Source organism: Hemiscyllium ocellatum, chromosome 46 (genome assembly GCF_020745735.1).
Source record: "Hemiscyllium ocellatum isolate sHemOce1 chromosome 46, sHemOce1.pat.X.cur, whole genome shotgun sequence".
NCBI lineage: Eukaryota > Metazoa > Chordata > Chondrichthyes > Orectolobiformes > Hemiscylliidae > Hemiscyllium > Hemiscyllium ocellatum.
In genome coordinates, this window is record NC_083446.1 from 5,665,302 (window position 1) to 5,783,295 (window position 117,994).

The 117,994-nt window shown below is 48.6% G+C and overlaps 6 protein-coding genes across 7 annotated transcripts; 1 reads left to right on the plus strand and 5 right to left on the minus strand.

The window, feature by feature from the left end:
• Positions 1 to 7,823: 7,823 nt before the first annotated feature.
• Positions 7,824 to 13,391, minus strand: LOC132836337 (avidin-like). Its single transcript, XM_060855781.1, has 4 exons — positions 13,292 to 13,391; positions 12,099 to 12,294; positions 9,707 to 9,830; positions 7,824 to 8,010 (listed from the first exon to the last, which is right to left on the minus strand). Exons 1-4 carry the CDS (start codon positions 13,361 to 13,363, stop codon positions 7,857 to 7,859), a joined length of 546 nt encoding a protein of 181 aa, XP_060711764.1. The 5' UTR covers positions 13,364 to 13,391; the 3' UTR covers positions 7,824 to 7,856.
• A 2,481-nt stretch (positions 13,392 to 15,872) lies between these two features.
• On the minus strand, positions 15,873 to 47,740 carry LOC132836093 (copper chaperone for superoxide dismutase-like). The gene is made up of 8 exons (XM_060855352.1): positions 47,455 to 47,740; positions 45,146 to 45,218; positions 40,508 to 40,645; positions 39,523 to 39,700; positions 29,054 to 29,114; positions 27,793 to 27,870; positions 17,593 to 17,696; positions 15,873 to 16,620 (listed from the first exon to the last, which is right to left on the minus strand). The coding sequence occupies exons 1-8, from the start codon at positions 47,473 to 47,475 to the stop codon at positions 16,467 to 16,469; spliced, it is 807 nt and encodes a 268-aa protein (XP_060711335.1). The 5' UTR covers positions 47,476 to 47,740; the 3' UTR covers positions 15,873 to 16,466.
• Positions 47,741 to 60,819: 13,079 nt separating this feature from the next.
• Positions 60,820 to 71,780, minus strand: LOC132836109 (RNA-binding protein 4B-like). Of its 2 annotated transcripts, none has more exons than XM_060855382.1 (3): positions 71,219 to 71,779; positions 67,602 to 68,091; positions 60,820 to 62,763 (listed from the first exon to the last, which is right to left on the minus strand). In XM_060855382.1, the coding sequence occupies exons 1-3, from the start codon at positions 71,547 to 71,549 to the stop codon at positions 62,712 to 62,714; spliced, it is 873 nt and encodes a 290-aa protein (XP_060711365.1). In that variant the 5' UTR covers positions 71,550 to 71,779; the 3' UTR covers positions 60,820 to 62,711. The 2 variants fall into 2 exon arrangements, with proteins under 2 accessions (XP_060711365.1, XP_060711366.1); XM_060855383.1 differs by lacking the exon at positions 60,820 to 62,763 and adding an exon at positions 66,743 to 67,457 and having other exon boundaries at positions 71,219 to 71,780.
• Positions 71,781 to 72,609: 829 nt separating this feature from the next.
• On the plus strand, positions 72,610 to 78,571 carry LOC132836336 (uncharacterized). The gene is made up of 2 exons (XM_060855779.1): positions 72,610 to 72,806; positions 75,099 to 78,571. The coding sequence occupies exon 2, from the start codon at positions 75,128 to 75,130 to the stop codon at positions 76,316 to 76,318; it is 1,191 nt and encodes a 396-aa protein (XP_060711762.1). The 5' UTR covers positions 72,610 to 72,806; positions 75,099 to 75,127; the 3' UTR covers positions 76,319 to 78,571.
• Positions 78,572 to 90,380: 11,809 nt separating this feature from the next.
• Positions 90,381 to 99,916, minus strand: fam89b (family with sequence similarity 89 member B). Its single transcript, XM_060855704.1, has 2 exons — positions 99,540 to 99,916; positions 90,381 to 91,892 (listed from the first exon to the last, which is right to left on the minus strand). The coding sequence occupies exons 1-2, from the start codon at positions 99,786 to 99,788 to the stop codon at positions 91,617 to 91,619; spliced, it is 525 nt and encodes a 174-aa protein (XP_060711687.1). The 5' UTR covers positions 99,789 to 99,916; the 3' UTR covers positions 90,381 to 91,616.
• An 8,993-nt stretch (positions 99,917 to 108,909) lies between these two features.
• On the minus strand, positions 108,910 to 115,656 carry znrd2 (zinc ribbon domain containing 2). Its single transcript, XM_060855672.1, has 4 exons — positions 115,581 to 115,656; positions 114,667 to 114,818; positions 112,872 to 112,956; positions 108,910 to 110,804 (listed from the first exon to the last, which is right to left on the minus strand). The coding sequence occupies exons 1-4, from the start codon at positions 115,594 to 115,596 to the stop codon at positions 110,437 to 110,439; spliced, it is 621 nt and encodes a 206-aa protein (XP_060711655.1). The 5' UTR covers positions 115,597 to 115,656; the 3' UTR covers positions 108,910 to 110,436.
• Between the last annotated feature and the right edge of the window lie 2,338 nt (positions 115,657 to 117,994).

Genomic DNA, 117,994 nt, shown 5'->3' on the forward strand with positions numbered 1-117,994 from the left:
TGCACAGGGTCCTACAATACCAAAGCGGTCAAATCAAAACACACACAAGTCAGTACCAATGTGAAACAATCCCAACTTTATTAGGAGTTGAAAACGTGTTGCTGGAAAAGCGCAGCAGGTTAGGCAGCATCCAAGGAGCAGGAGATTTGACGTTTCGGACATAAGCCCTTCTTCAGGATTATGCCCGAAACGTCGAATCTCCTGTTCCTTGGATGCTGCCTGACCTGCTGCGCTTTTCCAGCAACACATTTTCAGCTCTGATCTCCAGCATCTGCAGACCTCACTTTCTCCTCAACTTTATTAGGAACAAAGTTACAGTAATCTTTAATACTAAACAATACTATCCCCAACTTCATTCGGCCCCTTAAGGCTACAATACTGCCTGAGTAAATTTACACAGTCTCTCTCTCTCTCTCTTTCTGCAAAGCTGCTTTCTTCTCTCTCTCTGTCTGTCTATCTGTGGCTCTGCAAAGCTGCCTTCTTTCCCCTCCCTCTCTCTCTCTGGATAGTCAGCTGGTCCATGCCTCTTGCCAAGGTAGCCTCCTCAGAGGGTCTCAGATGATTCCAAGAGAGGGAGGTCTGCAGCTGAACTCTGTTTCTGGACTTTTTAGATGTTTTTGTTCGGAATTTTCTGTCGTTCTGGTCAAACAGGGAGATATCCTTAACAGTTTGAAGTTACAAAAATCACACAACACCAGGTTATAGTCCGACAGGTTTAATTGGAAGCACTAGCTTTCGGAGCGATGCTCCTTCATCAGGTAGTTTGAATCAGTGTCAGTGATTTGGATGACTTGCTACCATCTCTTTCTTTGTGTAGCAGGACCCAGCGCCTTTCGTCTGGCCTCTCCTTTGTTTCGTGGTTAAGTGTTTGGGGGGTATGCCTGTGCTGAATAACTGTTGCATTTCCATTATGCTAATATTATTAGCCTCTGCCTGCTGTGTTTGCTCTGGTTGTATGGGTTTTGGGATTTCGGTTTTACTTGGCCAATGTACCCAGCATTCCTTGCTGTTTGGCAAGTTAGCAACCTATCTGTGTTTCAGCAGGTAGGAGGCTGCTACAGTTGGTCAGTATTCAGATGAGGCTGCCAATGATCTTTCACGCAAGAACACAAGTTTATTACACAGAAGAACTTTTTTTTTACAAAGCTATGTATGAACGTTTAGAAAGATCTCAATATAAATAATTAAACAAAGTTGTGTGTTTTTCCCACCAATGTAACTTTACAGATAATGCCAGAAAAATATTACTCCTGTCTCAATTCTAATTTCTTACTTGTCTGATTAGTTCCTGTTTCGTTCTTGACCTGGTGAAAGAGTTTAATGACTTCAGTTCTGGCAATTTGAAAATTCCTACACAGATCTGACAAATTAAAACTCTTCAGCCAAGATGGGAACTGTTCTTTTGAAATTAAACATGATTCTTTTGCTGTTCTGACCTGAACTCCCAACTGTAGAGTCATACAGTACAGAAGCAGACCCTTCGGCCTAACCTGTCGATGACGACCATAATCCCAAACTAATCCAGTCCCACCTGTCTGCTCCTGGCCCCTATCCCTCCAACCCCTTTCCTATTCATGTCCTTATCCAAACATCTTTTAAACATTGTGACTGTACCCACAATCCACCACTTCCTCAGGAAGTTGATTCTCTCTGTGTCAAAAATGTTGCCCCTCACGTCCTTTTTAAATCTTTCGCCTCTCTCCTTAAAAATTATGCCCCCTTGTTTTGAAATCTCCCACTTTGGGGGAAAAGACCCCTGCAATTCACCTTATCCATGCCCCTCATGAGTTTTTAAACGTCTATAAGGCCACCCTTCAACCTCCTACAAAAAAAAGTCCCAGCCTATCCAATCTATTTTCACATCTCAAGCCCTCCATTCCTGGCAACATCCCAGTAAATCTCTCCTGACCCCCCTCTCCAGTTTAATAATATCCTTCCTGTAACAGGGTGACCAGAACTGGACACAGTGATCCAGACGAGACCTCACCAATGTCCTGTACAACCCCAACATGACGTCCCGACTCCTACACTCAAAGGACTGAGGGCGGCACAGTGGCACAGTGGTTAGCACTGCTGCCTCACAGCGCCTGAGACCCGGGTTCAATTCCCGACTCAGGCGACAGACTGTGTGGAGTTTCCCCGTGTCTGCGTGGGTTTCCTCTGGGTGCTCCGGTTTCCTCCCACAGTCCAAAGATGTGCGGGTCAGGTGAATTGGCCATGCTAAATTGCCTGTAGTGTTAGGTAAGGGGTAAATGTAGGGGTATGGGTGGGTTGCGCTTCAGCGGGTCGGTGTGGACTTGTTGGGCCGAAGGGTCTGTTTCCACACTGTAAGTAATCTAATCAATGAAGGCAATTTTGCTAAACGCCTTCTTAACCTCCCTGTGATGCAAACTTTAAAGAATGATGTACTTGAACCCAATTCTTCTGAACTGAAGTCAAATCTAAGGAGCCCTCGGCCTAGTTTGTCATAAACATTTAGATCAGAGTGGTGCTGGAAAAGCACAGCAGTTCAGGCAGCCTCTGAGGAGAAGGAAAATCAACGTTTCGGGCAAAAGCCCTTCATCACTTTTGCCAAGTATAAACATTTAATCAATTATCCCGCCAGACCCTTAAAATAAAGTGAAGACGGTATTGGAAATTATGTGTTTGGCTCACTGATCCAAATGAGTTTTTGACCACATTAAAAAAAACGTAATCTTCACAGAACTGAAACCAAAGTCCTCTAAAGTATAAATCCAAATTTCCGAATGGTCATAAAATGTGTGTTGCACATCTTTGTAACCACATTTCTAGAGTGTGACTGTTTCTTGTCAATTATCAACTCAAGTCAGTAGGGGGGTCCAGACCTCGCTGCATGTGGATCTGAGCTGCTTCAGTGACTGAGAAGTTTAAATGATGCTGAACATTATGCAACGATCAATCCCTTACATCTGACCTTACGATGGAGGGGAGGCCATTGATGAAGTAGCTGCTGAAGGTGGTTATTCATGACCCCCCCCCAATTACACATTAACAGCACAGAGGTGGAACGAGTGGAGAGTGTCAAGCTCCTGGGAGTGGTCATCCACAACAAGCATTCTTGGACTCTTCATGTGGATGCACTGGTTACAAAGGCCCAACAACGTCTCTCCTTCCTCAGGGAGCTGAGGAAATTTGGCATGATGGCGAATACCCTTGCCAACCTTTATAGGTGCCCCATTGAGAACATTCTGTCTGGGTGTATCACTACCAGGTATGGCAACTGTACCATTCAAGATCGGAGACGGTTACAGAGAGTGGGGAACTCTCCCCGGACAATGACAAGGGTCAACGTCCTCTCTATAGAATCCATCTACCAGGGTCAAGGAAAGGGAGCCAGCATTCTCAAAGACCCATCCCACCCTGGGAATGTTTTTCCACAACCCCTACCATCGGGGAGAGGGTACAGAAGCCTGAACACACACACCAAAGTCGGTTTTGAAACAGTTTCTACTGATTGCTGTTAGAATACTAAATGGACTCACAAACATTTACCTGTACCTTTGTTTTTGCTGCTGTTTACCTATAATTTACTATCGATGTTACTTAACTCTGTGATCTGCCTGTATTGCTCACAAGACAAAGCTTTTCACTGTGCCTCGGTACACGTGACAATCAATTCATTCATTCATTCAAGCTGTTCATTCCCTGAGGTGTCCTGGGAAGGACTTGAGCATTGTTCTAAGCATTGTTCTTCCTAACCAGCGGAGACCTTCCCTCCTGACGCCCACTCTCTCATTCTGCTCGGTCTCCTTGTTCCCACATGGGAAAGAAGAGCTGGAGTTCCTTCAGGTCTGTTCCGCTGTTCCACATGACCATGGATCACCAACTCAGTTCTCCATTCACATTCTGTCCCCCCCACCCCCTACCATTTGAATCCCTTTAGCCCTCAGAACTACGTCAAACTCCAGCTCATAAACATTCAGTGTTTTGACCTCAACAGTTTTCTGTGGAAGAGAATTCCACTCTCCGGGTGAAGACATTTCTCCACATCTCAGTCCCAAATGGCCGACAGTGTACCCTTAAAGTGTAACCCTCTGTTCTAGACTCCACAGTCATTGAGAAAATCCTCCCTACCTTGACTCTGTCAAGTTCAGTTCGAATTTTCTAGGTTTCTATGAGTTATATGGTTATAGCGATATACAGCACGGAAACAGACCCTTCGGTCCAACCCGTCCATGCCGACCAGATATCCTAATCCAATCTAGTCCCACCTGCCAGCACCCGGCCCATATCCCTCCAAACCCTTCCTATTCATATACCCATCCAAATGCCTCTTAAATGTTGCAATTGTACCAGCCTCCACCACTTCCTCTGGCAGCTCATTCCATACACGTACCACCCTTTGCATATAAAAGTTGCCCCTTAGATCTCTTTTATATCTTTCTCCTCTCACCCTAAACCTATGCCCTCTAGTTCTGGACTCCCCCCACCCCAGGGAAAAGATTTTGCCTCTTTATACTATCCATGCCCCCTCATAATTTTGTAAACTCTATAAGGTCACCCCTCAGCCACTGACGCTCCAGGGAAAACAGCCCCAGCCTGTTCAGCCTCTCCCTGTAACTTAAATCCTCCAACCCTGGCAACGTGCTTGTAAATCTTTTCTGAACTCTTTCAAGTTTCACAATCTTTCCTGTAGCAGGGAGACCAGAATTGAATGCAGGATTCTAAAAGTGACCTAACCAATGTCCTGTACAGCTGCAACATGACCTCCCAACCCCTATACTCAATGCACTGACCAATAAAGGAAAGCATACCAAATGCCTTCTTCACTATCCTACCCACCTGCAACTCCACTTTCAAGGAGCTATGAGCCTGCACTCCAAGGTCTCTTTGTTCCCCAGGACCTTACCATTAAGTGTATAAGTCCTGCCCTGATTTGGCCTTCCAAATGTATCTAGATTAAATTCCATCTTCCACATTTCGGCCCATCTGATCAAGATTTCGGAGTATTCTGAGGTCACCTTTGTCGCTGTCCACTACACCTCCAATTTTGCTGTTAAAATTGCCAACGCCTCCCCCCACCCCTCCCGCAAATAAATCCTTCTAAACTCCAGTGAAGAAAGTGCTAACTGATTGAGAGTCTCTCTTCAGTCAGTCAGTCTTACCATCCTGGGAATCAGACTGGGAAACCTTCCCTGAACTCCCTCCATTGCCAGAACATATTTCCTCAGATTCGGAGATAAAAACCGCACACAGTACTCCAGGAGTGGTCTCACAAAGGCCAGCAAACAATTACAGGAAGGCACAATTGCTCTTGTACTCAAACCCTCTCCCGATGAAGGCTAAATACTGTGCTCGGTCAAATACTGCTTTAATCACTCCCACTTCCCTCATTCGGTTCGATTCCTTTGTCCGGGCCTTGAAATTTCCGGAAATTAGCTCAAAAATGCGAAATATTAATTTAATCTCTTGGATAGTTAATGCCTATTCGTGACCAGTCTCTAAAGCAAAAACAAAAGCCCGCACTGGATTTATTCAGCGAGCCAGGAAAAAGCTGATTTCATATGACAGGAGTCGGAATGGGTTTGGAGGGATGTAGGCAAAGAGCAGGCAGGTGACACTAGTTTAGTTAGGGATTATTGTTTAGTTTGGCATGGACTGGTTGGGCCGAATGGTCTGCTCGATGACTCGGTGAATAGGGAGAGTTTAGAGGGACATGGGCCAAATCCTGGGAATTGGCACTAGATTGATTTAGGATATCTGGACAGCACGGATGAGTTGGACTGAAAGGTCACTTTGTGCTGTGTGGCTCTATGACTCCAAGTGGCAAACAAACGATTAACGATCAGTGAACAAATTAAACGGTACATCCTTTAATTCTAAACATTCGCTATTAATCAGGAGTAAATGAGTGAAGCCTTTCTCTTCCCCGAAATGTGTGGTTCGAAAAATATTGGAGTCCAGAAAATTAAGGATGGAAAATGAGGAAATGGAGGGTGAATTGAACCAGTGTGTTGCATTGGTATCCTGTGTTAAGGGGTCAGTTACTAGACAGCTGCTCTAAAGTGCAGAGGGATGCCAACAGACCAGGTTCAATTCCAATTTGAAATGAAACCTGGAACTATAGTCTAAAATGTGGAAACAATGTGGAGAACAAGTCTGTCGTTGATCATTGGGATTCTCATCCCAAACATAGGTGGAAAGCAATAGCCAGGAATGCACCGAAGGCAGAGGGAGATATCTTGGTAATTGACAGAGCAGGATGGAAGAGGAGGCAGGAATGAGAGGAATCAGACCAGCCGTGATCTTACACACTGGGGGGGGAGCAGGCCAGAGCAAACAAGTGCCCATTGCCAGATGCTCATTCATACCTTCATGTGTTTATAACAGAGAATCAAATCCATATCTCTGCAAACACCTGCAACCCCTACACCGCCTCCCTATCTCTGCAACACCCACCACCCCCTCCCTATCTCTGTCACCTCCTCCAGTCCCTACACCCCCTCCCTATCTCTGTCACCTCCTCCAGCCCATACACCCCTCCCTATCTCTGTCACCCCCTCCAGTCCCTACAAGCCCTCCCTTTTTCTGTCACACCCTCCAACCCCTACACCCCTTCCCTATCTCTGTAACCCCTCCAGCCCCAACACCCCCTCCCAATCTCTGTGACACCCTACACCCCCTCCCTATCTCTGTCACTCCTTCCAGCCCATACACTCCCTCCCTATCTTGGTAACCCCATCCACCCCCCACACCCCCTCCCTATCTCTGTCACCCCATCCAGCCCCCACACCCCCTCCCTATCTCTGTAACCCCCTCCAACCCCTACACCCCCTCCCTATCTCTGTCACTCCTTCCAGCCCATACACTCCCTCCCTATCTCGGTAACCCCTCCAGCCCCTACACCCCCTCCCTATATCTCTGTAACCCCCTCCAGCCCCCACACCCCCTCCCTATCTCTGTCACCCCCTCCAGCTCTGACACCTCCTCCCTATCTCTTTAACCTCCTCCAGCCCCTACACCCCCCTCCCTATCCTGTAACCCCCTCCAGCCCCCACACCCCCTCCCTATCTCTGTCACCCCATCCAGCCCCCACACCACCTCCCTATCTCTGTCACCCCATCCAGCCCCCACACCCCCTCCCTATCTCTGTAACCCCCTCCAGCCCTTACACCCCCCTCCCTATCTCTGTCACCCCCTTCAGCCCCTACACCCCCTCCCTATCTCTGTAACCCCCTCCAGCCCCTACACCCCCTCCCTATCTCTGTCAACCCCTCCAGCCCTTACACCCCCTCCCTATCTCTGTAACCTCCTCCAGCCCCTACACCTCCTCCCTATCTCTGTCACCCCCTCCAGCCCCCCCCCCCCAATCTCTGTAACCCTCTCCAGCCCCTATACCCCCTGTGGCCCCTACAGCCCTTCCCTATCTCTGTCACTCCCTCCAGCCCATACACCCCCTCCCCATCTCTGTAACCCCCCCTCCCATCTTCCCGCTCCCCCTTGTGGGAGAAGTGCCCTGGAAACCTACCCCTGTGGACCTGAGCTTTGCACCTGTCTGTTTGGTTTCTTGTTTTCTAACCATCTCGTGATGGTGGCGGTGGTGCAGGAACGGTGCCAAACAAATGCAGGTGGTGGTTGTTGTTGTTGTGCCTGTCTTTTGTTCCTGTGCCCGGTTTGGGATTGTCTGTGGCGTTCGGTGTAAAGACCAACCTTATTTCTCTCTCACTGTGTATTGAAGTAATCCATCCACCTCATCTCTCCTATTCCTATTGTACTCTCCTGTTCCCAGGGGGCCCTGTTACCATGTAGGTTTTCATGTCAATGAAATACTGGAGATAAGGCAGGAACACGCAGCCCACAAGTATTTAACCACTCGGTTCTTTAATGAACTTCTGTTATGGGGGATGAGAGACCTTCCCGGGTTCAGGGAATCCACAGAAAGATTTGAATTCATTGGAGCCTGTGCCAGATCCAGCGTCCGGAGATACAGTCCCACCGTCGTCATGTTTACAAGCCTTGTTGTTACGATGGAACACATCCATCCCAGTCCTGGAACAACCAGAGAGAGACTGTTCCCATCAAACACTCCCCGGCACAGGGTGAGATACAGAATAAAGCCCCTTCAACACTGTCCCCCATCAAACACTCCCCAGGACAGGGACAGCACGGGGTTAGATACAGAGTAAAGCTCCCTCTACGCTGTCCCCCCATCAAACACTCCCCAGGACAGGGACAGCACGGGGTTAGATACAGAGTAAAGCTCCCTCTACACTGTTCCCCATCAAACATTCCCCAGGACAGGGACAGCACGGGGTTAGATACAGAGTAAAGCTCCCTCTACGCTGTCCCCCCATCAAACACTCCCCAGGACAAGGACAGCACGGGGTTAGATACAGAGTAAAGCTCCCTCTACACTGTTCCCCATCAAACGCTCCCCAGGACAGGGACAGCACGGGGTTAGATACAGAGTAAAGCTCCCTCTACACTGTCCCCATCAAACACTCCCCAGGACAGGAGCAGCATGGGGTTAGAAAAAGAGTAAAGCTCCCTCTACACTGTACCCCATCAAACATTCCCCAGGAGAGGGACAGCACGGGGTTAGATACAGAGTAAAGCTCCCTCTACACTGACCCCCAATCAAACATTCCCAGGACAGGGACAGCACGGGGTTAGATACAGAGTAAAGCTCTCTGTACACTGGCCCCCAATCAAACACTCCCCAGGGACAGGGACAGCATGGGGTTAGACAGCTGACTAATGCCTGCATAAGGAAAGCTAAGTAGTGAACTACATTGCCTTAAAATGAAAAGTTTGTGTTAATCCCAGAGCAGAGGTGTTTGGATCAAACCCTGAAGTGATCGCTCAAGGCTGAGTATGTGTAAATGTGATCACGTCTTCCTGTAGCTATCTGCATTTCCAGCCCAAACCTTGATATCACAAGAGCTTTATACCAACGAGCTGTTAGATACAGGCACTCTGGCATGAGTGCTGTGGGAGTGCTGGTTTGGGGACGATATAGATTTTTTTGCTAGCTTGAAAATGATTGTGCTTCTTTTTGATGAAAGAGGGTGGGGAGGAGTTGGGATGTCTAGAAATGCAATACTGTACCAGACTTTAGGCTTTTGTGATCTCTCCCACTATCTGCAGGCCCCTAGGCTACAGGTTAGATTATCTACAGTGTGGAAACAGGCCCTTCGGCCCTCCAAAGAGGAACTGATTTCCCTCTGGCTAATGCAATTTAGCACGGCCAATCCACCCTAACCTGCACATCCCTGGGCACTATGGGACAATTTAGCACGGCCAATCCACCCTAACCTGCACATCCCTGGGCACTATGGGACAATTTAGCACGGCCAATCCGCCCTAACCTGCACATCCCTGGGCACTATGGGACAATTTAGCACGGCCAATCCACCCCGACCTGCACATCCTTGGGCACCATGGGACAATTTAGCACGGCCAATCCATCCTAACCTGCACATCCCTGGGCACTATGGGACAATTTAGCACAGCCAGTCCTGTGGGAGGAAACCAGAGCACCCAGAGGAAACCCACGCAGACACGGGGAGAATACAGTCGCCCGAGGCTGGAATCAAACCTGGGACCCTGGTGCTGTGAGGCAGCAGTGCTAACCACTGAGCCACCGTGCCACCCTGAAGACAGGGTAACCAGCCTGAATGGGACTCGGTCAGATTCTGACAGGACCTGGGCCTGAGAGAGACAGTTTATTCGTAAAAATCATTACCAGGTTGCGTCCCAGTTGTCTTTTGAAGTCGAAACACTTCGCCTGAGTAACCACATGGTCATCAAAGTCTCCTTTTCGTTAATGATGAAGTACTGTCCAGTCCAGACGCTGATACTGCCTGGGACTGTGAGTGACAAGAGATCAAAACAGAAATACAAATGTCAAGAGCACGGCTTCTGATGATCTCGACCAAGCCCTGGGGTTTAATCCGACAGCGACAGAATTAAAAAACAGTAACAGACACATAACCTTAGCTTGGCTGGACAGCATTTTGAGGTAAAAACAATGACTGCAGATGCTGGAAACCAGAGTCTGGTTTAGAGTGGTGCTGGAAAAGCACAGCAGGTCAGGCAGCATCCGAGGAGCAGGGAAATCAACGTTTCGGGCAAAAGCCCTTCATCAGGAATAAAGGCAGAGAGCCTGAAGGGTGGAGAGATAAGTGAGAGGAGGGTGGGGGTGGGGAGAAAGTAGCATAGAGTACAATACATGAGTGGGGGAGGGGATGAAGGTGATAGGTCAGGGAGGAGGGTGGAGTGGATCGGTGGAAAAGGAGCTAGGCAGGTAGGACAAGGCATGGGGACAGTGCTGAGCTGGAAGTTTGGAACTAGGGTGAGATGAGGGAAGGGGAAATGAGGAAACTGTTGAAGTCCACATTGATGCCCTGGGGTTGAAGTGTTCCAAGGCAGAAGACGAGGCGTTCTTCCTCCAGGCGTCTGGTGGTGAGGGAGCGGCGGTGAAGGAGGCCCAGGACCTCCATGTCCTCAGCAGAGTGGGAGGGGGAGTTGAAATGGGCCACAGGGCGGTGGGGTTGATTGGTGCGGGTGTCCCGGAGATGTTCCCTAAAGCGCTCTGCTAGGAGGCGTCCAGTCTCCCCAATGCATCGGGAGCTATGGAGGGTAAAACTTTGCTGGATGTGGAAGGCTCCTTTAGGGCCTTGGATGGAGGTGAGGGAGGAGGGGTGGGCACAGGTTTTGCAATTTCTGCGGTGGCAGGGGAAGGTGCCAGGACAGAAGGGTGCGTTGGAGGGGGGCATGGACCTGACCAGGTAGTCATGGAGGTGGGGAAGGGAAATGTATCCCTGGTTCCGTTTGGAAGTGGCGGAAATGTTGGCGGATGATTTAGTTTATGCGAAGGTTGGTAGGGTGGAAGGTGAGCAATGGGTGGGGGTTCTGTCCTTGTTATGGTTGGAGGGGTGGGGTCTGAGGGTGGAGGTACGGGATGTGGACGAGATGCATTGGAGGGCTTCTTTAACCATGTCGGAAGGGACATTGTGGTGTCTAAAGAAGGAGGCCATCTGGTATGTTCTGTAGTGGAACTGGTCCTCCTGGGAGCAGATACGGCGGAGGCAGAGGAATTGGGAATACGGGATGGCATTTTTGCAAGAGGTAGGGTGGGAAGAGGTGTAATCCAGGTAGCTGTGGGAGTCGGTCGTCATTAATGGAGATGGAGAGGTCCAGGAAGGAGAGGGAGGTGTCAGAGATGGTCCAGGTAAATTTAAGGTCAGGGTGGAATGTGTTGGTGAAGTTGATGAATTGCTCAACCTCCTCGCGGGAGCACGAGGTGGCGCCAATGCAGTCATCAATGTAGCGGAGGAAGAGGTGGGGAGTGGTGCCGGTGTAATTACGGAAGATCAACTGTTCTACGTAGCCAACAAAGAGACAGGCATAGCTGGGGCCCATACGTGTGCCCATGGCTACCCCTTTGGTCTGGAGGAAGTGGGAGGATTTGATGGAGAAATTGTTAAGGGTGAGGACCAGTTCGGCCAAACGAATGAGAGTGTCGGTGGACGTCGGGAGAGGAAGAAACGGAGGGCTTGGAGGCCCTAGTCATGGCGGATGGAGGTGTAGAGGGACTGGATATCCATGGTGAAGATGAGGCGTTGGGGGCTGGGGAAACGGAAGTCTTGGAGGAGGTGGAGGGCCTGGGTGGTGTCTCGAACGTATGTGGGGAGTTCCTGGACTAGGGGGGGATAGTCACTTGCTGGGTCACTGTCGACGGATTATGAGGTGGGGGCCATTTCAGACTGAGATGGGGAGAAATGTCTTCCCCCAGGGAATGGGGTGGGGGGTGAGGGGGGGAGCCTGTGGGATTCTCTGCCACAGAAAGGGGTTGGGGCTGAAACAGTGAATGTTCTCATCAAGGGAGTTCGATCGAGTTCTTGGGGCTAAACAGATCAAAAGGTACGAAGGGAGAAAGCAGGAACAGGAGACTGAGTGAGGAATGATCAGCCTATTGAATGGGATAGTAGGACTGAACGGCTAAGGGGTCTGTTCCTGTTTACTCACTCCCGCGCCTTTGGACCTGTCGAGAGGTGAAGAGTAAAATTTGGATAAACGAAAGACCGACTGTTGCCTGAGGAGAATTGATTGGTTAAATAAATATCCAGGGTTACCTGTGATCCATTTCACTACAAACCCAAAGGTGGGATTGCCGAGATCTTGCTGATACCCAGTGACAGTCCCTTTTGCAGGCTGTGCCGATGCTGACACTTTGGAGAAGTACAAACCAGTTATTAACCCGGAGTCGGACACCTTGATCTGCATTGTAGAATTGAGTTCGTTCGCCCAGCAGCCAGACAGGGCAGTTATCTGATAGGAAAGTGAGAGATTTAAACATCATCGAGAGATTTCCACTGGGCAGTGATCAGGAGCAGGGACCCTGTCTGATTCCCCCTCTCTCTCTAACCCTGGGGATCACTGGGCAGTGATCAGGAGCAGGGACCCTGTCTGATTCCCCCTCTCTCTCTAACCCTGGGGATCACTGGGCAGTGATCAGGAGCAGGGACCCTGTCTGATTCCCCCTCTCTCTCTAACCCTATGGATCACTGGGCAGTGATCAGGAGCAGGGACCCTGTCTGATTCCCCCTCTCTCTCCCTAACCCTTGGGATCACTGGACAGCGATCAGGAGCAGGGACCCTGTCTGATTCCCCCTCTCTCTCTCTAACCCTGGGGATTACTGGACAGGGAGCAGAGACCCTGTCTGATTCCCCCTTTCTCTCTAACCCTGGGGATTACTGGACAGGGAGCAGGGACCCTGTCTGATTCCCCCTCTCTCTCTCTAACCCTGGGGATCACTGGGCAGGGAGCAGAGACCCTGTCTGATTCCCCCCTCTCTAACCCTGGGGATCACTGGGCAGTGATCAGGAGCAGAGACCCTGTCTGATTCCCCCTCTCTCTCTCTAACCCTGGGGATCACTGGGCAGTGATCAGGAGCAGAGACCCTGTCTGATTCCCCCTCTCTCTCTCTAACCCTGGGGATCACTGGACAGCGATCAGGAGCAGGGACCCTGTCTGATTCCCCCTCTCTCTCTAACCCTGGGGATCACTGGACAGCGATCAGGAGCAGAGACCCTGTCTGATTCCCCCTCTCTCTCTCTAACCCTGGGGATCACTGGGCAGTGATCAGGAGCAGGGACATGATCTGACATCTCTCCTCTCCCTACACCTTGCCTGACCACCCTGTTTGAAAGCCAGGGGTCGAAATCTAAGCGACATACACCAGCCTGACCACCACAAAAGCCCCCTGGCCCACCCTGGTCCGTGTCTCCTGCAGGAACCCTTGCGGCCCAAATCCTATTGATTTACCAATTCCACACAGGAAGAGCTGGAGACAGACAAGGAGATGGCGAGAGCCACTTGGAGCAGTTTAATGTCCATGGTGCTGCCTGAGACACTCACTCAGACCCGGAACTGCAGCCCATTCTGCATTTATAGCGTTCCCTTCCCTCCGGCCCGAGGTCAGGTTGTGTAACGATTGAGAAAGTCGAGGAGAAGGGGAGGGGTTAAATCTGCGCTTGAGGAGAGATGGAGGAACTGGCAAACACCAGCCTACTGTTGACAGGGGTTAACATCAGCGCAGAGTCAATTCACAAACTGAGCTGGGATTGATGGGGAGCGGGCTGACATATCATTACGGAGAAGTGGGAATGCTTGGTGCCAATTATTCCGAAGGTTCTATTAAGCTTAACCCTTGCAACTCAAGCCTGGCATCTGCTGGCTCAGGCAATCCCTGATATGGGTGGGGGGGGGCACGAATTTAGGCTATGAGAGAAAATGACCGCAGTGTTATCCATCAACATCTCTCCCAGAGGATTGTCACTTGCATTGACCTGGCACCATGGGCAATGACACATCGCCAACGATGTTTGGACTCGGGTCATGTTTCTGAATGCAGGGAGTGTGATGCCACAAACAGTAACAGGATTTACTCAGGAGGTGGACTCAGGTAATCACTTCCTGGGAGGATTCCTCAACCATGAGCAACGAGACTTCCAGCAGGAGCTGACGGAGCTTCCAGCCACAGGCTACAAAGCAGACGGAGTGTTGGTTGGATGTCACATCCTGAAAGATAGCACTTTGGACAGTGCCCGCTCCCTCAGCACTGACCCTCCGACAGTGCCCACTCCCTCGGCACTGACCCTCCGACAGTGCGGCACTCCCTTAGCACTGACCTTCTGACAGTGCCCGCTCCCTCAGCACTGACCCTCCGACAGTTCAGCGCTCCCTCAGCACTGACCCTCCGTCAGTGCCCACTCCTTCAGCACTGACCCTCCGACAGTGCCCACTCCTTCAGCACTGACCCTCCGACAGTGCGGCACTCCCTCAGCACTGACCCTCTGACAGTTCAGCGCTCCCTCAGCACTGACCCTCCGTCAGTGCCCACTCCTTCAGCACTGACCCTCCGACAGTGCGGCACTCCCTCAGCACTGACCCTCCGACAGTTCAGCGCTCCCTCAGCACTGACCCTCCGTCAGTGCCCACTCCTTCAGCACTGACCCTCCGACAGTGCCCACTCCCTCAGCACTGACCCTCTGACAGTGCGACACTCCCTCAGCACTGACCCTCCGACAGTGCCCGCTCCCTCAGCACTGACCCTCCGACAGTGCGGCACTCCCTCAGCACTGACCCTCCGACAGTGCGGCACTCCCTCAGCACTGACCCTCCGACAGTTCAGCGCTCCCTCAGCACTGACCCTCCGTCAGTGCCCACTCCTTCAGCACTGACCCTCCGACAGTGCCCACTCCCTCAGCACTGACCCTCTGACAGTGCGACACTCCCTCAGCACTGACCCTCCGACAGTTCAGCGCTCCCTCAGCACTGACCCTCCGTCAGTGCCCACTCCTTCAGCACTGACCCTCCGACAGTGCCCACTCCTTCAGCACTGACCCTCCGACAGTGCGGCACTCCCTCAGCACTGACCCTCCGACAGTTCAGCGCTCCCTCAGCACTGACCCTCCGTCAGTGCCCACTCCTTCAGCACAGACCCTCCGTCAGTGCCCACTCCTTCAGCACTGACCCTCCGACAGTGCGGCACTCCCTCAGCACTGACCCTCCGACAGTTCAGCGCTCCCTCAGCACTGGCCCTCCGTCAGTGCCCACTCCTTCAGCACTGACCCTCCGACAGTTCAGCGCTCCCTCAGCACTGACCCTCCGTCAGTGCCCACTCCTTCAGCACTGACCCTCCGACAGTGCCCACTCCCTCAGCACTGACCCTCTGACAGTGCGACACTCCCTCAGCACTGACCCTCCGACAGTGCCCGCTCCCTCAGCACTGACCCTCCGACAGTGCCCGCTCCCTCAGCACTGACTCCCCGACAGTGCCCACTCCCTCAGCACTGACCCTCCGACAGTGCCCGCTCCCTCAGCACTGACCCTCTGACAGTGCAGCACTCCCTCAGCACTGACTCCCCGACAGTGTGGCACTCCCTCAGCACTGACCCTCCGACAGTGTGGCACTCCCTCAGCACTGACCCTCCAACAGTGCGGCGCTCCTTCAGCACTGACCCTCCGACAGTGCGGCACTCCCTCAGCACTGACCATCTGACATTGCCCGCTCCCTCAGCACTGACCCTCTGACAGTACGGCACTCCCTCAGCACTGACCCTCTGACATTGCCCGCTCCCTCAGCACTGACCCTCCGACAGTGCGGCGCTCCCTCAGCACTGACTCCCCGACAGTGTGGCACTCCCTCAGCACTGACCCTCCGACAGTGCCCGCTCCCTCAGCACTGACCCTCCGACAGTGCCCACTCCCTCAGCACTGACCCTCAGACAGTGCCCACTTCCTCATCACTGACCCTCCGACAGCGCAGCACTCCCTCAGCATTGACCCAGGGCCCCAGTAAATCCAGTCAGAGTGAAGGAGAGGCAGATTTAATTTCAAATCACTGCTGAACTTTATTGTACTGTGACTGTTGAGAGTCACTCTAAGACAGGAAGCATCAGCTCGATTCCAAATTTAATCACTTCAAACAGCACCGAAGATTAATTATTAAATCTGACCCCCCCTTGAAACAGTGGGGCTGGAATGGTTAGTCGGAAATCAAAATCTCGCAACAAAGCCTGGCACTCTCAACCTCGTTGGCCATTTCAAATTTTAAAGTGAGAATTACATTTCTATAGCGCCTAGCGACTTTGCACCCATGACGAGTGCCCGCAGCCAATGGCGGGCTTTCTCAGGCGCAGTTGCCACGGTTGCATTTGAGTAACCACGGCCACCGCCTCCTGCGAGGTGTGCCATTGACCCCGCATGGAGGTCACATCCAGGCTGGGGGTCAGGGGTTGGTAGGGTCTGAGAGCTACAATTCGCCTCAGAACCCTTCCCCCTCCCTCCCCCCAAGAGGAGGACAACACATTTTCTAGAAGATTCCGGCATGCCATCTGATTGGAAGCTGGTCACCATGTTTTTTTTGGGGTGGGGTGTGTGGTGGGTGTGAGGGAGGGAGGCGTGGGGGTTTGTTGGGACCAGGGTGGACTCTGGTTCAGAGGTTTGCCGTGGGCGGATCCTGGGACTTGCGACCCGTCCCTGCGATTGGCCGATCCCGCTCCTCCCAGAGGGTCACTCCGTCGCACGAGCAGATCCTTTTGGGATTCTGGAACAGTCCGGCCGATCGAGCAATAATTCCACAGGCCAAACTAAAATGGGAGAATAATCAGTGAGGAACAGGAAAAAAACAGGGCATGGGCAGCACGACGTCCTCACACGCACAGTAAAGCCTACTTTACTCTTTTAAACTGAAAGTAACACTCCCTCTACACATTCCCCATCAAACACTCCCCAGGACAGGGACAGCACGGGGTTAGATACAGAGTAAAGCTTCCTCTACACTGTTCCCCATCAAACACTCCCCAGGACAGGGACAGCACGGGGTTAGATACAGAGTAAAGCTCCCTTTACACATTCCCCATCAAACACTCCCCAGGACAGGGACAGCACGGGGTTAGATACAGAGTAAAGCTCCCTCTACACTGTCCCCCATCAAACACTCCCAGGACAGGGACAGCACGGGGTTAGATACAGAGTACAGCTCCCTCTACACTGTCCCCCTTCAAACACTCCCAGGACAGGGACAGCACGGGGTTAGATACAGAGTACAGCTCCCTCTACACTGTCCCCCATCAAACACTGCCAGTTCAGGGACAACACAGGGTTAGATACAGAGTAACGCTCCCTCTACACTGTCCCCCATCAAACACTGCCAGTTCAGGGACAACACACGGTTAGATACAGAGTAAAGCTCCCTCTACACTGTCCCCCATTAAACACTCCCCAGGACAGGGACAGCACGGGGTTAGATACAGAGTAAAGCTCCCTCTACACTGTCCCCCATTAAACACTCCCCAGGACAGGGACAACACAGGGTTAGGTACAGAGTAAAGCTCCCTCTACACTGTCCCCCCATCAAACACTGCCAGGACAGGGACAGCACAGGGTTAGATACAGAGTAAAGCTCCCTCTTCCCTTTTAATCTGACACCAGATTATGAGTAAAGCTCTCTCTGCACCCCCTGAACCCCTCGAGTGTCAGTTTAACATTGGGCCCTCCCCAATGCCAGGTACCGCGGGCAGAGAGAAGAGGAGTTGCCCTTCCAGACGCTGCCCACCTACCGTTCTCCAGAGTTGCCTGTGACCTTGGACAGAGGGTGGGAACCTCTGCCCAAGTCATCCTCACCGCTGTCGATCACCAGGGACCGGCCGATGATGTTGGAGACCTGGGGGGAGGGAACACAGTCAGTGGCAGACGGTGGGGTAAAGTTCTCCCGCCCTTCCTTACCTGCCCCCACATCAACGCCCCCTCCCATACCCCTGGGCCCAGTCATCAAGCTGCCCTTTTCCAAATCCCTCACGCAGTCTGAATCACTCAAACTCCGTTGAAAAGGAATGAAAGATCATTCCTTAGAAAGAAAACCATACAGAGGCATACAGCAAGGAAACAGACCAATCAGCGCACCCAAACTAATCTAGTCCTATCTGCTCACTTATGGCCCATATCCCTCCAAATGATTCCGATTCACGTACCTATCCAAATGTCCTTTCAGTGCTGGAATTGTATCCGCATCCTCAGGAAGTTCACAGCACGTCCCTCCGTGTTAGAAAAAAAATACCCTCACGCCGTTTTCAAATCTCTCCCCTTAAAAATATTTTCCTGATTGCAGACTGAAACATGGTTGAGAAACCACGGCTTGTGTGGAAAGGAGCGCTGCCATTTTATAAAAGGCGCAAGCAATCCAAGACTCTTTGTCGGCGGCGGTTACACAGCTGCCTGTTCGAGCAGTGGGGTGAGGTTCAGTCACAGATGAGATGGAGTCACAGAGCGGTGTGTGATCCGCAGATTAGCTGGCAGCTGATTGGTCTTGGGGAATAGTGCCCAGCTGGGTGATTGGCTCCTTGCGAGCCAAGGAGCTTGTGGGGGTGGACATTAGGATCAGAAGCCATCGCACCTCCAGAGCTGCTCTTCTCTCTGGGAAACCTGAGACCTTAAGAAAGCCAGTTTCTTACTGTTGTAAGCTGTAGCCCTTACCCAATAGGTCAGAGACTTCATAGGTTGCGAACCAGTCACCCTGTGCCTCGTACAAGCAAATGAAGCATGGAGCAGTAGGTCATCTCAGTGAACCGTTCAGACAGGAACTACCTTAGCAGCGTTTCCCTTATCCATTACACCTTTGTGTCTGTCAGTGGAGAGGCAGTTTTACTTGCTGATATGTTGATGGTTCATAATGGTCTGTAGCTTGAATATTTATGTGTACTCCATAATATTCACTGGACAGTACAGGATCCTGGTCTGCACTCCCTGTAGGCCTGAAACTAATCAGGGACATTGGGGGATTTTGATAACTTTTTCTACAAGCCTCCATTTTTGTCACAATGTCAGGAATGGCAGGGCTTGGGTTGCAGTGAGACTGACCACTGGGGGCTTTGACAACGTAAACCTCAGAATGTTAATAACTTCACGGATCGAAAGAACCAGCAACGGCTCTTTCCGAAATAAAACGGTTCCCCGGAGGAAAGGGGCAAGGAGAGCGACGGAATTCAAAGCAACAGGCTAATTAGCCGTCTTCGAGAAGAAGGAATCAAAGCCCATTGGCATTCAGTGGTGCTCCCAGCAGTGAACCCCACCCCCTCCCTCCCCACCCCCACACCCATCAACATCCTGGGGCATCCCATTGACCAGAAACTCAACTGGACTCACTACACAAATGTAGCAGCTAGGAATCCCGCAGCAAGTAACTCATCTCCTGACTCCCCACCCCCCGAAGCCTGTCCACCACCTACCAGGTGAGGGAATATTCCCCACTTGTCCCTGGCAGCTCCAACAACTCTCAACATCCAGGGACAAAGCACCCCCCCGAACGATTGGCACCACATCCATAAGCATCCACACACCCTCCACCACCGACGCTCAATAGCAGCAGTGTACATCATCTACAAAATTCCCTGCAGAAATTCAAAGATCCTCAGATAGCATCTTCCAAACACATGACCACTTCCATCTAGAAGGACAAGGGATGGCAGGTACATCGGAACCCTACCATCTTCCGACTTCCCCTCCAAGCCACTCACCATCCTGACTTGGAAAGATCTTCCCGGTCCTTCACTGTCGGGTCAAAATCCTGGAATTCCCTCCATAAGGGTATTGTGGGTCAACCCACAGCAAGTGGACCGCAGCGGTTCAAGAAGGCGGCTCACCTCCTCCCCCACCTTCTCAAGGGGGCAACTAGGGACGGGCAATAAATACTGGGTCCAGCCATAATGCCCACATCCCACAAATGAATAAATGACAAAAAAGTAAAACAAGATGTTTTATGGGAGAGAGGCAACCTGAGACCTTGTAACCAACGAGGAATTAGGATTGCCTGCAGAAGGCACATCCTGAAGTAAAGGGGTTAAATGCAGAACAGGCTATGTTTCAAACACAGACAGTTAGCATTGAATGTGGCAAGGTACAGGGGAGCTGCTTCTGATAAGGTGGCAAGCTACAGACTCGAGTTCGCAGGTACACTGCTGCTATTGAGCGTCAGTGGTGGAGGGAGCGTGGATGCTTATGGATGCGGTGCCAATCAATGTCGAGGATGAAATAATTAGATTAGATTAGATTACTTACAGTGTGGAAACAGGCCCTTCGGCCCAACAAGTCCACACTGACCCGCCCATACCCATTCCCTACATTTACCCTTTCACCTACCACTACAGGCAATTTAGACCAATTCACCTGACCTGCACATTTTTGGACTGTAGGAGGAAACCGGAGCACCCGGAGGAAACCCACGCAGACACGGGGAGAATGTGTAAACCCCACACAGGCGCCTGAGTCGGGAATTGAACCCGGGTCTCTGGCGCTGTGAGGCAGCAGTGCTAACTACAGTGCCACCGTGCCGCCCACAATCATCGATTAGATCACACCGCAGACATGAGAGAGAGAGAAATCGTGTGGGGGAGTGCAGAACTAGAGGGCATAGGGTTAGGGTGAGAGAGGAAAGATCTAGTTGGGACCTGAGGGGCAGTTTTTTTTCTCACAGAAAGTGGTGCATGTGTGAAATGAGCTGCCAGAGGAAGTGGTGGAGGCTGGTACAATTGCAACACTTAAAAGGATCTGGATGGGGATATAAATAGGAAGGGTTGAGAGGGATACGGGCCAAGTGCTGGCAGGTGGGACTAGATTGGGTTGGGATATCTGGTCAGTATGGACGCATTGTTTCCGTACTGTACATCTCTATGACTCTATAATTCAACTCCAGGATGTTCCCTGAGCAGAACTTCGAAGAGGAACGTTGGGTACTTAGTTGGAGTCGTAGCTAAATTGCACCATTAATTGGGTAATAGCCAGTGGAGTTGGGAAACTTAACGTGTTTACTGGGTGCAAGGAAAAATCCAATTAATGCCTGCAGCCTCTGACTGGAAACTGGGAAAACATTCAAGGATATGGGACAGGTGCAGAAAATTGGGATTAGTTCACTTTTAGTGGTACAAAGAACAAAGAAAATTACAGCACAGGAACAGGCCCTTCGGCCCTCCAAACCTACACCAATCCAGATCCTCCATCTAAACCTGTCACCTATTTTCTAAGGGTCTGTATCCCTCTGCACCCTGCCTGTTCATGTATCTGCCTAGATCTATCTGAAATGACGCTATTGTGCCCACCTCTGCTGGCAACATGTTCCACGCACCCCCCCCACTCACTGTGTAAATAACTTTCTACACATATCTCCCCTAAACCTTTCCTCGCTCACTTTGAACTTGTGAGCCCTAGTAATCGAGTCCCCCCGCTCTGGGGAAAGAGCGTCTTGCTATCCACTCTGTCTCTACTTCTCGTGATTTTGTAGACGTCGATCAGGTCCCCCCCCCCCAACCTCCATCTTTCTAATGAAAATAATCCTAATTTACTCAACCTCTCCTCACAGGTAGCTCCCTCCATACCAGGCAACATCCCAGTGAACCACCTCTGCAAAGCATCCACATCCTTTTGGTAATGTGGCGACCAGAACCGTACACAGTATTCCAAATGGGATAAACCTTCAGGGAACAATGGACCTGAACAGCCAGATCTCTCTGTACATCGTTTTCCCAGGGCTTTTCCATTTACTGTATAGTTAATGTCTGCAGCCTCTCAGTGGAACTGGGAAACGTCACAGTTGAGTTAATTGTTGGTGTAGACTTGATGGGCCGAAGGGCCTCTTTCTGCACTGTATGAATCTATAAAATCTAATCCACATTACCTTCTACCGCTACCTTTTGTATCCTCTTACTAAGCCAGTTTCTGATACATCTCACCAAGTTTCCCTCAATTCCACGTGCCTTAACCTTCTCAGTCTCCCACATGGGACAATGTCAAGAGCTTTGCTAAAGTCCATATTTACTACATGAACTAGAGTCATCGAGATGTACAGCATGGAAACAGACCCTTCGGTCCAACCCGTCCATGCCGACCAGATATCCCAACCCAATCCAGTCCCACCTGCCAGCACCCGGCCCATATCCCTCCAAACCCTTCCTATTCGTATACCCATCCAAATGCCTCTTAAATGTTGCAATTGTACCAGCCTCCACCACTTCCTCTGGCAGCTCATTCCATACACGTACCACCCTCTGGGTGAAAAGGTTGCCCCTTAGGTCACTTTTATATCTTTCCCCTCTCACTCTAAACTCTAGTTCTTGACTCCCCCACCCCAGGGAAAAGACTTTGCCTATTTATCCTATCCACGCCCCTCATAATTTTATAAACCTCTATAAGGTCACCCCTCAGCCTCCGACGCTCCAGGGAAAACAGCCCCAGCCTGTTCAGCCTCTCCCTATAGCTCAAACCCTCCAATCCTGGCAACATCTAGAGGAAGCAGTGGGTGAGACAGGAACAACAGGAGGGTGTGGACGTTGGGGAGGGGGAATGGGGGTGAGTGGGGATTGAATGACTCCTCCGGGGGTTAGAGAGGATGGGCTGAGCTAAGGGGCAAAATGCCCTGGGCTGAACCGAAAGAAACACAGCACAGCCTATGGGTGTGAGAGGTCGCTGAGTCTGATGCCAGGGACTGGAAGGTTTGTAAAGTGCCCAAGTGAAGGGCCAGGGGCTGTCTGCTGTGAGCAACGCCACAAACCAAGGCCAGACAGCGATCGGTGCGAGGGCCGAAGCACCGATATAAAAACCACACATGCCCGGCGTCAGGCCTGGACAGCAACAGGAGGCTTCCCACAAACTAGCCAAACATCCTGCAATTTAACTGCCTTCCCTCTGTGGGTGTCTGTGTCTGTCTGTGTGTCGGCGTGTGTGTGCACGTGTATCTGCGTGTATGGGCAAGTGTGTGCACGTGTGTCAGTGTGCACGGGCAAGTGTGTGCGCGTGTGTCAGTGTTTATGGGCAAGTGTGTGCGCGTGCATCTGTGCGCACGGGCCAGTGTGTGTGCGCGTGTGTCTGTGCGCACGGGCCAGTGTGTGTGCACGTGTGTCTGTGCGCACGGGCCAGTGTGTGTGAGTGTGCATCTGTGCGCACGGGCTAGTGTGTGCGCGTGTGTCTGTGTGTGTGTGCACGGGCTATAGTGTGTGCACGTATTTCTGTGTGCACGGGCTAGTGTGTGTGTGTGCACGTGTGTCTGTGTGCACGGGCTAGTGTGTGTGTGTGTGTGTGCGTGTGTCTGTGTGCACGGACTAGTGTGAGTGCGTGTGTTTCTGTGTGCACGGGCTAGTGTGTGTGCGTGTGTTTCTGTGTGCACGGGCTAGTGTGTGTGCGTGTGTTTCTGTGTGCATGGGCTAGTGTGTGTGCATGGGCTATAGTGTGTGCGCGTGTTTCTGTGTGCACGGGCTAGTGTGTGTGCATGGGCTATAGTGTGTGCGCGTGTGTCTGTGTGCACGGGCTAGTGTGTGTGCACATGTGTCTGTGTGCACGGGCTAGTGTGTGTGCGCGTGTGTCTGTGTGCACGGGCTAGTGTGTGTGTGCGTGTGTCTGTGTGCACGGGCTAGTGTGTGTGTGCGTGTGTGTCTGTGTGCACGGGCTAGTGTGTGTGCGCGCGTGTGTCTGTGTGCATGGGCTAGTGTGTGCACGTGTGGCTGTGTGCGTGTCAGTGTACACGAGCTAGTGTGTGCACATGTGTACGGGCTAGTGTGCACCTGTGTCAGTGTGCATGGTCAAGTGTGTGCACGTGTGTCTGTGTTCACAGGCTCGTGTGTGTGCGCGTGTGTCTGTGTGCATGGGCTAGTGTCAGCGCGCGTGTTTCTGTGTGCACAGGCCAGTGTGTGCGCGCGTGTTTCTGTGTGCACGGGCTAGTGTGTGCACGGGCTAGTGTGTGTGCGCGTGTGTCTGTGTGCATGGGCTAGTGTGTGTGCGTGTGTTTCTGTGTGCACGGGCTAGTGTGTGTGCGTGTGTTTCTGTGTGCACGGGCTAGTGTGTGTGCATGGGCTATAGTGTGTGCGCGTGTTTCTGTGTGCACGGGCTAGTGTGCGCGCATGGGCTATAGTGTGTGCGCGTATTTCTGTGTGCACGGGCTAGTGTGTGTGCGCGTGTGTCTGTGTGCACGGGCTAGTGTGTGTGCGCGTGTGTCTGTGTGCACGGGCTAGTGTGTGTGTGCGTGTGTGTCTGTGTGCACGGGCTAGTGTGTGTGTGCGTGTGTGTCTGTGTGCACGGGCTAGTGTGTGTGCGCGTGTGTCTGTGTGCATGGGCTAGTGTGTGCACGTGTGGCTGTGTGCGTGTCAGTGTACACGAGCTAGTGTGTGCACATGTGTACGGGCTAGTGTGCACCTGTGTCAGTGTGCATGGTCAAGTGTGTGCACGTGTGTCTGTGTTCACAGGCTCGTGTGTGTGCGCGTGTGTCTGTGTGCATGGGCTAGTGTCAGCGCGCGTGTTTCTGTGTGCACAGGCCAGTGTGTGCACGCGTGTTTCTGTGTGCACGAGCTAGTGTGTGCACGGGCTAGTGTGTGTGCGCGTGTGTCTGTGTGCATGGGCTAGTGTGTGTGCACGTGTGTGTGTGCGCGCACGGGCTATAGTGTGTGCACGTATTTCTGTGTGCACGGGCTAGTGTGTGCGCGCGTGTTTCTGTGTGCACGGGCTAGTGTGTGCGCGTGTGTTTGTGTGTGCACGGGCTAGTGTGTGTGCGTGTGTTTATGTGTGCACGGGCTAGTGTGTGTGCACGTGCTATAGTGTGTGCGTGTATTTCTGTGTGCACGGGCTAGTGTGTGCACGTGTGTCTGTGTGCATGGGCTAGTGTGTGCACGTGTGGCTGTGTGCGTGTGTCAGTGTGCACGAGCTAGTGTGTGCACGTGTGGCTGTGTGCGTGTGTCAGTGTGCATGAGCTCGTGTGTGCACATGTGTACGGGCTAGTGTGTGCGTGTGTCTGTGTGCATAGGCAAGTGTGAGCGCATGTGTCTGTGTGCATGGTCAAGTGTGTGCGTGCATGGGCTAGTGTGTGCGTGTGTGTGTCTGTGCGCATGGGCAAGTCTGTGTGCGCGTGCCTGTGTGCATAGGCAAGTGTATTCGCGCATGTCTGTGTGCGTGGGCGGGTGTGTATGCATGTGCAGACGTGTACCTGTGTGCGTGGGTGAGTGTGTGCACGCGTGCATGCATGCGTTTGTGCCTGTCCGTGTGCGTCCCTGCCTGTGCGCCTGTCCCTGCCTGCCTGTGCGCCTGTCCGTCTGTGCGCCTGTCCCTCTCTGTCCGTGCCTGTCCCTGCCTGTCTGTGCGCCTGTCCCTGTCTGTCTGTGCCTGTCCATGTCCGTCTGTGCCTGTCCCTGCCTGTGCGCCTGTCCCTCTCTGTCCGTGCCTGTCCCTGCCTGTCTGTGCCTGTCCATGTCCGTCTGTGCCTGTCCATGTCCGTCTGTGCCTGTCCCTGCCTGTGCGCCTGTCCCTGTCTGTCTGTGCGCCTGTCCCTGTCTGTCTTTTCTTTCGGCCCCATTTTGCATAAACCTCGTCTTGCGACTCAAGCGGCCAAGAGAACCTCTCAATTCAAAAAAGGGTACTTGGAGATGGGTGGGAAAAGCTGGTGAAGGAATTTGGCTGAGGTGATGGGTGGGTTGGTGAGAAAGGATCATTTCCAATCTCGCCGCCTGTTTAAGTGGGGTTCCGCTCACACTATGTTTCAGCCCCCCATCCCCCAGTCTATTCCATACCGGAACCATCTGCCGCTAACCGTCCATTAACTGTCACTAACGGTCCCCAGCAAAAACTGTTACCTCTTGCAACAGCTCGCCCATGGCGCAACCTTTGTCACCCATCCTCCTTGGGTTTGTGTTAAGGGACAGGTTCCCCCTCCCTCCAGGCCCCTGGTGATTTGCACTGTCTTGCTGGCTGCCCGCTTGGGGGTCGGAGGTGAGTTCAGAGGGCAGCGGAGGACAGGGAAAGGGCAAACAGTCTTCCGGGAAGGGCCTGAGCTAGGCTCGCAAGGAGAGTGGACAGGTGTTTGCAAACAAAGGTAACAGGAGGCTGGGGGAGCACTTGATGCCTGATGTAAAGCGACCACCGAGAGTGGATCGTTTTACAAAATCTTGGAAACAAGCCATTTGGCCCGTCCTCCCAGTTCTGGCCCTGTGCAGCAGGGTCTGACTGACTAACCTTTTCCATCTGTCCTACCCTGACAGCCATGTTCCCTCAGACCATGCATCCTTTTGAGTTCCGCAGCTTTGACTACAGCCTGCACCAACAGAGGGCTCAAACGCTGTGGACGGATCAAAGCAGGGTAGGTAGGACAAACACTACCGCTGCAGTGGGAGTAGGGGGAAAGAGTTGTGCACACTCTCAAAATTTGACATAAGCCATTCAGGTATAAACCCACGATGCACCCTGTAGGACAGTGATGATATGCAAGGATACAGGCGAAAAGGCTTGCTACTGGGCCGACACAATGGAGCTGGAGTAGCTAACACAGCCAGTACAGTTACGATGGGCTGATTGGCCTTCTTCCACACCATCACAGTTCTGATTGTTTCTTTCTCCCCCCTCTCCCATTGGAAACACGCAGCCTACGTGGTTGGAAGAAGAGATGACAACGGATAAAAGGAATTTGGACCTACACTCGAGGGAAGTACACCAGCTTGGCCACAGGCAGACGGTGGGGTGGAATGGGACTGCCTAGATAGTGCTAGCATGAAACCGACGGGCCGAACACGCAGAGCCAAAGTGAGTTTGGGAGCAAGCAAATCTCGGTTTTGTGTAGGGGTTGAAGGGGAGGATTGTCTGACAGGTTTCTGGTAAAGCACCATTCCCGCCAGCAACTGATCTGTGACCAAGTTGCTTGGGAGGTAACAATTTTATTTTAAGAATTAATGATTGGGCGAGTGTCCGGGTGTGTTGCAAGCATGTTCTGTTCTTGAGTTGCGAACATCGTGATCCAGCAGCACTCAAGTGAATTGACGGATCCGGGCTGATAAAGTTTAAACTTCACTTCAACTGAACAATTCCAACAAAGTGAGTTGAACCTCTAATATAGTCAGGCGGGTGGATTCGGGAGCGGTTTGTCGGGCAATAATCCCACTCGGCCATCACATTCCCGAAACACAAAAACTCGCTTTCCTCTCTCCTCAGGCCGTCTTCTGCTTTTCTATCAGAATGTCAGCCCCCGCAGATCTTGGCTTTAGAGTCAGGGCTGATGAGAGAGGGGTTACAAAGCTGCTGAGAGAGTGGGCCCTCACGCGCAGCCAAGTGTTAATGATCAATGGCGTAAGACAGCGACACCTCTGTTTAATGCTTCACCAGACAGTGTCCACTCCCTCGGTGCTGACCCACCAATAGTGCCCGCTGCCCCTTCAACAGTGCCGCGCTCCCTCAGCACTGACCCTCCGACAGTGCGGCGTTCCCTCAGCACTGACCCTCTGACAGTGCCCACTCCCTCAGCACTGACCCTCCGACAGTGCCCATTCCCTCAGCACTGATCCTCCGACAGTGCGGCTCTCCCTCAGCACGGACCCTCCGACAGTACGGCGCTCCCTCAGCACTGACCCTCCGACAGTGCGGCACTCCCTCAGCACTGACCCTAGATAGTGCAGTACTCCCTCAGCACTGACCCACCAACAGTGTGGCACTCCCTCAGCACTGACCCTATGATAGTGCACTACTCCCTCAGCACTGACCCTCCGACAGTGCGGCACTCCCTCAGCACTGACCCTCTGACAGTGCCCACTCCCTCAGCACTGACCCTCTGACAGTGCCCATTCCCTCAGCACTGACCCTCCGACAGTGCGGCACTCCCTCAGCACGGACCCTCCGACAGTGCGGCACTCCCTCAGCACTGACAGTGGCAAGCTGCTCTGGGTTATTTGCCACATGTCCGTCACGGGAGGGTGGTACCACATTGCCAGCCCCTCCCTTCACCGTGCTGACCCACGGCTCCGCCTCACCTTGATGCGGTCATCCTCCATTCGGAACGTAGCCCTCCCATCCTCGCTAGCTCGGATGTTTCCCAGGTCACCAACATGCTGGGAGAGAGAGGGAGAGAGAGAGAGACAGAGAGACCAATCAGGAATCCCAAAAGGTCAGCAACCCACAAAGCCTCAGGATGGTGGAGGGAGAACTTCAAACACTCCCAGCACAGGGATAGATACAGAGTAAAACTCCCTCCACACCCTCTCCATCAAACACTCCCCAGGACATGGACATCACAGGGTTAGATACAGAGTAAAGCTCCCTCTACACTGTCCCCCATCAAACACTCCCCAGGACAGGGACAGCACAGGGTTAGATACAGAGTAAAGCTCCCTCTACACTGTCCCCCATCAAACACTCCCCAGGACAGGGACAGCACAGGGTTAGATACAGAGTAAAGCTCCCTCTACACTGTCCCCCCCATCAAACTCTCCCAGGACAGAGGCAGCACGGGGTTAGATACAGAGTAAAGCTCCCTCTACACTGTCCCCCCATCAAACTCTCCCAGGACAGAGGCAGCACGGGGTTAGATACAGAGTAAAGCTCCCTCTACACTGTCCCCCCATCAAACACTCCCCAGGACAGGGACAGCACAGGGTTAGATACAGAGTAAAGCTCCCTCTACACTGTCCCCCATCAAACACTCCCCAGGACAGGGACAGCACAGGGTTAGATACAGAGTAAAGCTCCCTCTACAGTGTCCCCCCATCAAACACTCCCCAGGACAGAGGCAGCACGGGGTTAGATACAGAGTAAAGCTCCCTCTACACTGTCCCCCCATCAAACACTCCCCAGGACAGGGGCAGCACGGGGTGAGACACAGGGTAAAGCTCCCTCTACACTGTCCCCCATCAAACACTCCCCAGGACACAGGCAGCATGGGGTGAGATACAGAGTAAAGCTCTCTGTACTTTTTAAAATTGAAAGTAAAGTGTCCTCAATACCGTCCCCATTAAACACTCCCAGGACAGGAATACCTCAGGGTTCAATACACTCACAAAATATGTGCTGAACTGGAGAGTATGAGACTCTCATATCAGCCCCCTAGATACCCTTTCACCTCTATCAGCAAAGTGTTTGGGTCATTTGTAGTGTACGGGCTCAGGGGGAACACTGTCCGGCTTGCTGGAGCTCCAGGTGGAAGGATGTGTCTGAGACAGCACTGGGATGCCCTGCGCGAGTCTCCCTTGCTACCCTACCCCCTGAGGGGGCACAAGGCAGCCCAGCCTCACTTACCCGGTCTACATCCTGCGGCCCTCCATGCCTGTTCTCTCCTGGGTTGTAATGATCACCACAGCTGTGGACGAATCACATTCCAGCTTTAATCACTGCCCCTCAGCGAAATCCTCTCACATCCCAGTCGGAGGGTTCCTTCCGGGAACGCCTAGTCCGTTCCTGGGCCATCGACACCGCCCACCCACCACGACACCTCCCCATGTAACTGCACCACCGATGCCTTCCCCTCCTCCTTGCCCACCATCCAGGGGCCTAGACAGTCTGTCCAGGTGAAGCAGCCCTGCACCTGGACCTCCTCCAACTGTATTCGCTGCACCCACCGCGGCCTCCTCTACACTTTGGAGAAACCAAAACGCGGAGTGGGTGCCCGCTTTGCCGGACCCCTCTGGTCCGTGAACCGACGTGACCCTGACCTTCCCGTCGCCGGTCAGTTGAACCCAGCGTCCTGCTCACGTGCCCGCGCATCTGTCCTGGGCAAGGCTCCAGCGAGCTGGAGGGACAACGTACCACCTTCACACGGGGCACTTCACCACCTTCTGGGCTCAACACATTTCAGATTGTGAGCCCATTCCTTTCCTTTCTTTGTGTTCTGCCCGTTCCATTCGGAGCCGTCCTCCCTCTCCTCCCCAGTGGGACTGTCTGTTGTTTCCGATCTGGCAGTTAGACACACCGAGGTTCTACCACTCTCGCATTCCCATCAACCAATCTGAACTAGCAGCATCCTTTCTCGCCCAGCACTCCAACACCCCACCCCCTCAAACTACAGCGCAAATACTGCTGCCTCCACACTTCACACCAACTCAGAGGAAGAGTTTTCTGGACTCGAAATGTTAGCTTGCTCTCTCTCCAGCATCTTTTTTTGTTTTCAGTCAGACAGACATGGGGAGGGTCCAAGGTCTTGCTCAGAGACTGAAGCTCCAATCGTTCCCACAATGTTAGACATGATTTCGGTCTTAAACAAGATGTTCCATTGGCATTGCCCTCTCCTGCTGAAGAATTGGACACAATGGAAGCTGTACAAATTCTACTGAAGACTATCCACCAGACGTCACCTCACCAATCTCCGGATAACAGTGCATCATCCTCCGCCAGCTACAGTCAGACCCTAATCCCAGAGATATATTTCCCTCCCCGCCCCTATCAGCGGTCCAGAGAGAACATTCCCTCTGCGACTCCCTCGTTAGGCCCACAAACTCATCCTTCACTCCCAGCACCTTCCCTAGCCACCGCAAGAGGTGTAAAACCTGCGCCCACACCTTCCCCCCGCCCTCCCTCACCTCCATCCAATACCCCAAAGAATGCTTCCACATCCAGCAGAGATTTTCCTGCACATCCAAGCACCTCATCTACTGTGTCTGTCGCTCTCGATGTGGTCTCTTCTACATTGGGGAGACTGGATGCCAACTCGGGGAACATTTCAGAGAACACCTCCAGGACACACATGCACCAACTAAGCCCACCACCCCGTGGCTGAACACTTCAACTCCCCCTCCCACTCTGCCAAGGGCATGCAAGTCCTGGGCCTCCTCCATCCCCAAATCCTAGCCACCCGACGCCTGGAGGAAAAACGCCCCATCTTCCATCTTGGGACCCTCCAACCACGCGGGATCAATGGGGATTTCACCAGTTTCCTCATCTCTCCTTACCCCCCTCCCCCACCTTATCTCAGATCCAACCCTCCAACTCAGGACCGCCTTCGTGAATTGTCCTACCTGTCCAACTCCCTTCCCATTTATCTGCTCCATCCTCCCCTCCAACCACTCACCTGCGTCAACCTATCGCCTTCCAAGCTACCTTCCCCTCCTCCCACCCCAACCCTCTTATTTATCTCTCAGCCCCCTTGGCACCACCCCAACTACCCCCCCCCACCCCCCTACATTCCTGATGAAGGGCTTGTGTCCATAACGTCAACTCTCCTGCTCCTCGGATACTGCCTGACTGGCTGTGCTTTTCCAGCACTCTTTGACACTGCTTACGAAGCAAGGCCGGACTTTGACTAATGCAGAACTAGGATGGCTGCTCTGCAGAAGGACAAAGACTGGAATAAGTCCATAAGGGATTGGAGCAGAAATCAGGCCATTCAGCCCATTGAGTGTGCTCTGCCCTTCAATCATGGCTGATACGTTTCTCAATCCCATTCTCCCTGTAACCATTGATACTGAAGAACCCATCTCAGTCTTAAATATACTGAATCGAACCAACTGTAAGCACAATTGTAAAATAACTCTGCAAAGAGATTCCTAATTAAGTGCTCGCCTGTCAGACAGTGCTACGTTTTTGAAAAGGACATGCTCCTTCTTTAACTGGCTTTCAGAATTTCAGAAATAATTTGGCTTTTTGAAACTGGAATAAAGGAAGGCCCGGATACAATGGGGTCACATTCATTCCCACTGGGCCACGGAACATGATCAAGCAACTGGTTTTGGGACAACGCAGATTTCAATTAAAATATTAAATAAGTGACATCCCTTGCCTTCATTGCTCAGAATCACAGAGTTGGGATGTTTTAAATTATGAGGGGCATGGATAGGATAAATAGACAAAGTCTTTATCCTGGGGTGGGGGAGTCCAGATCTAGAGGGCATAGGTTTAGGGTGCTTCCTCTAGATGTTGCCAGGGATGGAGGGTTTGAGCTATAGGGAGAGGCTGAACAGGCTGGGGCTATTTTCCCTGGAGCGTCGGAGGCTGAGGGGTGACTTTATAGAGGTTTATAAAATCATGAGGGGCATGGATAGGATAAATAGACAAAGTCTTTACCCTGGGGTCGGGGAGTCCAGATCTAGAGGGCATAGGTTTAGGGCGAGAGGGGAAAGATATAAAAGAGACCTAAGGGGCAACTTTTTCACAGAGGGTGGTGCGTGTATGGAATGAGCTGCCAGAGGATGTGGTGGAGGCTGGTACAACATTTAAGAAGCATTTGGATGGGTATATGAATAGGAAGGCCTTGGAGGGATATGGGCCGGGTGCTGGCAGGTGGGACTAGATTGGGTTGGGATATCTGGTCGGCATGGACGGGTTGGACCGAAGGGTCTGTTTCTGTGCGGTACATCTCTAGAACTCTATGACATTGGTGTAATGTGCCCAGTTCCAGAGGGGTGGTTTTTGGAGTGGAGCCTGTGACCAGCGGTGTTCCACAGGGACCTTTCTATAAATGATTTACATGAGAACATAGAAGGCATGGTTGGTACCTTTGTGGGTGACGCCAAGGTTGGTGGTATAGTAGAGAGTGAAGAAGGTTAACCTGAGATTACAAAGAGATCTTGATCGATTGGTTCAATGGGCTGAGGGGTGGCAGAGAGAATTTCGTTTGGATAAATGTAAGATATTGCATTTTGGAGAACAAGGGCAGGACTTATACAACTAAAAGTAGGGCCTTGGGTAGTGTCATAGAACAGAGAGATCTCGGGGTCCATGTGCATAATTCTGTGACGTTTGCACTATGTATAGACAGAGTGTTTAAGGCATGGTGAATTAGGTTCAGGTAGTACAGGATGTTGGTGAAACATCTTCTGGAATACTGCTGTGTCCAATTCTGGTTGCCCCTGTTCTAGGAAGGATATTATGAAGCTGGAGAGGGATCAGAAAAGGTTTATCAGGATGTTGCCGGGAATGGAGGGTTTGAGTAACAAAAATTGGGTTGGGATATGTTTCAGGCCTAAGTGGGGTACCGTAGATGCTGGAGGTCAGAGTCAAGATCAGCGTGGTGCTGGAAAAGCACAGCAGGTCAGGCAGCATCCGAGGAGCAGGAAAATCGACGTTTCCGGCAAAAGCCCTTTGTCAGGAATTCCTTTTTCCAGAACCACTCTAATCTCGACTGGGATTTGTTTTGCTGAAGCGTAGGAAGGTGACCTTATGGAGGTTTATAAAATCACGAAGGGGCATGGAGAGGGTGAAAGGCAAGGGTCTTTGCCCTAGGGTGGGCGAGTTCAAAACTAGGGGGCCATACTTTTAGGTGGAGAGAGGAGAAAAATTTAAAAAGAACATGAGGGACAACATTTCAGCACGGAGTGGTTTGTGTGTGAAATGAGCTTCCAGAGAAAGGGACAGATACAACGTTTAAAAGACATTTGGATGAGTACATGAATAGGAAAGGTTTGGAGGGGTATGGGACAAACACAGGCAAGTGGGACTAGTTTACTTTGGGAACATGGTCAGCATAGACTAGTTGGACCGAAGGGTTTATTTTTGTGCTGGACGACTATATCAGGAGGCAGAGGTTCAAGGGAAAACAGGAAAACAACTTCAAACTAAATTGGCATTTTGCCTATCCATCATCTGACAGGTTAACAATCTTCCTAAATAAAGCAGTGTATGGAACGATGATTAATCTAATCTTATGAAGAGAGTCAATAGCAATCATGACATGTGTAAAATATACAGGAGGAGACCAGGACACCCAAAACAAGTGTCTGATTAACAAGTTGTTGCAGCAATGGAATATGAAAGATGGGGAGTGAAGGACAAAAGCAAAAGGCATTTTTAAATCTTCCACGTCATAGGCGTAGGAATTAAATTTCATACGTCTCCAGTGATCTAGAGTGAAGAGAAATTAGTAACAGTGGACAAGATAATAGAGAAACAGACTAGGACATGTTGTTTAATTTTAAATTCAACAATTGCTTGCACATCTTCAAACCGGTTATTTAGAACCAGAGAATTGTACAGCACAGAAGCAGACCCTTTGGTTCATCTCATTCACGCTGACCAAATATTCTAAATTAATCTAATCCCATTTGCCAGTATTTGGCCCATATCCCTCTAAACCCTTCCTATTCATCTACCCATCCAGATGCCTGGTAAATGTTGTAATTTTCCCAGTCTCCACCGCTTCCTCTGGCAGCTCATTCCATACACACACCACCCTCTGCGTGAAAAAGGTTGCCCTGTTAGGTCCCTTTTAAATCTTTCCCCTCTCACCTTCAACCTATGCCCTCTAGTTTTGGACTCCCCCACCTTGGGGAAAAGATTTTGACTATTCACCCTATCCACACCCCTCACAATTTTATAAACCTCTATAAGGTCACCCCTCAGCCTCCGACGCTCCAGGGAAAACAGCCCCAGCCTATTTAGCCTCTCCCTGTAGCTCAGATCCTCCAATCCCAGCAACATCCTTGTAAGTCTTTTCTGAACCCTTTCAAGTTTCACAACACCCTTCCGATAGGAGGGAGGCCAGAATTGAACGCAGTGTTTCAAAAGTGGCCTAACCAATTTCTTGTAGAGCTGCAACAGGACCTTCCAATTCCTATACTCAATGCACTGATCAATAAAAGAAAGTGTACCAAACGCCTTTTTCCCCTTCCCTGTCTACCTACAACTCCACTTTCTAGGAATTTAAAGAGGAGAGGGAATTCTGTTAATATTGCAAGTAGATGTTCAAAGTTTGTGAGAAGATTTGTAGCTCGGGTGCTCGTCGTGGTTCTGTTCGCTGAGCTGGGAATTTGTGTTTTAGACGTTTCATCCTCCGTCTAGGTGACACCCTCAGTGCTTGGGAGCCTCCTGTGAAGCGTTTCTGTGATCTTTCCTCCGGCATTTATAGTGGTTTGTCTCTGCCGCTTCCGGTTGTCAGTTCCAGCTGTCCGCTGCAGTGGGTCCAGGTCGATGTGTTTGTTGATTGAATCTGTGGATGAGTGCCATGCCTCTAGGAATTCCCTGGCTGTTCTCTGTTTGGCTTGTCCTATAATAGTGGTGTTGTCCCAGTCGAACTCATGTTGCTTGTCATCTGCGTGTGTGGCTACTAAGGATAGCTGGTCGTGTCGTTTCGTGGCTAGTTGGTGTTCATGGATGCAGATCGTTAGCTGTCTTTCAGTTTGTCCTACAGACAGATAACCAGGTTTGACCTACAGAGAATGAAACCTGAAAGCAACACCACACCTAGATTCTATGGACTACCTAATGTGCACAAACGAGACATCCCACTCAGACCCATAGTATCACAACCAGGGACACCATCACACAAACTGGCTAAAGAACTACAGCAGAAACTGAAACACCTGATCAGCGGATTCAGACACTCTATACAATCAACACAGGAATTCTTGGACATCATCAGAAATATACACATAGACAAGGAAGAAACCATGGTCTCATTCGATGTAACGGCACTGTTCACCTCTATTGACAAAACCCTAGCCAGAGAAACCTGCTGGACGTACATAACAGACAACAGGACGGGGAACCTATCAACAAAGACTGCATACTCAAAATTACTGGACCTGTGCCTCACAACACACCACATTCAACAACCAAATAGATGAACAAATCAACGGCACACTCATGGGCTCACCCATAAGACCATAAGAAATAGGAGTGGAAGTAAGGCCATTTGGCCCATCGAGTCCACTCCACCATTCAATCATGGCTGATGGGTACCCATCTCTGGACTCATAGCAGAAGCAGTAATGCAAAGATTAGAACAAACAGTCTTACCGCAAATTCAACCCAAACTCTGGGTCAGATATGTGGATGACACCTTTATAATCATTAAAAACACAGAAATAGAGAACACACACCGGATCATCAACGCCACACTCACAGGAATCCGATTCACGAGAGAGGAAGAAAAGGACAACCAGCTCCCATTCCTGGACGTGATGGTACAGAGAACACCGAACGGAGAATTCACCACAAAGGTATACAGGAAAGCCACACACACAGACCAAGTCCTGAACTATGAAAGCAACCACCCCAACACACACAAAAGAAGTTGCATCAAGACACTATTCAAAAGGCCCACAACACACTGCAGTACACCAGAACTGCAAAAAGAGGAAGAAGAGCACCTATACAATGTATTCGCCAAAAACGGATACCCCCGCAATTTCATCAACAGATGCCTAAGGGAAAGACAACGGAACGAGGACATGCCACAACCCAAAGGACTAGCCACACTACCATACATCAGGAGCGTTTCTGAACTGACAGCCAGACTGCTGCGACCACTAGGACTCATAACAGCACACAACCCAACAGCCACTCTCAGACAACAACTCACCAGGACAAAGGACCCGATACCCAGCGTGAGCAAAACCAACGTAGTGTACAAAATCCCATGCAAGGCTGCACAAAACACTACATAGGACAAACAGGAAGACAGCTAACGGTCCGCATCCATGAACACCAACTAGCCACGAAACGACACGACCAGCTATCCTTAGTAGCCACACACGCAGATGACAAGCAACATGAGTTCGACTGGGACAACATTACTATTATAGGTCAAGCCAAACAGAGAACAGCTAGGGAATTCCTAGAGGCATGGCACTCATCCACAGATTCAATCAATAAGCACATCGACCTGGACCCTACATACCGGCCACTGCAGCGGACAGCTGGAACTGACAACCGGAAGCGGCAAGGACAGACCACTATAATACCGGAGGAAACATCACAGAAGCGCTTCACAGGAGGCTCCCAAGCACCGAGGATGTCACCTAGACAGGGGACGAAACGTCTGCAACACAAATTCCCAGCTCGGCGAACAGAATCACAACAACTGCAAGTAGATCATTAAATGATTGAGGTCAATTGATTAATGAATTGATTGGGTAGAGCCTGGAGTGGGGGCTGTGTGCATTATATCCCCCACAAACTCCCTTTTAATTTGATCGCTTCCCCCCTCCCCTTACAGTTCCCCTATTTTTGTTAGTGCTGCACTGCCCCTAGAAGGCAGCACTTGCAAGATGTCCTTTTATCGAGTGACATGAACAATTCGATGTTGTGTTTACAATTTGATGACACAGATCTCCCTCGAGGGGAGGCGATGTCCTTGGTATTATCACTAGGCAATGCTCTGGGGACCTGGGTTTGAATCCTGCCACGGCAGAAATTGAATTCAATACATTTAAAAAGATTACTGGAATTAAGGGGCGGCACGGTGGCTCAGTGGTTAGCACTGCTGCCTCACAGCACCAGGGACCCGGGTTCGATTCCCGACTGGGGCAGTGTGGAATTTGCACATTCTCCCCGTGTCTGCATGGGTGTGCTCCGGTTTCCTCCCACAGTCCAAACATGTGCAGGTTAAGTGAATTGGCCATGCTAAATTGTCCATAGTGTTAGGTGCATTAGTCAGGGGTGAATGTAGGGGAGTGGGTTACTCTTCGGAGGGTCGGTGTGGACTTGTTGGGCTGAAGGGCCTATTTCCACACTGTAGCGAATCTAATCTAAAACCATCATCAATTGTGAAAAATCCATCTGGTTCAGTCATATCATTTACCTGACCTGGCCTAAGCATGACTCCAGACCCATAGAAACTTGGGTGACTCTTCATTATTAAGGGTGGCCGATAAATGCTGGCCTAGCCAGTATTGCCAACGCATTGAGAATTAATTTAAAAATAAAATTGATGCAGAGTCATAGTCATGTGGAACAGCATGGAAACAGACCCTTTGGTCCAACCCGTCCATGCCGACGAGATATCCCAACCCCATCTAGTCCCGTTTCCCAGCACTTGGCCTATATCCCCCCAAACCCTTCCTCTTTATATACCCATCCAGATGCCTTTTAAATGTTGTCATTGGACCAGCCTCCACCACTTCCTCTGGCAGCTCATTCCACACACACACACACCACCCTCTGTGTGAAAAAGTTGCCCCTTAAGTCTCTTTTATATCTTTCCCCTCTCACTTGAAACCTATGCCCCTCTAGTTCTGGACTCCCCCACCCCAGGGAAAAGACTTTGTCTAGTTATCCTCCCCATGCCCCTCATGAATCTATAAACCTCTATAAGGTCACCCCTTGGTCTCTGTCATGTGACTGTGAATGGCTAAAATATCTTTCACAGGATATTTAAAGAAAATATACAGACCTGTATGGTGGGGTCCCTCACAACCACACCCAAACGTTTGTTAGCGATATGAAGTATTGCCTGTTGTACTATTTTCGGGAGAACAAGGGGGACTTGCGTGTACGCTTGCTTTTATTGCTCAGTCCTTTGAGTATAGGAGTTGGGACGACATGTTGAGGTTGTGCAGGATGCTGGGGGGGCCTGTTCTGGCGTACTGTGTCCCCAGTTCTGGTCTCCCGGTAATGGGCAGGATAGTATTAAGCTGGAGAGGGTTCAGAAGAGATTGACAAGATGGTGCCCGAATTGGAAGGCCTGCTTTCTAAAGAAAGGCACGATAGGCTGGCACCCTTTTCACTGGCGTGTACAAGTTCATAAAATCATGAGGCGTATAGGTTAGATCCCCTACAGTGTGAAAACAGGCCGCCTCAGCCCAACAAGTCCACACCGACCTTCCATAGAGTAGCCCATTCCCCTACCCTAGATTTACCCCCTGACTAATGCACCTAACACTATGGGCAATTCAGCACGGCCAATCCACCCTAACCTGCTGGTCTTCGGACTGTGGGGGTAAACCAGAGCACCCGGAGGAAACCCAAGCAGACACGGGGAGAATGTGCAAACTCCACATGGACAGTCGCCCGAGGCTGGAATCGAACCTGGTCCCTGGCACTGTGAGGCAGCAGTGCTAACCACTGAGCCTCTGTGCCACCCTGTATGGATAGGGTAGTTGTCTTTTTCCTAGGATGGGGGAGTTTCAAGACTATAAGGCATACATTTAAGATTAGATTACTTACAGTGTGGAAACAGGCCCTTCGGCCCAACAAGTCCACACCGACCCACCGAAGCGCAACCCAGCCAGACCCATTCCCCTACATTTACCCCTTCACGTAACACTACGGGCAATTTAGCCTGGCCAATTCACCTGACCCGCACATCTTTGGACTGTGGGAAGAAACTGGAGCACCCGGAGGAAACCCACGCAGACACGGGAAGAATGTGCAAACTCCACTCAGAGAGTCGCCTGAGGTGGGAATTGAACCCAGGACTCTGGCGCTGTGAGGCAGCAGTGCTAACCACTGTGCCACCGTGCCAACCATCCGAGAGGAGAAAGATTTCAAAAAGACCTGATGGGTAAATGCTTTACACTGAGAGTGGTTCACGTGTGGAATGAACTTGCAGAGGAAGTGGTGGATGTGGGGACAGTTACAAGATTTCAAAGATATTTGGATAAGGACATGAGTAGGAAAGGGTTTGGAGGGATATGGGCCCAGAGCAGGCAGGTGGGACTGGTGTAGTTTGTGGTGATAGACTGGTTGGACCAAAGGGTCTGTTTCCATGCTGGATGACTCTAGGACTATGTAAGACTGAATAATTAATAAACTCTAACCATCACAAAACCTCTTTTGGTTTCAGCCTCTCCAACAGGCTTAGAGCCAGAGTGATGTAGCATCACCCCCCAAGGGGCTGTTAGGGAATGGAGAAGGAAAATGTTAGGCCTTGTCCACCAACACCCACAATGAAAGGGGTGTGGTCGGGGTTCACACCAAGGGTCAAGTAGGCTGGCAGTGCCAAGGCTCAGGGTGCTAAAGGTCATGACTGTCAACCCAGGAAGGAAAAAGGGATGGCAGGGGAACTACACCCCAATGTCTCCCTGACACACGCACACGCTCCCCGGGAAACAGTGTACCTGAGGCAGGAGTTGGTCAGGTCTCCGAACTCGTGCACGTGCAGCCCATGTTGGCCAGGTTTCAGACCATCGACTGTTCCCTCGATGAGGCACAGCTTCTCCGACAGCTGTAGGAATCGCACTGCGCCCTTGATGTTGCCCTCTGGGCCCAGCATGGCCACAGCAGCACCCAGGTCCTCTGCAGGGAAACACCACAGTGCGCAGGTTAGACCTCCCTCTGCTCCTTTAGACTGAAGGCAAGGTGCCCTCTACACTGTCCCCCATCAAACACTCCTAGGCAGGGACAGCACGGGGTCAGATACAGCGTAAAGCTCCCTATACACTGTCCCCCATCAAACTCTCCCAGCACAGGGACAGCACTGGGTCAGATACAGAGTACAGCTCCCTCGACACTACCCCCCATCAAACACTCCCAGCACAGGGACAGCACGGGGTTAGATACAGAGTAAAGCTCCCTCTATACTGTCCTGCCATCAAACATTCCTTGCACAGAGTAAAGCTCCCTCAACACCATCCCTTCAAGTACTCCCAGGACAGGGACAGCACAGGATTAGATACAGAGTATAACTCCCTCAACACTATCCCATCAAATACTCCCAGGAGAGGGACAGCATGGAGTTAGATACAGAGTAAAGCTCCCTCTACATTGTGGCGAAAGTAAGGACTGCAGGTGCTGGCAATTAGAGTCAAGAGTGTGTTGCTGGAAAAGCACAGCAGGTCAGGCAGCATCCGAGGAGCAGGAAAATCGATGTTTCGGATAAAACGTCCTGATGAAGAGCTTTTGCCTGAAACGTCAATTTTCCTGCTCCTTGGATGCTGTCTGACCTGCTGTGCTTGTCCAGCACCACACTCTTCCCTCTCCACTCTCTCCATTAAACACTCCCTGAACAGCACGGGGTTAGATGCAGAGTAAAGCTCCCTCAATAATTCCTCTTTAACCACTCGCCTGGGTCTCGCAGTGAGAGATCTTGGCTGTTGTACTCACTGAGAGTGGATGGGCCCATGCCTTTTAACACGGCTCGTCTGCCCGTGCTCTCTATCAGCTCCTGCACCTCCTTGGATGTCAGTGTTGTGTCGATTAGTACCTGCTCTGTGTTGACATCAATATCCACCGACTGGATTCCTGCAAGAAATCAGAGGCAGCTCATTATGAGAACAGTTTTTGCACCAATGACATGCTGTGTACCAGCTGTCCTGAACCCGGGGGGGGGGGGGGTGGTGAAATGGGCTTGTAGCAGCCACTGATATGCCCCCTCTCCCACTGACCTTTGAACTCTGAGCCCCTCTCCCCCTGTTCATCCAGTAACAATTATATGGTGACGTGTGTGTACACACACACACACACACACACACACGTACAAACGCACGAAAACGCACTCTCACACTCACGCGCACGCACACACACGCTCACACTCTCACACATGCGCACACGCGTGCACACACTTGCACCCACGTGCACACACACAAGCCCATTTTCACACTGTCACACACATCTTAAATGTCACATACACACCCAATTCACAATGACGAACACAATCTCATTTCTTCCCTCACATGCATACAGTCAGTGACCCATTACAAGACATCGCATACTTTGCCAATGGTATGCAAACACTGAAATATTCCCACACCCACATGTACATATACAATGTTAAACTTATACACATAAATGGTACATGGATACATACACATTCTCTCTCATGTAGAGATTAATGTACACGATCAAACACACAATGAGTTACACCTTCACAGTGACACACACACTCACAAAGCCACATCTGCTCACACACAATGCCACACAGTGAACATACCAATATAAACTCATGGCTGATCTGATACTCTATATTGCCACCTATCTCTGATAAATTTTCACCTCCTCACTCAACATGAACCTACCGAGCTCTGCCTTAAAATATTCAAAGTTTCTGTATTCACTATCTTTCATGGAGCAGCATTCCAAGCACAGTTAAAACACACGGATTAAAACAAAATCTTCTTCTCTCCATCTTAAATAGGTGACTGCACATTCTGTAAGACAAACCCCACTTTCTAAGTTCTCCAACAAGAGGAGACATCCTTTTCTCCTGTGCACAGCAGGAAGGCGGTAATGCTACTGGGTCAGTAATCCAGAGGCCCAGCCTAATGTTCTGGGGATAAGGGTTCAAATCCCACCATGGCAAAGGCTGACATCTGAATTTGATTAAAAACCTGATATAAAATGCCAGCCCAAAGGTGACCTCCCATCAAAGGCCCTCTTGGAGAGGGCAATCTGCCATCCTTACCTGGTCTGTCCTCTATGTGACGCCCAGGGCAAGGTAACTGACTCTTAACTGCTCTCTGTAATGGACAGGCCAACAGCTCAGTTCAAGGGGCAACTAGGAATAGGCATTAAATGCTGATGCAATGCCCACAGCCAATGAACAAACCTTTAAATGGTCCCCTCTGGTAGCTGTGTGTTTCATTCAAGCCATCTCTTAACCTTCCAAATGCAAACATCAAACACAGAGAGGCAAGTTGCAGGAGTGGACCATCTGAGGTGTCAGATTAGCTTTGCCATTCAATATAACCATAGCTGATTCAAACACCACACTCCCAGCTACCCCTGGTAACCTTGGACCCCCTGCTCTTTGATTTTCTTCTTCTTAGATTTAAGAATCTCCCGCTTCCACCTTGAAAACGTTCAGTGAGTTGGCACAGTGGCTCAGTGGTTAGCATTGCTCCCTCACAGCACGAGGGGCCTGGGTTTGATTCTACCCTCGGGCTACTGACTGTATGGAGTTTGCACGTTTTTTCCTGGGTTTCCTCCCACGTCCAAAGATGTGCAGGTTAGGGTAGATTGGCCGTGCTAAATTGTCCCATAGTGCCCAGGGATGTGTAGGTTAGAGTGGGTTGGTCGTGCTAAATTGCCCCATCGTGCCCAGGGATGTGCAGGTTAGGGTGGATTGGTCGTGCTAAATTGCCCCATAGTGTCCAGGGATGTAGTAGGTTAGGGTGGATTGGCCGTGCTAAATTGTCCCATCGTGCCTAGGGATGTGCAGGTTAGGGTGGATTGGCTGTGTTAAATTGTCCCATAGTGTCCAGGGATGTGCAGGTTAGGGTGGATTGGCCGTGCTAAATTGTCCCATAGTGTCCAGGGATGTGCAGGTTAGGGTGGATTGGCCGTGCTAAATTGTCCCATAGTGCCCAGGGATGTGCAGGTTAGGGTGGATTGGCCGTGTTAAATTGTCCCATAGTGTCCAGGGATGTGCAGGTTAGGTGAGTTAGCCGTGGAGAACGTGGGATTGCGGGTCTTAGTTAAACACGAGCTCCCATTTGACAACACCACATGGACCCTTCCTGATTAAGGATCAGTGCTAACACTTTCCCTACCAGACAGGAAAGAGGTTGGAAGAACACGGCAAGCCAGGCAGCATCAGGAGGTGAAAAAGTGGGTGTTTCGGGTGTAACCCTTCTTCAGGACTGGGGTGGGTGTGGGGGGAGCTGCAGATAAAGGGGATGGTGGGGGCAGGGTGGTGAGATGGGGATAGTTGAAGACAGGTAGAGGGTATGACCTGGTTGGTCAATGGGAGGAATGAATCTGGTTGGTGGCAGGGAGCAGCGGAAGGGGTGGGGAGAGCCTGGGAAGGGAGTCGGGGGATAGAAAGAGAGGGTATTTGAAATTGGACATTGAGTCCTCCGGGCTGTAGGCTGCCCATGAGGAAGGCAAGGTGATGTTCCTCCAATTTATGGTACGGTTCATTGTGGCAATGGAGGAGGCCAAGGATGGTCATTGGGAAGGGGAGCGATAACTGGTCGGCCCCTGTGGGCCTGGCTGAGATGCTCAGTGAAACGTTCCCTAAGTTTACGTTCGGTCTCCCCGATGTAGAGGAGACCACATTGGGAGCACCTGATGCAGGAAATGAGGTTGGAAGAGAGGCAGGTGAACCTCTGTCTCACCTGAAAGGACTGTGGATCAAGCTTTCTGTGTCACTTCTTGAACTTCACAATGTCACACTGACACACACAGATGCTCACACAATTACAGATAAGGGCACACAGTTTCCCGGAAGAACCACACACACATCTGAAGATGATAGCATAAAACGATGAAGAGGTGTTGATAGCCTCGATGAATGCCCACCTCCCCCTCACTGTGACAGATCTGGGCACTTTCGGAAGGACACATTGGCCTGGGAGGCAATACAGCATAGGTTTACAAAAATGATACCTGGCCTTCAGGGATTGAGTCATGATAACGGATTATACTTTTCGGCCTCTTTTCTCTGGAATCAAGGGTTGACCGGATTGAAATCTTCATTCTCTTCACAGGAAAAGACAGGGGAGATAAACTATTTCCACTGATTGGGGATGAGGGGACACAGTTTGAGGACCGGGACCAGACCAATCAGAAGACATGTCAGGGAGCACTTACACATCATTAAATCATAGAATTCCTCATGTGGAAGCAGGTCATTTGTCCCATCAAGTCCACATGGACCCCCTGAAGAGCATCCCACCCATAACCCTACCCTATCCCTGTAACCCTGCATTGCTCATGGCTAACCCACCCAGCCAGCACATCCCTCGACACTATGGGTAATTCAGCACAGCCGATCCACCCTAACCTGCACACCCCTGGGTAATTCGCCAAGATCAATCCACCCTGACCTGCACACCCCTGGGTAATTCAGCACAGCCAATCCACCCTAACCTGCACACCCCTGGGTAATTTGCCAAGATCAATCCACCCTGACCTGCACACCCTGGGTTATTCAGCACAGCCAATCCACCCTAACCTGCACACCCCTGGGTAATTCGCCAAGATCAATCCACCCTGACCTGAACACCCCTGGGTAATTCAGCACGGCCAATCCCCCCTGACCTGCACACCCCTGGGTAACTCAGCACGGCCAATCCCCCCTGACCTGCACACCCCTGGGTAACTCAGCACGGCCAATCCCCCCTAACCTGCACACCCCTGGGTAACTCAGCACGGCCAATCCCCCCTAACCTGCACACCCCTGGGTAATTCAGCACGGCCAATCCCCCCTGACCTGCACACCCCTGGGTAACTCAGCACGGCCAATCCCCCCTGACCTGCACACCCCTGGGTAATTCAGCACGGCCAATCCCCCCTAACCTGCACACCCCTGGGTAACTCAGCACGACCAATCCCCCCTAACCTGCACATCTTTGAACTGTGGGAGAAAACCCATGCAGACACAGGGAAAATACGCAAACTCCACACTGACAGTAGCCCATGGTCCATGGCACCGTGAAGCAGCAGTGCTAACCACTGAGATGCCATGCCGCCCGAAAGGGTGGTAGAAGTTTGGAACTCTCTTTCACAAGCGGCAGATCCGTGGTTAGTTTTAATTCGGAGATAGATACGGTATTGTTCAGCAAAGGGATATGCAGTTAGGCCACAGATCTGCGATGCTCTCAGTGAATGGTGGAATGGGCTTGAGGGGCTGAATGGCCTACTCCTTATGTTCACTGATGCGCACAGATATGCAAACACTTGAGGGTTCGCCTCAGTGAGGGGGTCAGAGAGCAGTCAGTCTCCTGAATCACAGCGGAGGGAGAACAGGGTGCTTTACATCATGAACGAATTGGAACCACGCAGTCTCAGGAAGAAACTTACCATTAACTCCAGTCAAGGCACTCCTGACAGCATTGGCACAGCTCTCACAGCTCATCTGCACCGCAAACTCCAACTAAATACGGTTAAAACAAATCAAAACAGGTTAGTCTGGATTGGCCGTGCTAAATTATCCGTAGTGTCCAGGGATATGCTGGCTAGGTGGGTTAGCCCTGGGAAATACAGGGTAACTGGGATGGGCAGGGGAGTGGGAATCTCTTTGGAGGGTCAGTGTGGACTTGTTGGGCCAAATGGCCTGCTTTCACACTGTGGGGATTCTGTGATTCTATTTGAAGGGGGCGGCACAGTGGCTAGCACTGCTGCCTCACAGCACCAGGGTCCCAGTTCAATTCCAGCCTCGGGCGACTGTCTGTGTGGAGTTTGCACATTCTCCCCGTGTCTGCGTGGGTTTCCTCCTGGTGCTCTGGTTTCCTCCCACAGTCCAACGATGTGCGGGTCAAGTGAATTGGCCATGCTAAATTGCCCATAGCATTAGGTGCATTAGTCAGAGGGAAATGGTTCTGGGTGGGTTACTCTTCAGAGGGTCGGTGTGGACTAGTTGGCCTGAGGGCGCCTGTTTCCACACTGTAGGGAATCTAATCTAAAAAAAACGTGCATTGGTGTAGCGCCTGTAACAACACTAGACTCTTCACAGACACGCAAAAACCAGGCCCCGAACGCAGAACTAAATACAAGGGGCAACACATCAAAAACTTGGTCAAGAAAAAAATGGTTTCAGGGCGTCTTAAAGGAAGGGACGAGAGGCTGAGGGAGGGAAATCCAGAACGCAGGATCCTCCAATCACCAAATGATCCAGCCACCGCCAATGATGGGGTGATGGGAACCGGGGGGGTTGCTCAAGGGGTTGGAAGACAGATCTCAGAGGGTTGCAGGGGATGGGGAAGGCCAGTGAGGGATTTCAAAATGAGGATGAGGTCTTTTAAGTTCAAAAGGCACAAGTCAGGAGCATGATGGAATACTCCCCACTTGCCCCTGAATGGGGGCACCTCCAACAACACTCGAGAAGCTCGGCACCATCCAGGTCAAAGCAACTCCAGCTAAAGTTACCGCCTCACTCCATTCACTTTGGGTCGATTTGCAACACAACCTGTTTTAGTCTGCTCTCCCTGCCTTGACACATGGGGTTGGAATATTTATCCACACACATCCTCTCCCTCCACCACTGGCGCTCAGTAGCAGCAGTGTGTACCATCTACAAGATGCACTGCGGAAATTTACCAAAGATCCTCAGGCTGCACCTTGCAAACCCACTCTTCTATTTGGAAGGACAAGGGGCAGCAGATACATAGGAACGCCACCACCTTCAAGTTCCCCTCCAAGTTACTCACTGTCCTGACTTGGAAATATAATCGGCCGTTCCTTCACTGTCACTGGGTCAAAATCCTGGGATTCCCCTCTAAGGATATTGTGGGTCAGCAGGTGGACTGCAGCAGTTCAAGAAGGCAGCTCACCCCCACCTGCTGACCCAGGGAACTAAATACACTCCAGTCAGTCTCTATCACAACCGGATGGTGGATCAAATGGTCACTTGTACAAAATAACACTTAATTGCTTTTTGACCATTTCCCCGCCTTACAAGATGATTAACTCTGAGACAATGCTGGGAAAAGTTGCAAGGAAGTTGGTGGCAGAAATAGAGCTACTCTTCCCCCTCCCCCCCAAAAAAGCCAGGTACATTTATATAGCACCTCTCCCCATCCCCGGGGGACGTCCTAAAAATGCCTTCCAGTCAAAGGAAGGCAAAAGGGGAGAAGCGGTAGCTACACTGTACACAGCAAGTTGTCCCAAGGAAAATCCTTTGCACTCCCACCCCAGCCTCGATAACTCACTTGCACAATAATCTGATGAAGGGGCAGCGCTTAGAAAGCTAGTGCTTCCGTTGGACTATAACCTGGTGTTGTGTGAGTTTTCACTTGCAAAAGTAAACAATGACTCTGCATCAATTTGTCAGAAAGTTTCTCCCAATATGAAGAAACAGAACTATCCTTGCTTATTTCCCTCTCCCCTACAAAACAGTCCCCTTCCTTCCTGCCTCTCCCTTCCCCCAAAACACCGCAATTATAAAATGAAATAACAGGCTTGAAATATTCCAACCCCCTGCGTCAAAGGCAGGGTGAGAGGGCTGGAATAAGCTGCGTTGCAAATCGATCCAAAGTGAATGGAGTGAGGCAGCAACTTTAGTCATAACAGGCACCATGCAATGCAACAGAGCATTCAGCTTCACAAAACAAAATGGGCCAGGGGTAAACATTTTCACGCTCAGACATTGCTTATCACGCACAACCCACTACCTTGCTGCTAGTGGCTGCCATATTCGACTCCCTTCTCTGACCCAGTCATAAATCCCTTCCGCCTTCTGAAATCCCTCTCGGCGTTAAAGAGGGCACGCGTTTCATGTGAGTCTCTGTTGACTGCACTGCACTCTGCTGAACACAAGCATGTACCGCTTCGAAATGTCAACCTGTCAATATTGAACAAAACAAAATGCCAAATTTTAGGGATTTCCTTTTTTTTCCCCCCCTAACCGGCCCTGCTCAGAGGCGTCATGAGCTTTTCCAGCAATTTTCTGTTTCCCATGAGTACAGCAGTTCTTTCGGTTTCGTTTTTATTTAGTCTGAACAGAAGCTCTGTGGAATGAGCTGCCAGAGGAAGTGGTGGAGGCTGGTTCAATGTGTTGCTGGTTAAAGCACAGCAGGTTAGGCAGCATCCAAGGAATAGGATGCTGCCTAACCTGCTGTGCTTTAACCAGCAACACATTTTCAACTGTGATCTCCAGCATCTGCAGACCTCACTTTTTACCAGAGGCTGGTTCAATGACAACACTTAAAAAGGCATCTGGCTGGGTGTATGAATAGGAAGGGTTTAGAGAGATATGGGCCAGGTGCTGGCAAGTGTTGGAGGCTGAGGGGTGACCTTATAGAGGTTTATAAAAACTCGAGGGCATAGATAGGATAAATAGACAAGGTCTTTTCCCTGGGGTGGGGGAGTCCAGAACTAGAGGGCATAGGTTTAGTGTGAGAGGGGAAGGATATAAAAGAGACCTAAGGGGCAACTTTTTCACGCAGAGGGTGGTACGTGTGTGGAATGAGCTGCCAGAGGAAGTGGTGGAGGCTGGTACAATTGCAACATTTAAAAGGCATTTGGATGGGTATATGAATAGGAAGGGTTTGGAGGGATATGGGATTGGGTTGGGATATCTGGTCGGCATGGACGGGTTGGACCGAAGGGTCTTTTCCGTGCTGTACATCTATGACTGTGAAAGGCTATACTTGTTCCCGTGAACTGGATTATACTCTTCCCCTTTAATACTCCACACCCCCGATCTTTCACATCCTGTAATAATTTCACCCTCATCCTCCACATCTTTTAAAGTTTCACCCAGTCTAATCCCAGCTTCCCCTGCATTCTTGAATCCCCCACCCATCTAAACCCACATTACCTGTCACTCCCCACACCCTCTCAGATCCCCCCCCCGTGTAATCACGTTCAGACCCTGACATTTTTTAATACCCAACACCATCCAATTCTACTCTCCATCCCACTTCCCCCATATCCTTTAATGTCTCATCCCACTCTCCTCCTCACTGCCACCCTCTTTTCTCGTGATTGTTACCATGTCACCCAGGTAGACTTCATAGAATCTGAGTTCCCTGAGTGGGGCTGTTAACCTGGCCCAAATCAGGGAGTCCTGGCTGACAGATAGAAACTGGAGTGTCACAGTGGGCCCTATGTAGACTGCTTCTGCACACCATCTACCTCTTCTTTCTCGTCCACCACTCAGACACACCTTGACGTGCCCATTTACCACCAGGCAGTGGGGATCCCCAGTGGAGGGCTCTCTATGTGGGAATCGTCCCCCTTTCTCTCGGGGATCTGGGGTGGAGGGTGCTGCACACAGCGGTCCCCTGTAACCGCAGATTGCAGTGGTTCACGGACTCCCATGTATTTATTGGGTGTGGGTGTTTGCACCCCCTTTTTGATTTTCTGAAAAACCTCCTCCTCTGCTTTTGGTTGCACTTCAGTCCCACGCTCCACATCTTCGGGCACCCAGTATGGCGGAGGGAGGGTAGGTCTGAAGACTCCTTCGTGGGTCTGCTCCCGGGCCTGGCCAAACTGGCCATAAACAGGTCCAGGCAGCGGGCCGTGGAGGGGGTCATTAGGGCCGACTGCCTGCCCCTCTTCCGCGGTTACGTTAGAGCCCAGGAGTCTCTGGAAAAGGAGCACGCGGTGTCCACCAACACCCTGGAGTTGTTCAGGGAGAGGTGGGCGCCGCAGGGAGTGGAGTGCATTATTTCTCCCTCCAACTCTATTTTGATTTAGTCCCTGCCCTCCCCTTCAGTGTTTGATCACACAGCGTTGCCCTTTGATGTGAAGGGCACTGCTTGTCACTGGCCACTTGGGTGTTTCCTTTCTTCCTGGTGGTGGAAACTGAGTAAAGATTTGTGCACCTTGTGTCTTTCTCTCAAAAAAGAAAGAAGAGAGAAAATAAAATAAACAGGAGTGTCAGACATCCTGTTCGCTCTGAGAGTTGGCTCTAAGGGAGCTGGATCAGTGTCTAGGTAATGGGATGTCGGTCTCTATGGAATGATTTCACCTTTAATATCTCAGTGTAACCCTATTCACCCATTGACCCTTTAATATTCGCCTAGTCCAATGGTACTGAGATGCTGCTGTGCTTTTTTCTGGTGCCACACTTTATCGACTCTGATTTCTCCAGCATCTGCAGTCCTCACTATCTCCTAGTTTCTGTAAACCATACTGCCCACCTTGAAGAAGTTTTCCTTCCTCCTCTGCAAAGATCTCAGCGAGTCACTTTCCAACTGCAACCCACTGATCATCCTGTGCTTTCCATAGTGCCACACTCTATTGGCAATGCCATTCTCCTCCTCACATTCCAAATCTTCTCATATCATTCCTCATCTGTTTGTGATATAATAACTTGGATGAACATGTAAATGGGTGGATTAGTAAATTTTCAGATGATACAAAGACTAATAGAGTTGTGGATAATGTAGAGGTTGTCAAAGGATGCAGTGGGATATAGGTAAGCTGCCGATATGGGTGGAGAAATGGCAGATGGAAATTAATCCGGGTAAGTGTGAGATGCTGCGTTGAGTCATAGAGATGTACAGCACGGAAACAGACCCTTCGGTCCAACCCTGTTCATGCCGACCAGGGATCCCAACCCAATCTAGTCCCACCTGCCAGCACCCGGCCCATATCCCCCTAAACCCTTCCTATTCATATACCCATCCAAATGCCTCTTAAATGTTGTAATTGTATCAGCCTCCACCACTTCCTCTGGCAGCTCATTCCATACACGTACCACCCTCTGTATGAAAAAGTTGCCCCTTAGGTTTCTTTTATATCTTTCCCCTCTCACCCTAAACCTATGCCCTCTAGTTCTGGACTCCCCCACCCCAGGAAAAGACTATGCCTATTTACCCTATCCATGCCCCTCATAATTTTGTAAACCTCCGTAAGGTCACCCCTCAACCTCCGACGCTCCAGGGGAAACAGCCCCAGCCTGTTCAGCCTCTTCCTATAGCTCAAACCCTCCAACCCTGGCAACATCTTTGTAAATCCTTTCTAAATCCTTTTAAGTTTCACAATACCTTTCTGATAGGAAGGAGACCAGAATTGCATGCAATATTCCAACAGTGGCCTGTACAGCCACAACATGACCTCCCAGCTCCTGTACTCAATACTCTGACCAATAAAAGAAAGCATACCAAACACCTTCTTCACTATCCTATCTACCTGCGACTCCACTTTCAAGGAGCTATGAACCTGCACTACAAGGTCTCTTTGTTCAGCAACTCTCCCTAGGACCTCACTATTAAGTATATAAGTCCTGCAGCATCTTACATTTATCTGAATTAAGTGTTAAGGAAAAATATACAGTTAATCCCTACAGTGTGGAAACAGGCTATTTTGGCCAAACAAGTCCACACCATCCCTCTGAAGAGAAACCCATCCAGACCCATTCCCCAACCCTATTACTCTGCATTTATCCCTGACTAATGCACCTCACCTCCGTCCCTGAATACCATGAGCAATTTAGCATGGCCAATTCACCCAACTTGCACACAGACACAGGGAGAATGTGCTAACTCCACACAGACGCCCATCCGAGGCTGGAATCGAACCTGGAACCCTGGCGCTGTGAGGCAGCAGTGCTAACCACTGAGCCACCACGTTACCTCAGGCAGGACTTGAAACAGCATTAATAGACAGAGGGATCTTGGGGTTCAATTCCATAGCTCTCTGAAAGTGGCCATGCAAGTGGATAGGATGGTAAAGAAGGCGTTTGGCATGCTTGCCTTTATTGGTCAGGGAATTGAGTACAAAATTCAGGATGTCATGTTATATAACTTTGGCTAGGCCATACTGAAAGTATTGTGTTCGATTCTGGTCGCCACACTAAAGGAAGGATGTGGAGGTTTTGGAGTGGGTCAAAAGAGATTTACTAGGATGCTGCCTTGATTAGAGGATATGAGGTGTAAGAGAGGCTGGAAAAACTCAGGTTGTCTTCTCTGGAGGCTGAGGGGAGACTTGATAGAAGTCTATCAAATTATGAGATGCACAGATACAGGGTTGATGGTCAGAATCGTTTTCCCAGAGTTGAAATGTCTAATACTGGGGAGCATGCACTTAAGGTGAGAGGGGGAAAGGTTCAAAGGAGATGTGAGGGGCAAGTTGTTTTTACACAGAGGGTGGAACGCACTGCCTGGGATGGTGGTGAAGACAGATGCAATAGGGGTGTTTAGGGGACTTTAGATAAGCACATGAATAAGAAAGACATGGATGGGTATGGACCAAGGGCAGGCCGAAAGGATTAGTTTAATTTGCCATCATGTTGGGCACAACATCATTCGCCAAAGGGCCCGCTCCTGTGCTGTACTGTTACATGTTCTCACCTACTATCCCCTTCACTGCCTGCATCCTTTATTATCCCACCTGAACTCAACCCATTCTCCGAGTAAAAAGTGAGGTCTGCAGATGCTGGAGATCAGAGCTGAAAATGTGTTGCTGGTTAAAGTGCAGCAGGTCAGGCAGCATCCAAGGAACAGGAAATTCGACGTTTCGGGCATAAGCTCTTCATCAGGAAGGGCTGATTCATTCCTGATGAAGGGCTTATGCCCGAAACGTCAAATTTCCTTGGATGCTGCCTGACTTGCTGCGCTTTAACCAGCAACACATTTTCAGCTCAACCCATTCTCCCCCTTACACTCCACCCTCTTTATACCTCACTCAATCTAATCACATTCCCCCCATCATTCTGCAAACCTTTATATAATCGACTGTCTAATTCCATTCTGCTCCTTAGTAATTGTACTCTTTAATATTCGACTCAGTTTATCCCACTCTGCACCCCATCTCCTTTAACATCCCACACAATCTATTCCCACTGTCCCATCACCCGTTAATATTCCCAATTATTCTTACCTCTCTTTTCTCTTTAATGCCCCACCTTGTTGAATTCTACTTTTCCTGTAAAATGCACTTACTGTACTCCCCGTGGCTTTTGTGAGTACAGGAGGAATGGTTAGTAAGTTTGCAGATGACACCGAAATTGGTGGTGTAGTGGATAGTGAAGAAGGTTATCTCAGAGGACCATCATCAGATGGAGGAGTGGCAGATTAAGTTTAATTTATATAAATGTGAGATGTTACATTTTGGTCAGGTAAATCAGGGCAGGAACTATACACTTAACGGTAGGGTCCTAGGAAGTGTTGCTGAGCAAAGAGACCTTGGAGTGCAGGTTCATAATTCCTTGCAGGTGGGGTCACAGGCAGACAGGGTACACTTGTCTTTATTGACCAGAGCATTGAGTATAGGAGTTGGGAGGTCATGTTGTGGCTGTACAGGATATTGATTAAGCCACTTTTGGAATACCACATTCATATCTGGTCTCCTTGCTATAAAAAAGATGTTGTGAAACTTGAAAGAGTGCAGCAAAGATTTACAAGGATGTTGCCAGGGTTAGAGGGTTTGAGCTATACAGAGAGGCTGAATAGGCTGGGGCGTCGGAGGCTGGGGGGGTTTATAAAAGCGCAAAGGGCATTGACAGGGTGAATAGTCAAGTCCAAAACTAGAGGGCATAGGTTTAAAGTGAGAGGGGAAAGATTTAATAAGGATCTAAGGAGCATCTTGTTCATGCAGAGGGTGGTGTATGTACGGAATGAACTGCCAGAGGAAGTGGTGGAGGCTGGTATAATTACAACATGTCAAAGGCACCTGGATTGCGTATATGAATAGGAAGGGTTTAGAGGGATATGGACCAAATGCTGGCAAATGAGACTTGATTAAATTAGGATATCTGGTCGGCATGGATGATTGGACTGTACAATCTGTTTCTGAGCTGTACGACTCTATGACAGAATTGCTATTGGAAACGGAGAATAGATTCTCCATGCACATCCCTTGACAGACCGTTCATGTACAAAATCACTGTTTGCTCTTCTGTGGTTAGACATGAGGATTGAAGATGATAATAAAATGCAATTCCCTATCATTTTAACAGGTTCCCATTTTAACAATGGAGGTTCCTCCCCACTCCTGTGCATGCTGGTGCAGGCTCTGTCACCACTGGCACTGTCAACTGGCATCAACCATTTCACATCTTAAATAAACATGTCTGAACCACCAGACCCTGCTGACTCTGCAACACTGAGGGAAGTGTCAGCCTTCATTTTCATCTCAGGTCCCTGGAGCAGGGTTTAAACCTGCAACTTCCTTACTCAGAGAGAGTAAAGGCAGTCATGACCAACACCAAGTTCAGATCTTTGGGATGGGGACAATTCCAACAGATAAGATCAGTGTGTTAAAAAGGCAGTAGAAGACAAAGGTGGTTTGAGTTTGAGAGTCACAGAATTCTTACAGAGCAGGAGGAAGCCATTTGGACTATTGTGACTGAGCCAGCTCCTTCAAAGAGCAATTCTTCTGGTGCCATTTTCATGAGTTCTCCCCATAAACCTGGCCATTGATCCTTTGCGAATAACCATCTAATTCCCTTTTGAATCCCTCAATTGAATCTACTTCAATCACACTGTCAGACAGCACATTCCAGATCCAACCACTCAGTTTGGTGAGGGTTTTCCTCACCCTGCTTTTGCTGATGTACTCAAAATCTATGCCGTTTCATCTACCATCCTGTCAGGGGTGTTCATTGTCTACGTTTTTATTCTGACAAGACAGGTCCTGATCCGATCCAATCGCCTCTCAGCTTTCTCTTTGCCAATGAGAATGCTCTCAGATTTGTCAACCAATCTTCATTATTATGATTCCTCACCTCGGAATTATTCTCATAAATCACTGTGCACTCTCTCCAATATCTTCATATCTTTCTTAAGAAGCAACACCCAGAACTACATGCAATACTCCTTACACAAGTTCATCATAACCTTCTTCCTCATATTCTTATGCCCTACAATGAAATCTGTGATACAAATTAAATTACAAAGCAAGTGGTAAGTGTGGATGCAATTACAAGATTTAAAAATCAGCTGGATGTGTACGCGAATAGGAAAGGTGAGAGATATGGGCCAGGAACATGCAAATGGGACTGGTTTAGTTTGGGATTATGGTTGGCATGGACCAGTTGTGTTTTCAAGCTGTATAACTCTATAACTTTTGCACACATACAAACTACACTAAATATATACTTTGCACCTGCTTTTACCAAAGAGGAAGATGTTACCCACGGCAAATTCAAGAGACAAGTTTAAAACTGCTAAGGAAAATATATTGGATAGATTGTCCCTAATTGTCGAAAAAGCATCAGGACCAGAGGGGATGCAATCAAGGTTAGAAAAGGAAGTGACAATGGAAATTGCATAGGTGCTGGCAATATTTTTTTCAGACTTCCTTAGACCCTGGGATAGCATTAGAGAAATGGAGAATTACAAAGATTCAAAAAAGCATGCTAGGTTAGCCCAAGCCATTACAGACTAGTCAGTTTAACATTGTTAGTTGGGAAACCTCTAATAGTGAAAGCTCAAAACAAAATTGTCAGTTGTGTGGATGAACATGGGTTAATTAAGGAGCACCAGCATGGAATCATTTGAGCATTGCTTTGTTAAAGCTTTTTGCCTTGCCCCTCAGGCCAACTTTAAATAATATCTGCTTAGAGATCCAAAGGTGTGCAGACGAGTGGATTAGCCATGGGAAATGCAACGTTATAGGTTGGGGGGGGGGGCGGTTTGGGTGGGAAGTTCTTTGGAGGGGTAGTGTGGATTCAAAAGGGTCTGTTTTCAGACCGTAGAGATTCTATGAGGGCAAATAACATTTAAACTGTAATAGGAAGGTGCTGATTAGTTGGAAAGTGGACTCTGGTAGAGTCTCTCTGTTCCTAATTTCTCTTTCATTATACCCTATGTTATAAGCTGTCCCCATGTTCTTCCTTGTAAAATGCATCACCTCACACTTCACTGCATTGAGCATCTGCCATTCTTCACCTCCACCATCTTACCTGTCTATATTACCCTCCTCAGTTTACAATGCTTCTCAGTTTCATACCATCCACAAATTTCGAAATTATTCCCTATTCTCCTAGGTCTGATGCAGATCACTATATCAAGGGTCCAAACACTGATCCTCCAAACCTAACCCCATTCCAAACAAAAATCCATAACATGTTATCCTTTCCTGTTCCTCAGCCAATGTGTATCCACGTTGCTACTATCTTTTTATTGCATGATCTCAAGCCTTCCTCTCAAGTCTGCTTATGTCACTGTATTAACTGCCTCTGGACATCCAAATATCCAGATCAACGGCACTGTCCTAACCAAATCTGTTACCTGTGAGAAAAAGTTCTAGTTAATCAGTTAAAGATGATTCTACCTGAAGAAATCCACACTGATAGTCATTTAGTAGTACAGTGCTAGTATTCTTTTAAAAAAAAGACATATTCCGTTTTCTCTTGCACTTATCAGGATTATCAGTAAGTCTCAGTGTGTGGTGCTTTTGCATGTCCTGGAAGCCAGCTGTGTTAATGCCTTAGGCTCTGCTTTTTGTAGACAGAAAGAACACACTGCACCTATTTCAACTCCAAACAAAATATGTGACAGGATTTCTCTGGGGATACCTTGACCAGTCAACTGCCTGGTTCAATCTTAAGCAAAGCTTGGCAGTTAACTATCAATCATCGTGAAACTCCTGCATTCTTCATGGTAAAAACTCTACCAGAGTCCACTTTCCAATAATCAGCCCCTTCCTTTTACAGTTTAAATGTTATTTGCCCTCATAGAATCTCTATGGTCTGAAAACAGACTCTTGAATCCACACTCCCCCTCCAAAGAACTTCCCACCCAAACCCCGCCCCCCCCAACCTATAACGTTGCATTTCCCATGGCTAATCCTCCTAGTCTGCACATCTTTCAGTCTCTGAATAGATATTATTTCAAATTGCCCTGAGGGGCAAGACAAAAAACTTTAACAAAGCAATGCTCAAATGATTCCATTTGAGCTCCTCAATTAACCCACGTTCAACCACATAACTGACAATTTTGTTTTGAGCTTTCACTATTAGAGGTTTCCCCAACTAACAATGTTAAACTGACTAGTCTGTAATGGTTTGGGCTAATCTAGCATGCTTTTTTGAACCTTTGTAATTCTCCATTTATCTAATACTGTCCCAGGGTCTAAGGAAGACTGAAAAGAAATATTGCCAGCACCTATGCAATTTCCATTGTCACTTGCCTTTCTAACCTTGGATGCATCTCCTGTGGTCCTGGTGCTTTTTCAACTGTTAAGGACAATCTATCCAATTTATTTTCCTTCGCAGTTTTAAACCTGCCTACTGAATTTTCCCCTGGGAAGCGTCTTCCTCTTTGGTAAAAGCAGGCGCAAAGTCACTTCAACCACATCCTTGATATCCTCTCCCTAATCAGCTCCACTCTTTCACCACCCTTTCAGATATGTCCATAGAATGTTTTGAAATTCCATCAGTCTTATATTGTTACAACACGGGGTAAACCCCCTCTTGTTAATTTTAAACCAGCAACACAGAAAAGATTTATCCCGTGCAGTAATCTGTTAAAATTCAAGAGGCCAAGAACTATTTGAAGTAAAAACTAAAATTTATTTTTACTTAAAAGCCTAACAGAGAATAATTAGAACATTGAACATTACAGCACAGTACAGGTCTTTTGGCCCTCGATGCTGCGCCAACCTGTGAAATTAACCTGATGCCCATCTAACCTACATAGTTCCATTACTATCCATACGTATGTCCAATGCCCATTTAAATGCCCTTAATGTGGGCAAGTCTACAACTATTGCAGGCAGCCATCCCATGGCCCTACTACTCTCTGAGTAAATAAACTACCTGTGATATCTGTCCTAAATCTATCACCCCTCAATTTAAAGCTATGTCCCCTTGTGGTAGCCTTCACCATCCCTATTTAACCCTCTGATTATCTTATATGTATCGGTTAAGTCACCTCCCAACCTTCTTTACTCCAACGAAATCAGCCCTCAGTTGCCTCAGCCTTTCCTCGTAAGACCTTCCTTCCATACCAGGCAACATCCTAGTAAATCTCCAATAAACCCTTTCCAAAGCTTCCACATCTTTCTTATAATGCAGTGACCAGAACTGTATGCAATACTCCAGGTGCTGCCATACCAGTGTCTTGTACAGCTGAAACAGGACCTCGTGGCTCCGAAATTCAATCACCCTACCAATAAACGCCAACACACCCTATGCCTTCTTAAGAACCCTATCAACCTAGGTGGAAACTTTCAAGGATTTATGTACCTGGACACCAAGTTCTCTCTGTTCATCTGCACTGCCAAGAATTTTACCATTAGCCCAGTACTCTGCATTGCTGTTATTTCTTCTGAAGTGAACTACCTCACACTTCTCCACATTAAACTCCATTTGTCACTTCTCCATCCAGCTCTGCATCTTATGCATGTCCCTCTGTAACCCACAACATCCTTCAGCACCATCTACAACTTGCCTCCCTTAGTGTCATCCGCAAATTTACCAACCCACCCTTCTACGCCCACATCCAGATCATTTATAAAAATGACAAACAGCAGTGGCCCCAAAACAGATTCTTGCGGCATACCACTGGTAACTGAGCTCCAGGATAAACATTTCCCATCAACCACCCCGTCTTCTTTCAGTAGCCGATTTCTGTTCCAATTCGCTAAATTACTTTCAATGCCAAAACTTCATATTTTGTGTGATAGTCTACTGTGTGAAACCTTATTAAATGCCTTATTGAAGTCCATATACACTACATCAACTGCTTTACCTTTAACCACCTGTTTTGTCACCTTCTCAAAGAACTCAATAAGATTAGTTAGGCATGCCCTACCCTTCACAAAACCATGTTGACTATCTCTAAGCAAATTATTCCTTTCCAGATGATTATAAATCCTATCTCTTATAACCATTTCCAACACCTTACCTTCCAACCAAAGTAAGGCTCACTGGCCTATAATTACCAGGGTTGTCTCGACTCCCCTTCTTAAACAAGGGAACATTTGCTATCCTCCAGTCTTTTGGTACGGTCCTGTTGACAATGATGACATAAAAATCAAGGCCAAAGGCTCTGCAATATCCTCCCTGGCTTCCCAGAGAATCCAAGGATAAATCCTATCCGGCCCAGGGGTTTTATCTATTTTCAGATCTCCCAAAACCTCCTCATTGTCAACCGCAATCCCACCTAAACTAGTAGCCTATATCTCTGTATTCTCACTAATATTGCCCTTTTCCAATGTGAATACTGATGAAAAGTATTCTTTAAGCACTTGCTCTAGGTCCTCAGATTCACACACAACTTTCCACTGCTATCTTTGATTGGCCCTAATCCTACACTTGTCATTCTTTTATTCCTGATATACCTATAAAAGGCCTTAGGGTTTCCCTTGATTATATCCGCCAACAACTTCTCATGTCCACTCCTAGCTCATCTTAGCCCTCTCTGTATAGCTTTTCTGGCTAACTTAAAACTCGGCTCAGTTCATTCCCCAGTACCAAATCCAATACGACATCACCCTTGTCTACATACTGTGTTAGAAAACCCTCCTGCAAACGTTGAACAAAAACTTATCCATCTAAACTACTTGAACTATAGTATTCCCAGTCGATGTTGGGGAGATAACAACTGTTTGTTCTAGCTCTAAGATTCCACCCTAGCTCCCTGAATTTCTGCCTTAGATCTCCACTTTTCTTCCTAGCTATGTTATTGGTGCCTATATGGACTATGACTTGATAGTCAGGACTTGCTCCCCCACCCCCTCAAGGATACCAAAAACATGATCAGAGACATCATGAACCTTGGCACGTCAGAGGCAACACACCAATTGTGAGTTTCTCGTTTAACTACCAACTATTTACAACTCCTCCCTCTAACCTATCTTTTACTTTCTCTTCTGTAATAGTAGTCCCACGAACTCCCAATTAAGATCTACCAAAAATTCAAATTTCAAAACCAGGCAGCAATCGAATCTTCTCTCTATCTTCCTCTAGAGATTTTCTTCTTCTTAGGGATTTCTCTTTCACAAGTCGTTGGTAGATAAATGTACCTTTAAGAGACGCGTGTTTTGGGCAGTCTGTATACGCTGGTGGCTTGACAGTTCTCCTCTCAACTGTTCAATTTCCCCCCGGTCTTATATCCCCAAAGCATCGGATTGTCACTGGCTTTTAATAATGTCAATATACTACATTCAAACTCGATTTGAATTTGGATTATTTTGGAATATAATTTAAATTGATTGGCTTAATTCAAATTTGTTTTTGTCTCCAGGCAACCAGCTACTCTCGCCGCTGGACCAAAAGGTTACACTGTATCTTGATCAGAACACTTGGTGCTGTTAGGTAGTTCTGCTCGCTTTTAAAACTTTCTTAAAGGTACAGTGCACTTCTACACCTTCCTAACAATATACTCTCGTTTTCTCATTTCTCCTGAATCTCCTATCTTCAGCTTGGCTCTCAACTGTACTTCTCAAATTCGACATATCATAAACACATTTTTTCTTTCTTTATAATTTCTACCTCTTATCACCCATGGGTTTATTTGCTCCGATTTTCCCTTTCAAGGAAACGTCTCTTGATTGAGAACAAATCGCTTTTAAGGTAGCCCACTTTTTAAGCTACCATCTTTGCTGTCCATCCTCAACTCCAATCATCCTCGTGAAGTTTGCTTTCTTTCAACTGATCATTCTTACCTGGCTTATTCATGATCCTTTTTCCATTGTCCTTAAATCTTGCAATAGTGACCACCCCACCCCCCCCAAATGTTCCCTCACTAAAAATCAGTTTGGCTCAGGTCATTCCCAGGAACCAAATCTAACTGTGCCACCTCTAGCTAAAGACTTAATGTCGGGTGGTCTCTTGAATGTACTGCAGGAACTATGCATCTGTCCCCAACACAACAATCACCCATATTTGAAGTACCTTCATTATAACTTTTAGACCTAATGGACTTGTAGAATTGTTCCTCTGACAAAGTTGGTGGCTTATAGATTACACTAAGCAATGTAAATGCTTTGACTTAACGCTTGTTCTTAACCCTTCTGGGATGTACTCTTTTCTAGAACTGCAATGCACTCTTAATTGATACTATGTCTTCTGAGGATGGAGGTGGATGATAGCACTGCTTGAAGAGTGAAAAAATCAAGTCAAGACAGACACGTGAAAAGATATTTCAGACTAATTTTATTTAATTTTCACTACATGTTACGATACAAACAGCCCTCCCCATCCCTGTCCAACTCTAATTTCAGACACTGGTTCTCTAGTGTAGGCAATTATGACAAACTAAATCATTATCATAGTGTAAGAAAATTAAACAAGCCTTATTTTAAATTGTGTAACATCAGATATGTAAACTCACCCCCCCACCCCCCCCATTCTTCTACTCTTCCACTCTCTCCTCCCACTCAACAGCCCACAGAAAACCCTAGTTTGCTGTTTCTCTTTCACCATTCACCCTCAGCCAAGACACCAGATCACTCTGGGTCTGTTCTTTGAGGTGGCAGTTCCCCATTGTCATTATCCAGAAGGTCATTTGTAACACCTCAGGTAAATTTAAGGTTCAGCTATAGGTGACATTGTGACTGAACCATATCCTCAATGCCAAAATAAAAGCACCCATTTCAAGAAATCTTCAGCTAGCCATCAGACATTAAGTCCACAGGACCATGACACTGCCCAAGAGGAAATTCAGTCAATTGTCACCCATGTTGGCAGTGTTGCCATGGCAATCATAAGAAACACACATTCCCCAGTATACACACATACATACACACACACTCACTCTGCCTGGAAACATACATTCTGTCCTCATGCAGCCAATCCGAAAAGCCAAAGACTGGAAGTTACCCAGATGCCTGCAGTCTCCCCACCCTGTCTTCCTCTTCACACAAATCCGATGGTACCAATGACAGCATGCCCGTTGCTTTCAGTGGAGAAATTTAGCAGTGAGAATTTTTTTTTCTGGTGGGGGAAAAGGGGGATGCGGGATCAGTTACTCAGCAAAATTGGACCATTACCTGTAAAGCCAGCCGGTGAATTACAGGACACGCACTCTGCCACCCTGCCTGTGAGCGGACTCGAGGCTGCAGAAGGATAAATCACTAAAATGAAAGAAAGCACAACCACGCAGGAGACGGCCTGTCTGCTCCTGTGCATCCCTTGGCAGCAAGAATCCCAGCAGTGTTGGCAAGGTGCAGGAATGCAGCATCTGTCTGAAACAGAGTGCCTGATACGCGGCTTTGAATTGTGTGGTTGATGATTCACAGTGGTGGTATAGTTAATTAAGTGTGAAGATTATTTAAAGTGGGGGGGAGCCCATTCAGCTTTACAGCACAATCTCTGCAAGGCACCTGCAGCCACTGAGATTTACACCTTGAGGGCTAAGCGTTTGCAGAGGCAAGGAAAAGTGGCACAGCAACAGGAAAGTGCCTTGACTGAAGCTGCCTTCTTGTATGATCCACGATTCGGACACCAGGCCCTAACCAGAGCAGCTCCCCACGAGAGCAGCAGCCTGCTGTCAAATCACAAATGGTACTTGGAGATCACAGGACTGAGTACAACAGCCATCAGTCCCTTAAGGGAAGGGAAAACAGCAGAACAGGCTCCCCACTTCTTTAAAAGGCAGTGTTGGGCTGGAAGAGCATTAAGGGAAGGTGGCCTTCACCGTGGGAAGGGGAAATTGCACCTGTGTTTGGTAAGGATAGGACTTGCATAAAGGGAGGTTTGTTTCGTTTTGAAGGGGCCTAGGGAAAGGAGGGGAAAATGGTGACTGGGTGGGCTTGAAGAAAACCAAAACAAAACTGACAAGTAATCGCTGATCACAATCATCAGTGAGAAAGAGAGCGTTTAAGTGTGTTTACAGAACCTATGGATCACAAGGCAGGGCTCATCGATTGTATCTTTTTGTTTTTGAGAAAGAAATAAAATTTGTTTTTAAATGCCTCGGTGCTGTCATGCTGCGATCGCGGGGTCGTGTATTCGTCTCGAGAGAGCAAACTTCTGTTCGGAGAGCGGCGGCGGCGGAGGAGGAAGAGAAGGAAGGAGGATATCGTCGGTTCATTGGGCATAGCGGGTGTCGGTAGTATTATCGTAGTCAAACTGATCATACCTATGAGAGAAAGCACATTATGTCAATACAGGGTTGGCCGGAAAGGAAAAGTTGCTCATGCATTCACCGAGGTTAGGGGGGGTATTTCCAGGCTGCCAGGGCTCCAAATGGTGGTGGTCAGGGATGGGGTTTTTATTTTCACATGGGACATGTGGGGAGAAGCAGGACAGGGCTTTCATGCGTTAGTCTTAAAATGTGCCTTCCTGCCACAATGAAAGGATCAATTTTTTTTCCTCAGAAAAAGCAGAATAGGACATCTTGCCGTCCTTCTGCTCTCCCGTGCTGTGTGGGTTCAGACACCCAAAACAGGGAGCTTGCTGCACGTTAGCCAGTGACCATGTCCTGCCAAGCTTCAAGCAACCACAGCCCAAAAGTATCTCATTGACTGTGATGTGGTCCAAAACCTCCTAAACTGTAAAATTTCAAGATTGCTTTGCTTTTTTATCCTTGTTGCCCAAGATGGCAAGTAATGATGAATAACTTGAATTTATGAATTACAATGGACTGATGGCAATATTACTGCAGAGTACTATTAAAATGTTTTGCAGTCTCACAGAATATAAAGAGCTGTGTAATGGTATGTTGGAGGCAATGGAAGTGGGGTCAAAATGTGACACATCAAGCCTACTTGGATGCAAGACAGAGATCATCGGGAGGCCGAGATGAATGTTTCACTGGCCAGTGGTCAGTCTCAGGCACAAGCCTGGGTACAAATTATCTGCCTACTCCCAAGTCTGCAAAGCCTCACTTGCCTCAGGGAGATTTTAAGGAAACAAGGAGAGGAATGCCGAAAGAACACACCCCAGAATTGTAACTGTGACACGTGTTGGGGGTAAAAAAAAAAGAGGGTTCTCAAAAGCGAGCAGTTTTGCAGCCTTCTGACTGGGTTGCATCTCGGAGAACACAAAGATGCAATGGTCAAGTGCAATTGTGAAAGGGTTTTGACACACCAGACTCTCCCCACCCCAGAAATCAGACAGAAAGAGACACTAACAAAAGTCTACTACCTAAATACTGGATCCATAAACTTCACACTAGCCCAGGAGGTGCCCAACTCTGCAGTAAATAGAAAGAGGCTCACTGACATTGCACACTTTCACCCTCCAAAGACCAAGGAAGCCATACCATTCATAATATCAATTGCCAATGTCTCAGCGATAAATACTGTACCTTCCTTATAAGGTGGTGAAGCGATAGCATATAGCCACAGGGACCTCACGACATACACACACCCCTCCAAATCCCACCTCAGTATCTTGGAGTTGTAAAGCTAACACTTCTACAAATCGGGAAAGTGGGAGGTTTTTAAAAAAAAAGTAAATTCTCATGAGGCTAACATTCAACAGCATTATGGTTTACTCAAGATAAGCCAAGAGTTTTAGAACGTTAAATTCTCATAAGATATGAGGTATTGCTGGCTGGCCAGCATTAATTGCACATCCTTGTTGCCCCTTAAGGTGGTGGTTGTGAGCTACCTTCTTGAACTGCTGCAGTCCATAAATTGTAGGCAGCATCCGAGGAGAGTCGACGTTTTGAGCATAAGCTCTTCATCGGGTGTGGGGGGAGGGGAACTGAGACGAACGGGAGGGTGCTGGGAAGGTAGCTGAGAAATGTGATAGGTAGATCAAGGTAGGCAGGTGCGGGGGGGTGGGGTGGGGGGGTGATGGTGATAGGTTGGAATGGAGGGTGGTCTGCATAGATGGAAAGGAGGATGGACAGGGACAACAGTGCATAATTAGAGCGTTGGATCTGGGCTAAGGTGGGCAGAGGGGCGATAAGGAAACTGGCGAAATCCACATTGATGCCATGTGGTTGTACAGCCCTAAGACCGAGAATGAGGCAGTTTCTTCTCCAGGCATTGGGTGGCTAGAATTTGGCAGTGGAAGCGACCCAGGACTTGCATGTCCTTGGCAGACTGGGAGAGAGAGTTGAAGTGTTCAGCCACAGGGCAGTGGGGTTAATTGGGGCTCGTGTCCTGGAGATGTTCTCTGAAATGTTTCACAAGGTGGTGTTGCGTCTCCCCAATTAGAGGAGACCACATTGAGAGCAACGGACACAGTAGATGAGGTGCTTGGAAATCCAGGAAAATCTGTCAGATGTGTAAGGATCCTTCAGGACCTTGGATGGAGGCTACAGGGGAGGTGTGGGTGCAGGTTTTACACCTCTTGCAGTAGCAAGGGAAGGTGCTGGGAGTGCAAGTTGGGTTGGTGGTGGTTGGGGGGGGGGGCATGGTCATAACGAGGGAGTCACAGAAAGAATGGTCTCTCTGGAACACAGACAGGGGTGGAGAGGGGTGAGATATATTTCCCATCTCACCCCTAGCCGTGTTGAGCAGAGACCATTCCTCCTGCGACATCACCATTAGGTCCACGCCTGCCAACCAACACACCAGGCTCCTTCCCTTGCCACTACAAGTACCCACACCTACCAAGGCCCCAAAGGATCCTTTCACATCTGACAGATGTTGTCTCCTCTACACTGGTGAGACAGAACACCAATTTGCAGAACATTTCCGAGAACACATCCAGGACATGTGCACCAATCAACCTCACTGCCCTGTGGTCGAACATTTCAACTCCTCCTCCCACTTTGCCAAAGACATGCAAGTCCTGGGCCTTCTCCACTGCCAAATTCTAGCCAACCCATGCCTGGAGGAGGAACACATCTTCTGCCTTGGGAACATCCAAGCACATGGGATCGATGTCGATTTCACCAGTCTCCTGATCTCCCCTCCCCCCACCTTATCCTAGATCCAACTCTTTAACTCAGCACCGCCCTATTGAACTGTCCCCATCTTCCTTTCCACCCATCAGCTCCACCCTACACTGTGATCTCTAATCATCGCCCCTCACCTTTGTCAACCTATCGCATTCTCAGCCACCTCCCCGCACCCGTCCAATACTCTTATGAAGAGCATATGCTTGAAATGTTGATCGTCCAGCTCCTCAGACGCTGCCTGACCGGCTGCGCTTTTCCAGCACTATACATTTTGACTTTGATCTCCAGCATCTGCAGTCCTCACTTTCTCCCTGTAGGCAGATAAACAATGGTTCCAGGATTTTGGACCAGTGACACTGAAGGAATTGTGATATATATTCAAATCAGAATGGGGAGTGTCTTGGAGGGAAGCTTGCAGATCGTAGCATTCTCATGTTTCTGCTGCCCTTGTCCTTCTAGATGGTACAGGGTGTGGGTTTGAAAGGTGCTGTCTAAAAGATTTTTATTGAATTTCAGCAGCATACCTTGCAGGTAATACTCACTACTAATGAACACTGATGGAGGAGGGAGTGGATGCGGTGCCAATCAAGTGAGGCTGCTCTGTCTTGAACGGTGTCGAGCTTCCTGAGTATTTTGAAGCTGCACTCATCCAGGCAAGTGGGGAGTATTCCATCACACATGACCTGTGCCTTATAGATAGTGGGCAGTCAGTAAGCTACTTGGTGCAGGATTCATAGCCTCTGAAATGCTCTTGTAACTACCATTTATGACAAGTGCAACAGAGTTCCTGGTCAATGGTAACCCCCAGAATGTTGACAGTGGGAGATTCAGCGATGGCAACACTATTGAATATCAAGGGGCAGTGGCTAGATTGTCTCTTATTGGAGACAGGCATTACTTTTTCAGAGGAACAGGTATGCAGTGGTGGTAATGAATGGGGTAAAATCAGCAAAAGTCCTTGAAATCATTAACATTGGGAGCTCCATCCATTTGCGCTTGTGGAATAAGAGATACTTTTGATAAAACTGAGCAGTGGTCTGAGTGACAATGTGCAGTCAGACAGCAAAATCTTTCTCCATTCACCAACATTCACTCAGCAGCCTTGATTCAATTATCATGCTACTGTTTTTTAAAACCAGGAGGAGGCTGCTCTGCTGCTCATGTCTACGTCAATTCTCCAAACAAGTCTCACCTCACTTATCAAATCTTGATTAAGGTGGTGGTGGTGGTGGGGGGGGGGGGGGGGGGGGGGGGGGGGGGGGGGGGGGAAGAGAATTTGAAGTTCTCTGCTCAATGGAGAATAATCTCAGCAGCTTTGCTGTTCAGACCAGAAATAACTTTATCCTTGGTACCATGTAAACAAATCTGTTTTATCTCTAAGACCTTGGAATAGGGAAGGATTTTCAACATGAAGGGGTCTTGACTTGACAGATTGATTGTTCCAATGAGCCAACAATTTTTAGGTGTACTGCATAGGGTTACACACAGGGTATTAACTCCATGGACTATCACCTTGCACAGCCCAGCAGCTTCTAGGTCTCTGAAAGAGCAATAGTTGTGCACTCATCCCACAATATCACCGCCCTTATCTTAACACAGCTCACAACACACTCACCAGGCACAACCACAGCCACAAAGATTCTGGAAGCTGCAAAGCTGCCAGCTGTCTCACTCTAGTTTGCATGGCTTAAAACGAAGGATACAATTTTTCCTACAATTATTCCCCCAAATTCCCCTGAACTGCATATTCAACACACAGAAGTATTTTGCCATTTTATGTCCAAAAAAGGAAAAAGCATCCATGGTTAGCAGGAAGGTGGCCTCCACTCCTACCAACACTGCATACATAGTTCTGTGGCAGTGGTTGGCAACTGCATTACTTAGTGCAGAGCCTGCAGGATGTCCAAGCTGACACTACCCCTCCAAAAACAGGGCACTGTCCAAGTAAGAATGTTCAAGGGACAGCTAGTAATTCCCTGAGGAAATGGAGAGACATGTTAAAATTAACAACAGGTTAGGCTGAACTGCCCACCCCACCACTAAAACCATCAACCCCCAACTGAGAAGCCTCGAAGTCCCCCTTTGACTCCCTGGGTTTTTGGTCTGGAGCAGATACATACCTGCTGATGCTATCGTCTATGAATTTCTCAGTTTGATATTTTGGCACGGTGAGTGGTGACAGGCGGGTACGTTCGTATAGGGTGCAGTTGTTGGCCCCTACTACGGATGTGCCCAACCGGTTGGGGCTCCTCTCCCTCACGTATTCAAGTGGCGTGTAAGCTGCGGCAGCACTTGCGGTCTGATAATCTTCGTAATAATCGTAATAGGAAGCTTGGCCATAATCGTAATCGTAGTATGAATAGTAAGAGGGGTAATATTGAGCCTGGTACTGGTACTGGCTATACTGGTTATAGCGTGCTGAATGGCAATCTCGGGCCTGGTGACCCTGCCTTCCACAACGTTGGCACACATCCCGTTGCCCACCAGACTTCCCATAGGTCGACCGGGAGAGCTGCACCCGAAGCTTGTTCCCGTTGAATTCTTGATTATCCAGACTGGCAATAGCTTGCATTGCATCTTCCTCCTTCTCCATGTGCACAAAAGCATAGTCTAAAAAGTAAAAAGACGACATCTTAGGTGTTAGTAAAGTCTTTTCATTACTGCAACTAGCAAAGAGAAGGGTCTCACACCCAACAGCTGTTGCTGCACCAACCAGACAACCATCGCTAACAGGCCTGTCTGCACCGTGGGGACCATCAACTCGGTGAAAGATGCTCTTTGGTCTACCCAAAACGTGTTCTTCTGAAAACTTGTTGGTCTTCCAGAACAAGAAACTGACCTCAATCGAGTGCGGCAAACAGGTACATTCCTATGTCCAAGACTAAGTGCTGAGGGACATTCTAAAGTTTGGGGCAGATTCACCAAGGTGCAGTGTTGAAAGATCACTGTTTGAGGTCTTCATGCCAAAGTTAATTGGGGGGAGGGGCCCATTCAGTTATCAGACATGCCCAGTGCCTCAATGCGTATAAATATAGTCTTGCCCAATTAAGAGATGCCTTTGGTTTTTTGGGGTACAGTTAATCTCAAAATGTTTGTTGACGTGATATGCTACTATACAGAACCAAACTACATTTGTGACAGTGTATATGTAGAGATTTATGATAAATGTAAATTTGCTTTTAAATATAACTTTTTTTAAAATCCAGGCCAAGGAAGAACAAAATGAAAGACATTCTGAACAGCACTAGATATTGCATGAACACATTATCAGAACAGTCTGTATTTCTGCTGCAAAGTTGTCCACAAAACAATTCAGGACAAAAACAAAGTTGTTGGAAAAGCTCAGCAGGTCTGGCAGCATCTGTGGACAGAAATCAATCAGTTAACATTTATAGGTTGAGCAACCCTTCCTCAGAACTATTAACTCTGATTGCTCTCCACAGATGCTGCCAGACCCACTGAGCGTTTGCAGCAATGTCTGTTTTTATTGCTGATTTATAGCATCAGCAGTTATTTTGGGTAATTTTGCAATATGAATAAACCCTCAGCAAGCCTTGCAGCAAGTTTGATTTGTTACTTTGCAGACATCAAACAAACCTCCGGGTGAAAATAAAAAAAAAGGTCACGAAGCATCCACTGAGAGAGAGAGCGAGCAACTAATGTTGAGATTAGATGACTCTTAAGAGTCCTATGCTGGACAGCATAGAAACAAACCATTTGGTCCAATTTGCCCATTCTGACCAGATATCCTAAATCAATCAATTCCCATTTGCAAGCATTTGGCCCATATACATCAAAACTCTTCCATTCACGAACACATACAGATGCCTTTTAATGGTGTAATTGTACCAGCCTTCATACACACACCATTCTCTACATGGAAAAGTTGCCCCTTAAGTCTCTTTTAAATCTTTCCCCTCTCACCTTAAACCTATGCCCTCTAGTTTTGGACTCTCTTACCCTGAAAGAAGGACCTTGACTATTCACTATATATGCCCCTATGATTTTAGAATCCCCAGCGTTGAAGCAGGCCATTTGGCCCATTGAGTCCACACAGACTCCCTGAAGAGCATCCCAACGCCTACCCTATCTCTCTAACCCTCCACTTCCCATGGCCAACCCACCTCACCTGCATATTCCTAGACACTATGTCAGCATGGTCAATCCACCAAACCTGCACATCTTTGGACTGTGGGAGGAAACTGGAGCATCCAAAGTTAACTTGTGCAGACACAGATAGAACAAACTCCACACAGAACAGTTGCCCAAGGGTGGAACTGAATCCAGATCCCAGTGCTGAGGCAGTGCTAACCATCAAACCGCCATGCCACTTTATAAACTTCTATAAAAAGTTACCCTGTGCCCCCAGCACTCCAGGGAAAACAAATCCTATCTGTTCAGTGTTTCCTTATAGCGCAAACCCTCCAATCCGAGCAACGTCCTTGTAAATCTTTTCTGAACAATTTCAAGTTTCACAACACTCTTCCCGTGGGGGAGGGGCCAGAACTGAACACAGTATTCCAAAAGTGGCCTCACTGATGCCCTGTAGAGCTGCAACATGACCGTCCAACTCCTATATTCAATGCACTGATCAATAAAGGCAAGCATATGAAGCAACCCATCAGATTTTTTTTAAAAAAATTGATTTGAGAGATGTTGAAGTTGCTGGCTGGGCCCCACATTTATTTCCCGTCCTTAAGATGCCCTCAAGAAGGTTGTGGTGAACTGCCTTCTTGAACCAGTGTAGCCCACATGCCACTAGGGAGGGACAAAAATCAGAAATCACACAACACCACATTATCGCCCAACAAATTGCTCTGAAGGCACAAGCATTTGGATCATAGCCCCTTCATCAGGTGAATGAGCTACGCTCCAAAAACTTGCAAATTCAAATAAACCTGTTGGACTACAACCTTGTGCTGTGGGATTTCTGACTTTGACCATCCCAGTCCAACAACAGCACCCCCCCATTAAGGGGAGGAATCCAGGATTTTGACCCAGCGACACCGAAGGAACTGGCGACATTATGAAAGGTTGGGAAATATGAGCCAAGTGCATGGTAACAGGGTTAGCGTGGACGGACATTTTGGTCGGCACAGTTTGGGCCAAAGGGCTGCAGATGCTGGAAACCAGAGTCTAGGTCAGAGTGGTGCTGGAAAAGCACAACAGGTCAGGCAGCAGCCGAGGAGCAGGAAAAATAGACGTTTCGGGCAAAAGCCCTTCATCGGGGATCGAGGCAGGGTGGAGAGATAAAGTGAGAGGAGGGTGGGGGTGAGGAGAAAGTAGCACAGAGTAGAGACGCCGTGAGATTCTTGTAGCAAGAGAGTGAATACTTCTTCAAGGCAGCCCCATTGCTACCTTCCCCCACCGTCCTCTCTGACCTATCACCTCCATCCCCACCCCCATTCACCTCTTGTACTCAATGCTTCAGCGAGCCCATGTTCACCTTTCTGGATGGAGGCAGTGGTGGGCTTGGAAGGATCCTTGGTGAATTGCTGTAGCGCCTCTTGCAGACCCTACAACAGAGCATGTTCTCTCTCTCTGTGTGTGTGGGGGATCTCTTTTGTTTTCAGTACAGATTCCAGCAATTTGCTCCTAAACCCATCACCTACTATTGCCCCCCCCCAAAAAAGGGGGTGAGCTCTGTCGATGGGCCGAACGGCCTGTGAAGCGTCATGGCGGCGGGAAAAAAAACCCTCCCCCTCCCCAAACGACCTCCAGCCGAGGCCGGCGGTACCTTTGACGATGTCGCACTCCACCACCCGGCCGTACTCCTCGAACTTGGCCCGGAGCTCCTGGTTGCTGCAGCCGCCCGCCAGGTTACCCACGTAGACCTTGGTGACGGCGGCGGGCCGCGGCCGGGACTCGGCCACGTTGAGCTTCTGGCCGTGCAGCTCGTACTGGTTGAGCGCGGCGATGGCCTGGTTCGCCTCCTCGGCGCTGTCCATGTGCACGAAGCCGTAATGCCGGATGATGTCGCACTCCCGCACCGTGCCGTAGTAACCGAACAGCGTCTTCAGCTCGTCCACCGTCCCTTCGCTCGGGATATTACCCACGAAGATCTTCATTTTTCTTTGTCCCTCCCCCCCCAACCCCACTTTATTTTTTAAAACGCGCCTCGATTCGAATCGATAACTCCACCCCTCCCTCCCCACGCCAATCGCCTCAGATATAAAGCCCTTTTTTTGAAAAAAACCCCCGATCGAATGGCGGGGTCTCGAACAAAATGGCGGCCACTCCAACCGTCCGTCCGAGCGCCTTCTCCCACCAGGCCGGCCGCTCGCGCTCGTTTTGACTGACGGCCGCAGCTGTCCAATCACGGCCGTCGTCCTGGAGAGGCGACCAATCGGAACGCACCGCCACCCCCGCCTTGCTCAAAGGGACCGGTGACGGTTTTGAGTGACGGCGCCGGCTATCCAATCGCGAAAGTCGTCACGCGCCGACATCCGGGGGAGGGGGGGACGCGACCAATCAGACGGCGCCTCCTCCCGACCCGCCAGTCACACCGCGTTCCTTCTCAGGGCTGGCCCGTGCCTGTCCAATCGCCGCCATCAGCACACGCAGACAAAACGGAAAGGGAGGAGACGCAACCAATCACGCTGCGCCGACCCGCGCACACCCGGAGTAGAGCCCGCCTACCCCTTGTGACTGACAGTCTTCCAGCCCAATCGCAGCTGAAACCGCCTATCTTTTGTGGCTGACATCCCGTTTACCCAATCAATAGCCAAGAACTTGCCCTCCTTCACATGCACTTACGTGACAAGTGTTCACCGCTTCACTTGAACGACATGGCGGCTATCCAATCAGAGTGTCGAGTCCGCGACAGATCTACATACGCGCAGATACCGCCCACTTTCCTGACCGACAGACCAGCTGTCCAATCATAGCCACCTTTCTGCCACACATGTACGCCCCCTTGACGGCCGACGTGTGATTGCGGCCCGCCTTTTCGTCCTGACTGATGGCCATTAAACCCAACCACAGACCAGTGTTGTCGATACGCCGATCTAATTGGCCTGTACCCGCGGCCGGGCGCGCCTTGATTGGTGCCGTGGGCTGTCCCTCAACCGAGGAGGCAGGGTCTGTGGCGTGTTTTTAAAAGGTGGGGTTGGCAATGGCGGCCATTTTGAGTCGTCTTTGCGGCGGGTTGTGTGTTTCTCTCTCTGTCGGGGATGATGTTGTGATCGGAGCGGAATCGTTTTGGCTGGGAGAGGTGTCGTGATTCGGTTCCTCGCCGTGAACGACGTTTCTTCCAGTTCACCCCCCCCCCCCATCCCCCGCGTTGCAGCTGAGGAGCCGCAAGGAATCGGTTTGTTGAGTCGGAGGTGAGAGGTCGCGCTGCTCCCCCTCCCCCACCCCACCGTTTGGGCAGATAGGGGGCTTTCACGGTGACGTCACCGCAGCAGTGACCCCGTCGCCATTGCTCCTGTGGAAGGCGCCTGTCTGTCACTTCCTCAGGTCTCCAAATCTGCCTCCCCCCACCCCCTTCACCTGTCCCACCTGTCCATCTTCCTTCCCAGCTATCCGCTCCATCCTCACCACCAACCTATCACAAGCCCCTCTCCAACGTGCATCTACCTATCGCCTTCCCAGATTCCTTCCCACCCTCCCAACATTCCTATTTATCTCTCAGTCCCCTTCTTCCCCACGCTGGCATTGTTGATTAAGGTCTTATGCCCAAAGTGTTCGGCTCCTCGGATGCTGCAAATGTGTTGCTGGTCAAAGCACAGCAGGCCAGGCAGCATCTCAGGAATAGAGAATTCGACGTTTCGAGCATAAGCCCTTCATCAGGAATGGGGGTGCCTGATCCGCTGTGTTTTTCCAGCGTCACGTTTTTCGCCTCTGACCTCGAGCATCTGCAATGCTCACTTTCTCCATTTCCTCGGGTCTCCAGGAGTAGGCCCAACATTTCTCCCCCATATTGCTTATTTGCCCCTGGAGGTGGTGGTGGATGAACGCACCCTTTGAATAATTGGACCGACCCGAATTTGCCCGCCTGTCTATCATTTTGAGGTGGGTCTGAAGTTAAATGTCCCTAAAGGACATTAGTGAACCAGATGGGTTTCATAAGTAGAGATTGCTGGAAAAGCGCAGCAGGTCTGGCAGCATCTGTCTGTGGGAAATAAGTTAACATTTCAGGTCAAGTGATCCTTCCTCAGTCATAGAGATGTACAGCACAGAACCAGATCCTTCAATCCAACTCATCCATGCTGACTAACCAAAATAAATCGAGTCCCATTTGCCAGAACTTGGCCCATGTCTCTCTCAATCCTTCCTATCCATATACCCATCCAGGTGCGTTTTCAATGTTGTAATTGTACTAGCCTCCAACATTTCCTCTGGCAGCTCATTCCATACATGTACCTGCGTGAAAAAGTTGCCCCTAGGTCCCTTTTAAATCTTTCCCCTCTCACCTTAAACCTCTGCCCTCATTTTGACTCCCCAACCAAGGGAAAAGACTTTGTCTATTGACCCTATGCATGTCCCTTGTGATTTTATAAACGACCATAAGGTCACCCCTCAGCTCCAATGCTCCAGGAAAAATAGCCCCTGTCGATTCAGCTTCTCCCTGCCAACAGCCTTTTAAATCTTTTATGAATTCTTTCAAGCTTCACAACCTCTTTCCTTTAGCAAGGAGACCAGAATTGAATGCAGCATTTTAAAAGTGGCAATTATGGTGTGGAACCATTGGAAAAGGTGCAGAGGAGATTTACCAGGATATTGCCTGGTATGATTATATTAGATTAGATTACTTACATTGTGGAAACAGGCCCTTCGGCCCAAAAAGTCCACACCGACCCGCCGAAGCATAACCCATCAGACCCATTCCCTCACATTTACCCCTTCACCTAACACTACGGGCAATTTAGCCTAGCCAATTCACCTAACCTGCACATTTTTGGACTGTGGGATGGAGGGAAGGTCTTATGAGGAAAGGCTGAGGGACTTTTTGAAGCCATTTTCGTTAGAAGAAGGTTAAAAGGTAAATCAGTAGAAGCACACAAGGTGATCAGAGGATTAGATAGGGTGGACAGTGAGAGCCTTTTTCCTCAGATGGTGATGGCTCGCACAAGGGGACATAACTTTGAATTGAGGGGTGATAGATATAGGACAGATGTCAGAGTTAGGTTCTTTATTCAAAGACATGGAATGCCCCACCTGCAACAGTCATAGACTCGCCAACACTAAGGGCATGAAATGGCATCGGATGAACATATGGATGATAATGCAATAGTGTATGTTAGATTGACTTTAGATTGATTTCATAGGTCAGGGCAACATCGAGGGTCAAATGGCCTGTACTGCGCTGTCATGCTGTATGTTCTACTACGTTCCCTGTATTCCATATGATCTAATCTTGCTAACCAGTCTAGCATGAGGAACCTTGTTGAATGCCACAGTCTTGTTCCCCCTTGAGATGTGATTGCACACAATTTGATGCAACTCCAGCTGAGACCCATCCAGTGTTTTACAGAGATTCATTACGAGATTTTCATAAACCAAACAAAGATCTACAATCCAACCTTGCCTCAGTGCCATCTGCTCCCTTTCCAGAAATTAATTAATCTCTCTCTCTCTTTCCCCCCCCCCCCACCCCCACTCCACCCAACTCTCAGATTGCACCTAGAACACAAAGGAGGAAGTAATGAAAGCCATTAACAAGATGGATCTCGCTGATTTTAAAGGAATTAAGACTAAGGTTCGGCCATCCAAGACACAATCTGTCTGCGGTGTGGTGGAAAAGTTTCCACCCCTTGGAAGATCAAGCCACCAGGAAGCAGAATGCTCCAGGGCACCATGTGATTCCCTAGATAGGTACGGCCATCAAAAGTCACTCTACACTCGTTCCCGCCCAGACGGTGTTACCCAGCAATCTGTCGATTACCGCGAGTATGTTCCGCCCAGCCTTCTTCTTGGGTCTCAATCTGCCCATCGTATGCGTGGGGGCGATCGGCTCCAGTATCCGGTCCCTCCGAGCCTCTCAAAGAACAAATCCCTGTACCACCGCTTCCGCCTGCCTCCGGCCCCTGCGCCAAAGCTGGAACACCGAAAACTCTCAAAGAGGAAGATGCCTCTGGAGGATAAGCCTGCCTTCGCCAAAAGGTCCCGTCCCTCACTTATCAATACACCTGCCCAAGGCCAGAGCCTCCACTTAAATACCTCTGAGCTGGGAGAAAGTTCCCAACCCAAACGGTTAGGTGCTCCCATCCTGGGAGGGAGGTTTCAATCCGGTCTGTTAAACACCCCTGCCTTTGCAGAGAGTAACCGATCCAGCCTGTTAAATTCCCTCGCCTTGGGAATGCGGGGCCAACCCAGAGTTAATGCAGCCGTGCTTAAAGAGAGTCCTCAACCTGGCCTGTTGAACACCCCCACCTTGGGAGAAAGCGCTCAATCTAAATTATTAAATACCCTCATTAAGGGAATGCGTGCCCAATCTAGTCAGTCGAGTGCCCCTACCAGGGATCAGAGCCAACGAGCTGGTCTGTTGAGATCCCCCTCACCAAGGAAGAGTGCTGAATCTGGCTTGTTGAATGATCCCTTGCTGAGGAGGAGTGCTGAATTTGGCCTGTTAGATGCTCCTGCCCCGAGAGAGAGTGCTGAATCTGGCCCGCTAAATAGCCCCAGCCTCAGAAAGAAGGCAAAATCCGGCCTGCGAAACGCCCCCACCCTGAGAGAGATTGTCCGATCGGGCCTCTCAAACGCCCCTGCCCTGGGGGAGAGTGCTGAACCCAGTCTGAGGCACGTGTCCTCTCTGTCTGCCTCCGCCCATCCAAAGGCGAACCTGAAAAAGCACTTGCTCAGTCTTGCTCCACGTCATTTTGCATCTCCCAAGTGATGTCCGTTTCTGCACCTCTGTGGTGTCAAACTAATCCCAGCCAGCAGTCTCTTCAGAGATACGTGCCGAGTTTCTGCTGTAATTGCATCACATCCTGAATTGTTAACATTTATTGTAGACTGCAAAGAAACTTATTCTGGTCAGAAGTATAGATACAGTTTTAGTCCACACCTACTCCCCTGCCTCCCACATGTCTGCCAGCAACATCTGGACCTTCTGTTGGCACCTTCCTTTCTTGCTCATTTCTGGTCCCTCTGCCCTAACATTCGTCATTGGCTACAGCCCTTTTCTAGACTTCAGCAGAGCAAAGCACTGCCTCGCTGTCTCGGCATGGCTCATCGGTGTGGACTTGTTGGGCCGAAGGGCCTGTTTCCACACTGTAGGGATTTAAAACAAAAAGTCCTGTGACAAGGAGTGTCCCTGTTCTGACATGAAGGCAGTGGATGTGTACAACTGCTTCCCTGCACATCTCCTCTGATATTCTTCAGTGAGCTACCTTCCCCCACATCACTGCATTGCATTTTTGGCTCGATCTTAAATTCTGCATACCTTCCAGCACCACCACCTACCTACTTACAGCAAGGTGACATTTATATAGTGCAGTTACAACACCAAACCGATGTTGTCCCAGTTATTCAATTGTGCGTAAATGCTTTGTGTGCTTAATTGGATGTAGCAGAGCTTGCATTTAAAGAAAGGGTATCCTTGTCATCCTAATCAGCAGTGGCTATTAGTAATGGGTTCCCTTTCTGAAAGCAGGAACAATGCGCAAAATTTGTACGAAAGCGAAAGATGAATCAAATTACATCAAGCCCCGTTCACCATATAAACTGTACTGCCTCTAGTACAATGATCCCATCCATTTCTGCTGGCTTCCTCCACAATTCTGAAAACTCAAGCGGCCAGGAATGACACCACCCCTCAGCCAGCACCCCCACATCCCCGTTTTTCCAGCAAAGTTGTATTAATAATCCTCTATTATTTTGAGGCATGCAGGTCAAAATACTAATTAGGATTATTGCTTATGCTTGTGAGTTGTTGCTGTTTGTTACAGGCATGCAATCATTTTGAAGTGAGCTGTGGTTAGTAGCTGGAACCAAAATTTGTTCACATTTCAATCTGCAATTCTGACTCCGACTGACTTGCATCTGAATTGACTCAACAATGTTAGGCTTAAGCAGATTTCTTCCCATTTTTACCTATAGAAGAGTGAATTCTGCATCACATGGTCTAATGCTCCTGATTTGATTTGTTTGAACAATGACGTTGAATATTTGTTAAGTATCTGTTCTGTTCTGATCCCAACTGATGTTAGTATTGGACAAGTCGTATCCCAGATAGAGACAAATCTCGTTTTGTTAAACATCTTTTTTCTGTCGTTGAACACATTCACAAGAATACTGCTTTTAACACAATATAACAAGGGCTACGTTACACTAGATAAGATTTAACTGCAGACATCAGAAAAACGTTCCAAATCGCAGTCCCCCTTTTATCGGAATAATATCCTTACACGCCCAAATCTCACCGAAGAGTCATCACCATCTTCATTCTAAAACATCTTAGTCAGACTGGCTCAGTTGCAACAGATTTCCTTTTGGAAAATTTCTAGAGACTACTTTTCTTCAGTTGGTACTCCCAAAGAAACCTAAAACAAACTGCAAGCTAAACTTGCTATTACTTTAACTTCAGGGGAAATACAAGTTCCCGAAAGTCACTTTCCAAAATTTCTTACCCGGGGCGGAGAGTTTAATATATTTACCCATCCATAGCCAAACACCTAACACTGCTTTCTGGATTGTTCTTCTCTGTGTATGTGCCTAGACCCAGTAGGCAACAGCACAGCTTCTTTCTTCTGCCATTTTATAATGTATTGTACTATTAACCCCTTCCTCTGCTTTAAGGTTAGAAATCCTCATTAAATACATCTAAGTGACCATATACAAAACAAATCTACGGAACAAAACTAAAATCCATCGCCATCCTCCACTTCTTAACACACAAAATGTAAAATATAATATAAATTTAACTTAAATAATGCATTGTTCTTGACGACACCTGTCAAAACAAAAATGGAAAGCTATCTGTAAGAGACATTTTCATTTTCTATTTGTGTCATCGTTATTTCTATTACACTTCTCCAGTTTTTACTCTCGCAATAACAATGCATTTACTTCAAATATACAAGGACTCTTCATAAAAAATCACATTCTGCACAAGTCTATTTTGACTCCTCCATTTTGTTTTCCTCCATATTTGCTCTTGATAAAACATCTGCTTTGATATTGTCTCTTCCTGTGACATGAATGCTTTTAAAATTGTATGGTTTCAGCATTAAACTCCAACAAAACAGTTTCTGATTCTTGTTATGAAATTTTGTAAGGAAAGTTAAAGGACTATGTTCTGTTGAAATAATAGCCTGCAGAGTTACGTGTAGACTACAAAGTGTTTCAGAGCCAACATCAAACTCACAGTCACCTTTTTTTCCCCACAGTTATTTCTGATGTCAACAGATCAATTTTTCTGAAAAGTAACTGACTGGCTGTTCATTCCCCATCTCATTCTACTGTAATAAAACTGCACGAACATTCATGTAAACTGGCAACAATAGCGAGTTTAACATAATTTGGTGGCAGTACAGTTTTCAAGCTGTCAAAGGCCACTGTCCATTGAAATTTATTGGCCCTTTCTTATGAAGATTATCAAGTGAATCTCACCCAGTGCTGAAATTTGGATCCGATTTCTGATAGAACACCCTCACACTCCTATATCATTAATTTGTTGTTTTGTCTCTGGTGCAGAAAATTCCAGGATAGTCTTTATTTGCTACTTGACCATGTCTCTCAGTGTTGCCCAAACACTGTAAGTTACTTCGGTTTTGGCAAGTTCGTCTTTGAATTCAATTTGAAGATGACCAAATTGGCCCTTTGTAGCCAATCAAACCGTTTGCTGAAATATTCTTCCCAGGTTTGGCTGAACACAATCCAAATATATCAATATCCACAACCACAGTTCTGTAATCCTTCAGTAACCTTGTTGGTTAACCTATGGAATGTTGCATTTATCATCCTGAACGGGCATTACACCGCATTGATAAAGTCCACCTGAACTTACAAAAGCTGATATTGCTTTGGTCGTATCGGTCAATGGAACTTGCCGAGCTCCCTTTAATAAATAATCACTGTAATAACCTTGCTTGTCCATTCCTTTCAATGTAATCCTCCAAACCTGGAATCGAATATGTATTTCTGCATTGACTTGACGATGATCTATACAGACCCCGCTGGTTTCAGTACCATAACAATAGGTGAGCAAAATTCTGATTTGCATTTTGACATATACTTGATCTCCTCTCTCACTTAAGATAACTTACCTGATTAAGGATGTTACTTTTTGTCTGATGCATCCCCTACATTAACATCAACACAGCAGGGATTCTGTGATACTGAAATATTTTTCCTGACTAACTTACATACACACATTTTTGAGTCTGTAATTACTTCCAGCAGTCACCTTCTGAGAGAGACAGCATTATCTTATCTCTTGAGTTTGTAAGCACCTCTGTATTATCCATTTTGGAGGGTCAAATTTAGAATTTTCAAAATCGGATCCTTTCTCAAATCGCTCTAATAATTATATTTTACTCCCTACTACTTTTACCATAAACACAGGACTCTCCTGACTATCCTCCATGTAACTTTAACAGATTAACTTCAATTTTTCTTCCAGTACTCACTACATAATTCCCAACTGCTTAATTCATGATGTTAACATCCCTTAGGATTTGTTAAGGTCCAGTGAACTTTGCTTTCACCAGAAACAGCTGACATTGTTTAATACCTATCCCGAGCAACAAAATTTCCCAGTGTGGGCACTTTCATGCAATCTTGCTTTCACAGTTTCTTCGGCAGTTTTCAAATGCCTTTTGGTCATCTCACACTTTGAAAAGTCCCCCATTTACCCTGTCTGATGGAATCAAGTTTACAGAAGACACTCAACAGGTTCCTGTGCTTAACAATGGCTACTTTTCTTGTACAAATACATAAGTTCCAGGTACAGGTAAACAGGCTAGGAACTATCAACATAGAATTATTAGGTAAAACATAAACCCGGTTTTAAACCCTCAAACACACACTTACATTGGTGTTATGGCTGGGACAATAAGTAAAAATGAGATGTTCCCTTTACTTCCAAAGACTTCCTGTTCTTCGATCTCTGTCAGGTTCTTTCACTTCTTTGCGGGCGGCACAGAGTGATTGGTACACTAATTACAAAGTCCCTTCATCGTTGCTTAAAGGCAGCAGCCTACAGCAGCTGGTGGGAGAAGATAACTGGCTTGCTTCAGGTACTTTTACTGCAGACAGAGAGAGAGAGACACACACAGAATCTGCTCTTTCAGCAATCCAAAGGCTTCTCCCCTTCCATTGGAAACCCCCACGCCGACTCCTGTCCAGGAGCTAGTCACAGAGCTATTGTCAGGGCTGATAATCTTTGGTATTCACAACGGGTCACAAGTGCACAAACCAGTTGATGAACTGTTGCTGGCCAAACCTCACTTGTGTGACCCCTGCGTTTATCTCATTACTTGCAAAGCAACGATGTAAACACAACACTCAATGAGTTCCAGAAACTAGTTTTCAAAAGCGCAGTAATTCCTTCTGCATCCTTTGTTTTATTTTCCTTACTTCCAAGGACTGTTTTAAAACCATGTGATTCTCATAATAATAAGTAGATGGATGTTCTGACACGTTGCTGTATCTGTCAGGACATCATATAACTGAGGTCTTTCAGCCCACTTCAATTTTTCACAGCTATCTCGTCAAATAAGGTAACATATTTTTCAGGTGTATCCTCTAAATTTAGGCACAAAGTGAAGATTTTTAGTTAAATTCGTCCATAGAATCAAAATAATCCTTTGAGCTATTGTCTTTCTTCTTTTCAGCTTTTCTTCAGATGACTCATGTCTGATTTCTCTCTTTCTCTCTCTCTCTCTCTCTCTCTCTCTCTCTGGAGTTCTAGGTTTTTCTTAGTGACACTTCCCTTTCCATCGCTCTTTGCTTTCTCCTCTCCTGACGGTTCAGCCTTTTATTTCAGTTTTTCATTCCATTTCTCTTTTTTTTTTCCAGCTTTGTTGTTCCTGTTTCTTCCAATTCAAGTTTTCTCATTCCGATCTGAATCTCAGCTAGCCTTAGATCAGTTTCAGGTTTCTCTCCATTTAAGTCTAAATGCTGGGTAATCACTTTAAACACATCATCCTCACAAGATCCTCCTTATATTTCTACTTTCAAAGATTCCACAAACTCCCAGTTTATCCTTCAATTTCAAATGGTCTTCTATTACGTCTTCTACACCCAGAGAAGTCTTGGCAACAATCAAAGAACAATACAGGGTAGGAACAGGCCCTATGGTCCACCAGGTCTGCACCAATTCCTAATTCTTGTTTAGACCTGCCACTTATTGCCCACAGACTGTTTCTATCCCTCTGCATCTTATCAAGACATGCCTTAAAATTGTGAATGTGTTTGCTTCCACCACCTCCACTGGCAGTGCGTTCCAGGCACCCGTCACCACTGTGTGAAAAATTATCCCTGTACTTGTCCTGTACACCTTCCACCTTAAACCTGTGCCCTCTTGCAGTTGACCTTTCCACTCTGGGAAACAGCTTCTGATTATCCACCCTCATAAGTTTGTAGACTTCTGTCAGATCGCCTTCAGCCTTTGTCTTTCAAGTGAAAAGAATCCGAGGTTATTCAATCTCTTTTCTTTCATTAAACCTTCTGGACCAGGCACCGTCCTGGTAAATGTTCTCTGCACCCTCTCCTAAGCCCCCTTGTTCCTTTAAGAATTCACCGATGTCTTTAAGTTTGAGGCCAGGTTGTTATGATCCCAGTTGATGTGAATTGTGGATGATTCAGATCTCCGAACGAGAACCTGTCTGGAACAGAGATTTTTTTTTGTTAATGAGCATGGAGGTCAGTAATAAATTTACCAGAATCCACTTATATGCTTTTAACACAAATAACTATTAAACAAGAATAATAAAACATAAACTACGTCACACTAGACTATTCAAAAAGCAGAGTTTAAGATCGAGATTGGGCAAAACAAAATCTCGAGGGTCATGGATCTTTTAAACATTTCCCCTGAAAAGATGGTGGAAGTAGAGTCCTAAAATATTCAGAGGTAGGTAGATCCCTCTTAAACAAGGGAATAAAAGATTATTGGGGTACGGCAAGGATGTGGTTTTAAGGTTACAATCAGCCTCACAACCTCATTGATTGATGAGATATGCTCCAAGACCTGAATAGTCTAGTCCCAGTCTTGATTTGTTTGTGTGTTAGTCAAAAAGGTTGGACGAATTACATTATGGATTGCAGAAAACGATTCAAAATTATACTGCCTCTTTTATCCATTGGTCTGGTTAGTTTAGTTGGCTCGGTGAATTGAAAGTTGTGCAGAATCAAGGTCAATAAGCACAGGTTCAAACCCTGTACCGACTCTAGCAGTTCATGTTGGTGTGCCTCCTCGCCTGATCCCAGGCCTGCGGAGCGGTCACATAAATCCATTGTCTCTGTTATAGAGACATACAGCACAGAAATCAATGCAACTAGTCCATGCCAACCGTGTTCCCAAACCAATCTAGTTCCACCTGCCTGTGTCAAATCTTTCCCATTCATGGACTTATCCAAATGTCTTTTAGCATTGTAACGAATAAAAAGGATTGCTTATGCTCCTTATATGACACCTCATGGGGGGCCGTGTGCTGGAAAACGAGCCCTGAAGTCTTCTCAAAACCTAAAGTTTAGCTCAACGTACACAGAACCCCTGTAATACCTGCCTTTTTGTAGACTCAGGTTAATAGGAAACAGGGACTAAGTTTCTGCACTTAACAAGAATGACAATCTATTACAATGGTGGGTGGCACAGTGGTTAGCACTGCTGCCTCGCAGCGCCAGGGACCTGGGTTCAATGCCCGCCTCGGGCAGTTGACTGTGTGGAGTTTGCACGTTCTCCCCGTGTCTGCGTGGGTTTCCTCCGGGTGCTCCGGTTTCCTCCCACAGTCCAAAGATGTGCGAGACAGGTGAATTGGCCATGCTAAATTGCCCGTAGTGTTAGATAAGGGGTAAATGTAAGGGTATGGGTCCGTTGCGCTTCGGCAGGTCGGTGTGGATTTGTTGGGCCGAAGGGCCTGTTTCCACACTGTAAGTAATCTAATCTAATTACAACTGAATAGATCCCAACCACAGATAAACAACAATGAACTGTCGATATAGCCTGTACCAGTTGAAACTATCTTTAGAAAATTACCCTTGCACAGAAATATACAGACAGACAAAAAAAAAATCAGTGTCAAGATCAGTGGATACAAAAGCTAGTAAGGAAGGTCAATGGTTCCTGTCCACAGGGTTTGCTAAGACCATTCTTTACTCGCTAGTTTTTTCAGTCTGTCTGCTGCATATACTTTTCCCACCTTTGCACGAGACGCAGTGACTGGGTCACAAATTATAAATCAGTTAAAAGCAGCTGATTAAAGCCACTGGTGGGAGAAGAATGTTGCCTTTCTCCAGCTTCAGATATCTTTTATTCACTGAGAAACACACACCACTTCCCTTTCTGGAGGTCAGGAAGCTCCTGGCGTTAGTGTTTGCCCCTACAAGTTGCCTAGGAACCGATCGCCTAGCAGTTAGCAGGCAAGTGCCCTTTCTCATCAGTTGGACACCACTCCATAAGCCAGTCGACTCTCACTTTGCACCTATGCCCTGGTGCCACCTCATCTGCAACCAGTTAGTGTAAACGCCACTTAAATCTAGCTTCAGTAAGTTGCTTTTCAAAATACAGCAAATCCTTCCACAATCCTCAGTTTTTGAGAGCAGTCCCATTTTCCATTTCAGTCCACAATCAAAAATGGTATTTACACATTGTTGTCTCTCTGTACCCCTTTTTATCTCAGCAATATCCTTACAAACAATCAAGCCTCAGCAACCACCTCCATACTAAGGCTTCTTGGTCAGGCTGGCACAGCTGTAACCGGCTTCCTTTTTGGCAAATTTCTGTACGTTCACCAGATGCTGTCTTTCTTCGGCTGGTACCTAAAGCAGATGGCGAATTAAACACTTACTTCAGAGCAAACACGAGTTCCCTAAGCTCAGCAGTTTTCTGCCACATTTCTGGCTTTACTGCAGCAACCTCCTCTCTAGCACACACACGCACACCAGATATGTGGATTTGCTCCTCCGACAGTGATTTCTTCAACAACAATCCTCTATTTCACTGCACTGTTAACTCCCGCCTCCCCTTTAACAGCACTGAAGCATCATTAAAATGCACACACACCCATCCATGTCTCCAGACTCCTCAGTACCAGGCACAAAACAACTCTACGGAATCGAACTAAAAACCATGCCTCACCCCCACCACCTTTACACACGAGGTTAAACTTAACGTTATTGTTTTAAAAAAAAGTATGTATGGAAGATTTATTAAGCAAGAATATTCCAACACACAGCGATCCCATTTTTAAAGATTCAAATGTTGGCCCTGTAGTTGAAAATTGAGATATTTTCTGATCTGCAGAATCACTGGCTAGACAATTCAAACCAGACCAGACCAAACTTTGCATCCAAATTTACTCAGCAGTATCGACACAGACTCACATGATATACTCAGCTGGTTGGGCAGTGTAAGTGGAGAGAGTGAAAAGGGAGTTAAGATTTCAGGTAGATGGTTTTTCATCAGTGTGGAGGAGAGACAGAAATGCTATTGATAGGTTCTGAGTGAGTGAAAGAAGTGGAGAAGAATAAAAAAACTTGCCTTTGTATAGCGCCTTTCCCAACCACCAAAGTGCCTTGCATTTGATAAAAACAAATTTGAAGTGTAGTGATCGTTTTAATGTGGCGGTTGGTTTGCATTCAATAATCTACAAAGAGCAATGTGATAATGACCAGATAATGTAGTTTTTTCAAAAAAAAAACATTGTATCAAAGCCAGCCCATGCCAAATCTAACCCCCAAAGTAAACGAGTCCCACTTGTCTGTTCCTGGCCCAAACCCTTTCCTATAATTGTCTGTGTGGAGTTTGCACATTCTCCCCGTGTCTGCGTGGGTTTCCTCCGGGTGCTCTGGTTTCCTCCCACAGTCCAAAGATGTGCAGGTTAGGTGAATTGGCCAGGCTAAATTGTCCCATAGTGTTAGGTGAAGGGGTAAATATAGGGGAATGGGTCTGGGTGGGTTGCTCTTTGGAGGGTCGGTGTGGACTTGTTGGGCCGAAGGGCCTGTTTGCACACTGTAAGTAATCTAATCTAAATCTAATTTTATCCAAATGTCTTTTAAATGTTGTAACTGTACCCACAATCCACCCCTTCCTCAGGAAGTTAATTTCACATGTGAACCACCCTCTGTAAAAACATTGGCTCTCGTGGCCTTTTTAAAATCTCTCTCCTCTCACCTTAAAAAGGTGCCCCCTAGTTTCAAAATCCCCCACCCTAGTAGGATGACAGTAGACTGCTTGGTCCTTTAATCCTGCTGCATGACTCAGTATTTGTGATCAGTAAAATCATGTCTGATCTAGTTGTGGTCTCTGTGTCTGTTTGCACCTCATAATCCTCAGATCTGTTATCCGTCAAGCAGATATCTAATTCGGCCTGGAATAAACTTAAAGACCAGTAGAACCATAAAACAAGTTACAGTCCAGAAAAAGGCCATTCAGCCAGCCAAATAAACAAACCACCCATTCTAATCTTACTCTACAGCACTTGACCTGGAGCCTTGTAGGTTACAGCAGGTATAGATCCAGATTCGTCTCACACGAATTGAGGATTTCCACCTCAACCGCCAACTGGGCAGTGAATTCCAGACACGTACCTTCCTCTGGAATAAAAAAAAAAGTCTCCTCAAAACTCCTCCAACCCTTCGACCGATCACCTTAATCTGTGCCCCCTGGGAGTTGACTTTTCCCCGAGGGGAAAACCTGTTTTTCTTGTGTACTCTTCTCAAATCCCTCGTGATTCCGCACAACTCAATTAAATCACCCCACTGCTGCCTCTGTTCTGGGGAAAACAATCCTAGTCCCACCACCTTTTCCCTGCAGTTACAATTTTCAAGCACAGGCAACTTTCTTGTAAATGGAACTCCTTTCCCTGGAGCCCGAGAGGCGACCTGACAGAAGGGTATAGACAGAGTTAATGATAGTTGTCTTTTCCCTGGGATGGGGAATTTCGAGACCAGAGGACACATTTTTAAGGAGAAAGTGAGGTCTGCAGATGCTGGAGATCAGAGCTGAAAATGTGTTGCTGGAAAAGCGCAGCAGGTCAGGCAGCATCCAAGGAACAGGAAATTCGATGTTTCGGGCATTCCTGATGAAGGGCTTATGCCTGAAACGTCGAATTTCCTGTTCCTTGGACACATTTTTAAGGTGAGGAGAGGGATTTGAAAAAAAACATGAGGGGCGAAGTTTTTACACGGATGGTGGTTTGTGTTTTGAATGAACCTCCTGAGGAAGTGGTGGGTGTGGGATTAAAAGACATTTGGATAAGTGCATGAATAGCAAAGGGTTTGGAGGGATATGGAGAAAGTAAGGACTGCAGATGCTGGAGATCAGAGCTGAAAATGTGTTGCTGGAAAAGCGCAGCAGGTCAGGCAGCATCCAAGGAGCAGGAGAGTCGACGTTTCGGGCATGAGCCTGAAACGTTTTGGGGATTCCTGAAGAAGGGCTCATGCCCGAAATGTCGACTCTCCTGTTCCCTGGATGCTGCCTGACCTGCTGCGCTTTTCCAGCAACACATTTTCAGCTTTGGAGGGATATGGGCCAGGAGCAGGCAGCTGGGTCTGGTTTAGTTTGGGATTATGGACTGGTTGGGCTGAAGGGCCTGTTTCTGTGCTGTATGACTCTATGGAGGGGGTTAGATTGGACTCTCAGGCAATCAGCTGGGGTGTGGGGAATGGGCAGAAAGGTTTAGTTTAGTTTAAAATTGTGGTCAGCATGGACTGGTTGGACCGAAGGGTCTGTTTCCATGACTGTGACTCTAGACATTGTTCTTAAAAGTATATACTTTTAAAATATTAAATGATATTTCACACAGACTCCACTACCTTCTGGGGATGAACATTGCACATCCTCATCGAGAAAATATTTCTCCTCACCTCTGACTTAAACATTAAATGATGTGCCCTAATTTTAGTCTCCCCACAAGGAGAAACGTCCTTTAGGTAAATCAGTACTGACCAGGCTATAGGGGATAACTAACCAGATCTTCCACAGCATACTAAACCCAGAGGGTGGTGTGTAGAATGAACTTCCTGAGGAAGTGTGGCTACGGTAACGATGTTTAAAAGACATTTGGATAAGGATGTGAATAGGAAAAGCTTTGGAGGGATATGGGTCAGGAGCAGGCAGGTGGGACTAGTCTAGTTTGGAATTATGAACTGGTTGGACCAAAGGATCTGTTTCCGTGCGCTATGACTCTATATTGCCATGGCAACGTTTAAAGCTACCTGCGTAGACGTTGGTTTCACTTCATTGAGAGATGTCACCTGTGACAGTGCAGCACCTCCTCTGTGTGACACTGGAGCTTCAGCCTCGTTCTTTTTCACGGCATAGCCTTGGAGTTAGACTTGAGTCTATCGATTCTAACCTGGCCGCAGGTGACATACACAGAGCCATCTGTGGAACGGTGCTGTGTATAAATCGCCTGCCCTGTTTCGTACTTTATGTTTCAAAAGCAGTGTAAAAGACGTTAGGGCATTGTGAAAGGTGCTACAGAAATGCAATTCTTTCTTCTTTCTCAAGGCTGGAAATGGCATTGAGGTTCCCCTGTGGAAAGAGTTGAAATCTGCACAGTTCTTTTTTAGGTTGAGCAATCCCTAAGTGGCTACCCTGTACAGTCTGACCCACAGCAATGGGGTTGACTCTTAACTGCCCTCTGGGCAGCTAGGAAGGGACAACAAATGCTGACCTAGCCAGCGATGCCCCCACCCTGTGAATGCATAAAAAAGACTTCATTGCTAGAGGGCTGGAGTTTAATAACAGGGAGGTTATACTGCAGCTGTATAGGGTGCTGGTGAGGCCATACCTGGAGTACTGTGTACAGTTTGGGTCTCCCTACTTAAGAAAGGATGTACTGGCACTGAAGGGGGTGCAGAGGGAGTTGACTAAGTTGATTCTGGAGTTGAGAGCTTGGTTTCTGAGGACAGATTGAGTAGACTGGGACTGTACTCATTCGGATTTAAAAAAAGGGGGGGTGGGGATCTTATAGAAACATATAAAATGACGACGGGGATAGATGAGATAGAAGCAGGGAGGTTCTTTCCACTGGGGGGGGGGGGGTGAAAATAGAATGAGGGGGCACAGCCTCAAAAATAAGGGGGAGCAGGACAGAGCTGGGGAGGAATTTATTCACCCCAAAGGGATGTGAATCTGTGGAATTCCCTGCGCAGTGAGGCTATGTCGCTGAATGTTTATTAGGCCAAGAAAGATATGTTTTTGAAAGGAATAAAGGATTATGGTGAGAGGGCGGGTAAGTGGAGCTGAGGTCATGAAAAGACTCAGCCACCATCATATTGAATAGTAGAGCAGGCTCAAGGGGCCGAATGGCCTGCTGCTGCTTCTAGTTCCTATGTTCTTAAGATGCTTAACTGCCCCCTGAAATGAGCAAGGCATTCATTTCACGGGGCAGTAAATGCTGGCCTTGCGGACGGTGTCCACGTCCTGTGAAATGCACCTGAAATGTCCAAGGTGTCGCCTCCTTCAACAGCTTCCCGGTGGCTCTGTGAGGGAAGCGGGGAGTTGTGTTCCTGCTCTGAGTCCGTGGACCCGGGTTCAAGTCCCACCTGCTCCAGGGAGCAGCGATACTGTCTCAGCTCAAACGGATTCAAAAATATCTGCTCTATCGCTCTGAATAGGATGTTTGTCAATCTCTGAAACCCTGGGGAGTTCTGCAATGATTTCCTTACTCCCTAAAACCTGTCCACCATCAACAAGGCACAAGTCAGGAGTATGATGGAATACTCCCCCACTTACCTGGATGAATGCAGCTCCATCAACACTCAAGAGTCTCAACACCATCCAGGACAAAGCATATTTCATTGGCACCACGTTCCACTGCCAATGGCTGGCGATATTGGCACAATTTCCTGTGCTTTACCTGTCTTAGGAGTGTCTGATGGAGGCAGAGTCTAGGGACTTTTACTCCAGTTTGAGAATGTATCTAACCCCATGCTATCCCAGGAAGTGTCTGAGGGGGGCAGTGTCAAACACGCTTTACTTTCAGTTCGGAAGTGTAGAGAGAGCTTTACATTCTGTTTAGTAGCGGGAGCTTTACTCTGTATCTAACCCTGTGCTGTCCCTGTCCTGGGAATACCTGATGGGGAAAATGTTGAGGTAGCTTTACTTTCTGGTTACATTCAATTCAAAAAGAGTAGAGGGAGTTTTACACTGTATCTAACCCCACGGTATTCCTAAGCTTTGAGTGTTTGATAGGGGCAATGTCAAGGGAGCTTTGTTTTGAGTTTTAAAAAGTAGAGAGAGCTTTACTGTGTCTGTAGAGATATGAATCGTAGAATCCTTGTATCGTGGAAGCAGGTCATTCAGCCCATCATGCCCACATTACCCCCTCACAGGACATCCCACCCAGACACACCTCCTCTAGCCTATTCCGGTGACTGCATTTCCCATGGCTAATCCACCTAGCCTGCACATTATGGGCAATTTAGCACAGCCGATCCACCTAACCTGCGCATCTTTGGACTGTTGGAGGCAACTGAGCACCCAGAGGAAACCCACACAGAGACAGGTGGAGAATGAGCAAACTCCACGCAGTCAGTCGCCCGAGAGTGGGATCAAATCCCAGTCCTGGCCCTGTGAGGCAGTAGTGCTGATCACTGAACCAACACGCTTTCCCCGTCTTGGGGTGTTTGATGGGGATGTAAAGTAGAAAATAGTCCATTCTGAACACCAAAATCTCCCCCGGAGATGGAAGATAAATATCAGGCAGCACAACGCATATCCAAAACCAAAGGTAAGTCAAATTCATTTATTTGTAATTAATGGTTACAGGTCATGTGATAAAACCATACATTGTATAACTTAACATGTGTCTGCTGTTCAACTGAAAAATAAAGCAATGCTAAATATAAATTATACAAAAACTCCTGTCTTTCAACATAGGTTTCAGAATTCTAACTTTATAACATGAACATGAGTTTTGTTTCAAGGTAACAAACATCTCAATTTTATTGTCAGCAAATTACATTGCCAGCTACAAGAGATGAACAGGACAGAAATCCTGGATCACATACGGACTCTTACTTGGGGATGGCTCTGACACACACACTGACCCTTATCGGGGTTTGGGCCACACACATGCACACACACAGACTCTCACTGGGGTATGGGTGTTCACACACAGACTCTCACTGGGGTATGGGCGTTCACACACACACACACACACACAGACTCTCACTGGGGTATGGGCGTACACACACACACACACACACAGACTCTCACTGGTGTATGGGCACACACACACACACTCACTGGGGTACAGGCGCTCACACACACACAGACTCACACTGGGATATGGGCGTTCACACACACACACACACAGACTCTCACTGGGGTATGGACTCACACACAGACTCTCACTGGGGTACAGGCTGTCTCTCTCACACACACACACACAGACAGACTCTCACTGGGGTACGGGCTCTCACACACACTCACTGGGGTATGAAATCTGATTCTGAACAGGGAGAGTTTGCCCTGATTTTGCTACAATCGCAGATAAAAGAAAATTGACTTTGGCAGACTGCGTCAGAATGAGGAAACAATCTCTTGCTCAGAATTCCCGAGCAATGGATTGAGTCGACAGGAGAGTCGAGGCCGCTGCATGCCTGTCGATTGGAATTCGGAATGCATCAGGAAACCAAGGCGGTGTGGGAAGGTGCAGCCAATTTGGTGGGAGGGGAGCTCCAGAAGTGACCAGATGCAATGCGGCCGTGTGCTCTCTCCTCCCTCCCACTTTTTCCAATCCCACCCTCTCATCCCAGACCCTCGGGAATCTGTGCGGTCATGAGGCTGCTCTAAGTCCCCTAACGTCACCACGGGAAAAGAAATCTGCCTTCCTGACCCTTAACCGCCCCATTTAGGTAACAGGAGCCCAGTCTCTCAGCTCTCCACCACTTCCACGAGGGATGACAATAAATGGTTGACCCTGCCGGTGAAAAACGCATCGCAGGAATGAATTTTTTTTTAAACAAAAGGAAAGGCAGAACCTGGAAGCGGTATCAGCGAGAGTGTCTGTTGTTTATAGTGTAATGTGGAAAGAATCCTGCAGCCACTTGTCCCGGGAGTTTTGCGTCGGGGGGACTTTCAGACTCTTGGGTGCCATGTCGATCTTGCAGCGGTCCAAGCCGTCCTCGTCGGCTTCCAACTCATCCTCGTCGTCGTAGTCGGCATTTTCCGAGGCATAAGAGTGCATGGACGAGGTCATGTCCTGGTACAGGCCCTTGTAGTCCTGAATGGACTCGTGCAGCGACCACAGTTGGCAGAGGAGGGACATGTCGAGCTGTCGCAGGCCTACCTGTAGAGGAGGAGAGACAAGATCGGGCAGAGGCGGGGAAACACACCTGGCGTACCAAGGGGTGTGGGGAGCAATCGTGAGCTGCCCCCTCCACCACCCTGGCGCCAATGACCGAAGACCACAGCTGGTTTTCGAGGCTTTAGGGGAGGAGTCTTCCCGACGGTTGTCCGGTGACCCCAGGGGGGAATTAGCCATGATTCCTCTGCTGCCAATCACTGTCCCCAGGGTCAGAGGTAATCAGTCAGGGGTCAGAGGTAATCAGCCAGGGGTCAGCTGCTCCCAATCTCTGTCATCTCCACCCCTCCCTGAGGAATCAGCCAGGCGTCCCATTCCCGATGGCGGATGGGAGACCCCAGGGTTAGGGAGAGGGAAGGGAAGGGTGCATCAGTCTGGATTCCTGCTTATCCAAACCCCACGTCTTCAAAAGCTCTTGATTAAACTGTGCTGAGCAGAAGCACAGAATGGAGTGCTTGTGCTGGGAGGGAGGGTGTAGCAAGGGCTGGACTGTCCATGTGGGACAGGGTAGAGCCCAGGGGGTCATAAAGCCTGTTCCTTCTGCACAGGAGCTTGGCAAGTGCAGGGAGTTTGTCCATGCAGAACCTTTTAGCTGGAGACGTTGCCTGTTTAGAAGTTTGAAGGAAGGGTAGGGGGCTAAGGGAACTGTCCTGATCAACTATACCGGCCTGCAGTCCGCTGGTAAGCGGGTTATTCAGGATGCCCTGTGAGCCAGATGCAAGGACAGGCTGGACAGCCTGAATAAACAGGAGCAGATGTGGCTGCAGGTCCACTGGGCCTTAAACACAATCCTCGCCTTCCATCAGCAGGTGCTGGATCCGACAGAAAGAAACAAAGTGCCCCTTCAGGCACAGCACGAGCAAAAGCAGACATTGTTCACACTAGGCCAGGCCAGGACAGGCACAGCTTGTTCAGAGCACTCCCTGTGCTGAGCTCAGCTCCAGGCCAATATGTACATGCACAGGAAAGGAAAATAGTTCAGCTGTGGTTTGTACAGTATCATGATCCGCGAGCCCCCATCCCAGTGAGAGTCTGTGTGTGTGTGTTGGGGGGGGGGGGGGGAGCCCATACACCACTGAGAGTTAGAGTGTCTGTATGTGTGAGAGAGAGAGATCAATCCTGTGCCCCAGTGAGAGTCAGAGTGTGTGTGTGAGCCCGTATCACAGTGAGAGTCTGTGTGTGTGTGTGTGTGAGAGAGAGAGAGTGAGATCCCATGCCCCAGTTAGTGTCAGTGTGTGTGTGAGAGAGAGATCCCATGCCCCAGTTACCCAGTTAGTGTCAGAGTGTGTGTGTGGGATCCCATATCCCAGTTAGTATCAGTGTGTGTGTGTGTGTGTGATCCCGTGCTCCAGTTGGTGTGAGTGTGTGTCTGTGTGTGTGTGTGTGATCCCGTGCCCCAGTTAGTGTCAGAGTGTGTGTGTGTGTGGGATCCCATATCCCAGTTAGTGTCAGTGTGTGTGTGTGTGGGATCCCATATCCCAGTTAGTGTCAGTGTGTGTGTGTGGGATCCCGTGCCCCAGTTAGTGTCAGTGTGTCTGTGTGGGATCCTGTGCCCCAGTTAGTGTCAGTGTGTGTGTGTGTGTGTGTGTGGGATCCCGTGCTCCAGTTAGTGTCAGTGTGTGTGTGTGTGGGGGATCCCGTGCCCCAGTTAGTGTGTGTGTGTGTGTGTGTGTGTGTGTGTGAGATCCCATATCCCAGTTAATGTCAGTGTGTGTGTGTGTGGGATCCCATATCCCAGTTAGTGTCAGTGTGTGTGTGGGATCCCATATCCCAGTTAATGTCAGTGTGTGTGTGGGATCCCATATCCCAGTTAATGTCAGTGTGTGTGTGTGTGGGATCCCATATCCCAGTTAGTGTCAGTGTGTGTGTGTGGGATCCCGTGCCCCAGTTAGTGTCAGTGTGTCTGTGTGGGATCCTGTGCCCCAGTTAGTGTCAGTGTGTGTGTGTGTGTGTGTGTGTGTGTGGGATCCCGTGCTCCAGTTAGTGTCAGTGTGTGTGTGTGGGGGATCCCGTGCCCCAGTTAGTGTTAGTGTGTGTGTGTGTGTGTGTGTGTGTGTGATCCCATATCCCAGTTAGTGTCAGTGTGTGTGTGTGGGATCCCGTGCCCCAGTTAGTGTCAGTGTGTCTGTGTGGGATCCTGTGCCCCAGTTAGTGTCAGTGTGTGTGTGTGTGTGTGTGGGATCCCGTGCTCCAGTTAGTGTCAGTGTGTGTGTGTGTGGGGGATCCCGTGCCCCAGTTAGTGTGTGTGTGTGTGTGTGTGTGTGTGTGTGTGTGTGTGTGTGAGATCCCATATCCCAGTTAATGTCAGTGTGTGTGTGTGTGTGTGGGATCCCATATCCCAGTTAGTGTCAGTGTGTGTGTGGGATCCCATATCCCAGTTAATGTCAGTGTGTGTGTGTGTGTGGGATCCCATATCCCAGTTAGTGTCAGTGTGTGTGTGTGGGATCCCGTGCCCCAGTTAGTGTCAGTGTGTCTGTGTGGGATCCTGTGCCCCAGTTAGTGTCAGTGTGTGTGTGTGTGTGTGGGATCCCGTGCCCCAGTTAGTGTCAGTGTGTCTGTGTGGGATCCTGTGCCCCAGTTAGTGTCAGTGTGTGTGTGTGTGTGTGGGATCCCGTGCTCCAGTTAGTGTCAGTGTGTGTGTGTGGGGGATCCCGTGCCCCAGTTAGTGTTAGTGTGTGTGTGTGTGTGTGTGTGTGTGTGTGATCCCATATCCCAGTTAATGTCAGTGTGTGTGGGATCCCATATCCCAGTTAGTGTCAGTGTGTGTGTGTGGGATCCCGTGCCCCAGTTAGTGTCAGTGTGTCTGTGTGGGATCCTGTGCCCCAGTTAGTGTCAGTGTGTGTGTGTGTGTGGGATCCCGTGCTCCAGTTAGTGTCAGTGTGTGTGTGTGGGGGATCCCGTGCCCCAGTTAGTGTTAGTGTGTGTGTGTGTGTGTGTGTGTGAGATCCCGTGCCCCAGTTAGTGTCAGAGTGTGCGTGTGTGGGATCCCATATCCCAGTTAGAGTTAGAGTGTGTGTGTGTGTGTGTGTGTGAGCCTGCACCCCAGTGAGATTCAGAGAGAGAGAGAGAATAGAGTGAGTGAGTGAGAGAGATAATGTACTCCAGTAAGAGTGAGTGTGTGTACCCCAGCTAGAGTCAGCAATGCTGCAAATGGATCCTTGTACGAACATCGGCTAAAAGCTGGCCTATGGGAACCTGTGTGTGAACTGGATTCCAGTCTGACAAAGACTTGAACACACAATGCAGGCTGACCTTGGCCTTGCTGTGGTGAGGGAGTGTTAACCTCGGATGAGCCTTTTTTCAAGTGAGGCGTTAAACTGAGCTTTTTTCTCCCTTCTCACATGGACGTATAAAAAGATCCAGTAGATGTAGGAACAGAAGTAGGCCATTTGGCCCATTGGGTCTACTCCAGCATTCAATGATCTGATCATCTTCAACTCCACTTTCCTGTCTTTTCCCCTGACTGATTAGAAATCAGTCTTTGTTAGCTCTGAGTCTACCTAATAACCCAGCACTGAAAGCTCTCTGCAGTAAAGAATTCCTCGGTTTCCCTATCTTATGTGAGAAGAAATTCCTCCTCATCTCCATCTTAAATGACCCTTTATTCTGAAATTATGCCATCCCTCCTGGACACTCCCACAAGAAGGAACAACAAAAAGATATTAGAAGCTGGAGAGAGTTCAGAAGAGCTTTACCTGGATGGGAATACAAGGTTTGAGTTATAAGGAGGCTGGCCCTTCTTTGTCTGCAGCGTAGGAGGTTGAGGGGTGACCTTATCGAGGTTTATAAAATCATGAGGGGTATAGGTAAGGTGAATGACAGGTGTCTTTTCCCCAGGGTGAGGGATTTCAAGACTAGGGGGCACTTTTTTTTAAAAAAAGGTGAGAGGAGAAAGATTTAATAAAGACATGAGACTTTTTTTTTAAAACAGTGTGTGAAATGAATTTCGAGAGGAAGTATTGGATGAGAGGACAGTTACAATGTTTGAAAGACATTTGGATAAGGACATGAATGGGAACGGGTTTGGAGGGATATGGGCCAGAAGCAGGCAGGTGGGACTAGTTTAGCTTGGGACTGTGGTCGGCATGGGCCGGTTGGGCCGAAGGGTCTGTTTCCGTGCTGTATGACTCTGTAACCTCTGCATATCCACTCTCTCAAGCCCTCTACGAATCTTGCATGTTTTAATAAGGTTGCCTCTCATTCTTCTAAGCTCCAATGAGCACAGACCCAACCTCCCCTCATTAAAAAAGAAATCCCTCCATAACCAGGATCAGCCAAATGAACCTTCTCTGGACTGCCTCCAATACTTTAGATAAGGCAACCCAAAATTGACACAATACTCCAGCTGTAGTCTGACCAATGCCTTGTATGGTTTTAGTGAGTACTCCCTGTTTTTAGCTTCCATTTCCTTTGAAATAAAGGCCAACATTCCATTTGCCTTCCCTATTACCATAAGACCATAAGACATAGGAGTGGAAGTAAGGCCATTCGGCCCATCGAGTCCACTCCGCCATTCAATCATGGCTGATGGGCATTTCAACTCCACTTACCCGCATTCTCCCCGTAGCCCTTAATTCCTCGAGACAACAAGAATCTATCAATCTCTGCCTTGAAGACATTTAGCGTCCCGGCCTCCACTGCACTCCGCGGCAATGAATTCCACAGGCCCACCACTCTCTGGCTGAAGAAATGTCTCTGCATTTCTGTTCTGAATTGACCCCCTCTAATTTTAAGGCTGTGTCCACGGGTCCTAGTCTCCTCGCCTAATGGAAACAATTTCCTAGCGTCCACCCTTTCCAAGCCATGTATTATCTTGTACGTCTCTATTAAGTCTCCCCTTAATCTTCTAATACAATCCCAGGATCCTCAGCCATTCCTCATATGTTAGACCAACCATTCCAAGGATCATCCGTGTGAATCTCCGCTGGACATGTTCCAGTGCCAGTATGTCCTTCCTGAGGAATTTGGATGTTAGCTTTTATGTAATTCATCGCAAGGACATCCAATTCCCTCTGCGTTGCAGCATTCTGCACTCTTTTCCCATTTAAATAATATTCAGCTCTTGTTCCTGCCAAAGTGCATAGCCTTGAATGTTCCCATATACCTGGCAAGTTATTGCCAGTTCGCTTAGCCTGACGATATCCATTAGATATAGGAGCAGAATTAGGCCACTCGGTCCACCAAGTCAGCTCTGACATTTGACCATAGCTTCTGTGTTCCTCAGCCCCATTGTCCTGCCTTCTCCCCGTAACCCTTGATCTCCTTACCAATCAAGAACCCCTATCTCTGATACTCAGTCACTAGGCTTCCACAGCCCTCTGTGACAATGAGTTCCACAGATTCAATACCCTCCGGGTGAAGACGTTTCCCTTCATCTCCATTCTCAAGGGTCGTCCTTTCCCTCTGAGGCTGTGCCCCTGGTCTCTGCTAACAGTGGAAACATCTTCTCCGTGTCCACACTATCTAGCCCTCTTTCTGCAGGTATCAGTTAGATCACTTGAGGGTGGTACGTGTGTGGAATGAGCTGCCAGAGGATGTGGTGGAGGCTGGTACAATTGCAACATTTAAAAGGCATTTGGATGGGTATATGAATAGGAAGGGTTTGGAGGGATATGGGCTGGGTGCTGGCAGGTGGGACTAGATTGGGTTGGGATATCGGGTCAGCACGGACAAGTTGGACCGAAGGGTCTGTTTCCGTGCTGTACATCTCTATGATTCCATCACAATCTCAGGCAATACATCCCAGAACCTGACCACTTGCTGTGTGAAAAAAAAAAGATTTTCCCGGTCTTCGTGGGCGGCACGGTGGCACAGTGGTTAGCACTGCTGCCTCACAGCGCCAGGGACCTGGGTTCAATTCCCGCCTCAGGCGACTGACTGTGTGGAGTTTGCACATTCTCCCCGTGTCTGCGTGGGTTTCCTCCGGGTGCTCCGGTTTCCTCCCACAGTCCAAAGATGCGCGGGTTAGGTGAATTGGCCATGCTAAATTGCCCGTAGTGTTAGGTAAGGGGTATATGTAGGGGTATGGGTGGGTTGCGCTTCGGCGGGTCGGTGTGGACTTGTTGGGCCGAAGGGCCTGTTTCCACACTGTAAGTAATCTAAGTAATCTAATCTAATCTTAACTTTGCTTTATTTCTAATTACCATAAATCCACATCCCCTCATTCTCAAATCTTTGATCGGAGGGGGAAATAGTTTCTCCTTATCCTGCCCGAGACCCTTCAGAATTTTTAAAATCTCTATCAAATCACATCCTCCGAGGAAAGCAGCCCAAATCTATCCATGTGACTAACGTTCCTCATCCCTGGAACGATCGTCCGATTATGGATGGCAAGACAGCACCATCAACCCAGAGTCATGGGTCTGCATTGTGTGGTCAGGTACCCTGAAGATACAAGGTGGTAAATGTCAGGAGACAACAGTGTAGTGGCAACAACACTAGACTGCTGTAGCACAGATATTGTGAAACTTGAAAGAGTTCAGAAAAAGGTTTGTAAGGATGTTGTCAGGGTTGGAGGGTTTGAGCTACAGGGAGAGGCTGAACAGGCCGGGTCTGTTTTCCCTGGAGCGTCAGAGGCTGACCTTATAGAGGTTTATAAAATCATGAGGGGCCTGGGTGGGGTGAATAGCCATGGTCTTTTCCACAGAGTAGGAGAGTCCAAAACTAGAGGGCATAGGTTTAGGGTGAGAGGGAAAAGATATAAAAGGGACCTAAGGGGCAACATTTTCCACAGAGTATGGTGCGTGTATGGAATGAGCTGTCAGAGGATGTGGTGGAGGCTGGTACAATTGACATTTAAAAGGCATTTGGATGGGTATATGAATAGGAAGGGTTTAAGAGGGATGTGTGCCAAATGCTGGCAAATGGGACTAGATTAATTTAGAATATCTTGTCAGCACAGTCAGCCTCCAACACTCCAACCTACTCACCGTCTCCCTATAAGCTCAAACTCCTTGCAAATCCTTTCTGAACTCTTTCAAGTTTAACAACATCTTTCCTATAGCAGGGAGACCAGAATTGAACGCAGTGTTCCAAAAGTGGCCTCACCAATGTCCTGTAAGGCTGCCAAAATGAGCTCCCCTCTCCTGTACTCCACACACTGACCAGTAATGGCAAGCCTCACAGTCGGGCTGAAGGGCCTGTTTCCCTGCAGTATGACCCTGTGCGCTTGCAAGGCACGCAAGGCCTGGGACGTGGTCGTTAAATTGGGCAAAAGTGAGGACTGTAGATGCTGGAGATCAGAATCTAGATTAGAGTGGTGCTGGAAAAGCACAGCAGGTCAGGCAGCATCCAAGGAGCAGGGAAATGGACGTTTTGGGCAAAAGCCCTTCATCAGGAATGAAGCCTGATGAAGGGCTTTTGCCCGAAACGTCGATTTTCCTGCCCCACGGTTGTTAAATTGTCCGTAGTGTCAGGTGCATTTGCCAGAGGGAAATGGGTCTGGGTAGGTTACTCTTCGGAGGGTAGGAAGGACTTGTTGGGCCGAAGGGCCTGTTTCCACACTGTAAGGGAATGTAATCTAAAAAAAAAGCAGGGCTTGACGGTCCTCTCTGACTTTTTTTTTGCCAATGGGTTGGGTAGAGGAAGGGGGGAGGGGGGATGGAGGGGTGTACAGTAGGGGCCTTGGCTTACCATCTCCTTCCTCAATAAGGCCAGGGCTGCGTCCAGATTGGCCGGCTTGTTCCTCAGGAACCTCTCGGTGGCCAAGTGGGGCCGGCTCAGCTCGTCCTGGATCATGGTCTTCTTGGCGTAGAGCCTCTCCACGTCCCTCCAGGAACCGCCGCTGGAGTTGAGGATCCCGCTCAGACCCTTGGGTAAGGGGGGAAGCCCCTCAATGCCAGCAACCAGGCTCCCGGAGGAGTCCTCCTGACTCCCGTTCATACCCTCTCCTTCTCTCAGCTGTCTACCTGGTTCATGCAGCAAGGTGTTTCCCCAAGCAGTGTCTTCGCCCGGTATCTCAGTCAAAGTTTCCTCTTTGTTGCAGGAATCTCTTCCTCTCTCTCTCTTTCTCTCCCTCCCTCCCTCTCTCCCCACTCTCTCCCTCCCTCTCTCCCTCCCTACTCCTCTCTTCCTCCCTCTCTCTTCCTCCCTCTCCCCCCTCTCTCTCTTCCTCCCTCTCCCCCCTCTCTCTCTTCCTCCCTCTCCACCTCCCCTCTCTCTCCCTCCCTCTCTCCACCTCCCCTCTCTCCCTCCCTCTCCACCCTCCTCCCTCTTCCTCCCTCTCCCCCCTCCTCCCTCTCTCTTCCTCCCTCTCCCCCCTCCTCCCTCCTCCCTCTCTCTTCCTCCCTCTCCCTCCTCCCTCTCTCTTCCTCCCTCTCCCCCCTCCTCCCTCCTCCCTCTCTCTTCCTCCCTCTCCCCCCTCCTCCCTCTCTCTTCCTCCCTCTCCCCCCTCCTCCCTCTCTCTTCCTCCCTCTCCCCCCTCCTCCCTCCTCCCTCTCTCTTCCTCCCTCTCCCCCCCTCCTCCCTCCCTCCCTCCCTCCCCCTCTCCCCACTCTCTCCCTCCCTCTCCCCCCTCCTCCCTCTCTCTTCCTCCCTCTCCCCCCTCCTCCCTCTCTCTCTCCTTCCCCCCTTCCTCCCCCTCTCTCTCTCCTCCTCCCTCCAGGAAACGCTACCGCCTATGAACACAAGTTCGAAACCAGTCTTGCACGCACACTCTCCCCCTCTCTTTCTAATTCTTTCCTTTTTGTTCGAAGCTAAACCTCTCGCTCCCTTCCAGCCGCACACACACACAAGGAAGCAAACCTTGCAGCCTCTGAGTTGCTGTTTATAAAGGGACTGGGTTCCCCTCTTGTACAGACCCTGTTCTTTGTTTACACACCGACACGCCCTAAGACTGACCCAACGCAAAACGTCAAGGCGTGAGGGGTATTTCCTTTCAAACTTTTATTTTGTTTGCGACACCTCTGTCCCGCCCCATAATAGTTTACAAACACCCCTCCAAAGCCCAGACCAACAATTCATGCTATTTCCGCATCTGAGTTTTGTTTTCACACACAAAAAAAAGGATTTTTATTTGTGTATGTGTATTAAATCCCACTGGTGATTTCTGCACCATCTTTCCTCTCCTTCCAACCCTCGCTAATAATTTCTGAGATGAGCCACCCCTCTCTCTGTGCTGAGGTGCTGGCAATAAAGAGGTACAGCATAATCCCACAAGCACGGGGATAAATAATCAGAGCGATGTACAGCACGGAAACAGACCCTTCGGTCCAACTCGTCCATGCTGACCCAGATATCCTAAATTAATCCAGTCCCATTTGCCAGCACTTGGCCCATATCACTCTAAACCCTTCTTACTCATATTCCCATCCAGATGCCTTTTAAATCAGGGTGGGCTGTAGGTGCTAGCCACTGTGGCTCAGTGGTTAACACTGCTGCCTCACAGCAGGGACCCAGGTTCGATCCCCATCCTCAGATGACTGTGTGGAGTTTGCACATTCTCCCCAGGTCTGTGTGGGTTTCCTCTGGGTAGCTCTAGTTTCTTCCCACAATCCAAAGAGGTGCAGGTCAGGTGGATAGGCCGTGCTAAATTGCTCGTAGCGTTAAGTGCAGACCTAGATGTAGGGGAATGGGCCAGGGTGGGTTACTCTTCAGAGGGTCAGTGTGGAGTTGTTGGGCCGAAGGGCCTGTTTCTACACCGTAGGGAATCTAATCTAAAATATTGTCATTGTACCAGCCTCCACCACTTCCTCTGGCAGCTCATTCCATACACACACCACCCTCTGTGTGACAAAGTGGTGCCTTTTAAATCTTTCCCCTCTCATCCTAAACCCTGTGCTCTCTAGTTCTGGACTACCCCATCCTGGTCAATTTACCCTTTCTGAGGTGGTGTCCGTTCTGAGGAGGTTTATAAAATCATCTGATTAGGTGACAATCACCTGATGAAGGAGCGTCGCTCCGAAAGCTAGTGTGCTTCCAATTAAACCTGTTGGATTATAACCTGGTGTTGTGTGATTTTTAACTTTGTACACCCCAGTCCAACACCGGCATCTCCAAATCATGTATAAAATCATGGGGGGGGCATGGATAGGATAAATAGACAAGGAAATTTCCCTGGGATGATGGACCGAAAGGTCTGATCAACGTTAGGGACAAACCTCCCCTGGAAGATAGCTTTGCAACAGGACCACTACAGTCTTGATCCCGTTATTGAGAATGGACGTGATTCTGGAGTTGAGAGGGTTGCCATATAGAGTCATACAGCATGGAAACAGACCCTTCGGTCCAACCAGTCCATGCCAACCATAATCCCAAACTAAACTAGTCACTCCAAACCCTTTCCTATTCACACAGCGCTCCAAAAGCTAGTGCGTCCAATTAAACCTGTTGGACTATAACCTGGTGTTGGGTGATTTTTAACTTTGTCCACCCCAGTCCAACACCGGCACCTCCACATCATGGATTTTATAAGGATATTGATTAGGTCACTTATGGAATACTATGTTCAGTTCTGGTCTCCCTGCTATAGGAAGGATGTTGTGAAACTTGAAAGGGTTCAGAAAAGATTTACAAGAATGTTTTTGGACTTGGAGGGTTTGAGCTACAGGGAGAGGCTGAATAGACTGGGGCTGTTTTCTCTGGAGTGTCGGAGGCTGAGGGCTCACCTTCAGGGTGGTATGGCGGCTCAGTGATTAACACTGCTGCCTAACAGCCCCAGGGACCCGGCTTTGATTCCAGACTCAGGCAAATGTCCGTGTGCAGTTTGCCCATTCTCCCCATGTCTGAGTGGGTTTCCTCTGGGTGCTCTGGTTTCCTCTAACAATCCAAAGATGTGCGGGTCAGGTGAATTGGCCATTGCCCCATCGTGTTCAGGGATGTATAGGTTCTGTGCATTAGTTAGGGGTAAATATCGGATAATAGGGTTGGGGAATGGGTCTGGATGGGATACTCTTCAGAGGGTCGGTATGGACTTGTTGGGCCGAATGGCCTGTTTCCACACTGTAGGGATTCTATTCTATTCTTAAAGAGATTTATAAAATCATGAGGGCCACGTATAGATCATAGGCAGATATATAGCATCAGGCCACAGATGGTGGGCGGCACGGTGGTTAGCACTGCTGCCTCACAGCGCCTGAGACCCGGGTTCAATTCCCGACTCAGGCGACTGACTGTGTGGAGTTTTCACGTTCTCCCCGTGTCTGCGTGGGTTTCCTCCGGGTGCTCCGGTTTCCTCCCACAGTCCAAAGATGTGCGGGTCAGGTGAATTGGCCATGCTAAATTGCCCGTAGTGTTAGGTAAGGGGTAAATGTCGGGGTATGGGTGGGTTGTGCTTCGGCGGGTCGGCGTGGACTTGTTGGGCCGAAGGGCCTGTTTCCACACTAAGTAATTTAATCTAATCAGCAATGTCTATTCCGTAACTCATTGTCAAATTTCTACTCCAGGATGGCCATGTAGCTTTTACCTCGAGGGATTTTCTCATTGAATTGTGAAGCAGGCCTGAGGGGCTGAATGGTCTCCTCCGCTTTCTATGTACCTATTCCAGATACTAAGGGGATTGACAAAGTAGACATAGAGCAGACGTTTTCCCCTTGGTGGGGGCTATTAGAATGAGATGTCATAGTTTTAGGATAAGGAGTGACAGGTTTAAAATAGAGAGGAGGAGAAATTACTTCTCGCAAAGGGGTTTGAATCTGTGAGATGGGCACAGGGACACTGAATAAATTTGAGGAAAAGATAGGTTTTTGGTTAGCGATGGGTTGAAGGGTTATGGACAGTGGGCAGGAAAGACATTTTCTTCATCTGTTTTACTACTTTTCCCAAATACCTTAAATCTGTGCCCCCGCTCTCCATTCACAAGTGAGAACATTTTCCCAGTTGCTGTGTGCAGATCTGTAAGGGTGCTGAATGTGACAGTCCTTCAGCCACAACATCAATCACGTTCCTCATCTCTCGAATTGTTCTTGTGAATATCTTCTGCACTCTCCAATGCTTTCACACCCACAAAGAGAACCTGTGAAGAAGTAGATGTCTCTACTTAAAACAACGGTGACCCGAGTGTTGTGAATGAATTTGTTCAGGTGATCCACAATACCGAAGCAGTCAAACTTAAAGTTACAATCATTCCTGAGTCTCTTGTAGATTTATGCAATCACTCTCTGGCTCTGTTTCTAGGTCTGCAAAGTTGCCTTCTCTGTCCTGTCTCTGGCTTGTCAGCTGGTCTCTGCTCTTGCATTGCCAATCTCCTTGGAAGGCCTTATATGATCCCAGAGGTTCCGAAAGCCCGGTCTGCAGGTGAATCCTGTTTTTAATGCCTTTTAGATGGTTTGCTGGAAATTGCTATAGTTCTGGCCAATCAGGGAGACTCACTTAATAGCTTGAATTCCATGTCTGATAAACAGGTCCAGGCAGCGGGCCGTGGAGGGGGTCGTTAGGGCCGACTGCCTGCCCCTCTTCCGCGGTTATGTTCGAGCCCAGGTGTCCTTGGAGAGGGAGCACGCGGTGTCCACCAACACCCTGGAGTTGTTCAGGGAGAGGTGGGCGCCGCAGGGAGTGGAGTGCATCATTTCCCCCTCCAACTCTATTTTGATTTAGCCCCTACCCTTCCCTTCACTGTTTGATCACACAACACTGCCCTCTGAGGTGAAGGGCACTGCTTGTCACTGGCCACTCGGGTGTTTTCCTATTTTTCCTGGTGGTGGAAATTGAATAAAGATTTGTACACTTTGTGTCTCACACCTGCACACACACAACATGGGTGCTGGGGAAAAAAATAAAAATAAGAGTGTCAGATATCCTGATGAGGTTGTACCAAAGTCAAGGACTTTCCACTGTAAATAAAGGGTGACTTGGTGATATGATACTAGGCTAAAAAAAAATGAATCCATGTCTGTCATTTGGATGGCTTGCTACTGTTTGTTTGTTCATGTAGCGGGGCCCAGTGCCTTTCTGACTGGGCCCTCCTGATGAAAGGCGTTTGCCTGAAACATGGACCTTCCTGCTCCTCGGATGCTGCCTGACCTGCTGTGCATTTCCAGCACCATGCTGATCTGGGCTCTCCTTTGTTTAGTCGTTAAGTTGTTGGGGGTATGTCTGTCCAGGAGAACTGTTGCCTTTTACATTATGCTCGTATCATTAGGATCTGGTTGCTGTGTTTGTACACGTGTGAGGGTTTTGTGATTTCAGAGTTTTACGTGGCCAATATACACAGCGTCCCTTGGCTGTTTGGTCAAGTTAGCAATCTACCCATGTTTTAGCAGGGAGGAGGCTAATACGAGGAGGATAAGGTTATGGGGGGGGGGGGGGGGGGGCATGATGAGAATGGATACAAAGCAGCTATTCCCCTTAGTTGAATGGTCAATAATAAGGGGCCATAATTTTAAGATGAAAGGCAGGAGGATCAGAGGGGAATTTGAGGAAAGCATTCTTCACCCAGAGGGTGGTGGGAATCACTAATGCACTGCCTGGCCGGGTAGCAATCTTTAAAAAGTACTTAAATGAGCAGATGATGCATCATAATACTCAAAGTTTAAAAATCACACAACACCAGATTATAGCAAGCTACCTGTTGGAGCGGCTCTGTAACTTGCAATATCTCCTACACCAACAAAGAAGTGCAGCACGCAGAACATTTCCCAACTCTGAGGGGCCAGGTGAATTAAGTTTACGATTGTCTGTAAGAGAATAACTTTTCTTCCATACCTGAAAAGAACTAGCAAAATAAAAATAAACGTGTTGGATCTTAGCCTGGCATCGTGTGACTTTTAATCTGTCCATCCCAGTCCAACACTGGTATCTCCACATCATAATATTCAAGGCGCGATGGCTCAGTAGTTAGCTCTGCTGCCTCAGAACACCAGGGACTTGAGTTCAATTCCACCTTGGTGTCCTCTCTGTCTCTGTGGGTCTCCTCCCGCAGTCCAAAGATGTGCAGGCTAGGATGGATTGGCCGTGCTAAATTGTCCCATAGTGCCCAGGGATGTGCAGGTTAGGGTGGATTGACTGTGCTAAATTGTCCCATAGTGCCCAGGGATGTGCAGGTTAGGGTGGATTGGCCAGGCTAAATTGCCCCATAGAGTGCAGGCTAGGTGGATTACCCATGGCAACTGCAGGGTTACAGGGATGGTGTGGGGGTCCTCTTCTGAGGGTCAAATGCCCTGCTCCCACACTGTAGAGACACTAAGGGCCAAGTGCTGGAAAGTGGGACCAGCATAGATTTGAACTGGAGTCAATAGTCCAGCCACAGCCAAACCAGTGTCTATATAAGTTCAACATAACCTGTCTGCCTTTGTTTTTCATGGCCTTATTAATAAAGTCTAGGATGCTTTATTAGTTGCTTGTGCAATATGTCCTGTCACCTTCAGTGTTGTGCTCTGAAAGCTCGTGATTTCAAATAAACCTGTCTGGACTGTAACCTGGTGTCTTGTACCTTCTGACCTTGTTCACCCCAAGTACAACACCAGCACTTCCACATCCTAAACAACATAAAGGTGGAGAAATCTGATCAAGTGTATCCCAGGACGCTGCAGAAAGCTGGCGGTTGTTGGGGCCCCCGAGCAGAGCGAGGAGCTGGAGAACTGGAGGGTGGCCAATGTTGTGCCTTTATTTAAGAAAGGCTGCGAGTCCAGAACTAGAGGGGCATAGGTTTAGGGTGAGAGGGGAAAGTTATAAAAGAGACCTAAGGGGTATTTTTTTTCATGCAGAGCATGGTACGTGTATGGAATGAGCTGCCAGAGGATGTGGTACAATTGCAACATTTTAAGAGGCATTTGGATGGGTATATGAATATGAAGGGTTTGGAGGGATATGGGCCGGGTGCTGGCATTGGGACTAGATTGGGTTGAGAAATCTGGTGGGCATGGTTAGGGTCTGTTTCTGTGCTGTACATCTCTATTACAAGCCCTGGAAGTATAGAGTAGCAAAGTCTGACATCAATACTGGCTAAGTTGTTGGAGGGGATTCTGAGAGATAGGATTCACATGCATTGGAAGGGGCAAAGGGTGTTTAGGGATAGTCAGCATGGCTTTGTGTGTGGGGAATAGTGTCTCACTAATTTGATTCAGTTTTTTGAGGATGTGACCAAGAAGATAAATGATGTAGACATTATCTACATAGACTAGTAACGCCTTTGACAGGGTTCTGCATGGTAGAATGGTCAGTAAAGTTTGATCACATGGGATTCAAAAACAGCTTGCCAATAGAATACAAAATTGGCTTGACAGTATGAGTTAAAGGGTAGTGGTGGAGGGTTGTTTTTCAGACTGGAGGCCTAGGACTAGGTGCGTTCTAGAGGGATTGGCAACAGGTCCACTGTTGTCTGTCATTTATGTAAATGATTTGGATAATTAGATTAGATTAGATTACCCACAGTGTGAAACAGGCCCTTCAGTCTGCACCGACCCTTCGAAGAGTAACACACCCAGACCCATTTCCCTAACACTACGGGCAATTTAGCATGGCCAATTCACCTGACCTACATCTTTGGATTGTGGGAGGAAACCGGAGCACCCGGAGGAAACCCACGCAGACACGGGGAGAATGTGCAAACTCGACAGAGACAGTTGCCCGAGGCTGGAATTGACCCTGGGACCCTGGTGCTGTGAGGCAGCAGTGCTAACCACTGAGCCACCGTGCCGCCTGAGAATTTAGGAAGCATGGAGAGTAAATTTGCGGATGACACCAAAGTTGATGGTATAGTGAACAGCGAAGGAAGTTATCCAAGATTACAAAGGGATCTTGATCAAATGGGGGGAATGGGCTGAGGAGTGGCAGATGCAGTTTAATTTGGATAAACGCAAGGTACGGCAATTTGGTGAAACAAACAAGGTCAGGTCTTATAATGGTATGGTCCTGGGGAGTGCTGTTGAACAGAGACCTTGGAGGGTTCATGTACATCGTTTTTGAAAGTTGCATCACAGGTGGACAGGGATAGTAGTGGTGTTTGGCACGTTTGCCTTCATTGCTCAGACCATTGAGTATAGGAGTTGGTATGTCATGTAGGAGTTGTACAGAATATTGGTGAGGCTACTTTTGGAGTATTGTGTACAGTTCTGGTCGCCCTGCTATAGGAAGGATATTAAATTGGAAAGGGTGCAGGGAAGATGTACAAGGGTGTTACCAGGATTTGAGCTATAAAGAGAGGCTGGGATTTTTAGGAGGTTTTCTTTATAATAGTTTAGAAAATCATGACAGGTATAGATAAGGCAATTGCAAGGGTCTTTTCCTGAGGATAGGGTTTTTTTACCCCAAGGGTAGGGGAGTTCAAAACTAGAGAGCACATTTTTTTAGATTTGAGTGGTGCTGGAAAAGCATCGCAGGTCAGGCAGCACCGAGGAGCAGGAAGATCAACGTTTTGGGCAAAAGCCTTTCATTTGGGACGTCGATTCTCCTGCTCCTCGGATGCTGCCTGACCTGCTGCGCTTCTCCGGCACCACTCTCATCTAGATTCTGATCTCCAGCAACTGCACAGTCCTCATTTTCGCCCTTTTTCATTTTGTAGGTGAGAGGAGAAAGATTTAAAAGGGACCTGGGAAGCAACTCTTTCACACGGGGGGGGGGGGTAGTGATGGTGGTGGTTCACATGTGGAATGAGCTGCCAGAGGAAATGGTGGATACATGTACAGTTACACTTAAAAAGATATTTGAATGTACATTGGTAGGAAATGTTTGGAGGGAGATGGGCCAAATACAGGCAAGTGGGACTAGTTAAGTTTCGGTAAGCTTGGTCAGCATGAATTTGTTCGACCGAAGGATCTGTTTCTTATGTCTCTTATGGAGAAGGGTTACTTAAAGACAGGATGAATGATTAATATGGCAGGGTTTAACTGGAATACTGCTCAAATCCTTTATCTCCAGGGAGAACTATTAGCCCACCATGGGACCCTTCCTTCTTTCACCCCCTCCTGAGGTCTCTCATGTCCTGTCCAGGGGTGCTGCTCCCAGAGAGACCGCACAGATCCACCGCCCCTCAAAGGTTGTGCTTTTTGGGAGTGGCTCCACCTCATGCCACTGTCTGTGGCTGAGTTGGAGACCCACAGGGCCCCGAGAAACCAGCAGCACCGCAAGAGAAACGCAAATACTTTATTAATTTAAACCAAAATACAAAAACAAAACAACATTTCCAGTGGAGTTGGGTGGAAGTGTAGGGAAGAGGGAACTATCTCTGGTGACCATACAGAGTCCCATCAATCCCAGCATGGGCTCAGTGTGCTGTGGAACAGCTTAGGATCCAAAAGGTATCTCCACACAGTGCAACATCTAACTGAGATGTAGATTCCAAAGGGGAATCCTCATGGTACTAGCATGAGCCACAACCTTAGCCATCAGTTTGACCTAAATCATTTTAAAATGTAATCCAACTCCCCTCTACAATTCCATCTCTCTACTCCTTGGAATGATTCAGACGGAACTAGAGGTCAAAAATCCCAGCACTGACCTGCTGTTAGGCAAACACTCCCAAAGTAGGTACAGCACAGGGATGGATACAGGGTAAACAGTCCCTCTACTCTTTTAAACTGAAAGTAAAGCCACCTCTACAGTGACCCACTCAAACACCCCTAGGTGAGGTACATTGTGAGATTAGATAGAGTAAAGCTCCCTCTTCACTGTCCCCCATCAAACACTCTCCAGGACTGGGACAGCATAGGGTTAGATACAGAGTAAAGCCCTCCCTGCGCTGTCCCCCATTAAACACTCCCCAGGATAGGCACAGTGCAGGGTTAGATACAGAATAAAGCTCCCTGTACACTGTCCATCAAACACTCCCAGAATAGGGACAGCACGGGGTTAGATACAGAGTAAAGCTCCCTCCACACTGTCCCCCATCAAACACTCCCAGGACAGGGACAGCACGGGGTTAGATACAGAGTCAAGCTCCCTCTACACTGTCCCCCATCAAACACTCCCAGGACAGGGACAGCACGGGGTTAGATACAGAGTAAAGCTCCCATAATCAGCAAGAATTTTCATCCTCTGGGTGGGCAGGTGTTGAGCTCCAGACCCAAAGGTTAATGTGTCTTACTGACCTTTGAACACCGCCCCCCCCCACCCAAAAACAACTGTGCAAACTTTCAAAATCTATTCAATTCCAGACAGGATTTCCCATAACACTCCAGGACCACAGGAGGAATGTCAAACCTCCAGGAAATATCCTACAGGCTCCAAAACACTAAAGATTAAACAGTTTTCAAAATGAACGACCAGGGTGGGGGGGGCGCTGACGGTTCTGTTTATTAGTTCGAGAGATATCGGACAAGGGAGAATGTGAAAGGCTATTGGACTGGGTTAGGAGACTGTTTAAATGATGGTGTCTCCAACACTGAGGGAGGCAGACTAGAATATACTCCAAATTTCACCACAGCTAATTGCTAAATGTCACATGGACAATCTAGAAATCATTGCTCCCCAGAAGTGCAAAGTTAAATATGGCTGAAAATCAGAGGAGGACTTTTCTGTGGCTTGGAGGGTGCACCCGGAGCCAATGAAACAGAGATTAGCACCCTCCCCCCGAAACCCTGGTGTGCCACGGCACGCTGGCAGATTCAGGGCATGGACCTCTGACAGAGTGCCGCTCCCCCAGAGTCCCAGAGGGCGACTAGGCCAGCCGCTTCAAGCTGTGCAGCGCGTCGGCACAGTTCCTGATCAAGAGGCAGAGCTGAGAGCTGTACTCCACTGAGCAGGCCCGCTCCAGCTCACTGCAGGCCCACGCCAGCCTTTGCAGGAGCACCCGCTCGGCCTCCCGGCGGGCACCGGCGCGGGGGGTTCCCGGGCGGGCCGGCCCCAAGGGCGCGTCGCCTTCGGCCCGGGGAGGGGCCAGCTCGGGGGGCTCCTGGCAAGGGGCGGGCAGAGACCTGGCTTCGAGCGAGAGTTCCGGAGTGGAGCGGGAACACAGTGGCTCCTCCTGCCCGTTGAGGACGCGCTGTCGCTCCCGAACCTGAGACAGGGCCGCTTGCGGGTTCAAAGCTGCGAGAGCGAAAAAGGCAAAGATCAAATCAGGGCAAGGGGTTTTGCAAAAGACACACAAACACCTCCCACATCTCAGAGGCCGATAAATGTATAAAATACATTATAATAATAAAAATAAACCTATTTTTGTAATCAACCTGGGCAGGGATGTTATTGAAGGGGGCACTTGAACTCAGGCCTCCAGTTCCAGGGTTAGGGTCACTACCATTGTGCCACAAGAGGGTCCCTAATTTATTTTTTTGCTTGTTTTAGAACCAGACATGATTACCACCATACTATCTTCACAGGGAGCTGTGCATTTATATAACGCCTTTCACAACCCCGGGGTGCCCCCAAATGCACTTTACAACTATTTACATTTAACGAAGCATTATCAACGTGCAGTTATGTCTGAAGCACAGTGATTAAATTGGACACAAGTATCCCCCGACAAACAGCATCAAGAGGGATCAATAAATAGGCAGAACCCTTCCGGGCCCTGTCCTTTCCAAAAAGTGGCCCCGCTAATCTTTCGGTTTCACCTGAGTCCTTGATTCTCGAAACACAAGAGCTGGAGTAGGCCATTCAGCCCATCGAATCCGTTCCTCCACTCAATACAATCATGCCTTTTACCCATAATTTCTCCTCATCCAGAGAATAGAGGTCACTACCTCAGAAGGTAGTAGAGGCCAAAATGTTGTGTGGTTTCGAGGATTTGGATATAGCACTTGAGGCTAAAGGGGAAACCACAATCATAATGAACAGCAGAGCAAACTTGAAGGGCCAAATGGCCTACTCTTGTTACTGTTTTCTAGGTTTCTTTCTCAGACTTCAGTAGCATCCTACTTACTATTGAATTGTGTCCCTCTAGACTCAACTGTCGCGCTTACATCTACCCACTTTATATCCCTTTCAATATTCAAGTTTCAATGGAACCTCATTCTTCAAAACCCTCAAGAGCACAGTCCCAAGATCGCTTCTGACATGAAGACATGGGTGTACAATACCTTTAAGAGTTAGAAGTAACAGAAATACCTGACAACAAATGTTCTGAAAAAAAGATATAATGTAACCTTTTGGTCCAGCAATTGGGGTAGCTAGTTGCCTGGAGACAAAAAGAGATTTGAATTTGGCCAATTAGTTTAAATTATAGCCCCCAAAACAAACTCCAATCCAGTTTGAATTTATTATATTGACAATCTTAAAAAGCTGATGACACCATTCGATGCTTTCGGTTGGGGGTGGGGGGGAATTGAACAATTGAGAGGAGAACTGCCAAGCCACCAGCATGTAAAGACTGCTCAAAAAATAGCTCTCTTAAAGGTACCTTTATCAACCAGTAACCTGAGAAGCAGAAACCCAAGACGACGAAAAGATGACAGGAATACAGAGAAGAACCGAAAGTTGCCTGGTTTTGAAAAGAAGTTTTGTTTTGTAAATCTTAATTGGGATTTTTATCAGGCCAGTAATGTAGAGGAGAAAGTAAAAGATAGGTTAGAGGAAGGATTTATAAATTGTTGTTCATTAATTATTCTCTGTTATACTTCAAGAAATAAAGTTGTTAATTTTTACTTCAAATAGCTCTTAACCTCTCGAATGTTCACAGATTACTGCACGGGATAAACCTTTTCTGTGTTGCTGGTTTAAATTAAGCAGGAGGGTTACTTTGTTTTTTTAACACTTCATAGCACAGTCTCTCCACCCTGGGAACAAGTCTGATGAACCTGCACACACTCCCTCGAAGGCAATCATACCTCTGCTAAAGTAAGGAGAGCAGGGCTTCTCATAGTACTCCAGATGTGGTCTAACCAACCTCCTATACAAAAGCTACAGGTACACGTCATTGGAAAGTAGGGCCCCTGTGACAATGCCACACTCCCGGAGTATTGGCACCGGGAGTGTTGTGGTAGCCTTGAAGCGTTTGCTCCTGGAGTGAGACTCGAGCCTACAATCATTCAACTAGAGGGATCTGACACTCCTCCCTAATCGTGGTGTTACAGAGCGAAACAATCACAGGCTAAGCGAAGGAGGCAATTTTAAAATTAAAGCACCATTCTGGCTCCTCTGACACTTGGGTCCTTTTACCTGGGTTATCTTTGTCCACATCGGAATCCAGCTCCTGACACGCGACGCAGTAGTTCTTCTGCTTCTTGTCTTGAAGGAGGACAGTCTGTCAGAGAGAACAACGGATGGGAGGTCAACCCACCAGCCTGATGAGCCACTGAGCCCCTCCCGGCATAGAAAGAAAAGCCACCTCCTTGCCCACATCTCTGCAAATACCACAACAACCCTGTCTTTACAACATAACGCCGGCTGGGTCACCAAAAAATATTTATTGCTTGCGCGGGGGTGATTAGATTAGATTATTTACAGTGTGGAAACAGGCCCTTCGGCCCAACAAGTCCACACCGACCCGCCGAAGCGCAACCCACCCGTACCCCTACATATACCCCTTACCTACCATTAGCATGGCCAATTCACCTGACCCGCACATCTTTGGACTGTGGGAGGAAACCGGAGCACCCGGAGGAAACCCACACAGACACGGGGAGAACATGCAAACTCCACACAGTCAGTCGCCGGAGTCGGGAATTGAACCCGGGTCTCAGGCGCTGAGAGGCGGCAGTGCCAACCACTGTGCCACCGTGCCACCCACCAGTGGGGTGGGGGTGCTGGTGTTAGGTGTGAGGCTTCCTGCAGTCAAATTGCCAGTTGGGGTTCCCCAGGCACCACCAACACAATTACCATTAAAATAGCAACCCGTCCCCATTCACCAAGCGGTTTCCTAAGTCAAATGCAGAGAGCAGTCAAGACAACCACATTGCTGTGGGTCTGGAGTTATGTAGGCCAGACCAGATCAAGGATGGCAGATTTCCTTATCTAAAGGTCATTATAGTGCATCAGATGGATTTTACAACAATTGATAGTTCACAGTCACCATTGGTGTAGTTCTGTACTCCAGATTTTGTTTTTTTAATTAGCTAGATTTTAATTGCACTGTCGTGTTGAGATTTGAACCCCTGCATCCACACAATGGGCACTCCTTCCCAAACATCACAGAGAAGGGACAGCAACACAGGGCACAGATTTAAGGTGAGAGGGGAAAGATTTAAAAGGGACCTTAGGGGCAACTTTTTCCACACAGAGGGCGGTGCGTGTATGGAATGAGCTGCCAGAGGAAGTGGTGGAGGATGGTACAGTGACTACATTTGAAAGGCACCTGGATGGGTACACAAATAAGTTTAGAGGGATACAGGCTAAGTGCTGGCAAATAGGACTAAATTAATTTCGGGTACATGGTCGGCATGGATGAGTTGGACCAAACAGTTTGTTTCCAAGACTTATGCCTGAATTGCTGTGCTCTTCCAGCACCACTAATCCAAAATCCCAAGACTTACAAGTTATTCCCTCAATCACACAACGAGATGAAGAGGGAGTTTGGGCAGGTTGTATGGGTGGGAGAGTCCATTCTCTTACAGAGCTATAAATGAAGCTAGAAGCTAGGAGACAGGTGGCCTGGGGAATCTGAGACTCCAACCCATGATTATTCAGCTCAGCAAGGCACTTAGGTTACAAGTTGGGGCTACAATTGGGCTACATGCTTCTGCAAACTTGCACCAAACACTGCTCTCCACCCATTCCCCATCACTCATTGTAACTGTATAGAGTCAGTGAAGGTCACTCGCTGTGTAACTGTGCAGAGTCAGCGTTTATTCAGCAGGGTAAGGGTCACTCACTGTGTAACCGTACAGAGTCAGGGTTTATTCAGCAGGGTAAGGGTCATTCACTGTGTAACCATACAGAGTCAGGGTTTATTCAGCAGGTAAGGGTCACTCATACTGAAACACAATGATTATTCAGCATTGTGGCCAACACTCACTCCACACTCCAGACAACTGTCTGCGAGCATCTTGTAACCTTTCAGCAAGTAGTCCCCCATCAGCTTGGTGATCTTGTCCTGGCGCTCACGGCGAGCCTCAATCACCTTCATCTCTGCCTCAGACGGGGGAGTCCACATCAACTCCTCATCACCTGCACACAAACAACCAACAGACACAAGTTACGGTTCGTCACCCTCCAAGGCATCAGGAAGATACTGCACTCCCTCCAGACACCTCATGAGAGGAATGTTGACCCTCTCAGTCTCTGTCCCTCACATTCACCCCTCATCTATGTCTACCTCCTCCAATCTCCCTCCAGTACCTCCACTGTCCCTCTCTTGCCCATTTGCACTCTCTTTTCCTCACTATTACCTCTCTATTTTCTCCTCAGTGTCCCTTGCCCATTACACACACTCTTCTCCCCTTACCGGTTACTCTGTTGTCTCCCTTGCCCATAACGATCTCTATCTTCCCTTCCCCCCCTTTCCCCCTCCTTCCTTTCTTTTACTCTCTCTCCCCCCTCCCTCTTCTCTCCCTCTCCCTTTTCCTTTTCCCTTCCCCCCTCCCCCTCTCTTTCTCTCTCTTCCCCCCTCCCCTTCCCCTTCTCTCTCTTCTCTCTTCTCCCTTCCCCTCTTCCCCTTCCCTTTCCTCTCCTCTCCCCCTCTCTTTCTTTCTCTCTCCCTCTCCCTCTCCCTCTCTCTCCCTCTCTCCCCTCCCCCTCCCCCTCTCCCCCTCCCCCTCCCCCTCTCTCTCTCTCCCTCTCCCTCTCCCTCTCCCTCTCCCCCTCTCCCTCTCTCCCTCTCCCTCTCCCTCTCCCTCTCTCCCTCTCCCTCTCCCTCTCCCTCTCCCTCTCCCTCTCCCTCTCCCCTTCTCCCCTTCTCCCCTTCTCTCCCCTCCCCCTCCGGCCCATTACCACTGTTTAAGGCCATGCTGCTACTTCAGTCACCCTCAGCGATGTCGGAAGTGACGTCTCACGCAGCTTGGTTTCAACCAACCCGCACTGATAAGAGAATGCGCAACCCCCCCCCCCGCAGAAAGGCGATAATGGCATCGTCCGGGTAGGGGTCCAGGTCTGGGCGGATCAGGGGGCGGGGTCAGATTCAATATGACGCTCAGTGAGGGGGCGGGGCTATATTCTGACTGACAGGCCGTGAGGGGGCGGGGACAGTAGCGGTGAGGGGCGGGTTCAGATTCAGTATAACGCAGAGTGAGGGGGCGGGGTAATATTCTGACTGACAGGCCGTGATGGGGCGTGGACAGTAGCGGTGGAAGGGGCGGGGTTAGATTCAGGAGACGCTCAGTGAGGGGGCGGGTCAGATTCGGACTGACAGGCCGTGAGGAGGCGTGGACAGTAGCGATGAAGGGGCGGGGTCAGAATCTGGATTACGCTCAGTGAGGGGGCGGGGTCAGATTCAGGATGACATTCAGTGAGGGGGCGGGGTCAGATTCAGGATGACATTCAGTGAGGGGGCGGGGTCAGATTCAGGATTACGCTCAGTGAGGGGGCGGGGTCAGATTCAGGATGACATTCAGTGAGGGGGCGGGGTCAGATTCAGGATGACTTTCAGTGAGGGGGCGGGGTCAGATTCAGGATGACGCTCAGTGAGGGGGCGGGGTCAGATTCAGGATGACGCTCTGTGGGGCATGATTGAGAGATGCTGGTGTTGGACTGGGGTGTACAAAGTTAAATATCACACAACACCAGGTTTGGTTTCAGATTCCAGCATGCGCAGTAATTGGAGTGTCCTGAGAGCATGAGGATGAGCTCCTCACCAAGACCTTCCCCACACCTCCACTACTTGCCTTTAAACAACCACCAAACCTCAAACAGATCATTGTTCGGAGCAAGCTGCCCAGCTCCGGCTGTCAGGACAACTTCATACAACCCTGTCAGGGTGGGCGCTGCAAGATGTGTCGGAGTGTGGACATAGATACCACCATTACGTGTGGGGACACCTCCCACCATGTACATGGCAGGCACTCATGTGACTCAGCCAACGTTGTCTATCTTATACGTTGCAGGCAAGGATGCCCTGAGGCATGGTATATTGGTGAAACCGGAGCAAAGGCTACGACAATGGATGAATGGGCACCGCACAACAATGAACAGACGGGAGTGTTCCCTCCCAGTTGGGTAACACTTCAGTAGTCCAGGACATTCGACCTCGGACTTTTGGGTGACCATCCTCCAAGGCGGACTTCAGGACAGGCAGCAGCAAAAAGTGGCCAAGCAGAGGCTGATAGCTAAGTTCGATCCCCATAGGGAGGGTCTCAACCCTGACCTTGGGTTCATTACGGGTGACCACCATTGCACTATATACACACACAGACATTCCTACACACACACACACACACATACGCACACACGTATACACAGATGCAGCCACAGACACCCACACAAACCCTTACAGACACACACACTCCCACACTCACACATGCACCCCCTCACAGACTTAAGGCACTCTACACTCACTACATACACATACACTTTCTCACACTCACAACCCTCAACCCAGACAGACAGACACACACACAAAGACCCACATGCACATACAGTAGCATCGGTTTACGAACAGGATTTACACAAAATTTTGCTTCAACGTACGTAAGAAATTCAAGGTATGAACGAAGGTACGAACGCAAAAAGCCCATGTGCGACCACGTGGTTTCATTGTTCTGCTTTGCTACGTGCTTGTTGAATGCAAAAGCTCTTGGACTCCGCGTGATCTCATTCAGTTTGTCTTTGGCGCGTGCGCTGTAAACAGCGTTCGTTGCTACGTCCAAGCATTCTTACACTATCCTAACAATGGGAAAAATTGATTCAGTTCGCGAACTTTTCAGCTCGCGAGCCAGGTTCCGGAACGGATTAAGTTCGTACGTCGAGGCGCTACTGTATATATTTTGTGGGATGAATTACTTGCAGGGTTACATTGTACTTTGCTCAAAAACTGCATGTATTCATGTAGAACTCCGTTATCTCACTTTTTAGATTAGAAACAATATAAACATAATGGCACAGACAGAGAACACAGGGGGCTAACACCCACATTCCGAGGACCGCTTCGCCCACTTCCAACACACTGTATCCACCTGGACACTCCGTGCTGGTCTATTACCTGCCTTCTAGGAGAAAGTGAGGACTGCAGATGCTGGAGATCAGAGCTGAAAATGTGTTGCTGGAAAAGCACAGCTGGAAAAGGGCTCATGCCCGAAATGTCGACTCTCCTGCTCCTTGGATGCTGCCTGACCTGCTGCGCTTTTCCAGCAACGCATTTTCAGCTATTACCTGCCCTCGATCTCTTCATTTCCAACTGCCTCAACCTGTCT

Excerpts from the sequence above, each read along its gene's own strand:
- LOC132836337 (XM_060855781.1), bottom strand. The coding sequence starts at position 13,363 with ATGGACATTAAACTGCTCCAAGTGGCTCTCGCCATCTCCTTGTCTGTC. Across the intron at positions 12,295-13,291 it reads GCTCTTCCTGTGTGGAATTG|ATAACTGCCCTGTCTGGCTG; the intron begins GTAAATCAATAG and ends CTTTCCTATCAG. Across the intron at positions 9,831-12,098 it reads TGTAGTGAAATGGATCACAG|TCCCAGGCAGTATCAGCGTC; the intron begins GTAACCCTGGAT and ends TGTCACTCACAG.
- LOC132836093 (XM_060855352.1), bottom strand. The coding sequence starts at position 47,475 with ATGGCAGCCACTAGCAGCAAG. Across the intron at positions 29,115-39,522 it reads CTGACCAACTCCTGCCTCAG|CTGTGGTGATCATTACAACC; the intron begins GTACACTGTTTC and ends ATTCGTCCACAG. Across the intron at positions 16,621-17,592 it reads ACAGGCAACTCTGGAGAACG|TTTGGCCTGTGGAATTATTG; the intron begins GTAGGTGGGCAG and ends CTCCCATTTTAG.
- LOC132836109 (XM_060855382.1), bottom strand. The coding sequence starts at position 71,549 with ATGAAGATCTTCGTGGGTAATATCCCGAGCGAAGGGACGGTGGACGAG. Across the intron at positions 68,092-71,218 it reads GGAGTGCGACATCGTCAAAG|ACTATGCTTTTGTGCACATG; the intron begins GTACCGCCGGCC and ends TTTACTTTTTAG. Across the intron at positions 62,764-67,601 it reads ATAGACGATAGCATCAGCAG|GTATGATCAGTTTGACTACG; the intron begins GTATGTATCTGC and ends TTTCTCTCATAG.
- LOC132836336 (XM_060855779.1), top strand. The coding sequence starts at position 75,128 with ATGAAAGCCATTAACAAGATGGATCTCGCTGATTTTAAAGGAATTAAG.
- fam89b (XM_060855704.1), bottom strand. The coding sequence starts at position 99,788 with ATGAACGGGAGTCAGGAGGACTCCTCCGGGAGCCTGGTTGCTGGCATT. Across the intron at positions 91,893-99,539 it reads CCTTATTGAGGAAGGAGATG|GTAGGCCTGCGACAGCTCGA; the intron begins GTAAGCCAAGGC and ends CCTCCTCTACAG.
- znrd2 (XM_060855672.1), bottom strand. Across the intron at positions 112,957-114,666 it reads ACAGTTGTCTGGAGTGTGGA|ACTGTCCTCCTTCAAGACAA; the intron begins GTGAGTGTTGGC and ends TCTCTCTGACAG. Across the intron at positions 110,805-112,871 it reads TGTGGACAAAGATAACCCAG|CTTTGAACCCGCAAGCGGCC; the intron begins GTAAAAGGACCC and ends TCGCTCTCGCAG.